The sequence below is a fragment of the Pogoniulus pusillus genome, chromosome 9 (assembly GCF_015220805.1).
Source record: "Pogoniulus pusillus isolate bPogPus1 chromosome 9, bPogPus1.pri, whole genome shotgun sequence".
NCBI classification, from domain to species: Eukaryota; Metazoa; Chordata; class Aves; order Piciformes; family Lybiidae; genus Pogoniulus; species Pogoniulus pusillus.
This window is the reverse complement of record NC_087272.1, coordinates 4,720,115-4,864,293: the sequence shown is the minus strand read 5'-3', so window position 1 is coordinate 4,864,293 and position 144,179 is coordinate 4,720,115. Positions and strand designations below refer to the sequence as shown.

The window sequence follows — 144,179 nt, the reverse complement described above, 5'->3', positions numbered from 1 at the left end:
TAGCATTGTGCAGCTTGTGGGTTCTAAGCAGCAGTAAGGTATGGCATTAGTTTGAGGCATAAAGGGACTTTGAAAAATACATCCTTCTAGTAATGTTATGAATGCTATCGTTGGCAGACTTCAAGAGCAGCAAGTTAAATAGCTATGGCCTTTCTAATAGTGTCACTGTAGTCAAAAGGTTTTGAGGGAATATGGGGTAATTTGATCAATGATAAGGTGAAAGAAGAGGTGCATTGGGGGAAATCTTTAGGGGTTTTTTCCTAATATCACTTGAATGGAAATTAACACATAATTTAGAGATTGACTTGAGTGGTGTGAGTGCTGTGATGTTAAATAGGCTGTAATTGGTTCTTACTGATGTAGTTTTGATTTATTATCCCCTTTAAGGAAATTTTCTTGTTCTTTTGTTCTTTTTGTACCACAATACTGGAAGCAGAGGTAGAGACAGTTCCAGATTTGGCTGAAATTGTTATTGGCAAATGCTCCATTTTTAAGGTGTGTCTATGAATTCATAATTTGTAAGATTTGACAGTGAAACCACGTTTCTTAAAGTCCTTCTTGAAAGACAGTAGCTACTGAATTGGCTGTCCTCTTCCAACCCTGATGATACTGTGATAATCTATCATTCAGGATATGAATATGCCTGAAATCACTGAGATAGCAAGATCCAGAAGAAGCTCAGTCACACTATGAGAAATCTGTGCAATAATAAATTTTATTTTGGAAGTGAAGGATGGAGATAGAGGAAAAATAGATGCTCACAGAACATTATGAGACTGAAGAGTCTTTATGTTGCATGAGTTATAATCAGGTTTTTTTTTAACTTCACAGAAATAAATGGACATAGAGATATTTGCCATTGGGGTGGGCTGCCCAGGGAGGTGGTGGAGTTGCCATCCCTGGAGGTGTTAAAAAAAAGCCTGTCTGAGGCACTTAGTGCCATGGCCTAGTTGCTTGGCCAGGGCTGGGTGCTAGGTTGGACTGGATGAGCTCGGAGGTCTCTTCCAACCTGGTTGGTTCTATGATATTCTGGTTGCACTGTGTCTAGTCATTTTCAGTGACTTCATTTAGTGGGTACAATTTCTTATATTTGACTCACTGAATCATCCAGGCCAAAAAGGACTTGCAAGATCATCAGGTCCAGCCATTCTGCCCACTCCACTAAGTCTGCCACTGCACCATGTCCCCAAGCTCCAGATCTAGATGGCTTTTAAACACGTCCAGGGATGTCAACTCAACCACCTCCCTGGGCAGCCTGTGCCAGTGCCTCACAACCCTTTCTAGGATTTTTTTTTTCCTAATGGCTGATCTAAACCTCCTCTGGTGCAGTTTGAGGCCAATTGAGGTTCTATCATTAGTTACATGTGAGAAGGAACCAGTGCCTACCTGTCTACAGCCTCCTTTCAGGTAGTTGGAGAGCAATGAGGTCTCCCCTCAGCCACCTCTCCTGTAGACTAAGCAGCCCCAGCCCCCTCAGTCACTCCTCTCTGCCCTTGTTCTCCAGTCCCTCATCAGCTCAGTCACCCTTTTCTATACCCTCTCCAGTGCCTCGATGTCCTTTCTGTACTGCAGTGCCCACCACTGAACACAGCACTCGAGATGCAGCCTCATGAATGCTGAGTACAGAGGGACAATCCCCTCCCTGCTCCTGCTGGCCACACTATTTCCAACACATGCCAGGTTGCTGTTGGCCTTCTTGGCCACCTGTGCACACTGCTGGCTCATATTTGTCCTCTTGTCAGTCTGATCCAGGGCAGGAGTGTGCTGTTACAGCTGAACAAGCGTGTATCTATATGGAAGTTAAGGAGTGTGAGGTCATTGTGGTGGGTGTGCTTGGAAGATGGATGAATTGGGCCAGCCTCAAATTTCAGAGCACCCCTTTGCTTGCCTGACCTTCATTAGCAATAGGATCTGTGTTAATGGTCATCTCTTACTCATTATTGGTCATTATCACTAAGTATTCAAACAGATGGTCCTTAATGATCATATCCCACATTAGTTGTGCAGATATGGCCCCACAGAGCAGGTGACTGTGTCATTAGTGCTGGTGGCTGTGGTCTGCACTGGTCTCAATCACTGAGGCTGAGAGGCCAGGCTCCAGCCCCCTTTGATAAGGGGTAGTGAAGCCAAAGGGGGTGACCTTTTCCTCCCTCATTTTTCAATGCTAATCATTGTTTTATGCTCCTCACCTGCCCTTTAAAAGAAAAGGAACAGGTTTTCATCTGTACTAGGCAGTTCATTTCACCTTATTTTTGGAACTATGACTTGTCCTTGCACCACCATGTGCATTGCCTGCCTGTTAGGTGCCATTTGTTACTACTTGGACAGGTTTTCCAACTGTCTGGTTTGCAGTGACACCACAAACCTCCACCTGACTGTGTTTATATACATTTGCTCACACATACTAGAATGTGCTCCTGTGTTGTTACAGGTTGTGTATTAGTGATCTCACAGAACACTTCCACCAGGATGTGCTCTGTGTTGCTACAGTTATGTGTTGGAAATCTTCTAGAACACTTCCACCAGAATGTGCTCTGTGTTGTTACAGTTAATTGTTGGTAATCTTCTAGAACACTTCCACCAGAATGTGCTCTGTGTTGCTACAGTTAATTGTTGGTAATCTTCTAGAACACTTCCACCAGAATGTGCTCTGTGTTGTTACAGTTAATTGTTGGTAATCTTCTAGAACACTTCCACCAGAATGTGCTCTGTGTTGTTACAGTTATGTGTTGGTAATCTTCTAGAACACTTCCACCAGAATGTGCTCTGTGTTGCTACAGTTAATTGTTGGAAATCTTCTAGAACACTTCCACCAGAATGTGCTCTGTGATGCTACAGTTAATTGTTGGTAATCTTCTAGAACACTTCCACCAGAATGTGCTCTGTGTTGCTACAGTTAATTGTTGGTAATCTTCTAGAACACTTCCACCAGAATGTGCTCTGTGTTGCTACAGTTATGTGTTGGAAATCTTCTAGAACACTTCCACCAGAATGTGCTCTGTGTTGTTACAGTTATGTGTTGGTAATCTTCTAGAACACTTCCACCAGAATGTGCTCTGTGTTGCTACAGTTAATTGTTGGAAATCTTCTAGAACACTTCCACCAGAATGTGCTCTGTGATGCTACAGTTATGTGTTGGTAATCTTCTAGAACACTTCCACCAGAATGTGCTCTGTGTTGCTACAGTTAATTGTTGGTAATCTTCTAGAACACTTCCACCAGAATGTGCTCTGTGTTGTTACAGTTATGTGTTGGTAATCTTCTAGAACACTTCCACCAGAATGTGCTCTGTGTTGCTACAGTTAATTGTTGGTAATCTTCTAGAACACTTCCACCAGAATGTGCTCTGTGTTGCTACAGTTATGTATTGGAAGTCTACCAAAAAGCAGAAGGCAAATCCAAGCTGGAATTTTCAGCCATCAGCTTTTATCAGAGCTTGCCTTATTCTTTGATTCATGTCAATGCAATAAGAATGTACAATCTTCCTCTTTTTTTCCCCCACTCTTATAATTTAATTTAAAAAATGGGAATTCTTTTAAATTGCCAGTAGGAAAATTAGCATAAAATTGCACTGTAGTGCAAGAACACACCTCTCTAGAAGGAAGCAGTAGATTTGCAATTATCAAGTTGTTTCTGGGGAAGGATAAATGAATTTTATAGAACAAATTGGCATGGGAAATAATGTGGTATCAGTTCTCATCTGAGTGCAGAAATCACCAATTCTCTTCTAGGCTTGAACAAATATTACATGAGTGAGGGCTCTTGTAAAACGTTGTGTTTTGAAATAGATTTCATTAAGGGTTTCTGGTGATAATTTATTTCTTTCTTTATGCCTTTGTCTCTTCTCCTACTAATAATGGATAGCTTATTTGCATATAAATAGATTTTGGTATTTGCTGAAGTAGAGACCTAATGCGTTTCTCTCTCCTTTTTTCTTCCCTTCCATGGACATTGTTAAATAAGATAGAATATTGCAGTGATCAGCACTCATGAATTGTAATAATTTTCTTGGTCTAAACTCTTTAGAGTACATCAGCTGTGACACTTTAGTTAAGTTTAGCTATTGGTTACAGTATGAAAAACATTGAAACATCTTCTGCTTCTGTAAAACTGCTTGGGTTTTTTTCATGTTATGTGAGAAACATTTACTGACAGATGCCAAAAACTCTTGGGGTCTACAACTGCCTGAAGGGAGGTTGTAGCCAGGTGGAGGTTGGTCTCTACTGCCAGGCAACCAGCAACAGAATAAGGGGACACAGTTTCAAGTTGTGCCAGGGGAAGTCTAGGCTGGATGTTAGGAGGAAGTTGTTGGCAGATAGTGACTGGCATTGGAAGGGACTGCCCAGGGAGGTGGTGGAGTGACCATGCCTGGAGGTGCTGAAGCAAAGCCTGAATGAGGCACTTAGTGCCATGGTCTGATTGATCGGCTAAGGCTGGGTGCTAGGTTGGACTGGATGATCTTGGAGGTCTCCTCCAGCCTGGTTGACTCTATGATACCTGTTCTTGGCACTTTGATGTGGTTTTTCAGCTTTTCTAATCTGATAGTGTATGGATCACATGCCAGATGAGTACAATTTAGTTGTCTTCTATTTTTGTGGATTAGAATGATCTGGTTCTAACCACTTTTCTTTAAATATCTGCATTGATCTAATAAATGTGTGAGGGCTAGGTGTCAGGAAGGAAGGGGCAGCCTCTGCTCACCTGTGCCCTGTGACAGGACAAGGAGCAATGGTTGTATACTACAGCACAGGAACTTCCACCTCAACACAAGGAAGTACTTCTTGACTGTAAGGGTGACAGAGCACTGGCACACACATGCACCATCTTATCTCTATTTGTGTTCTTGGTTTTATACACCTCAGCATGCCCATGAGTCAAGTAGACATCACTCTTGTTTCCTTTTCACAGCCTATAATCTAACTGCTCTCACTGATACATTCCAATCAGCCTCAAACTGGCACAGCTCCCCAGAGAGGTTGTGGATTCTTATTCTCTGGAGGCTTTCAAGTCCTGTGTTCTGACATGACCTGCACTAGATTCTGTGGTCCTGCTCTGGCTGGGGGAGTTGGACCTGAAGATCTCCAGAGGTCCAACCCCTAACACCCTGAGATTAAAGTGAAGCTTTTCCTGGCATCATTTTGAAATACTGCAAAATAAATCCATTTTAGTTGTGCTGCATGAAGGATGTGTAAACCCAGAGATGACTCTTACAGCTGCCGATGGCATACTAAAAGTAACAGTCAAATAGAAAGTGATCCAATGGCATCTTGAACTCTAAATATGGAAGCCCCTCACAAACTCCACTAGGCTGCATTCCAGATTGATATGCCTTCCAGAAAGATGGCTGGAGCAAACTGTTCTGTGCCACAGTATTACCTCAGACCTAGATGCAAAAGTAAACCCAGGCTTAGGCGTTATGTGCCGCTAGTTATTCGGTAGCTGCTACTTCAGATATGCTGCCTCTAAACCAGGTTCTAGTGGCACAGTTCTTTAAAAGACTTCAAGAGAAAGACAAGCTGAGAGCCTCAGTAGATTTAGTCAGCGCTTCTTGTACACCAAGTGAGCATGCAAACGTCGTCGTTTTAAGCGTACAGCTACCCGATGTAAAGAAAAATGAGTGCCAGTGTATGTGTGCCTGCGTGGGCATGGCAAGCGCAAACGTGCTTCTGGGGGCGCTGGCATGCGTGTGTGTGAGGCACTTCTACCAGCAGAGGTCACTCCGGGTAAAGTGAACAACTGCGTCGGCTGTTAAGGAAGAGCTGAACTTCAGCCCGGGCTGTGCGATGTTAGTGAAAGCATGCATCGTGTAAAGCACACAAGCAACCTACATTTGCTTTTCCTTTCCTTCGCATCTTTGCTGCTGCATGCTTTGAGCATACTGAAATCTTGTGGGCTTATACTGATGCATAGCAGAAAGCAGTCAGCAAAATTCTAGTTTGTAAGGCTACTTTTTTTCTTCTTTCCTTCTTTGTCGTCATCTTCTTCTTCTTTTTCCCTTTATGTTTCCCCTCCAACCCAATAGCGATGTGACATTTGTTTCACATACTGCCTTGGGTAAAGAAGTAAGTCTCTACGTGTTCACCTCTTTTCTTGAACAGAATCCCCTCCCTCACCAACAAATGACAACTGCTTTTTTCCAAAGATCAGCAGCCAATACTGATTACCTGCAGTGTAGGATGTTGTTGCTTTATTTCCCTCTACCTGAGGGCTTTGCAGATGGTGTTCTCCTAGCGGATTTTCTGCTCACGTGTGCTTAAATATATCTAAATCCTATGAGGAGAGGTTGAGGGAGCTGGGCCTGTTTAGCCTGCAGAAGAGGAGGCTCAGGGGTGATCTTATTGCTGTCTACAGCTACCTGAAAGGGCATTGTAGCCAGGTGGGGGGTGGCCTCTTCTCCCAGGCAACCAGCAATAGAACAAGGGGACACAGTCTCAAGTTGTGCCAGGGTAGGTATAGGCTGGATGTTAGGAAGAAGTTCTTCACAGAGAGAGTGATTGGCATTGGAATGGGCTGCCCAGGGAGGTGGTGGAGGCACCGTCCCTGGGGGGTCTTCAAGAAAAGCCTGGATGAGGCACTTAGTGCCATGGTCTAGTTGATTGGCTAGGGCTGGGTGCTAGGTTGGACTGGATGATCTTGGAGGTCTCTTCCAACCTGGTTGGTTCTATGATTCTATGAATACTTCTCCTAACAAAACACCTTTTAAACTAGGCTGCTTCTTTTCTGTCAGCGCTGCTTGAAGGTAGCTTTTTTTTTCAGGAGGAGGGGATATATTCCCATGTGATGAGAATACAGTAAGTTGTGCAGTGTAACCAGTAATATAAATTTGCCTGCTGTGACAAAAGGCTACCCTGCAAGATCTTTTTTTTTCATGATGATGTGTAAGTAGAAAATGCCCCTGGTGCTGTCAGAGCTTGTGGACTTGAAGGCATTTAGGAACTGAACAGAAGCAGTTGAAAGGTGCTAAAAGTAGAAATCTATGTTTCAGTTCCATTCACTTGAGCATGTCCAGAGAAGGGCAACGAGGCTGGGGAGAGGCCTTGAGCACAGCCCTCCAAGGAGAGGCTGAGGGAGCTGGGATTGGTTAGCCTGGAGAAGAGGAGGCTCAGGGCAGATCTTATTGCTGTCTACAACTACCTGAGGGGAGGTTGTGGCCAGGAGGAGGTTGCTCTCTTCTCTCAGGTGGCCAGCACCAGAACAAGAGGACACAGCCTCAAGCTATGCCAGGGGAAATTTAGGCTGGAGGTGAGGAGAAAGTTCTTCCCTGAGAGAGTCATTGGACACTGGAATGGGCTGCCCGGGGAGGTGGTGGAGTCGCCGTCCCTGGAGCTGTTCAAGGCAGGATTGGACGTGGCACTTGGTGCCATGGTCTGGCCTTGAGCTCTGTGGTAAAGGGTTGGACTTGATGATCTGTGAGGTCTCTTCCAACCTTGGTGATACTGTGATACTGTGTGATACTTTTCTAAACAGGATTTCCTCTAAAGCCACAATCAGCAGAAGAATGATGAAAGTTATAGTATACTGCAGTTGTCATAAATGAATTTGTTTTAAATATGGCATGTCTTCCATAGATACCAAATGGAAAATAGGTGTCCAGTTGCCACCCACAAAAGCTCAGTTATCACCTCTCTGAAGGAAGAAAATGTAGAGGCTTTAGTGTAAGAGTATGACCAGTTGGGGGATTGTGGAAGTCGTTCTGCAAGGGTTTATCAAACCATTTGGCATCAGGGTATTGTAGAGCACCCAGCAGAAATAGAGAAAAAGAAATGTAATGTTATTAATGCTATCTTTTGTACTAATTTTTCTTCAAACCCATATGCCTGAAGGCCAGGGTGTATGTGATTTCTCTGGGACACTTGCAGGAGTCCACAGAACGCAAATGAGTTGAAAAATTAAACGAGTAAGGGAAAAGGAATGAATTTAACAGTGCTTTTTTCCCCACATGTATGCCTTGTGGTTTCCTGTAGCAATTTCTGGGTGCCAGAAGAACTATCTGACCTTAGAGGTGCCTCCTATTTAATTCAACCTTTTAGGATATGAAATAAGATGCCTGGGAGAGAGCTTACTACTGAGGAGAGCGTTTGCTTTTTGTTGTCTTTGTTCTACTGCCTTTCTCGCTTGAGTGTTTTGGTGGTAGAGAAGTCCTGAAGTGCAAGCAATTGTGAAGAATAATACTTTAAGAATCACATAAGCAGATACTTGTACTCCTCTGTGTCTGATCCTCAAAGAAAAAAGTTTAGTTCTCTAACAATTCAGTGGGAAATGTTGGATTTCGGTTTTCAAAGCCTCCAACCCCCCAGATATATACATCTGTCTTTTATAACCCTGAAAGTTGTTTAGGCAGAAGAAAATACCATATTCTGAGATGATGGACTGGGGATGTGTTCACAACTGTGATATTGTAGTTACTGATACATTTGCACCTTTTGCCTTTTGAAGTAAATAATAGCAGTATTTTTTTTCTATTTTACTCTAGAAACTTCCAGTTGAGTGGTAAAATGACTCATTAATTTTCTGTAGTCTAAGAACATAGAATCATAGAATTAACCAGGTTGGAAGAGACCTCCAAGATCATCCAGTCCAACCTAGCACCCAGCCCTAGCCAGTCAATTGGACCATGGCACTAAGTGCCTCATCCAGGCTTTTCTTGAAGACCCCCAGGGACGGTGCCTCCACCACCTCCCTGGGCAGCCCATTCCAATGCCAATCACTCTCTCTGGGAAGAACTTCTTCCTAACATCCAGCCTAGACCTACCCTGGCACAACTTGAGACTGTGTCCCCTTGTTCTATTGCTGGTTGCCTGGGAGAAGAGGCCAACCCCTGCCTGGCTACAATGTCCCTTCAGGTAGTTGTAGACAGCAATGAGGTCCCCCCTGAGCCTCCTCTTCTCCAGGCTAAACAGGCCCAGCTCCCTCAGCCTCTCCTCATAGGATTTGTGCTCCAGGCCCCTCACCAGCTTCATTGCCCTTCTCTGGACATGTTCCAGCACCTCAACATCTCTCTTGAATTGAGGGGCCCAGAACTGGACACAGCACTCAAGGTGTGGCCTGACCAGTGCTGAGTACAGGGGCAGAATAACCTCCCTTGTCCTACTGGCCACACTGTTCCTGATGCAGGCCAGGATGCCATTGGCTCTCTTGGCCACCTGGGCACACTGCTGGCTCATCTTCAGCTACTATCCAGCAGTACCCCCAGGTCCCTTTCCTCTTGGCTGCTCTCCAGCCACTCAGTCCCCAGCCTGTAGTGCTGCTTGGGATTGTTGTGGCCAAAGTGCAGAACCCTGCACTTGGCCTTGTTAAATCTCATCCCATTGGCCTCTGCCCACCCATCCAGCCTGGCCAGGTCCCTCGGCAGGGCTGTCCTTTCCTTTCTGCAGTGTGTTTCTTGCTGATGACCTAATAATATAAATCAAAAACATGCAAATAATTTTCATTAAAAATACCAGATCCTAATGTTCTTAATCAGGTTAGCCCTGTGAAAAATCTTTCTATTCATGTATGTGGTCAGTTGTGTCCAACTGCAGTTCCACATATTGAAATCCGTAACATTATACTGTGCTTTTGTGTGCTCCAGGCACTGAAATTAAAACAGCAAATTGATTTATTTTCTTTAGATGTTTCCCACCACAGCTTCAAGAACCTCTTAGTTTCTAAGTCTTTCATTTTGATTCCTCTCCATTTTCTCTGCCTGAATACAAATCCACTCTAATGGTACCTCAAACACTATTCCAGTGCTTTAGGAGTCAATGAACTAAACTGGTGTACAGAAATGGTTTTGTGGTTTAGTGGGTATTTCCTTTCAGCTTTTGGACTCTTTCATCCATTGCTTGCAAAATTGTGCTGAGTGGAAAAATGATCTCATTTCTATCTTTCTAGAAAACAGAGCATGAAACTTCTTGCCTGCTGCCTAGACTGTAAAATTCTGTTTCTGTGTCTAGATTTCCCCACTGTATCATAGAAACAGACAGATTGGAAGAGACCTCCAAGCTCATCCAGTCCAACCTAGCACCCAGCCCTATCCAATCAACCAGACCATGGCACTAAGTGCCCCAGCCAGGCTTGGCTGCAACACCTCCAGGCATAGCGACTCCACCACCTCCCTGGGCAGCCCATTCCAATGCCAATCAATCTCTCTGACAACAACTTCCTCCTAACATCCAGCCTAGATCTCCCCTGCCACAACTTCACACTGTGTCCCCTTGTTCTGTTGCTGGGTGCCTGGCAGCAGAGCCCAACCCCATCTGTCTGCGGCCACCCTTCAGGTAGCTGCAGACAGCAATGAGCTCTGCCCTGAGCCTCCTCTTCTGCAGGCTGCACACCCCCAGCTCCCTCAGCCTCTCCTCACAGGGCTGTGCTCCAGGCCCCTCACCAGCCTTGCTGCACTTCTCTGGACACGTTCTAGCACCTCAACATCTCTCTTGAATGGAGGGGCCCAGAACTGGACACAGAACACAAGGGGTGGCCTGAGCAGTGCTGAGCACAGGGGCACAAGAACCTCCCTTGTCCTGCTGCCCACACTGCTCCTGAGCCAGCCCAGCATGCCATTGGCTCTACTGCCCACCTGGGCACACTGCTGCCTCATCTTCAGATACTCTCTTCCAGCATCTACCGGTCCCTCTCTGCCTGGCTGCTCTCAGCCACTCTGGCCCCAGCCTGTAGTGCTGCTTGGGGTTGTTGTGGCCAAAGTGCAGAACCCTGCACTTGGCCTTGTTCAGTCTCATCTCACTGGCCTCTGCCCAGCCATCCAGCCTGTCCAGGTTCCTCTGCAGGGCTCTCCTACCGTCCGACAGCTCCACACCTGCTCCTAGCTTGGTGTCATCTGCAGACTTATTGATGCTGGACTCAATCCCCTGATCCAGGTCATCAATAATGATTTTGAAGAGGACTGGGCCTGGTACTGATCCTTGTGGCACCCCACTAGTGCCAGCTGCCCACTGAATGTGGCACCATTCCCCACTGCTCTCTGTATCTGCATTCATCTAGAGTTTTTGGCATGCCTCACCTATGCATTAATAATTATAACATCATTGGAGTAACCAGAGAGTGTAAATATATTTACTTTCAGAGCCCAAACAGAATGGTAAAAGCTGAGCTTTGCAGTGTGCTTAGAGGATTGACAACTCGAGTCTCTAGACAAAAGCAGTTCTTTCAGCAGCTTGTTCTTATTACATGCCTCAGATCTTCTTAACCTCAGGTATTATCTCATAAGCTACAAAAGGATCCCTTAGATCTGCATGTGCAACTTTAACCTCAAACTGAGCGAGCTTACTGGTGCAGCCCCAAACAGAATTATCCTTTGTAAAACACAACAGCCCCCTTGCTACCTCCAGATTCTCAGTAGCAGAACACCTTAGAAGAATTTAATCTTCACGTGAAAAATGTGAGTAGTTGTGGCACAGTAGTGCCACAGTAGTTGTCCACGTGGCAAGAGAAAACACGGATCGATTCCTCAGGGATCACAGGCTGTTAGAGGTTGGAAGGGACCTCCAGGGGTCACCCAGTCCAGCTTCCCTGCCAAGGCAGCATCACCCAGAGTAGTTCACACAGGAGTGCATCCAAGCAGGTTTTGGAAGTCTCTAGAGAAGGAGACTCCACAACCTCTTTGGGCAGCCTGTTCCAGGGCTCTGCCACCCTCACTGTAAAGAAGTTTCTCCTCATGTTGAGCTGAAACCTTCCATGTTCCAGTTTGTAGCTGTTGCTCCTTGTCTTATTGCTGTGCACCAGCGAAAAGTGATTGGCCCCCTCCACTTGACACCACCCCTCATATAGTTATACACATTGCTCAGATCCCCTCTCAGTCTTCTCTTCTACAGACTGAACAGCCCCAGGGCTCTCATTCTCTCTTTGCAGGGGAGATGCTCAAGTCCTCCAGTCATCCTTGTGACTCTCTGATGGCCTCTTTCTAGCAGGTCTCTGTCCCTCCTGAACTGGGAGGCCCAAAATTGGACACAGTATTCCAGGTGTGTTCTCACTAGCACCGAGTAGAGGGGGAGAAGAATCTATATTATGGTTGGTGTTTTATTTCCCTTGTGTAGATAACTACTGTGAACTTGGAGTCTTCTACCTGTCTGACTTAAACTCCTACAACTGAGGCAAATTAAAAGCACTGCTCTGCTACACTAACAGCTTTCTTGAGTGAGAGGAATGAAGGTAACAATCCTTTGTCTAATAGGACTGTAGTTCAATTAAAATGTCTTAAAATTCCCAAAGTCTTTCCATGGCCTGGCAGCATGAGTTTGCTCAGCTCTGTGAACTCCTGCTTGTTTGAGAAGCAGAGGATAAACTACTCGTCAGTGGCGGGTAGGCAGAGTGATGTGGGAGCATGAATCCTAATTATCCATTTACAGCTCCAAATTGAACCTGCTAAGCTATTTTCTGAACTGTTATTCAAGGAATTAATTTCATTATTGCCCCCTAATGTTCCTTAAACAAGCTGTCTACCTAGCTGAAGGGATTAATATAGCCCCAACAACATCTTAACAAAAGCCTTCAGTATTTAGCATCATTTCTGTGCTTTTATTCTTCTTGTAGGACAAATGATTTTTTTCTTTTTGTTGGTGAAGATGTTGCAGGTGTTTCATATTCGTTCTCCCTTCAGCAGTTTCTCCTGTTTCTCTGTGAGCCCTGAAACAGTTAAAGGCATTTTCTTATTGTAAAGAAAGCCAAATCACACAGTCTAGTATCTGTAGCCCAAGTAAAGCCTAGTATCCATATCTGTTCATATGCAATATTATACTTTCTGTATATCTTCATGGTTTTAAAATTGGCAATAAGTCTTTCTTATTTTGAGTCATAGAATCAACCAGGGTGGAAGAGACCTCCAAGAGCATCCAGTCCAGCCTAGCACCCAGCCCTAGCCAGTCAACTAGACCATGGCACTAAGTGCCTCATCCAGGCTTTGCTTCAACACCTCCAGGGATGGTGACTCCACCACCTCCCTGAGCAGCCCATTCCAATGCCAATCACTCTGCCAACAACTTCCTCCTAACATCCTGCCTAGACCTCCTCTGGCACAACTTGAGACTGTGTCCCCTTGTTCTGTTGCTGCTTGCCTGGGAGAACAGACCAACCATGACCTGGCTGCAGCCTCCCTTCAGGTAGTTGTAGACAGCAGTGAGGTCACCCCTGAGCCTCCTCTTCTGCAGGCTGCAGACCCCCAGCTCCCTCAGCCTTTCCTCATAGGGTTTGTGTTCCAGGCCCCTCACCAGCTTTGTTGTCCTTGAATCCTCACCCAATACCTCAGTGGCAGAACTGTTGGAAGAATAATAAACCTCTTGCTTCTTAGACTGGAATGTGTTACCTCCTTTATACAGTCATTTTCCTATTTCTTGCTGCTGTTCAGTGGAAGGAAAATCAGAATATATTAGAAAAATAACTTCTCAAAGCTCCTCTATGAAATTACACTTTATTGTATGTCCTCCAATATGCCTTTTTATATCTCAGCATTAATGCACAGTAGATTATTCTAGCTTGTGGAAAATGTTGTAAAAGTAGGTACCGAAAATACAGAGGAACAAGTGAGTGACAAATGCTTTCCTCATTGCAAAGACAAACTCCTGCTTCTGATGTGGTTTGGATTTTAAATCTCTGATTTGCAAAAGCAATAATTCTCCAGGCCTCTTCTGATGTGGTAGAATGCTCAGAGTGTAAAGCCAGAAGCACACATTTTCATTTTAAATTACCCATTCCTCATGTTCTCTGCTGGCTTTGCCCTGTAGCATTGGTTGACATTTCATAGAGACTGAGCTACCACAGGACTGGAAAATACACAATTACAAGAATCAACTGCTTTTTTTGATTCATTCCATTATATGCCAGCCAAAATGCAGACATACTTTTCATAGGTATTGAATTTCTGTTCTTCACTGATCTCTGATTAAAAAGTGTGGCTTTTTAGTAAAGAAATGGAAGATACTTTCACTGTAATTCAGCCCAGAAGTTACGCTGGAGAGACTGTTCAGGTCTTTGGCCTGTGTAATGTGAGTGGCAGCATAAGTAACTGAGAGTGTATTCCTAGAATCATAGAATCAGCCAGGCTGGAAGAGACCTCCCAGCTCATCCAGCCCAACCTAGCACCCAGCCCTGGCCAAACAACCAGACCATCGCACTAAGTGCCCCAGCCAGGCTTGGCTTCAACACCTTCAGCAATGGCAACTCCACCACCTCCCTGGGCAGCCCATTCCAGTGCCAATCACTCTCTCTGCCAACAACTTCCTCCTAACATCCAGCCTAGACCTCCCCTGCCACAGCTTGAGACTGTGTCCCCTTCTTCTGTTGCTGCTTGCCTGGCAGAAGCGCCCAACCCCACCTGGCTACAGCCTCCCTTCAGGGAGCTGCAGACAGCAATGACCTCTGCCCTGAGCCTCCTCTTCTGCAGGCTGCACACCCCCAGCTCCCTCAGCCTCTCCTCACAAGGCTGTGTTCCAGGCCCCTCAACAGCTTCCTTGCCCTTCTCTGGACACCTTCCATCACCTCAACATCTCCTTGAATTGAAGAGCCCAGAACTGGACTCAAGCTGTGGCCTCACCAGTGTTTGAAATCAGGTGTAGGATAGAAATAGAAAAAAAATGACAGCAAGCAGCTTGCCAAATTAATGTCTTTTTAAAATACTGAATACAGTGAGTGATTTAAAATTATAATAAAGTCAATAAAGTAAGTAATTATAATTGTTTCATACTAACAAAAGGTATCTGCATGCCTTACAGTACTTGGGTCCAGGCTTTTAGGCACATTCTTTTGATAGAATAGAATAGAATCAACCAGGTTGGAAGAGACCTCCAAGATCATTCAGTCCAACCTTGCACACAGCCCTAGCCAGTCAACCAGACCATGGCACTAAGTGCCTCATCCAGTCTTTTCTTGAACACCTCCAGGGACGGTGCCTCCACCACCTCCCTGGGCAGCCCATTCCAATGCCAATCACTCTCTCTGTGAAGAACTTCCTCCTAACATCCAGCCTATACTTTCCCCGGCACAACTTGAGACTGTGTCCCCTTGTTCTATTGCTGGTTGCCTGGGAGAAGAGCTCTGCCCTGAGCCTCCCTTTCTGCAGGCTGCACACCATCAGCCCCTCTGCCTCTCCTCATAGGCTTTGTGTTTCAGGCCCCTCACCAGCTTCATTGCCCTTCTCTGGACATGCTCCAGCACCTCAACATCTCTCTTGAATTGAGGGGCCCAGAACTGGACACAGCACTCAAGCTGTGGCCTGACCAGTGCTGAGTACAGGGGCAGAATAACCTCCCTTGTCCTACTGGCCACACTGTTCCTGATGCAGGCCGGGATGCCATTGGCTCTCTTGGCCGCCTGGGCACACTGCTGGCTCATCTTCAGCTTACTATCTATCAGTACCCCCAGGGCCCTTTCCTCCTGGCATTAATTTTCTGTGCCTTTTAATATTTTTTTTTCTTTTTTAAAGTAGGCTCATAGCAAATGCAAAGAGCAGAGAACTTGATAGATATTAAACCATAGGTAAATGATTTTCAAAACTCACTTGCTAGATAATGTCTGTTTGTGTTCTACGAGCTCAAGCAAACCTGGCACATAAGATGCTGCATGTATCCCTTTCTGTTCAGATTCGCTTTGGTCTGGGCTCACAGCTTCCCATAAAGGAGATTCTGCTGCCATGCTGTTAAGCTTTGTTGTTAGAACCTCACATGCAGTCATTTCCTGCACCACTGTCTTGAAAAGATACATGCTTAGTTTCTGTCACAGTGGTGCCTGGGCGCCCTGACCAGGGCTTCATTGTGCTACTTGCTGTGCAAACACACACAAGGCAAAGGCCACTGAGAACACAACTGTTACACATGTGGGCTTGGGGAGCGAGTCGAGAGTAAAAAGGGAAATGCATCCACATTGAAATTCAAAAATAATACAGGCAAAATGAAAATCAGAAAAGTATGAGTCCAAAATAGAGTGTGTGAAGGGAAAAACCAAACCAGAGGCTGCTGCTGTCTCTCAATCATACCAGGTTTGCCAGTACAACTACTATGAGGCATGTATTGAGGCTAACTTTGTCTGAACACAGCCAGACTAACTTTTTTTGCATCTAAATATTTATGCTGTAAATGTAAACCACCACCACTTTGTGGCCTTAGTCTATAGGTAGCTATAATAATGCTACAGCAAGGAATTAGCTATGCGTAATAATTCAGATCATTAATGATTTCTCCTGAGAAAAGCAGGTGGGACACTGTAGTCAGTAAAATTGTGAGTCTTTAGTGACCTTTGCTTTTAAATAAACTTTGTAGCTGCAGTTTCACTTAAAACACTTTAAAATATCAGTTCCTTATAGTAACATAGAATCAACCAGGTTAGAAGAGACCTCCAACTCATCCAGTCCAACCTAGCACCCAGCCCTGGCCAATCAACCAGATCATGGCACTAAGAGCCTCATCCAGGCTTTGCTTCAACACCTCCAGAGATGGTGACTCCACCACCTCCCTGGGCAGCCCATTCCAATGCCAGTCACTCTCTGTATGAAGTACTTTCAATAGGTACAGATTCTGAAATACTGAACAGATAAAAAATGCAGAAATGTATAAGTTAGTGCTAATTAATTTCATGACTTTTTCATTTTCATATGCAAACTTTCAGTGAAATAGACCTCTTAATTTGCATATGCTTTCTGAGATTTTGATGTTAAGTGTCATTAACTATGCCAAGTCAATAGAAATATCACAGAAAGATTCTGGTTGGAAAGGACCCCCAGGATCATCAAGTCCAACCCATATCCCTACTTTATAAAGTTCACCCTTAAAACATATCCCCAAGCACCACATCCAAAAGACATCCAGGGTTGGTAACTCCACCACCTCCCTGGGCAGCCCATTCCAGTGCCTGACCACTCTGGGAAAAAAATCTTTCCTAATGTCCAGTCTAAACCTATCTGGTTGCAGTTGAGGCCATTCCCTCTTTTTCTATCACTGCTTACCTGTGAGAAGAGACCAGCAGCAGCCTCTCCACAACCTCCTTTCAGGTAACTGTAGAAAGCAATGAAGTCTCACCTCAGCCTCTTCTTTTTCAAACTAACCATCCCCACCTCCCTCAGTTGTTCTTCATAAGATTTATTTTCCAGGCCCTTCCCCAGCTTTGTTGCCCTATTCTGTACTTGCTCCAGCCCCTCCACATTCCTATTGTAGCGAGACGCCCAAAACTGAACACAACACTCGAGGTGTGGCCTCACTAGAGCCAGGTACAAGGGGACAATCACCTCCCTATGCTGGCTGGACACAGCATTTCTAATCCAAGCCAGGATGCCATTGGCTTTCCTTGCCACCTGGGCTCACTGCTGGCTCCTATTGAGTTGTCTATTACAACCCCCAGGTTGTACTATGTTTCATTGCAAGTGCTTCTTTAACTCAGCAGTATGCAAGTAAATTTGTCAGTCCTTTTCTTAACAGGTGTCTGTGAAAACTCTTTGTGATCTAGACTGTAATTGTGTTTATGTGAGCAATTCTTAGCCTTCAGTAGAGGCATCACTACTCTGCTCATTTTCTGTCATGTGAATTTGCAACAGCAAGGTAAAATCTGGAGAAGGTTTGCAAACCCATAGGAAATGTAATGTGTCATTGAAAAAGGCCAAACAGTGCAGTGTAAAATGATTTTTATTTAGCTCGTAGATATTTTGCTGTGGGTGAGATTTTGACATGGAGTTAAAGTGGGTCATTGTTTTCAGGTTGGAAATAGAGTTCTTTGTAAGCTTGCTGAGTAGTCTTGTGTGGCACCCTTTCACATGTGGAATTTGCTCTTACATCAGGCAAGTGTTCAGAAGCTGGAATGACCCAGTGAATTTTAGGGTCAGAGAGGTTGCTTTCTTGTATGGAAAAATTTGATGAGGGGTGTGTCAATCTGATGACAGAACTGTAAGAGCTCTTCTGACTTAAGTGCCTTATTTTCATGTGAGATCATGTAAGCAACTGAAATTTTGAGATAAGATCATTATTGATGGAGTTGCAATTTTAACTTCAACTGTATATATTTATACAGCCTATAGGCAGCACAGGAGAATGAATACTGGATAACGCAAATTGCAGATAATACAGAAGTCATTTATAGCTTGTCTCATGGAGCATAAAACTCAGTGTTGCAGTTAGCACTTCTAGATATAAGTAGTGCAACAGCAAACATGTTGCTTTCCTATTTGTCTGTGCTTTCATAGAATCATAGAATCAACCAGGTTGGAAGAGACCTCCAAGATCATCCAGTCCAACCTAGCACCCAGCCCTATCCAATCAACCAGACCATGGCACTAAGTGCCTCAGCCAGGCTTTTCTTGAAGACCCCCAGGGACGGTGCCTCCACCACCTCCCTGGGCAGCCCATTCCAATGCCAATCACTCTCTCTGTGAAGAACTTCTTCCTAATATCCAGCCTAGACCTACCCTGGCACAACTTGAGACTGTGTCCCCTTGTTCTATTGCTGGTTGCCTGGGAGAAGAGGCCACCCCCACCTGGCTACAATGTCCCTTCAGGTAGTTGTAGACAGTAATAAGATCACCCCTGAGCCTCCTCTTCTCCAGGCTAAACAGGCCCAGCTCCCTCAACCTCTCCTCATAGGATTTGTGCTCCAGGCCCCTCACCAGCTTCATTGCCCTTCTCTGGACACCTTCCAGCACCTCAACATCTTTCTTGAATTGAGGGGCCCAGAACTGGACACAGCACTCAAGCTGTGGCCTGACCAGTGCCGAGTACAGGGGCAGAATAACCTCCCTTGTCCTACTGGCCACACTGTTCCTGATGCAGGCCAGGATGCCACTGGCTCTCTTGGCCACCTGGGCACACTGCTGGCTCATCTTCAGCTTACTATCTATCAGTACCCCCAGGTCCCTTTCCTCCTGACTGCTCTCCAGCCACTCAGTCCCCAGCCTATAGCGCTGCTTGGGGTTGTTGTGGCCAAAATGCAGAACCCTTCACTTGGCCTTGTTAAATCTCATCCCATTGGCCTCTGCCCACCCATCCAGCCTGGCCAGGTCCCTCTGCAGGGCTCTCCTACCTTCCAACAGATCAACACCTGCTCCTAGCTTGGTGTCATCTGCAAACTTACTGATGCTGGACTCAATGCCCTCGTCCAGATCATCAATAAAGATATTGAACAGGACTGGGCCCAGTACTTTCAAAGTGTTGTGGTGATAGTGTCTAGGGTGTTACAAAACTTTGGTTTATTTGTGTCATTTGCTTATTAAATTTGCCTCGAAGATGTTGTTTTGGTTTGTTTTTTTCCTGATGAGTTCATATGCTGTGGTTTATTCCTAGCTCAGGTGATAGGTCACATTCACACCACCTTGTTGTTTCAGCTCCTGTTTTAGCTGTGAGCACTGGTGACCCATTCGGTGTCTTTCCTTGTGCTGGACTCTGGCAGAACAAGCTCTCTGTGTGTTCCAGGGTGTTCCTAGTTTACAAGAAATGTTATTTTTAAGATGCTTCAGAGGTTTTCTGCTGGTGTGAAGAACACCATCAGAAAAATCCAAATTGGCATTTACTTTAAGGAACACTGAATGTGGACAGAATTTATTGAGCAGCTGTTGACTTCAGCAAAGCTATCTTGTTTTATGTTAACTGAATATCTGATGGTCTGCTTTAAACTTCTCTGAGGATAGTAAACATTGATTTGGAGGTTTTCTCCATCCGAGTGCTCCTCCCCTTGTGGTTTAAAAACCAACAAAGCAGAGACTGACAAATTCTTATCCTGATTTGCAAACATTTTCATCCTTTTTACTTTTAACAAAGTAGCTTTTGTTCCTGCTTTAGGTGACTAAAATGCAATGTTTTCCTCCACCTAAGTTACACAGTAGTTTGCCTTCATATGTTAATCTTGGTTACCAGTCTGGTGGAGTTCATGAAGATGTTCTGATTGATTCTTCTGCATTGATTGTTTGGGATCACTGCTTTGGTGGAAATGTAACGGTGTGCAATACTATAGAACATAAAGTACTCATCTTGTACTCTCTGTTCATCATTTGTTTCAGATACAAGAGGCAATTAATTAAGCAGTAACTGTAGAAACTGCAATGCAGAACTCTATGTCCCTAGAATCTAACAAGAGAAAAGCACACGTTTGGTTATTGTGGAGTTACTGGCCATTACTTAGATTTAAGTGAAACAAGCTTCTTATTCAAAGCTCTGTGCCAGAAGACCATTCCAATGGCAAATCACTCTCTGTGAAGAACAGAGCCTGCAGAAGAGGAGGCTGAGGGGTAACCTCACTGCTTTCTACAACTACCTGAAGGGAGGCTGTAGCCAGGTGGGGGTTGGTCTCTTCTGCCAGGCAAGCAGCAACAGAGCAAGGGGACACAGTCTCAATTTGTGCCAGAGGAGGTCTAGGCTGGATGTTAGGAGGAAGTTGTGGGCAGAGAGAGTGATTGGCATTGGAATGGGCTGCCCAGGGAGGTGGTGGAGTTGCCGTGCCTGGAGGTGTTGAAGCAAAGCCTGGATGAGGCACTTAGTGCCATGGTCTGGTTGATTGGGCAGGGCTGGGTGCTAGGTTGGGCTGGATGCTCTTGGAGGTCTCTTCCAACCTGGTTGATTCTATGAACTTCCTCCTATCAGAGAGAGCAATGAGGTCACCCCTGAGTGAGGTAATCCCTTCTGGACAAATGGTATTTATTTGTTGTTGACCAGAAGGAAATATACTGAGCTTAATTGTGCACAACATTTTTTTTTTTTCATTCTTTGTGCAAATTTGAGCACTTTTAAATTTCTACAGCAGCGTTTAGGGAGATAAGCAGCGACAGTAATTCAATCACTTTGCATCTGTTTGTATTTTGAGAACAAAAATTGCTTTCCTTTTATTGAAGGGGAGGGGGATCAAAGCAAGTCTACCTCCCTTTAAGGGAAGAAGAGGATTGAGTAAGATTTCAAAGTCCTGTAGAGTGTTGGGCAAGTTCTTCAGCATTTTGCTCTACTGGAGGCTCCATACTTCAGGTTTCCCTTTGATGTGATAATGTACACAAGTCTGTTCTGAGAAGTGTATTTGGATAGTGTCCTTAATTAAGGAGTTTGTATTTATGTGCTGCTGCTTCTGTTTACTCAAGAGTCCATGTTTAGATTTATCAAGTGGTGTTTAGGCACCATTTAACCACAGCAAAGGCAATCCCCCAAAACGAAGCAGCCAGTGCTATATTGCCCAGGCTTTTCCCTCCCTTCAGTAGTAACTGGTTTACATAACATTTGCCAAGAATGCAGTTTACCTTCCCTGACAAGCCTTACAGTGGTTATCCTAGTGCTGATTACCACCGAGATAACCTGTGGTGCTAGGTTATAGAAATACTTCTGGGGAGCAGTCATTTCCTTTTCAAATGCATACAATTTGATTAAATCATAGAATGGCTTGGAAGGGACCTCAAAGTTCAGCCAGTTCCAACCCCCTGCCATAGGCAAGGACACCTCCCACTAGAACAGGTCACTCATCCAACCTGGTGTTCAACACGTCCAGGGAGGGAGCAGCCACAACCTCCCTGGGCAACCTGTGCCAGTGTCTCACCACCCTCACTGCAAAGAATTTCTTCCTAACATCTAGTTTGAATCTCCCCTTTGCCAGTTCAAACCCAATGCCTCTCATCCTGTCATTAAGACCTTGTCAATAGTTCCTCCCCAGCCTTCCTGTAGGTCCCCTTCAGATACTGGAAGGCCACTATAAGGTCTCCTCAAAGCCTTCCCGAGGCTACAGAGCCCCAACTCTCATAGCCTGTCCTCATAGCAGAGCTGCTGCAGCCCTCTGAGCATCTCTGTGGCTCTCCTCTGGACTGGCCTCAACAGTTCCATGTCCTTCTTGTGTTGGGGACTCCAGAACAGTACACAGGACTCCAGATGGGGTATGGCAAGAGCTTAGTGAAGGAGGAGAGGGATGTTGTATCCAGGTGGGGGTTGGTCTCTTCTGCCAGGCAAGCAGCAACAGAGCAAGGGGACACAGTCTCAAGTTGTGCCAGAGGAGGTCTAGGCTGGATGTTAGGAGGAAGTTGTGGGCAGAGAGAGTGATTGGCATTGGAATGGGCTGCCCAGGGAGGTGGTGGAGTTGCCGTGCCTGGAGGTGTTGAAGCAAAGCCTGGATGAGGCACTTAGTGCCATGGTCTGGTTGATTGGGCAGGGCTGGGTGCTAGGTTGGGCTGGATGAGTTGGAGGTCTCTTCCAACCTGGTTGATTCTATGAGTTCTGTGATTTAAATGATATATTGACTTCTGGAAATATTAATTCATAGAGCTTTTAATTGTTGTCTTCAGTTTCTTTGTTAACTGATAACTTTTGGTTCTTTACCTGTTTGCTCCTGTTAAACCTTTGTATTTTTACCTTTGTGTTGCAGAACAGGGAGGGAGGGGAAAGGCAGTGGGAATATGAAAAAAACCCATAGTATTTGCATTATTTTTCACAGGAGAAGAACCTTTACTTGTTTATGTCTTACAATAGACTTTGAGGCTGTATTTTAAACCAAGACTACCAAATGCAACCCTCAGTATATAGAAATTGGTTTCTTCATTGGAATGATTTAAAACTCCTTAAAATTTACCTTGAGAACAGCAAGACTTTGTTTGTATCACTTCAGCTGACACCAAAGTGCTTTAGTCTCTCTCGGGTAGAACATGTGTCAGTAACAGGTACGTTAGATAGTAGTTCAGAGTAACAGGTAATGGGGTTTGTGCACTGTGGCCACAAAGATAGTTTTGATGAAGTATATATTGCTGGCAATTTAACATGGAAAATGCTGGCCACAACAGGGTGAAAATCTTAACTCCTGTTCGAGCAGCGATCTCTTTTCCAGTCTGACAGTGTAAGTAGTGTATGTGAATACTAATAGAATATTAATACATGTTGTTAGGTGCTTGATTTTGCTTTTCATGTGACTTCTGATAGGGCAGGGTAAGTCCTAATCTCTTGCATTGTTGTTCCTCCTCTGGGAAGCATGAGCAGTGTGGTTTATCTCTCAGTGCCATGCTGTAGCTCTGCTTCAGGCTGAAGCAGAAGGAGACAGGAGACTGATATGAAATGTGTTTTTAGTCGTCTGCAGCACTTGGCTGAAGTATTTCAGTTGACGTTTGAACAGCTGCAAGAATTGCATTGCACTGTTATTATCTGCAGCTATGGGGAAGCATATTCTCAACAGTTCTATTTTCTACTCTCTTTTATTCTGTCTCTTAATTCTTACTGTATCTCTTATTGGAGAGAAAGTTGAACAGTATTTGAGAACACATGCCTTTGCATTAGAGGTGGCCTCCCATGAAGGTGATATTATGTATCACAGAATTAACCAGGTTGGAAAAGACCTTTAAGGTCATTGAGTCCAACCTATCACCTAACCCTTCTAATTAACTAAACCATGGCACTAAGTGCCTCATCCAGCCTCCTTTTAAACACCTCCAGGGATGGTGACTCCACCACCTCCCCAGGCAGCCCATTCCAATGCCAGTCACTCCTTCTGTAAAGAACTTCTTCCTAACATCCAGTCAAAACCTGTCCTGGGGCAGTTTGAGGCTATGTCCTCTTGTTCTGTCACTTGGTGCCTGGGAGAAGAGATCAGCTCCACCTATCCACAACCTCATTTCAAGTCGTTGTAGAGAGCAATACAATTGCTCTGCCCTGAGCCTCCTCTTCTCCAGGCTGAACACCTCGAGCTCCCTCAGCTGCTTCTCACAGGGCTGTACTCCAGCCCCCTCACCAGCCTCGGTGCCATTCCCTGGACACATTCAAGCACCTCAACATCCTTTTTAAACTGAGCGCTGCATGTCATTTGCAGGGTTGGGGCTGTCGTAGCAAGACTTTCATAGATCTGCTGGCACAAAAAGTGCTGGGAGAACTGCTTTGAAAAGATATGGTCTTCCAATATGTTGGAATGGACGTGCAACAGTTGCTGTTGGGAGGTTATTCTGCCCCTGTACTCAGCACTGGTCAGGCCACACCTTGGCTACTGTGTCCAGTTCTGGGCCCCTCAATTCAAGAGAGATGTTGAGGTGCTGGAAGGTGTCCAGAGAAGGACAACAAAGCTGGTGAAGGGCCTGGAACATAAATCCTGTGAGGAGAGAATGAGGGAGCTGGGGTTGTTTGACCTGGAGAAGAGGAGGCTCAGGGGGGACCTCATTGCTGTCTACAACTACCTGAAGGGACATTTTAGCCAGGTGGGGGTTGGTCTCTTCTCCCAGGCAAGCAGCAACAGAACAAGGGGACACAGTCTCAAGTTGTGCCGGGGAAAGTATAGGCTGGATGTTAGGAGGAAGTTGTTGGCAGAGAGAGTGATTGGCATTGGAATGGGCTGCCCAGGGAGGTGGTGGAGTCACCATCCCAGGAGGTGTTCAAGAAAAGCCTGGATGAGGCACTTAGTGCCATGGTCTGGTTGACTGGCTAGGGCTGGGTGATAGGTTGGACTGGATGATCTTGGAGGTCTCTTCCAACCTGGTTGATTCTATGATTCTGTTGATGATGTGGTAAGGAAGCCTTTGTGCAAAATTCATGTGGCTTCTAATCCAGAATATACAGTACAGAAGAGAAATAGTGTTGGTCTGCAGAAACATTTACAGAGTACTCTTCTTTATAGACAGTCTGCTGTGTTTTCCTGCTGTCTTTCTGCCGAGCACTACACCGCTGAAAATACATCATAACGTATAGATGGGGCAAAACTACCCACAGTAGGATTACACTGAAGTCATAACTTGTTCTTTTCTGTGATTAAATAGGTCTTGCAACTATAACTGGTTCTGTATCATCTGCTAAGAAAACAGTAGAGTTATTTAAAAATAATAAAAGCTTTGGCACCTTGACCAATAGTTTAACACCTTTAACTGCCTAGGCTTTAAGATGGTTGTCTTAGTGGGAATTCCCGTTCAGTCATTCTTTCACTTAGTTTCTTCTTCTTTTAAAGTAACCCTCAGAGACCAAGTTCAAATCCAAGGCATTCGTGTGGGCAGTAGTCAACTTGGATTCCAGTGGGATGGGGGATGCCACTGAACTTTTGGGTTTTCCTCTTCTGTTGTAATAAATCTTTGTATGTGTGGGAGTCTGTATTGTAAATGGGAACTCATAGAATCATAGAATCAAGCAGGTTGGAAGAGAGCTCCAAGCTCATCCAGCCCAACCTAGCACCCAGCCCTGGCCAATCAACCAGACCATGGCACTAAGTGCCCCAGCCAGGCTTGGCTTCAACACCTCCAGTGATGGCAACTCCACCACCTCCCTGGGCAGCCCATTCCGAATGTAAGAATTTTGCTAAGCTCTTTTTGACTTCCCAAAGCAGTCAAACTTAATCTAAGTTGACTGCCCAGTTGTACCTGACTTCAGAAACTTCCTGTAAAGTCAGCAGAGATGTACAAATACCTAAGGGGCCAATTTATCCCATGTATCCATGTATTTCATTTGGGATGAGACACCTATGGCAGTAGCATATTGTGCTAGTTTGAGGCTAATTGGGATATTTTAATGAGAAAAAATGGATTCACATTAGATATAATGTGAAAAGCAAACAATGGTGACAGCTACTTCGTTACTTCAGGCTTGCTGAGATGTATAAAAATGAGAACACATAGGTAAGACAGAATGTATGTCACTGTGGGAGTCAATGTCTGTGCTTTTCTCCCTGGGCTGCTTCTGTGTAACTAATCCTTTTGCTTCTAACCCCCCTTGCTGATCCTCCAAACTCACCTTGCACTTAAGGCAAAGTCTGGGATAAGGTAGAGGGGTGGAAAGGAGTTGGCAGGGTGGTTGGAAGCCTCTCCTGAGGACTCTGGGAGGGCTGCTGTGTTTCTGGATTACCTTTAACTTGTCTATTTCTGTCTATAGCTGTATAGCTGTTGGACGTGGCACTTGGTGCCATGGTCTAGCCTTGAGCTCTGTGGTAAAGGGTTGGACTTGATGATCTGTAAGGTCTCTTCCAACCTTGATGATACTGTGATACTTGTCATATATTGTAAATACCTGCTTGAATATTGTGTTAAACTGTGACTATAAAGCTTCCTTCTTTAACTTCCATCCAGCTGAGTCTAGTCTGGGTGATTTCATAAGAGTGGGGATGTGGGTAACTCCCAAACCATCACATGTGGCACTTGAAGCTTTAATTTCATAAAGCAAAGAAAACTTGCAAGAGGTTCTTGAAGAATGTCTTTATTGATGACAGAGACAGTGTAGGTGACTGTTTGGACCACACACCCAATTTATGTTTAGAGGTCAGGTTAGATTAAGTGATGCCACTCTGTGTTCCTGAGCAATATATGAGAGAGTTAGCTTAAATCACAGTATCACAGTATCATCAGGGTTGGAAGAGACCTCACAGATCATCAAGTCCAACCCTTTACCACAGAGCTCAAGGCTAGACCATGGCACCAAGTGTTATAGAACTTGTAAGTTATTCTTATTTCTGTAGGCTGTGTGTCTCTGAGATTGCTCAGATTAAAGAATACATACACGTTTATTGTGCTTGTAAATGGGAAGAGGCCACAGCTGCCCTAAATGTTGATGCATGCCTTAACAGTGAGTTTATGGTTTTTGTAGGGAGTGTCTGTTGTTTTCACTGGGATGTGTGGAGTGCCTGCATGAGACCTTACTGTGAATAACACTCAGGATACTGCAGTGGAGATTTCCCTGAGGAGTAATTCAAAGCCTGAACCTAAATTCCTCACAACTGTAATCACTGTCCTTTTCAACCAGTGTGTGTGTGTCCTTACAGAGGTAAAATGTGACCAACAGAGTCAGCAGTTTCTAAATTGTTGTCATTGATGGAAGTGTAAAGATAGAGATTCATTGTCAGCCTGAGTGAGCAGGTTGCACGGTAGAAATGTCATATCAATTTTGAGGGTGCCCTCGGTACTGGCATGCTTTTAACAGCAAACTAGCTGAGGCTGTCTGAAGTTCAGGAATTTCTTTCAAAGCCTACAGCTCTTATTTGTGCAGTAAGTGCCTTACTTTCAAGTACTTCAGTAGATTTGCTCTGTATAGCTAGGTTTCAGCCTATCCTTTTCGGATTTCAGTTGATGGTTACGATGACTGTGTGAAATATTATGACATGAAGTGTTAAGTGAAGGCTATCAGTGCGTTTGAGAAAAAGGATCTGCTTAAACATGCATCTTTGCATAATAGAGCTCCACCAAATAATTCCCTTGTGCAAATGGAAGCACCACGACAATGTGCTACTTTTTCACCTTTTAACTTGCATATTTGACTGCTGGCAGATTAAACCAGCTTCTGGAATACGAACATGATGAAAAGCAAATTTCTGCCCTTCTGGAATTGTTTGTTTTAATTGGCTGATAGATCAACATCCTGATGCAAATTTAACTGCTTCGTGGCCAGGTTGTTTCCTACCTGTTGTAGCTGTTACACAGCCTGTATAGAAAGCTGGAATTCTAAATGATCCCTGAAGGGACTAAAATACATACCAGTGCAATGGCAAGATGTGCTAGTTTGAGCCTAGCTGGGATGTTTTGGTGACAAGAATTAGATTATAGGCGGTGGAAAGGAGACAGTGGTGATGTCTAACACCCAAACCATCGCACAAGACTTCATCAAAATCCTTCTTCAACCACTCAAACACTGTTAAATTAGATTTAGACAGATGGGGCAAATTGTTACTGTCATTGTGGAGCAAAGACGCTGCCACGAGAATGAACATTCTGCCTTAACCTGTGCCAGAGGAAACCCCCATGCTAAACTTCTCTCATAAATAACTCAGCAGTACAACGTTAAGGGGGAGGAACAGAAGATCTGACAGCTGAAAAAAAATAAAATTGGCCAAGAGAGGATTACATTTCCCAAATCTTGTCAAAACTTACTGTATCATTGACAGTGTACTCATTGCTACAGAAACGCCTCAAAATGGCAGGAAAAGTCAGCAATGGCCTTCATTGGAAAAGAATGCATAGGGAGGCAATGCCTCTTTTCTTATCAGAGCAAACAGGATTCATTATTAAAGCTGGCTGGGACTCCTTAGAGTGTTGCCAGCCTAAGGCAGATCTGGTTGCTGTTTTGCTTCAGAGACTTTTTCAGGCTGGAAGTGCATACTGGGACTGGAGGCTTTTATGATTCCCCTACATTTTTAAGCACAAAGTGAAACAAAACATAATCCTGAGAATGTGTTTGCAGTACCTGAGAGCAGACATGGAAAGACCCTCTAACTGTAGCAGTGCCATGAATACTGGGAAATCAGAAGGGTATGCAGACCATCCACAGGCATTCTTTGCCATAGTGATGTGAGGATTCTTAGCAACAAGAGCTATCCTGCCCCTGTGAATTACTGCAACGGGATTAAGACTGCAGATTTACATAACTCTTTGGGGAGTGCAAACCTATTTTATACATACACACACATCTCTGTATATGTCTACCTTGGCAATAACGAGTTTTAAGATGCTTTATCTTTTCCTTAGAGCTTTGGATTTATTCAGTGCTTCACTATGAATTTAGTTTGATAACAAAGAAATCTCTGTGTGGCTGGAGGGAGGATGTAGTTGCTTACTCTCCTTTAGTCATTAGCTGTAGTCAAGGTGCCTTTGAGGAGCAAGAGATGACAGATAGGCAATGTCCTCACTATCAGATCCACTGTCACAGGATGCACTTGTTGGGGGACAGCAGGAGACAGAGTGCAGGGGATACAGGTGCAGCTTTTGCAGTGCAGTAGTAAGATGAATGCACCTATTGTCACCGCTCCTCTGCTTTTCCCTAGCCATTAGCATGACAGTGCTGTAATTGATTACCTGACATAAGACCTGTTTGGAAATTTTTCTTTCTTGAAGCTGTCCTTTGAGCTTTTCAACAGTCTATGGTTATCTGCCGTGTCAGTACATTGGTCTTTCTAGTTCAAGTGTGCACTCCTTGTAGTGGCAGAAAATTTTATAGACTTGTAACAAAAGGAGGTAATGTTTAGGTTTGATAGCTGTGTTAATGGCTGTGTGTGGCCACAGTCTGTTATGCAAAAAGAGTGAACTTCAGGAAGCTGTTCATCAGGATAAGGAGAATTATCAATGTAATTTAGCTCAACAATTTACTGTAGCAATATACTTTTCATGCTGTGGCTCTTTGCTTTACTTAATTGTTTCCCTCTGAATGCACTATCCAAAATGAAAAGAGTTCACTGGTTCTGCTTCAGATAATGTTACATATCACAGGTCTTTGCTATGCTTTACGCAGATGAAGTGCACAGAGCAATCCCTAACAGAATGACCAGATTATGAGAAATTAATTTTGTTCCTGTTCTAATAACTGCTTGAAAAATATCCAATCCTTCAGAAACTGTTGAAAAATATTGTCTTAATTCAGTTATGTTTTTAGGCTTTGTTACAAATTATGCAAAATTAATAATCTGTATTAATTTTGATACCCAGGTGAAGATTGTTAATAACTATGAACACAGTTTAGTAACGTTACATCACTCCAGAAAACTTATTTACAAGGTTTGAAATGCACAGTTTGAATACTTAAACACAGGGAACAGGCAAAACTAGAACACTTATTTCTTAAAGTGGCACATGCAAGCATTATACTGGAAGAGAAGGTTCTTGTGGTTAATTGTACAGCTTATCCACCAGGTGGATGCAGGAAGCTCCTTTCTGCTTATGGCAGAAGGCAATTGGTGAATTAGAAGAGGCTTTAAGTATTTACTCACAAAATAGTATCAGACAGTACCCAAAGCACATGAGGGGTTGCTGTTGGTGGTCTCAAAGCCATTAGAGGCTTTGGAGTTTTCCCAGTCTATAGCATAGTCTCTGACCTGGTTCCTCTTGAGTCCCAATTCAGCAGCCTTGCAGAAGGGCAGGCAGGATGCAGTGTGATGTGCAGCCTTGGCACAGTGTCACGCTGGCTGTGCAGGCTGATTGTGTGCAGGCATTTAGAGCCTGTTCCTGGTAAACTCGAGGCAGTGGAGTTCCCAGGCAGTCCAGGATGCAGCGAGGCAGCAGCAGCACACCCTGTGCTGCCTGCTCATCCCTTTTTATCAACACAGCCCAAGATTCATGGGCCTCTGGACAGAGAGTAGCCAATCAGAATGGCACTTTGCCAAGCCTGACCATATTAGGTGGAGCCAGGGCTGCCGTTTTCTTTCCTGTGGTTGCTTCCCCCAGCACAGGAGGAGGGGGAGCAGGGGAACATGTGTGGGCAAGCCAGAGTCCTTAGACTCAGGGGCTCCAGGCTCTTTGTCCTCTTCCCCCCAGGAGAAGGGGAGGGAAGAGCAGAAAAACGTTTCTGAGCAAGCCAGGACATGGATAAGCCCCTTTTTGGCCTATTTAGGCCTACCATGTCAGGCTTCCCTTTATAATGGCTCAGTATCTCACCAATACAACACACTTGGGAACGTACCAAGAGAAATATGGTAAAACACTACAGTGGTGTCTACAAAATATTCCCACATTTCCTCCCCCCCAGCATTCCCCACCTCTTGTCTTCGCTCACTGAGGTCTTTTCTTGGCAGGTGTTACTGGACGTTGCAAGTGTTTCTGGAGATGTATTTGGCTTTAGATCTGAGGTTTATTTTGTTTCATACTTGATTCTTTTTTTTTAATGTGATGCTGGTCTTAACACACCCTGGGAAAGAAGTGTTTTCCTGGCTTGCTGGTAGCCACCTGTTTTGTGGGGAGAAGTGTCCATTTAACCCCTTTTGAGACCTGTTTACAAGCTCACATTAGGCAAAGAGTTTCCTAAATGCACAAAGAATTTCATATATTCCTGTTGGAGCCAGTCCAGAGGAGGGCCACAAAGATGATCAGAGGGCTGCAGCAGCTCTGCTATGAGGACAGGCTACAAGAGTTGGGGCTTTTCAGCCTGGAGAAGAGAAGGCTTTGAGGAGACCTTAGTGTGGCCTACAGGGGGACCTACAGGAAGGCTGGGGAGGGACTACTGACAAGGTCTTAATGACAGGATGAGGGGTAATGGGTTTGCACTGGCAGAGGGGAAATTCAAACTGGATGTTAGGAAAGGGTTCTTTGCAGTGAGGGTGGTGAGACACTGGCACAGGTTGCCCAGGGAGGTTGTGGCTGCTCCCTCCCTGAAGCTGTTGAAGGCCAGGTTGGATGAGGGCTTGAGCAACCTGTTCTAGTGGGAGGGAGTTGGAACTGGTTGAGCTTTGAGGTCCCTTCCAACCTAAACTGTTCTGTGATTCTATTCCTGGAGCGTGCTCCAGCAAGCATCAGGATGTAATAGAGTGGGGGCTTTGGCTTTAAGGCTTTGGCTTCTAGCTGAAACCAGGTAAACGGAAGAAAAACCTACACCAAAGTAAAAGGCAGCTTTTAAAGTAGGTGTGGGCAGAAGAGTCTGTAAGCTTGCATCTTTTGAATCTGCGTGTATGTCTTTATGAAAATCACTCAAGGCTGTTCAATTGTCACTGAATCATAGAGTGCCAGGGGCTGGAAGGGGCAGAGGGTTTTATCACTAGCTTCAGGGATGTCGTGTACCGCTTTCTAGCGTGGAAGGGACAAAGGTGGAGGGAAGTGGAGTAGGCACAACTTAAAATCCATAGGAAAAGGAAAGGGTAAAACAGACATATTTTTGGGTTTGTCTCCTTAAACCTACTCATCTGTGTAGACTAAAGAAGGTTAAGTGAGATGGTTTGGTGTGTTACAGAAAGAAGACACGTGCAAGGATGGAGTTCAGCTCCTTCTGAGGCTTTAATCTGGTTGCTTGAATGCATATAATGCTAATCACAGAATGTCAGGGGTTGGAAAGAACCTTGAAAGCTCACCCAGTCCAGCCCCCTTACCAGAGCAGCATCACCTAGAACAGATCACACAGGAACGTGTCCAGGCAGGTTTTGAATACCTTCAGAGAGGGAGACTCCACAACCCCCCTGGGCAGCCTGCTCCAGTGCTCTGTCACCATCACAGGGAAAAAAAAATCCTCCTCACGTTTCTATGAAGCTTCCTGTGCCTCAGCTTGCACTCATTGCCCCTTTCGCTGTCACTGGGCATCACCCAGCAGAGCCTGGCTCCAGCCTCCTGGCACTCACCCTGCACATCTTTATAAACACTGATCAAGCAAATGATTTTTATTTCTTTCTGTCCCTCAAAAGTATACGGAGAGAAAAATCCCTTTAAGAAATAGAAAAGTACTGCCACAAAGACCTGGAATAAGTGATGTGAGAAACTGTCTGCTGCAATGCTTAGATGAAATTTCACCCCAAAGATAATAGCGCTATGATAATTTGCTATGTTTCAGAAATAACTGCAATCAGTCAAAGAGATATTACGTTAAGTCTTTTATGTTGTGTTTAGTCCCAAGCATGACAGCTGATGAAATTTCCAGAGGAAGACAAAGTTTGTAATTGTGTGCTTAATGAAATTCCTAATATGGCTAATGGTACTTTCTATTATACCGGAGAGCTGCGTAAAGCCCGGCCGTGGACAGCTTTGATTTATGACAGCAGTCATGTTTATAATGCTTGTTAGTCATTCGGGATTGTTGGTATGGGCAAACTGTTAATGTCAAACTAGTATAATTTTATTGATGTAATTATTTCTTTCATTATAGGAGTGCCTGCGAGCGTTTCTGTAGTTCCAGTTGCATTAACGTTCTGTTCTAACCCTGTATTTCGAGAGCTTCTAAATCCACTCAGATAACTTGCTCCCAGCTATAACTCAATATATAAAGCATGAAGCACGGCTGCGATGTTTGCTAAAGTTTCAGGAGGTTTAGTATAGACTTTTTTGCCTCCCCCTCCCCCAGGAAATATTTCCAAAGGGTGGGAGCCCTCCTGGGAGAAAAATGCCATCAGAATGATGTTTGTACATCTGCATAGGTGTCACAGTTTGAAAGGCTGGGCTCTGGGTTTTGTATTGTAATAAAAATGTCGAGGGTGTGTCCCTGTCCTGGCGTCCTCCTGGGTTTGGATGGGAGAGGAGAGGTGTGGCAAACCTGCTCCCCCCTGCCCTGCGGGCGCGCAGGGGGCACAGGGCGCTGCCGGCAGGAGGGTGCCCGTGCGGTGCCCGCTGGGGCCGGGCTGGCACTGGCTGTGTGCTTCCCGCCCAGGCAGCGCTGCCTCGGCCCTTCGTCTGGGGAAGGGATCCGCAGTGGGGGGCTGCCCGCCTTAGAGTGCCCCCCGCCTGGGGAGCTGCTGCAGAGAGTGCCCTGGCGCTGCGCAGGACGAGCTCCTGAGGGGCAGCAGCCTCCTGCTTTGGACGGCTCCCGCCTTAAGCGCTGCTCTGTGCAGCTTGGCAGCCCCTGGCGAGCCTGGGAGCCTGTGGCGAGAGAGCAGGGCCAGGCGCCTGGGCCGCCCTTTCTCTCAGCCAGCCTGGCTCGCTGGGAGTGAGCTTTCTGCTCGGCCTGGTTGGTGCTGGGGAGTGCTCAGCCTGCTCCCGCTCCTGGCTGCTGAAATGGTCACATTCACCTGGGGTGTCCTTGTAAGCTCTTCTCACACTGCCTCTGCCAGTTAGAGCTGAGTCAGTTTCTGTGTACAGTTCTGGGGGCAGCTTTTGGGGAACATAAAAGAGTTCTGTTCTTATATCTGTTCCTGACTCGGCCACATCCATTCCCTGCCTCCACCACAGTCCCAAGAGGGGGCTGAACAGAATGTAAGAGATAAGTTTATCTCGTTTCATTGGGTTGTTACTGCTCTATGTAGTCTGAGGCTCAGAGTGCACTTGCTTGTTCTCCCTTGGCTGCTTGTTCTTCCCTCTGCCTGTCCCTCTGGCCTTGGCTGCTTCTCTGTGTCAAGAATTGCTTAGGCTGGTAGGAACAGTGACAGGGAGCAGGGAAGCGATAATGCTTTGTTAGTTGGGGTTTCTACAGGGGAGCCCCTGCACTTTTTGTCCAGGGGGATTACCTGGGCTGTTGTCTAGTTAAAGAATCATAGAATGGTTTAGGTTGGAAGGGACCTCAAGGATCATCCCATTCCAACCCCCTGCTGTAGGCAGGGACATCTCCCACTAGAAGAGGTTGCTCAGGGCATCATCCAGCCTGGCTTTGACCACCTCCAGGCAGGGAGCAGCCACAACCTCCCTGGGCAACCTGTTTACAGTGAGGGGAGTGAGACACTGGAAGAATCCTTTCCTAATACCTAGTTTGCATCTCCGCTCTGCCAGTTTAAACCCGTTACTCCTCACCCTGTCTTTACAAGACATTGTCAATAGTCCATCTTCAGCATTCCTGTAGCCCCCTTCAGATACTGGAAGGCCACTATAAGGTCTCCTGGAAGCCTTCTCCAGGTTGAAGATCCCTAGCTTTTGTAGCCTCTCCTCACTGCAGAAGTGCTCCAGCCCTCTGAGCATCTTGGTGGCCTCCTCTGGACAGGCTCCAACACTTCCATGTCCTTCTTGTGTTGGTGGCTCCAGAACTGCACACAGTACTCCAGGTAGGGGTCTTAAGAGAGCAGAGTAAAGGGGCAGAATCCCCTCCCTTGCCCTGCTGCCCACGCTGCTCTTGCTGCAGCCCAGCACAGGGTTGTGTCTGGGCTGCACTCCCACTGCAGGCTCCTGTTGAGCTTTTCATCAGCCCAGACCCCCAGGGCCTTTTCCTCAGGGCTGCTCTCAGCCATTCCCTACCCAACCTGGAGCTGTGCTTGGGATTGCACCCACCCAGGTGCAGGACCTTACACTTGGCCTTGTTGAATGTCATGAGGTTGGCCTGGGCTCACCTCTGCAGCCTGTCCAGATCACTCTGGATGGATCCCTGCCCTCTAGGTGTATATATAGACAGCTATTTGTATATGTTTATTACCTTTTTTATATAGCCAACTTGGTAAACAGTGTTTTCAGTTTACTCCCAGAGTAGTGCAGTGATTTACTCTAACTGGTGTAAACCCACTGCAAAATGAGGAAATGATTTTCAGCATTGGAAGGGTGGAATACTGTCTTGATCTAAATCCTCACATTAGCTGTTTGTAATACTTGTTTTCACTTCTGTGTTGAGACATATAATGCTAGTGTATGTATTGTAATTTTGACAGTGGCAAGCTTAGGGTTGTGATTTAAATCTCATCTGTCTCCTGCCATATGAACAGCTGGATCCGAAGGTGTGAAGGTGTCTTGTCACCAAAAGGTTCAGTATCTGTGTAGAGCTGGGGGAAGAAATGTGTGTGAGTGAAGAACAGTACAAAAACTATTTGATGCCACCCAACCCTCTCAAGTGTTGCACTTGCTTTAGTTAAAGCCCGTAACCGAAATCTGCTATGTGCCTTGGGGGACATAAGTTCAGGACACACTTTTGATTTATATGTGTAACTTTGTGAAATCATATGTGTAGTTTTTAAAATTAGATTCTCACTTGATAGTACCTTCTGCATTAATTAGCAACTTATGACTACTCTTCCTTGCAGTGTGAGGAAGTCAGTGAGTTAAGGGTCTCTTTGCGAGATGAACTCTGCACTATTTCTATACACTAAATACCCTTTCTGTGGATGTGGCACCTGTGACATATGTCCCTTTTGATCACTTTGTGTTGTTTTACTACAACTACCCATTGATGTTTCAGTTTTGAAAGTGTTTTTGAAAAGTCTGATGTTTGGTTGTTGCCATGACTCAAAAAGTGAGGTGGAGGCTCATACTTTATTTTGAACAGCCACTTTCCGTGTCTAGAGGTTGAGGTTACAATTGCCATGATTATTTGTGTTATTCCCCTGTCTCTTCCAGCTGTGATATGGTGTCAGAGTATTTTTAAAAGTAAAGTTTTGGCTGCTTTGGGAAAACTAGGTACACCTCAAGTCCTGTGTTCAGTTCTGGGCCTCCCAGTTTAGGAGGGACATTGAGATGCTTGAGCATGTCCAGAGAAGGGCAACGAGGCTGGGGAGAGGCCTTGAGCACAGCCCTACAAGGAGAGGCTGAGGGAGCTGGGATTGGTTAGCCTGGAGAAGAGGAGGCTCAGGGGTGATCTTATTGCTGTCTGCAACTACCTGAGGGGAGGTTGTGGCCAGGAGGAGGTTGCTCTCTTCTCTCAGGTGGCCAGCACCAGAACAAGAGGACACAGCCTCAAGCTATGCCAGGGGAGATTTAGGCTGGAGGTGAGGAGAAAGTTCTTCCCTGAGAGAGTCATTGGACACTGGAATGGGCTGCCCGGGGAGGTGATGGAGTCGCCGTCCCTGGAGCTGTTCAAGGCAGGATTGGACGTGGCACTTGGTGCCATGGTCTAGCCTTGAGCTCTGTGGTGAAGGGTTGGACTTGATGATCTGTGAGGTCTCTTCCAACCTTGGTGATACTGTGATAATTCTCCTTGTTTCAGCACTGAGAATGGCAGGTGGCCTGGAGAGCCAGTGGCATCTTGGCCTGTCTCAGGAACAGTGTGGCCAGTAGGAAAAGAGAGGTTTTAGTCTATTCTAGTTAGATTTTGACGTTGCTGTTTTCACTCTAGGCATGATATAAATACTGTGAACATGCCACAGATTTTTGTCAATAATACTTGCATCTGAATTTGATGGATTAAGAAGCACTTTTGGTGGAAAATGCAAGTAAAATGTTTGTACACTAAAGACACTTAAAATATTAATGCGAGGCTGTAAATACCTGTTCACAGATATGTAATGTATAATCTGAAATGTCATCATATCACATATCTTATTTTTTGTAGAGTCTCAGGGGCCTATTTACTTATGCTTTCCACCAGAATATATTTTTGCTGACTGTTTTCTTACCCTAAATCCAAATTAATTTCTCATTTCAATTAACTTACATTTGTTTGTCATTAAAACTGAGTTTACTTTGCATGTCTAAACAGACCTATGGTGCACAGTAAAACACATAGATTAATAACACTTTTCTTCTTGATTATCAAGAAAACTGATTCAGTTTAAAGTGCTTTTAATAATAAAAGGTACCTGAATATTATTTTGACATTTTAGACTGGCATCATAGCAGTGTTGTAAGTGATATTAAGAATTGTTTTCAATTACAGTTTAAATTGTCAAGTCATTTGATATTACCTAGTCAAAGGTGGTGCTGCTTATGGCAGAGCAGCTGACCCTAGATAACATTTAAGGTCCCTTCCAATAAAAAAAGAGATATTATTTTCTGATTGCCAAGAATAAATCATAGAATCAGCCAGATTGGAAGAGACCTCCAAGCTCAGCCAGTCCAACCTGTCACCCAGCCCTGTCCAGTCAAGCAGACCATGGCACTAAGTGCCTCATCCAGGCTTTTCTTCAACACCTCCAGGAACGGTGACTCCATCACCTCCCTGGGCAGCCCATTCCAATGCAAATCACTCTCTCTGGTAACAACTTCCTCCTAACATCCAGCCTAGACCTCCCCTGGCACAACTTGAGACTGTGTCCACTTGTTCTGTTGCTGGGTGCCTGGCAGCAGAGCCCAACCATGACTTGGCTACAGCCTCCCTTCAGGTAGTTGTAGACAGCAATGAGGTCACCCCTGAGCCTTCTCTTCTGCAGGCTAAACAACCCCTAAAATAAAACATGTGATCACTACTCATGAGTGATCATTATAATACTCAAAACCCTTAGAAATTATAATTATAAACCCGAAGTCTCTAGCTTTTCAGGTGGAAAAGTTGGCAAATGCCACAAAATTGTGCCTTTTAGCACATTTTCACTCTTCACAAGGAATACAATTCCACAGGGTTAAACACTGCAGCACTCAGACCAGGTTCAACAAGCACTTATCTACAGTTCTAATTTCCAGATGATATCAAAGACACACTACATGTTTTCCTGAGTGGAATTCTTAGTAGCTTACATGTTTAGGTTTCCCCATTTATTTATTATTGATCAAAGAGCTTAATATGATCACTGTAAAAACACAAGGAAAAAAAAAAACAAACAAACCCACAACCCTACTCTCTACAAAAGTCTACTATGCAGCTCTTTAGTTCAAAGCAAATTTTCCAGCTGAGTTGTAAAGTCCTGGAATGAATTTCTAATGCAAGTGCTAACAGACCTTTAGCTTTAGTGATGCTAGCGGGTGTTGCTAAAATAAATAGAAATCCCTGTCAGTGCCAGAAGAGCAGCCCATCATTAGAGGCACTTCTCTAGAAGCTTTTTATTATATCTGGGTGATGATAATCTTCCCACCAGTGGGCATGCTGAGTTTTGGCACATATCAGCCTTGTAAAATGATTCTGACACATTCCAAACAGCAGGCAGAGTAGACAATAACAAAAGAGAAAAGAAACTTTCTCAACATGATGCACATCTTTTTTTCTCAGGAGTTGCTATTGCCTCTTTAGTGGGGAGTCAAAGCAACCATTTACCCAATCCACTATGCATATTAGAGTCACTGTCTTAAGTTACAGCTGAGGTCCACCCTCAGCTCAGACAAAAGCATGCAGAAGTCTCTGTTGTGGTAGTGGAAAATGGTTTCAAGACGCTTTTCTTTCCAGCCACACAGCCACAGTTTTAGCTGCTAGCAGACCCTAAAACAGCCTACTATGGCTCTTTGTGTTCCCAGAAAGCTGTTAGAGAAGCTCAAGTTCATGATAACATCAGGATACGTTAGCTAAGTCACCTAGCACAGACCTTCTCAGTAAAAATCAGCGGTTGCCACATACAATCATAGAATCAACCAGGTTGGAAGAAACCTCCAAGATCATCCAGTCCAACCTAGCACTTAGCAGAAAGTGTTACTGAGTGCCTCATCCAGTCTTATCTTGAACACCTCTGGGGATGGCGACTCCACCACCTCCCTGGGCAGCCCATTCCAATGCCAATCACTCTCTCTGCCAACAACTTCCTCCTAACATCCAGCCTCGACCTCCCCTGGCACAGCTTGAGACTGTGTCCCCTTATTCTGTTGCTGCTTGCCTGGGAGAAGAGACCAACCCCACACCTAGCTACAGCCTCCCTTCAGGTAGTTGTAGACAGCAATGAGGTCACCCCTGAGCCTTCTCTTCTGCAGGCTGCACACCCCCAGCTCCCTCAGCCTCTCCTCACAGGGCTGTGTTCCAGGCCTTTCACCAGCTTTGTCACCCTTCTCTGGACACCTTCCAGCATCTCAACATCTCATTTCATTGGTGGAAGTGGTTAAAATAACACCCTGTGAGGAATGGCTAAGGACTTTGATAGCTAGTTTGAAAACGAGGAGACTGAGGGGTGATCTCTTTGCTTTCTGTAAGTTCCTGAGCAGGGGAGATGGAGAGGCTGCTGCTGATCTCTCTCTGTCATCCAGTGACAAAATGCATGGGGATGGTTCAAAGTTGTGCCAGGGGACATCTAACTGGATGGTAGGAAGCATTAGGAGGAAGTTCTTCATGGAGAGAATGATTGGCATTGCAATGGGCTGCTCGGGGAGGTAGTGGAGTTGCTGTCCCTGGAGATATTAGAGAAAAGCCTGGATGAGGCACTTAGTGCCATGGTGTAGTTGATTGGATAGGGCTGGGTGCTAGGTTGGGCTGGCTGAGCTTGGGGGTCTCTTCCAACCTGGTTGATTCTATGATTTCTGCACTAAGAGAGTGGTCAAACGCTGGAACAGGCTTTCTAGAGAGGTGATTGATGCCTCACGCCTGTCAGTGCTTATGAGGTATTGGGACAATGCCTTTGATAACACCCTTTAACTTGGTCAGCCCTGAACTGATCAGGCAGCTGGACTGGATGACCATTGTAAGTCCCTTTCAACTGCACGAATCCTGTCTGATTCTGTCTTGTTCTGTTCTGTTCTATTCCTGTGCATTTCATTAATCAACAGCACAGTACATGTTATATTCGTGCTCATGGAATAATTTGTCTTGACTCCAGCCAAAATGTAGACTTATATTTCAAACAGTTGCAAGCATGCAGAAGAGTAAGTTCAAATGCTCCATGTCCTGATGTGTGACCTTTTACACTCTTTCTGGGCCAGTAAAAGAGTGCTCTTGAAGAATGGGGGTTTACATTTGCAGAGAGATAGATTAGAAATAAAATCAATATTGGTCTTTAGAAGAGAATAACCTCCCCCAACTACTTTTCAAGGTGGTGTTTGCTGATGCATTACCAAAGCTCTTCAGTCAATGAAGAAGACAGTTACACAAAGAGGATTTTAGTGTATGCTTTTCCATGCACACTTTCTGCATTAAGCAAGATTTATTTTGTGTGTGCTGTTGAAATCTGCAATAATGTAAATGAGTCAAAAATGTTCTATTTGAGTAGTGCCTCTCGACAGCTTCTTGAAATGTTATCCACTGAAACCTTTTAACTGATGGAAAGATTATTGCCATCATGTTGCCATCGTATAATTGCAGCAAGGACAGTTTAAAAGTAAAGGTCACCTGTAGAAACAAAAGAACTTACAAACAAATTGAGAGAGTCTGACTCTTGAAAGTGCTGATTTTTTTTAATGTCTAAACAAACATGTTGAAGAGAGAGGGTTAGCAAAAGCTAGATCAGTCAGAGTTTGCTTTTTCCTCCAGATTTTCAGTTGTGTTGCATAGCCTGTACTGAAATGGTTGCACATGGATGGGTCTCGCAGTGCCACAAACTTCCTGAGTGTGAGCACCTTTTAGGACCGATCAGAGTGTATATTGCACTTGTGTCAGACCTTGGGAAGTGGCTGCCACTTTGGACAGTGCTTTCTCTGTGGAGGTCTTGTGCTTGGTAAATAATGACTGCTGGGGGTTAAAAATTCCTCTGTGAATCCAGAGCTGGGCAAGGTCACTAATGGCTTTCACAGGATCACAGGATGTAAGCGGTTGGAAGTGACCTCCATAGGTCACTGAGTCCAACCCACCTGCCAGAGCAAGGCCATAAAATCTAGCACAGGTCTCACAGGAGTGCATCCAGATGGATCTTGAAAGTCTTCAGAGAAGGAGACTCTACAATCTTTCTGGGGAGCCTGTTCCAGTGTTCTGTGATCCTTACAGCACAGAAGTTCTTCTTCATGTTGAAGTGGAACTTCCTGTGCTGTGTTTTATACCTATTTCCCTTTGTCCTATACTAGGGCACAACTGAGAAGAGTTTGGCCGTCTCCCTCTTGAACCCCCAGCCCGCAGATAGTTATAAACACTGATTAGATCCCTTCTAAGTCTTCTTTTCTGACCAAAAAGCCCCAGGTCTCTCAGCCTCTCCTCATCAGGCAGTGCTCCAGCCCCTTAATCATCTTCATGGCCCTCCATTGCACTCTTTAGAGCAGATCTCTGTCTCTCCTGAACTGGGGAACCTGAAACTGAACACATAATTCCAGGTGAGGTCTTACCAGGGCAGAGTAGAGAGGGAGGAAGAAGGTTCAGAGGAAGAAAGTTCCTTTCAAACTGCTGCCTTCCCCACTCTATCTCTTCAAGGAAAGTCACAATTTTCAGGCTTTCTGAGGAGTAAGGACACTTGATGCATTTGAATCGCAGAGCTGTCAAGATGTATTCTTGGAAGGCACATCCTTTATCTCTTGGTGTTCATTATCCTCAGTGTTAATTTATTTCTGTTTTGACCTTATGAGGTCTTTACCTAATTGCATCAGAAATCTGGTCTTTACTATTAAAAAGTACTCTCACCAAATCACCTCTGAGTCTTCTCTTTCTTTATGTGTATATTTGTTTATACACATCACCTCTGAGTCTTTCTTTCTTTATGTGTATATTTAGAGTGTGCTTTGGCAAAACCCAACTGAGGTTCTTCAGATAACTTGAACATTTTTAGGGGGAATGTGAGAAATCTGAAAATGCTACTGGTTTACCTGTTTTAAATGTAATTTGGGTTTGTGGCTGCTGATTATAGTTCCTTTGCAAGTGTTTTTATGGGTGAAGAGGGAGGCAAATACAGTAAGATAGTATGTGTTAGAATATTTCTTTTAAAATCTACTCCCATCTCTTTTTTGGAACTTAGGATTTACTTTTAATAAGTGAAGACTACACAGTCCCTTAAGAGGAGAGAAAAGAAAGGCATGGAGATGAGCTTTGGGATGCTGGAGAGTAGAAAGCAGGCACAGGATAGAAACTTGAGTTTGTAATCACTTCTCAGATTACAAATTGAACAAAACAAAAGGAGCATCTCTTTGAGAATTTTACTGCTTCAAATTACTGGTTTCAGATTCTCTTCTTTCTTTTCACCCAAATCAGACCTGATATAGAAATAGAGACCTAGGAGAGCTATTCAGTTGCAGTATATCCATCATAAATATTCTTTGCAGTTTTACTGGATGGGATATAAATACTCAGACATAGAATTCATAGAATCAACTAGGTTGGAAGAGACCTCCAGGATCAGCCAGTCCAACCTAGCACCCAGACCTAGCCAGTCAACCAGACCATGGCACTATGTGCCACATCCAGGCTTTGCTTCAACAACCTGGTTCTCTTCCGACCTGGTTAGTTCTATGAACAGCAGGATCTTTTTCTTGTATCACAGCATTGCACAGGATCACAGCATGTTAGGGGTTGGAGGAGACCTCCATAGATGATCCAGCCCAAGCCCCTCTGCCGGAGCAGGACTGTAATCTAGTGCAGGTCACACAGGAACACATCCAGACAGGGCTTGAAATCATAAGGAAACAATGGGATGTTTTTTACAGACAGCTCCTAAAGTTTAAATGCATTCAAGCTCTAAAAGTACACACAGCTGTTTAGCTCTAACAGTTTTCACAGTGTGCTGGGTTGAAATTACTCCCCAAAATAAAATCACCAGTCTAGCTCAGAAGGTTTGGAAGCAAAATGAAGCTGTATTTTATAAGCAAGCTAAAATCTAAAAGCATGAAATACAGTGTGTGTGTACAAAATAGATTTACAATTACTTACAAATCAGAAGTAACACAAAAAAATACCAAAAAACAAACTCAAATTGTTCTCCCACCCCTTTGGACAAGGGAACAGCTTGCCCTGCAGATAGAAATCAAGCACCACTGCTGCCATCTACTTGGCCATAAACAAGAGCCTTGGCCAAGGTCAGCAAAGCCATGCATAGGGGCTGGCCAGCAGGCAGGGCAAAGGAGAGAAAAGGAGGGGAGGAACAGTTTGTGCAGCACACTTTATACTAATCATAGGGGACTGAGAGGGGATTTAATACATATTTATAAACATCCAAGGGCTGGTCAGGAGTGGGGAGACAGGCCCTGCTCACTGCTCCCCGGGGGTAGGATGAGGAGCAGTGGGTGTAAGCTGCAGCACAGGAGGTTCCACCTCAACACAAGGGGGAACTTCTTTACTGTAAGGGTCACAGAGCCCTGGCACAGGCTGCCCAGAGAGGTTGTGGAGCCTCCTTCTCTGGAGCCTTTCAAGGCCTGTCTGGATGTGTTCCTGTGTGCTCTGTGCTAGATCCTGGACCAGATGGGCAGAGGCCAATGGGATGGCATTCAATAGCTGCAAGTGCAGGGTGCTGCACTTTGGCCACAACAACCGCATGCAGAGATACAGGCTGGGGTCAGAGTGGCTGGAGAGCAGCCAGACAGAGAGGAATCTGGGGGTGCTGATTGATACCCACCTGAACATGAGCCAGCAGTGTGCCCAGGTGGCCAAGAGAGCCAGTGGCATACTAGCCTGCATCAGGAATGGTGTGGCCAGCAGGAGCAGGGAGGTCATTCTGCCTCTGTACTCTGCACTGGTTAGACCACACCTTGAGTGCTGTGTTCAGTTCTGGGCCCCTCAGTTTAGGAGGGATATTGAGATGCTTGAGCGTGTCCAGAGAAGGGCGACGAGGCTGGGGAGAGGCCTTGAGCACAGCCCTACGAGGAGAGGCTGAGGGAGCTGGGATTGGTTAGCCTGGAGAAGAGGAGGCTCAGGGGAGACCTTACTGCTGTCTACAACTACCTGAGGGGAGGTTGTGGCCAGGAGGAGGTTGCTGTCTTCTCTCAGGTGGCCAGCACCAGAACAAGAGGACACAGCCTCAAGCTGTGCCAGGGGAGATTTAGGCTGGAGGTGAGGAGAAAGTTCTTCCCTGAGAGAGTCATTGGACACTGGAATGGGCTGCCCAGGGAGGTGGTGGAGTCGCCGTCCCTGGAGCTGTTCAAGGCAAGATTGGACGTGGCACTTGGTGCCATGGTCTGGCCTTGAGCTCTGTGCTAAAGGGTTGGACTTGATGATCTGTGAGGTCTCTTCCAACCTTGGTGATACTGTGATACTGTGCTAGATTGTGTGGTCCTGCTCTGGCAGGGGGCTTGGACTCGATGGTCAACTTGGGTCTCAACCCCTAATATCCTGTGATCTATGAGTGAATGGAATGATACAGACTTATCATTGTTTTGCTTTTGCATCCAGTATCCTATTTTATTTGCTTTTTACTTTTTTTTTCTATTCAACATCTCTGGAATTTTTTCTGTTTCTTGTTTATGATCAAGACACTAAGCTAAAGTGTTACTTTCAAACCACCACAGGTATAATTAAGACACTAAGCTATAGTATTAGTTTGAAACCAGACACAGACCTCCTATTGAAGTAGCTGTGCATATGCAGGTTTGCTGTAAATGTATGTACTAGGGCTCTGTTAGTAGTGTTGTGTTTTTAATGGAGCAGGCAATGCTCTGTACCTATTTAAGCATGTGTGACATTTTTACTTTTCATATAAGTTAATAAGCCTCTGCCATTCCCTGTCATGACCTCCTTGATTTGTCTTCAAAACACAATTCATGCGAATAACAAGCCTGGGAAGCTTTCATTTACAAAGACAAAAGCTGTTTCGTGCTACATATGTTCTAATGTAATGCATTCCATTTGTGTGTCATCCATATGTACTAGAAGTTACTGAACTGAAGAAGTATGGATTTGGCCTCAGCTTCAAGTGGTATTATGCTAAGAAATGCAAATAGCTGATTCATGAAAGGAGGAACTGGGAAGGGAGAAACAAACTGCTAGCAATCCTGGTTTAATACCTCTGTAGGCAGTATGACACCCAGGTAATCTTAAGAGGAAATGGCAGATTGTTTTCTTCTGATTCCTTACATATTTACCTTCTCCACTAGCATTGAGGCAGTTGCTATTCAGCTGGGGAAAATACTTGGACCTAACAAAAGGGTTTTTGTTGCAACGTGTTTCCACCATATTAGACATCAGAGTAAGCTGAATTCAGAGAAATGTGCAACTTTAGCTTATAACTTGAGGTAACTTTTGAGTTACTACTTTGAAGCCTGCAAAGTCAGTTTTGCCAGAAGTTTGCTCCTGCCAGCAACAGTAAGCAACTTTGTTGGTGCACAAAATGAGGTAGAATACACTTCACTTGGTCTTGATTTTGGTGGTATCTCATTCTAGGAAAAGTGAAAGCAACTTTGTCAATAGAAGAAGCAGATAGAATAGTAGAATCATTTAGGATATAAAAGACCTTGTAAGATCATTAATCTAGCACTGCCAAGTCTACCACTAAACCACGTCCTTCAACACGACATCTACATGTCTTCTAAAGTATCTCCAGGGATAGCAACTCCACCACTTTCTTTGGCAGCCTCTTCCAGTGCTTGACAACCCTTGCAGTGAAGCAGTTGTTCACAATACCAAAACTAAACCTCTTCTTGCACAACCTAAGGACATTTCCTCTGATCCTACTCAGCATTACTAGGGAGAAGAAGCTGACTCTCATCTTTGTACAACCTCGTTTTAGGTAGTTGTAGAGAGCAAGAAGGTCTCCCCTCAGCCTCCTCTTCTGCAGGCTGAACAGCCCCAATTCCCTCAGCCACACCCCATAGCACTTGTCCTCCAGACCCTTCACCAGTTCTGTTGCCCTTCTCTGGATCCACTCCACTGCCTTGATGTCTTTTATGCAGCAAGGAGCCCAAAATTGGCCTCTAAGTCTTGCTGGCCATATAATTCCTCACAGAAGTCAAGCTCACTGGGGCATGCTGTTGGCTCATATTTAACCATCTGATGACCAGCACTCCCAGGTATTTTTCTGCCAGGCAGATTTCACAGTATCACAGTATCACAGTATCATCAGGGTTGGAAAAGACCTCACAGATCATCAAGTCCAACCCTTTACCACAGAGCTCAAGGCTAGACCATGGCACCAAGTGCCACATCCAACCTTGCCTTGAACTGCCCCAGGGATGGCGACTCCACCACCTCCCCGGGCAGCCACTCTGCCCCATGACTGTAGCATTCATGAGGTCGTTGTGACCTAAGTGCAGGATTTGACTCCTGGTCTTGATGAACCTCAGACTACTGGCCTTGGCCCATGGATCCAGCCCATCTGTGTCTCTCTGTATAACCTTCCTATCCGCAAGCTGGTTGCCACAGCTGCTGTCATAAATAAAAGGCATAAACTTAGGTTCATGAAAGTAATATCCTCAAGCTGGTTGCTGGAGCTGCCTATCTTAGCATCATCAACAAATAGACTAAGGCTGCCCTTGATCCTCTCATCCAGATCATGGATAAAAGATACTGAAGAGAAATGGCCCCAGTACTGAGCCTTGGGGAGCACCACTTGTGACTATCTGCCAACTGCATTTAACTCCATTCACCACCACACTTTGGGCCCCACCACCCGACCATATTTTGTTTTTCTTTCAAGCCAGTGAAGAATTTGAGCTTTAATGAGCAAGCAGGGCAGATATATTGATTTAAAAGGCAAAACGTTTATGTAGCCCTTTCCACAGGGGAAAGACAGTTGTGTGTGTGTGTCTTTGTCATTAAGAGAACAAAGCTGTGGTTATGTCTGCAGACTTCTGCTCCATTATCCTTATAAACAGAGCTGCCATGTGAAATGGAGTGATGCATGCCAGAGCTTCCTGGAGTAGGAAAGGCTTTTTAGTTGTTTTTGTCCTTTTCTCCTCCCTCACTCACTCCAGCAGAATCTGAAATGATAAACCTCAAGTACTTTTGCTGTTTTGCTTTTCCCCACACACATGCTGAAGTGTTTCTTTCAGCTTTCTTTTCCCTTGTGTGTTACTGCGCCTTTTGAATGTAAGTCATTATAAAACTGCTACCAATTGAAATAATATACATTAAAATCCTGTCCATTTCCTTATTAATCTGTCTTTGTCACTACTGGATTTTCACTTGGGGTTTTTTTAATGTAGCCTATTGTTTGTGGTCTCTTCAGTTCCTCCTCTTAGAAACATTGCATTAAAGGCTCTTAAAGAAAAAACAGTCTTTCACTGAATTCCTAATGTCCTTTCATCACTTGTTTCTAGGACTACTTAATTGGTTAGAGCCTTCTAGTTACTTGTGAAAGTAAAAATAAACCTTGAATCTAATGAAGCCTTTCGTTGAAGTGAACCTTGGTTTTGAACTCTATGAGCTTGTACTCACCATTATGCAAGGGTTGTTTCAACACCTTTTTGTATAAACATACAGAGATGCTCTCCAGCTCGACTTAGACCTTGGCTGCTGCAGTTCTCATCTGCCAGGAGATATCTCTGGCAACTGTGCAGTCCTGCCATACCCTATTGCAGTCGCTAGCAACTGACCATCAGCTTTGCACTGAGTTTGCAGGTTTGGCTGAGGCTTGTCAGACTTGCTCTCTCTGAACTTTTCTTGACCTCCTTGCAGCTTGGCTGTACTTGGTTTAGCTGTGGCAGCAATTTCTCTAATTGACCAGGTGTCTGTGGCTAATTTGCTCTACTGTGAAAAGTATCTTTGCACAGTATGATAGTCGTTTCTTCTGCATTTTATCAGAGGAAATAAATGACCTCTCCACAGATAAGCAATTAAGGAGGAAAAGTTAATCAGCTATACTTCATTATTTATTCTTAGACTTGAGTCATTAATCCACTGAAGCTGTTTTGGAATTTTCCTGATGAAGCCAAGCATTCTAGTTTCCTTAAATGGAACAAAAGTTGTAATGGTCCAGGCTATTTCCATACTCGATAGGAACTTTAGAGTCACCTCTTCTAGTTGTATTTATTTTCTCCTAGTAGCCAGCCCAATGTATACGTTTAGATGGCAGCACAGTGACTTGCCAGCAACATTTTAATTGAACTTTGTTTGTCCAGAAGCAACATTGTGAAGCTGTTGGGTGGGCTTGTACCTGATACTTACTTTAAAATGATTTAGCAGGTGTGTCATCCTATCTCACTTTGGATAGAATGATTAATCCCAAAAGAGAAATTGTGTTTTTATGCAAGTAGGTAGATTACAGCTATGGCAAATGCACTTCCTTTGTAAGAAAGATCATCACTGAGCCTGCACAATTGCAGCACAGCTCTCAAAGTCTTCCTTTTACAGGGACAAGCTCCCAGCTTTCATTTAGACTATCTCCATCTATGTCAATGTGAAAGGCTGTGCCAAAGGTTTCAGAAGGGAAATCTGAAATCAGCTGAGATGATATTTAACACCAGATATGTGTTCTGATTTTTTTCCATCTGTTTTTACTTGGAAGTTTGTATTAATGAGGATAGCAGCTTCTTGGCCGTTCAGGTTGCAGTTCAAGTAGTATATAGACTTCCCAGCTACAGACACTTGTGTGATCAATTTGGTAAAGTAAATTACTTACTTGGTAAATTTGCTTCTTATTCATAATTGGTGGGGGCTTCTGTCACTGCTGTTACCTGTGGGATCTTCTAGGCTGAAATTGAAATAAATCACTCTATGAGACACTTGGGAGAATGTGCAACAATGTTCTCTTAATGACTGTGATTATGTTAAAAGACTTCAGTGAAAATAATCTGCCCTAAAAAAAGCCAAACAATATGTGGAGTTTAGAGAGTTTATAGTGGGTGAAATCCTGATGTTGAAGACCCAGAAAGGAAGAACTAAGAGAAATAACTACTGGGCAAAAGTAGGCATTTTCTGTAGCACAAAGGTGTTGATTGGCAACATTTGTGACACTGTAGGGCTGGGCATGATGCAGAACTGTGTCACTCAGTGAGGAGGAGTAAGAGTCACAGAGCACTGGAACAGGCTTCCCAGAGAAGCTGTGGAGCCTCCTTCTCTGGAGACTTTCAAGGCCTGTCTGAATGTGTTCCTGTGTGATCTATGCTAGATTGTGTGGTCCTGCTCTGGCAGAGGGGTTGGACTCAATGTCCTCCTTGGGTCCATTCCAACCCCTAACATCCTGTGGGATCCATAAAGGGTTTGCATAGGTTTGTCTAATGTCTTTAGAAGATGGTACAAATGCAGCAGGAGTGACTTAAGTGTTTGGATTTATGTGCCTGTGGCCTTGTGCAGTTGTACATGGAGAGAAAATGTATTATATCAACCTCACACCGTCATGCAAGCAGAAATTAAGCAGTATGAAGCACAAGTTGCTCTTCTGCACTTGGCACTGGAGGTGCACAGAAGGAGCATCACTACTTTCTACATAGCGTTGTTGTGTATTGTGTCATGCCGATACTGCTGCACTGCTTTCTGCGTGGCATTGCTGTGTCTTGTGTAGATAGAGCATCTCACTGGGATGTCTGTGCTCTACTCCTCTGCATGCCTATCCCACAGGAGCCAGTCCTAGGGACTGCTCACAGCTTTCATTCTTTATTAACTTCAGCATAGGTTGAGTGCCAGGTTAATATTCACTTTGGACAAATGTAAACATTTAAACAACACATTCCTGATTTTTCTCATCTAGATTGCTTTATGAACTATCTTCAGATGTTTTGGAATATTTACTGTACTGCTGAACTCTGTCTTACAACAAATGTATTTTCCCCAGACAAAAATGCTGCAGTTGGGCACAATATTTTAATATGTGAGTAAATCCTAGTCTCCTTAGTGTTTCCTTCTGTTCCTGCACTTGTGACTAGGAAATAACTGTGAATTCTGCAGCCTAAAAAACTTGATGGATGAGATTTTTTTTTCCCCTAGTATGCTTGAAAAAGTTATTCTCTTCTTTTGAAGGGAAGTCTTAAAAGTGGACAGCAAATTGCTTGCTTTTAGGGTAAGTTCAGGCTGCTTTGTGCTGGAAGATAAAGCCAAATCAATTTCACCATTTATTACTTTTAATTTCTGAGGATGGAAGGAGTGGATGTGTTTCACTGGTAATCCTTGACCCGAGCCAGGGAAGAATCAATGAGTGAAGGAGCAATGTATCATCTGGTGAACTTAGTAATTTCTTTTAAAGAAGAGCAGTCAGTAAGTTCTCAGTACCATGTCAACTTCCACATTCTGATGAAAGTGAACCATGAAACAAAAGGATAAAGGAGAGCTGCATTCAATATTTGTGTCTTGTTCCTTGACAAATACTTTTTCCACCCCTATTAAAGTATAGAGGAAAATGTAGAAGGAGAGGCAATTGATTAGCAGATTGAAAGACTTCAGAGATTTTTACCTCTTTGACATGACACATCATTATGTACAAAGCATTTGGGAAAATATCTCTTGCTTTTGTGTTTCATTTTAGGATGCCTTTTTGAAGGGTATGTAATCTTTTGAAAGCTGACTTTCATTTGCTTGCAATATTACTTGGCTGACTTTTTCCCATGATCAGTTACATCCCAAAATATAAAAGGTCATGTAGTCAAAGGGATAATGAAGTGGAAAATAGCAAGAGTGCTTTGAATTCTTTCCTTAGAACGGAAATGTAAGGCCCATGTTGGGTGAAAATCACCCCTGTAAGGAGACAAGCAGTGAGGGTAGTACATTGATGCTGTCTTTTCCTGTTGTGTGAGTGAATAGACAGCAACAAAATTCAAGAAGACCATGGATGTCCATGTCAGTTTGTAGAAAACTGGCACGGTATGAAGTGCTTTAAAAGACACTGGGGTTGCAGACACAGCCTGAAGATGAGCCAGCAGTGTGCCCAGGTGGCCAATAGAGCCAATGGCATCCTGGCCTGCATCAGGAACAGTGTGGCCAGTAGGACAAGGGAGGTTATTCTGCCCCTGTACTCGGCACTGCTCAGGCCACACCTTGAGTGCTGTGTTCAGTTCTGGGCTCCCCAGTTGAAGAGAGATGTTGAGGTGCTGGAATGTGTCCAGAAAAAGGCAACAAAGCTGGTGAGGGGCCTGGAACACAAACCCTATGAGGAGAGGCTGAGGAAGCTGGGGTTGTTTAGCCTGGAGAAGAGGAGGTTCAGGGGTGACCTCATTGCTGTCTACAACTACCTGAAGGGACACTGTAGCCAGGTGGGGATTGGCCTCTTCTCCCAGGCAACCAGCAATAGAACAAGAGGACACAGTCTCAAGTTGTGCTGGGGTAGGTCTAGGCTGGATGTTAGGAGGAAGTTCTTCCCAGAGAGAGTGATTGGCATTGGAATGGGCTGCCCAGGGAGGTGGTGGAGGCACCGTCCCTGGAGGTGTTCAAGAAAAGACTGGATGAGGCACTTAGTGCCATGGTCTGGTTGACTGGCTAGGGCTGGGTGCTAGGTTGGCCTGGATGATCTTGGAGGTCTCTTCCAACCTGGTTGATTCTATGATTCTATGATTTTGTGGTAACAGCAGCCTCTTCAAGACGCCCGTGAGATGTAGCAGCTCTTTCAGTTGAGTCTGTGTTGGCAGCAATATGAATTATGCTATTTCCTTTGTTCTTTATTGAAAAGTGTATTTGCAAATGTTTGCTTTGCAGCTTCTGCAGCGTAGTCCCTGTCTGAAGAGCTGCAACCGCGCGATACCGTTTGAGTTCCCCTCGGAACAATTTGACAAGTGGGTACCAGAGACATCGGGCTGAATTTGAGAGAGATGTCACGACGGAAGTATTTCAGAGAAGGTACTGTTTATTTTCCCCTCCCACTTCTGAAAACTACTTTTCAAATTCCTATGCCCTCCATTTTCCACTAGATGCCATTAGTCTGAAGCTGTAATAATTTACAGCCACAACCTGACCTAAGAAAGGACTCTTCTGGTTCTCAAGCTTCCAGTGCAAAAAAGTTCTTATTTGTGTCACCCTGCTCTCCTTTCTCATAAAATGCACAGATCGTTTTAAGTCCTAGGTTTGCCCTGTTTATTCCACACTTTCACATTCTACATGTGATTTGTTTCTCTTGATTCTGCAAGTGATTGCCCATGGAGTCTTTGCCAGACAACACTCTGGTTTTAGTAATAGAGTGGTGCTCTAAATTACATATCTGTAGTAAGACGACTAACATGGACTTTGTTTCACAGAGTTTGTGACTTTCCTGCAGTTTTCCATTTGTGGTCAGTCAATCAAAGAACACTCCTTGAAAATTAAGTTCCCATTACAAAATAGAGAGGAAAAAAAATATAGAGTGTTCTGAACAAGCACATTAAATACAGTATCACAGTATCACCAAGGTTGGAAGAGACCTCATAGATCATCAAGTCCAACCCTTTACCACAGAGCTCAAGGCCAGACCATGGCACCAAGTGCCACGTCCAGTCCTGCCTTGAACAGCTCCAGGGACGGCGACTCCACCACCTCCCCGGGCAGCCCATTCCAGTGTCCAATGACTCTCTCAGGGAAGAACTTTCTCCTCACCTCCAGCCTAAATTTCCCCTGGCACAGCCTGAGGCTGTGTCCTCTTGTTCTGGTGCTGGCCACCTGAGAGAAGAGAGCAACCTCCTCCTGGCCACAACCTCCCCTCAGGTAGTTGTAGACAGCAATAAGGTCACCCCTGAGCCTCCTCTTCTCCAGGCTAACCAATCCCAGCTCCCTCAGCCTCTCCTCGTAGGGCTGTGCTCGAGGCCTCTCCCCAGCCTCGTCGCCCTTCTCTGGACACGCTCAAGCATCTCAATGTCCCTCCTAAACTGGGGGGCCCAGAACTGAACACAGGACTTAAGGTGTGGTCTAACCAGTGCAGAGTACAGGGGCAGAAATACAGCCGTTAGAGAGACACTGAGGCCAGAAACTACAGAATCATGCAATTGTCAGGGCTGGAAGGGCCTCAAGGATCATCCAGTTCCTATCCTCCTCCCATGGGCAGGACACCCTCTGCTAGCTCAAGTTGCCCAGAGGCACGTTCTGGCCATAAAAGCTTCCAGGGATTGGGCTTCCACCACCTCTCTGGGCTGCCTGTTCCAGTGTCTCTTATTTGCATCTGATGGTTGCTTATGGACAAGCTATCTGAGTTGTCTTTTGCAAAGTGAGGCTGAGGTCATCCATACACACATCTGGTCATTTATTTTTGCAATAATTGTAAGATTGATTTAACTTTAGCTCCTGCTTTTGATTCTCAGATTTAAAAAGGATGGTATTTTAGTCCAGAATCACTTTGAAGTTTTGGCTCATTTTTGAAGCAGCTGCACTATCTAGGAAGGACCATGTAGGTCATCTCATAGACGTGGCTAGATCAGCTACTCAGGCTCACCTTTGACATGGACACAGCTTTTGGTCAGGTGCTCACCTGGAAAAATAACCCCTTTTTTTTCAGGATTGAAATAAGATGCAGTTATTGATTAGATCAATGTGTAGTATATGATCCCTAAAATACAGTATTGTCAACTTCTGCATTGCTCAGAAAAGGCTTAAAAAATGCATGTTCTGTCTACCAGAGAGAGAATATCCTGACACTTCTGTGCTGTATTTCTGCACAATTTCTTTTCCCACGAGGCCACAAAGAGAAAGGGAAGATACTACCATTCAAAACCAGGGTTAAGGTTCAGACATTTCTTACCCACGGCTCTCTTTTAAATTCCTTTTGCCTGCCTAGCCCTCCAGGAATATGCAGGTGAGGTAGACCCTTAAGGGTAGTTAGTAAGACCTGCATGAGATGTAAAATGTGAGTAACTAACTGCTACAGTGATGTCCAATATAGAATCATAGAATGGTGGAATCAGTTAAGGTTGGAAGGGACCACAAGGATCAGCCAATTTCAACCCCCTGCCGTGCCCAGGGACACCCTACCCTAGAGCAGGCTGCACACAGCCTCAGCCAACCTGGCCTGAAACACCTCCAGGGATGGGGCCTCAACCACCTCCCTGGGCAACCCATGCCAGCCTCTCACCACTCTCATGCTGATCAACTTCCTCCTCATGTCCAGTCTGAACCTAGCCATTTCCTGCTTTGCTCCATTCCCCCTAGTCCTGTCACTCCCTGATAGCCTCAAATGTCCCTCCACATCTTATTTGTAGCCCCCTTCAGATCCTGGAAGGCCACAAGAAGGTCACCTGGGAGCCTCCTCTTCCCCAGACTGAACAACCCCAACTCTTTCAGTCTGTCCTCATAACAGGGGTGCTGCAGCCCTCTGAGCATCCTCATGGCCCTTCTCTGGACATGCTCCAGCAGATATGCGTTTTGGAAGATGTTGTGATTTAGATGCAGACAGAATTGGAAGAATTCACCATATCTTTCTGCATGTGGATTGGATTCTGATTTTTTAAGGATAAGACCCAAAAAAAAAGATGTGTTTGAAAATCTTCTGGTGTGAAAGTTATTTTATTTTCAAAACTCTGTGGAGTAGTACTCAAATTAAATGAAAGAAATCTGATTACATGCACTTGAGTGTCAGACAGCCTCCAGATTTATTCCATATGAGATAAGGCTTGAGACTGAATTAATGGTTTCTGTAAAGCGCTTTGAGCACTTTATGCTTTTACCCAGTCGTATTTTTGAGGCACAGAATGTAGTCACACATTTACACACTTAAGGAAAGCAGTTTTGCTGCAGAAATCTTCATGGCTTGCTAGAATGAGGTTCTGTCCAAGTAAATTTATTCTCACACATGTATGCTTTCCACCATCCTCTAGTGGCACGCAGGGATTTTCATTCAGATGATTGCACGCATGCCCATTCCATTACTGGGCCAAGTGTGCAGTTCTCTACTTGAACTCGGAGACTTTGCCCAGCAAAAATGTGTCCAAGTGTTGCAGGTGCTCTGTAGGGCAAAGTGCATCAGCTGTACTTTTCTGTCAACTGTCTTTTGCCTCAAAATGTAGTTTATGATTGTCCTGAATTTAGAAACCTCATTTCTTCAGAATGTTAGTAAATTATCACTGGATACTGCTGCAGCATTGATGTCTCTTGCCTTTCAAAAGTGCCTCACAGATACAGGCACCTGTACATAATCTCTTGCAATCAATGCTTTGTGGGCAAGAAGCTGAAGAAATCCTGTTCCCCTGGGTTTACTCTGTCTGCAAGAGGAAGGCCAGGTTCAAGGTGTATGTGTAGGAGACGAAAGCTGAGGTCTGAAGTCCCCTTTATAATGCTTTGCTTTATAATGACTTGCTCCTTTTCCCCTTTTCTGAATAAAGTTAGCTTGACAGAAGTATAAATCATGTGGGCAGGATGGAATTTGTAATTTGTGCTTCTTAAAATGTCAAGGTTTAAGAAAAAAAAATTGTTATGGTTTTCTGAATTTTAATAACACTTATGGTAGTTTGTATCATTTCCTTTGCTGGAACTTGTACTGGAGTAGATCTACAGAGCATCCCAAAGGCATAGATCTCTTCATTTGAGCTTGTATTTTTGAGGACTGGAAAGAGGCATTTTTGTCCTTTCTTCTCTCTATATAGGATATATATCTATATGTTATATGTACTATATATATTATACATATATATGGTGTGAGGGGCCTGGAGCACAAATCCTATGAGGAGAGGTTGAGGGAGCTGGGCCTGTTTAGCCTGGAGAAGAGGAGGCTCAGGGGTGATCTTATTACTGTCTACAACTACCTGAAGGGACATTGTAGCCAGGTGGGGGGTGGCCTCTTCTCCCAGGCAACCAGCAATAGAACAAGGGGACACAGTCTCAAGTTGTGCCAGGGTAGGTCTAGGCTGGATATTAGGAAGAAGTTCTTCACAGAGAGAGTGATTGGCAATGGAATGGGCTGCCCAGGGAGGTGGTGGAGGCACCGTCCCTGGGGGTCTTCAAGAAAAGCCTGGATGAGGCACTTAGTGCCATGGTCTGGTTGATTGGTTAGGGCTGGGTGCTAGGTTGGACTGGATGATCTTGGAGGTCTCTTCCAACCTGGTTGATTCTATGATTCTATGATAGGTCTCTTCATTTGAGCTTGTATTTTTGAGGACTGGAAAGAGGCATTTTTGTCCTTTCCTCTCTCTATATAGGATATATATCTATATATTATATGTACTATATATATTATACATATATATGGTGTATATATATTATATAATACATAGATATATTTATTAAAATGTTTATATGCTATATATATTGATATGTTTTTATATATGTATCTATATATTTTAGACCATAGCATCTTTTTTCTTAGCTCTGTTACCAACTTGGAGGAAAAGAGAGAAAAAGATACATGTTCTGCTTTTCTCATGGTGCATAGCCTTGCACTGTCAAAAATGTCACAGGTTAATGGTACAACTGAGCTCCATTTATCTTATTCTGACAGCTCACCCAACCTCATACATCTAGCAACAACATCCCTCCTGAAGTAACTGACATTTTTAGCCTTTGTTCTTTTGAGCTGGGCCTCTTAAAAGGATTTACAGTGATTTCTACCTAGAGTTTGCAGTACTCTGCTTATTATATGGAACCTGAATAGAGAAATTTTAGGATAAGTTAGTTTCATGGAATAATTAATACACTGTGGAAAATTAAAGTCCCACTTTAGAAATCTGAAATTATAGGAATGGACTTTATGAAAAACGATGGTATGTATTTTTAATTTTACAACCTTCCTATTACATTTGCTTAATTATTTATGGAAGCTAAAAAAGGCCAGCATGTGGTAGACAGCAATCTAATTTTATCCTCCAAGAAAAAAAAAAGTACAAATCCTAACCAGTAGTTACTTATTAATGTCTTGTAAAATGTATCCATTTTTTTTTTTTTTGCTGAAGTGAGTTTTATAAAGGCAGGGCTAAGTAATATCTGAATATTTCATGTTTAAAAAAATGGGTTGTTTCATTAAACATGTTAAAATTAACTATTATGTCTTTATAGGCAGTAGCTATGTATATATGAAAGCAAGCCAAAAGCCTTCCCAAACTTGTCACGTTTGCCAAGATGCTTGGTTACATGAAATTCAGTAGATATCATTAGATATCTATTAGATGTAATAGACATCATGGGTAACTTTGAATGGCAGACACAGATGAGATTTTTACTCTTGACCTAGAAGCAGCAGTTGGAATCACGTCATACTTCAAGTGAATCATAGAATCAACCAGGTTGGAAGAGACCTCCAAGCTCATCCACTCCAACCTAGCACCCAGCCCTGTCCACTTAACTAGACCATGGCACCAAGTGCCTCATCCAGGCTTTGCTTCAACACCTTCAGCGATGGCAACTCCACCACCTCCCTGGGCAGCCCATTCCAATGCCAATCACTCTCTCTGCCAACAACTTCCTCCTAACATCCATCCTAGACCTCTCCTGGCACAACTTCACACTGTGTCCCCTTGTTCTGTTGCTGCTTGCCTGGCACAAGAGACCAACCCTCACCTGGCTACAGCCTCCCTTCAGGTAGTTCAGACAGCAATGAGCTCTGCCCTGAGCCCCCTCTTCTACAGGCTGCACACCCCCAGCTCCCTCAGCCTCTCCTCATAGGGCTGTGCTCTAGGCCTCTCACCAGCTTCATCACCCTTTCTTCGCACTTTGTTTGGTACCAAGAGCAACATTTGTCTTTTCTGGTCTGAGTGCAGTGCAGCTATATTGAATTCTTTGGAGAATGGAACGAAATGCAGTAGTTCACTTGGAAGAGACAGCAATCATCTAGTTCAACCCAAAAACCTGTGGTCTATTGAGTATTCCTGGCCAGGAATTCTGGATGCCTGTGTTTCAGTCATGCCCGTTGTTCTCATAAAAATTCAGTCCCTCATTAATAGATGTGAGATAGTCTCTTTCCTGTGTGAAAGATCTAAAAACTTTTCAGAAAAGGCATATCTGTTACAGTGCTTCTTATAGTGAAGCAGACTACATACAGAATAGTCCCAGAATGATTAACAAATAAGACAATTGTAAGAATATTCCTCTTCTGATGTTTACAGTACCTGGATCAAATCCTGTATGATGTCTTCTGCATCAAAAATACATACTAAAAATATTTGGGTTGATGAAAAGCTCAGTGTGAGCTGGCAGTGTGAGTGTAGCCCAGACAGCCAAATATGGCCTGGGCTGCATCAAGAGAAGCGTGGCCAGCAGGGCAAGGGAGGAGATTCTCACCCTTTGCTCTCCTGAGACCCCACCTGCAGTACTATGTGCAGTTCTGGAGCCCCTAACACAAGAAGGACATGGAACTGTTAGGGCTAATCCAGAGGAGAGCCATGAAGATGCTCAGAGGGCTGCAGCAGCTCTTCTATAAGGACAGACTACAAGAGCTGGGGCTCTGCAGCTTGGAGAAGAGAAGGCTTCCAGGAGACCTTAGAGTGGCCTTCCAGTATCTGTAGGGGGCTACAGGAAGGCTGGGGAGGGACTATTGACAAGGACTTGTAATGACAGGACCAGAGGTAATGGGTTTGAACTGGCAGAGGAGAGATTGAAACTAGATGTTAGGAAATGGTTCTTTGCAGTGAGTGGTGAGACACTGGCACAGGTTGCCCAGGGAGGCTGTGGCTGCTCCCTGCCTGGAGGTGTTCAAGGCCAGGTTGGATGAGGCCTTGAGCGACCTGTTCTAGTGGGAGGTGTCCCTGCCTATGGCAGGGGGTTGGAACTGGATGATCATTGAGGTCCCTTCCAGCCTAAACCATTCTATGATTCTACTTCAGAATAAGCACTCTTTGTGTTTCCATATCGTTCCAGAAGGTTTCAGTCTTATTTGGTAAAAGAGGGTAAATTTAATGACATTTTGTCATCAGTTTAAAGTTTTGGGAATTTGTAATTTAATAAGGTTCAATACATATTTGAGCACAATTACTCTGAAGACCAAAACATGAAAGTAAGGGACAGAAACCAAACCTGTAAACGTCAGTGACATCGCATCACTGCAGAGCACTTCATCCATCTCTCCCCCAAAACCAACCCTCCAGACTGCTTCTCCTTAAAATGCATTGGGAAGCTGTACAGAAATAGTGTGGCTAAGGAGGCCGAAGGCTGGTGGGGAGTGCTTTCCCTTTGCTTGGACCTTTCTGCTTTTGTTGTTGTGTTTGCTCGGTTTGATCATTTATTTAGTCATTTGTTAGCAAAAGAGTCACTGTATTCAAAAGCTGGCTTGGGCATTCGCAGCTCTAACAAGTGTGGTGGTTTGAGGGGGCCCACATTCACTTCAGGAAACGCCAGAGATCAAGTCCTGTCCCCGGGGGCAGACCTGGCTGTCTCAAGATGTTGTAATGCTCTAACTCTATTACACTGGCTCCGATCACAGCTTATAAGGCAGGGCCGTGCCCTTCCCCTCCCCTCATCGCCCCTCCCCTCCCTTCCCCTTCCCTCCCCTCCCCTCGTAATCTCTCCCCTCCCTTCCCCTCCCCTCCCCTCGCTGCCCCTCCCCTCATCACCTCTCCCCTCCCCTCGTCGCCCCTCCCCTCCCCTCGCCTTCCCTCCCCTCCCCTCGTTGCCCCTCCCCTGCCCTCGTTGCCCCTCCCCTGCCCTCGTTGCCCCTCCCCTGCCCTCGTTGCCCCTCCCCTGCCCTCGTTGCCCCTCCCCTGCCCTCGCCTTCCCTCCCCTCCCCTCCCCTCCCTTCCCCTCGCCTTCCCTCCCCTCCCCTCGCCTTCCCTCCCCTCCCCTCGCCTTCCCTCCCCTCCCCTCGCCGCCTCTCCCCTCCCCTCGCCGCCCCTCCCCTCCCCTCCCCTCCCCTCCCCTCCCTTCCCCTCGTCGCCCCTCCCCTCCCCTCGCCTTCCCTCCCCTCCCCTCACCGCCTCTCCCCTCTCCTCACCGCCTCTCCCCTCTCCTCACCGCCTCTCCCCTCTCCTCACCGCCTCTCCCCTCCCCTCGCCGCCCCTCCCCTCCCCTCGTCGCCCCTTCTCTCGTCACCCCTCCCCTCGCCGCCCCTCTCCCGGGCGCAGCTGCCCCTCGGTGTCTCAGGTGAGTGTGTGGAGGCTGCAGGCCGGCAGGGAGCCGGAGCTGCCTCATGCGGCCTGCTGAGGCCTTGTGGGCCTAAGCTGGGTGCGGCAGTTGTGGCCTGCTCTCAGGCCTGCTGAGGGTGGCACAGGTGGAGGATTCCAGGTGGGTTTAGTCCCATAGGCTTGGCCTGGCTTGTGGATGTGTTCCTTCTGCCTGATATGCCCCTGCAAACAGAATCTGCCTTTAAGCTCCTAACCAGTATGCAGTGTCCTCATCCTCGCTCTCCAAAGGGTGTAAGAGTCACTTCTGTCACAGGCTCCCAGGGGTTGGAAGGGACCCAAGGAGATCATAGAGTCCAACCCCCCCGCTAGAGCAGGACCACACAATCTAGCACAGATCACACAGGAACACATCCAGACAGGCCTTGAAAGGCTCCAGAGAAGGAGACTCCACAGCATCCCTGGGCAGCCTGTGCCAGTGCTGTGGGACCTTTACAGTGAAGAAGTTCCCCCTTGTGTTGAGGTGGAACCTCCTGTGCTGAGCTTACACCCAGTGCTGCTTGGCCTATCACAAGGAGCAAGTGAGCAGGGTCTGTTTCCCCACTCCTGCCCCCCAGCCCTCAGGTGTTCATAAACATTTATTAAATCCCCTCTCAGTCTTCTCCAGACTAAAAAGACCCAGGTTGGAACTAAATGATCTTTAAGATCCCTTCCAATGCAAACCAGTCTGTGAATGCATGATTTTTTCTTGCTAAACTGAAGTGGGAATGAACTGAGAATAGAGGGAAAAGGAATGAAGTTTATATATCAGAAGTCAGGAGGTGATAGTTTCTGTCTTTCTCTGAGTCTACCAGTCCATCTGATCATAGAATCATAGAATCAACGAGGTTGGAAGAGACTTCCAAGATCATCCAGTCCAACCTAGCACCCAGCCCTGGCCAATCAATTAGACCACGGCACTGAGTGCCTCATCCAGGCTTTTCTTGAACACCTCCAGGGATGGTGCCTCCACCACCTCCCCGGGCAGCCCATTCCAATGCCAATCACTCTCTCTGTGAAGAACTTCCTCCTAACATCCAGCCTATACTTTCCCTGGCGCAACTTGAGACTGTGTCCCCTTGTTCTATTGCTGATGGCCTGGGAGAAGAGGCCAACCCCCACCTGGCTAAAATGTCCCTTCAGGTAGTTGTAGACAGCAATGAGGTCACCTCTGAGCCTCCTCTTCTCCAGGCTAAACAGGCCCAGCTCCCTCAGCCTCTCCTCATAGGGTTTGTGCTCCAGGCCCCTCACCAGCTTTGTTGCCCTTCTCTGGACGCATTCCAGCACCTCAACATCTCTCTTGAATTGAAGGGCCTAGAACTGGACACAGTACTCAAGGTGTGGCCTGAGTAGTGCTGAGTACAGGGGAAGAATAATCTCCCTTGTCCTGCTTGCCACACTGTTCCTGATGCAGGCCAGGATGCCTTTGGCTCTCTTGGCCACCTGGGCACATTGCTGGCTCATCTTCAGCCTAATATCTATCAGTACCCCCAAGTCCCTTTCCTCTTGGCTGCTCTCCAGCCACTCAGTCCCCTGCCTGTAGTGCTGCTTGGGGTTGTTGTGGCCAAAGTGCAGAACCCTGCCTTGTTAAATCTCATCCCATTGGCCTCTGCTGAGAAGATTTAAAACACACAGAAGCAAAGGAGGCTTAAGTGTGAATAAAACCCGCAGTGCTGATCAGCTGGAGTTTATTCCCTATAACTGACAACAATAGGTGAGGGAGGACAATACTGGTCTTCAAGCTTTTCAGTGTATTTTAAAAGTAATTTATGTTGTTTGCTAACAATCTGGGCTGCATTTTCTTCAGTCAGTTGGTGCTAGTAGATTTCTAACATAATAGGAATTTTATGACAGTGGTTCAGGTTTCTTCAGGTCTAATACTGTAATGGACTGACATGGTAGGTAGTAACCAAAATTGTTTTATTTCGGTAGTTCTGAGAGATTAATGAATCAAATTAAGAGATTAAGAAAATCAAATACATTTGTTGAGTAGTTTAATTTTACTCAGAGGTAGTGTTGCTGTATTGCTTCTGTGTTTCACCAGACGTTATTATGTTGGTATTTTATATACACTGAAACTCAGGTTCTGAGGTTTTCTTTTTTGAGGAGTTCAGTCTTTTCTTTAAGGCTATCAGAGTAAGAATTGTATTAGTTTCTGCACACTATGGGGTCCTGCCAGCTGTTTTCAGTGCAAGAATAATTAGAGTGCAATTCACATTCACCATTGATCACCTTCTTATAAAGTGACTAGACAAAATTAATGTTTAATGAGTTGGTGCAGTAAGAAATGTAATTATGATGTTTTTAGGGGCATCGGTGGATATTTTCCCCTTCTCAAATGTTGGGTTTTTTTTTCTTTTATATCCACACAGAAATGTATCAACCTCCTATTGTGACCATTTCTTTAATTTTTTTTTTTTTTGCTTTTAATTGCTCAAATGGCAGATAGGTGTCACACTGAATGAACAGATTCCTTCCAGAGCGGGTATTCATGGAATCATAGAATGGTTTAGGTTAGAAGGGACCCCAAAGATCATCCAGTTCCAACCCCCTAGCATAGGCAGGGACACCTCCCACTAGAACAGGTCACTCAAGGTGTCATCCAGCCTGGCCTCGAGCACCTCCAGGGTGTGCCAGAGACCTGTGCCAGTGTCTCACCACCCTCACTGCAAAGAACCCTTTCCTAACATCTTGTTTGAATCTCCTCTCTGCCAGTTTAAGCCCATTACCCCTCATCCTGTCATTACAAGACTTTGTCCCACCCCAGCCTTCCTGTAGCCCCCTTCAGATACTGGAAGGTCACTGTAAGGTCTCCTCAAAGCCTTCTCCAGGCTGAAGATTCATCTTCTGTCAATGTCAAGCAGCTTAACTATGTTGCTGTGCAAGTTTTACTGCATGCAAACATTTTAATGATGAATTTTCAGCCAGAAGTTGATTTACTGTATAACTTTAGTACCTGACACAAAGTGATATCTAACAACCATTAAAATAACATCTGAAGCAAATTAATCCAGAAACATTGTATCAGAGAATGGTTAAAACTATGAACGTATAAATGGATCTGTTGTGTATCATAGAATCGTATCTCAAGTTAGCAGGGACCCATGAGGTTCACTGAGTCCAACTCTGTGCTGCTTGCTGGGCTGCCTAAAACTAAATCATATGACTAACTGAATCCTGATAGACAGGACTTTGACAATTTTACATGGCCATTATGATAATTTATTAATTACTTTAACATAAAAACTGTTATTTTGGGCGGGTTTGAACTCTCCCATTTTGATGGCAAAGAAGGTTTAATTCATCTTGGCATTGGTGAGGCCATGCCAGGAGTTCTCTATCCAGTTCTTAGCTTCCCACTTTAAGATAAACATAGAGATAATACCAAGTCTAGAAAAGAGCTGCAGGAATGGCTAATAACTGGAACATCACTCATATGAGGAATGGCTTTATGTGGGAGATGTGACTGTTCAGCCTGCAGAAGAGAAGGCTCAGGGAGATCTTATCCATGTATACAAATAACCAAAGCAAAGGTTCAAAGAGGATAGAGCCAATCTCTTTCTTCAGTGGTGCCCAGCAACAGGACCTGAGGCAAGGAGTACAGTCTGAAAAACAGGAGAGTCCATCTGAACACTGAGATGTAAGCTTTTGTTGTTGGTATAAGTGAACACAGATTGCCCAGTGAGGCTGTGGAGTCCCCATTCTTGGAGATACTCAAAAGCCATCTAAACATGGACCTGGACATTTGCTTCTAGGTGGCCCTGCTTGAGCAGATGGATTGAACCAAACAACCTTCAGATGTTCCATGCAAACACAGCGATTCTCTGATCTCTTACACATGCAGGATGAGCTGTTTAGTCTGGTGAGTATCAAAACAGTGAGTCTGATTTTAACCTGGTACAAAGGTATCTTCAGTATTGAGCTATTCTAGGTTGACTTCAGTGTAACTGAGACTGCCCTTGACTTGCCTGTAACTGGCAAACCAGTGTCACAGTATAAGTAAAACCAAGGTCCTTGTAATTCCATCTGCTTTCTTCCAAAAAATATTAAGAAGAGAAGTGCATCAAATATTGTGGTTTCATTCTTTGACAGCTGTGGCCATTTGTGCTAGATTTCTAGCTTAGGCACAAGAAAAATAAGGAACAGAGAAACTCAGACACTGATTGTAAAATGGAAAGTCTCTAAGTGAAAAGGATAACATGCCAGGATAGGCCAAAAAATGGCAACAACAGGTGTCAGGGGTTGGAAGTGACCTTGTCCACGTGGGTTTTGAATATCTCCAGAGAGGGAGACTCCACAACTCCCCATGGCAGCCTGTTCCAGTGTCCTCCTGACCTCACAGGGGAAAAAAAATCCTCCTCACGTTTAAATGAAACTTCCTATGCCTCAGCTTCCACCAGTTGCCCCTTGTCCTGGCATCAGGCATCACCCAGCAGAGCCTGGCTCCAGCCTTCTGGCACTCACCCTGCACATATTTTTAAACACTGATGAGGTCACTTCTCAGTCTCCTCTCCAAGCAGCAGAGCCCCAGCTCCCTGAGGCTCTCCTCCTAAGAGAGATGTTCCATTTCTTTCATCATCTTTGTGGCTCTGTGCTGGGCATTCTCAGGCAGTTCTGTGTCCCTCTTGAACTGAGTGGGCCCAGAACTGCACACAGTACTCCACATGTGACCTCACTAGGTCAGAGTAGAGGGAATTTAATATAATTTCATTGGAGCAGTGAAAACTTTCTGTCTGGAAGCACAGCTTGTATCTGTTTCTTGCTCCTGCTGCTCTCACTCCTGTCTCTCCCACTGCTGCAGCTTTGGCTGTGCTTGGCTTTGCTATGCTGCTTACTTCATCTCTACTCCCTCTAAGGTTGCTATATATTTGTTATATTTGCTCTCTGGTTCAGATTTACAGTAAGTTATTGGGGAAGGGATCCACTCCAACCCATAACAATAACAGAAATCTCCAGAGTGATCTGTTCATTCTCCATCTTTAGAGTCTGTTTGCCTGGTGGATTGTGTTGGGGTTTTGTTTGCCCTGTATATCTCAGTGTCATCACAACTTCTTCCCTTGGCTTCAGCCTCTGTGGACGTAAAGGGTAAACCTCCTGGGGGAGTGGTCTTGACCCTGACCCCTCCCGGGGGTGGGTCCAAACACTACCAGGTGTGGGGGTTAGCCCACTCCCAGTTCCTGTCTAAGACCCTGTATAAAAGCAGAGGAACGTCCTATCTCTCTCACCCTGACTCACTGCTATCACCATCCTGTTTCCTGCTGCTCTTTGTTTTACCTTGTGGCCATAATCCACGAGGTGGACAAACCATTGCCAGCAAATCTGGCAATATACATATATTTTGTATCTTGTTTTTCCCTTCCCTATACCGTTTGTAACTTCCCTACTGTGATGGTTTGGGTGTTCCCCACCCCCCCACACTGTAGAAACCACCCAGACTAGACTCAGCCAGCTCTGGAAATATGAATGAAGCTATTTATTTACAGCTGGCACAACATACAAGCAGATATTTACAGTATATATAGAAATGTACAAGATAAAGGTAATACAGAAACACAACTGCCCTCTCAGAAACCTGAGTCCCCAGGAGGGGCTCTCAACTGCCCCTTTCACCTTCCCTCTACCCCTCTCAACCTTACCCCAGTCCCAAGGAAGAACGGAGGTTCGGCCAAGAGGTTAGGAAGCAAAGTGGGTTAGCCCAAAATGGAGGGTGAGGTTAGAGAGATGCAGCTCAGCCAGCAGCCCCAGCAAGAGAGGTGCCCAGAGTGTTATCTAATGTTTTTATTTCTTGTTCCTATACATCTCAGCAAGGCTGTGAGCCAAGTAGACATCACCATTGTTTTCTTTCCACAGCCTGGAATCTAGTTCTTCTCACCAAAACATTCTAGCCTGATTCAAACTAGCACACCTTCCTCAAATACTTTTTACTGTTAACATTTTCTTCTTTTAGCTTCCAAATTGAAGTGAGACTATTTATTTGAGTCTGTTTACCTTTTCCTCTACATCTAATTCCCTTTCTTTGGAAAAGGGAGGGGGGAGGAGGGGAAGAATGAAAGGCATCCTATAAATTGTTATTGATTCTATTAACTGTATTTTAGTCTCTGGGAAATTTAAACTAGAACTGAGAGAGTGGATTATTCTGCCCCAGGAATATATTCATTTTCCTAGATACAGATATTTTGACCCAAAGATAATAAGGTAGTAAATGGGCATCACAGATTTGCTTTAACTGTGTGTTATTCTGTTAGAGGCATCAATCTTTCAATTTAGGAGGGACATTGAGATGCTTGAGCGTGTCCAGAGAAGGGCAACGAGGCTGGGGAGAGGCCTTGAGCACAGCCCTACGAGGAGAGGCTGAGGGAGCTGGGATTGGTTAGCCTGGAGAAGAGGAGGCTCAGGGCAGACCTTATTGCTGTCTACAACTACCTGAGGGGAGGTTGTGGCCAGGAGGAGGTTGCTCTCTTCTCTCAGGTGGCCAGCACCAGAACAAGAGGACACAGCCTCAATCTGTGCCAGGGGAAATTTAGGCTGGAGGTGAGGAGAAAGTTCTTCCCTGAGAGAGTCATTGGGCACTGGAATGGGCTGCCTGGGGAGGTGGTGGAGTCGCCGTCCCTGGAGCTGTTCAAGGCAGGATTGGACGTGGCACTTGGTGCCATGGTCTGGCCTTGGGCTCTGTGGTAAAGGTTGGACTTGATGATCTATGAGGTCTCTTCCAACCTTGGTGATACTGTGTGTGTGATATTCTAATGACAGAGAATCTTGGGAAGATGTGAAGGACAGGTGTGAGGTAGATCTATAATCCTTTCATAAATGGTGCACTGACTAATTGCTCTCCATAACAGTTTCACAGAACTTAATTATATTCTCTACATAATACATGGAGCAAAGGAAGAAGATTTGCAGATGGTGAAATGCAGACATATTTCAGTGCCTTAGACATTAGGGAAGAATTTTTAAACCTGTAGATGAGAACACTGTCATTATTGAAAGATGGCATTTAGCTCAGAAAATGGAAAAAACCTATGCCTATTGCTGGAAAATCCCTTATATCCAACCCCTCAGAGAAATTAGGTGTACTTCTCTTTCCAAGTACTTCAGGTTCTTAAGTTCTTTTTAGCATAACACTCCCAAGATGTGACTGGGAGTCTACAGAAATATCTGTTTGGTACTGAGTGAAGGAACGGGGTAGTATATGCTCATCCTTCATGGATACACAAGATCAAGCATTCACCTTTATTATATAAAGATATTTATATTATTTTTCCCCTGCAGAATGACTTCATTTGTACACTAAGTCATTCAGTTACTCTGCTTTTTCTTTCTTTCTCATTTTCCTGCAGCACATACCTCTATTATTGCAGAACATAAATCCTTCCAGAAACTTCCCATGTGTTCTTACTTTGTTTTGTACAGTTGCAGAGCATTTGTTATGGTACCATGTCACAAACAATCATGTTTTTTATGAGCATTTGGGCCCTTTATAAGAAAAGCTCAGTGGTATGCTACTCTTCTTACTCTGTTTGTGCTACTCACAAACAGTCATGTTTTTTATGAGCATTTGGGCCCTTTATATGAAAAGCTCAGTGGTATGCTACTCTTCTTACTCTGAGAAGCAGAGGGACAGTAATGCACTGTCAAAACAAAGGCAACTAAGTGTTTGGGCTCTTCTGTCTGTTTAACGTTGTGCCATTTTTTTTGTGTCACTTAAACATAGGTTTTGCAGGTCAGTTCCCCCAGATTCATTGCCTCCCAAAGTGTTTGATGTTGTTATTGTGTCTGATCTTCATCAGCTGAGTCAGTCACCCATAGTGACATAGTAGTAGAAATGCCTTTTAAATATTTATACCAAAATAGTTTGTTAATGTATGTAGGTATGAATTAATGTAAAGTGTAGGTGAATAGAGATGTTAACTTTGAACAGTTAGCTGGTTGGAAGGAGCTTGTTAAGCGAGGGCGAGCCAAGTGTAGAAGATGACAGCTGGTCAGCTCATATAACTGTTGCAGCTTCAGGGAAAGATGGGAGAGAATGTGTTTGAGGTAAGGAGGTGTGATGGTTTGGGGGTTACCTCGCCCCCCCACACTTTTGAATTTGCCCCAGCTAACTCAGACGGACCCTGGGAATATAGATGAAGCAATTTATTTACAGCTAGCAGAATTTACAAGCAGCTATTTACAATATATACAGTTATATACAATTATATACAGAAATATACAAAGGATAAACAATACAAAAGCACAACTCCCCTCCTAGAAACCTGAGTCCCCAGGAGGGGCTCTCAAACCACCCCAACACCTCCCCCCGGCCCTCTTAACCTTACCCCAGTTCTCAGGAAGAAGAGAGGTGCAGCCAAGAGGTTAGGGAGCAAGGTTAGTAGGAGCAGGGTTAATGAGATGTGACCAGGTCTAAGGCAAAAGCAAGAGAGAGAAAACAAAATGGAGAAAAAGTCTTTCTTCTTCCCAGAGTTCTCAGCGAGACTGTGAGAGAAGTTGACATCAATTGTTTTCATTTCACTGCCCGTTATCTAGTTCTTGTACCAAAACATTCTAGCTTGCTTCAAACTAGCACAGGAGGTTTGAGCACAGGAAGACTGAGTGCTAATGAGGTTTTTGAAGAATCTCCCCAAATGTGTGACTGTAAAAATCTTGTTCTTTAGATCAGGTTTTCCTCTGCATTATGAACTCTGGAGAAGGGGAAGCTCAGGGCACACTCACTGCTGCCTACAGCTACCTGAAGGGAGGCTGTAGTCAGGTGGGGGTTGGTCTCTTCTCCCAGGCAACCAGCAACAGAACAAGGGGACAGAGTCTCAAGTTGTGCCACAAGAGGCATAGGCCGAATGTTAGGAGGAAATCCTTGCCAGAGAGAGTGATTGGCATTGGAATGGGCTGCCCAGGGAGATGGTGGAGTTGCTGTCCCTGGAGGTGTTGAAGAAAAGCCTGGCTGAGGCACTTAGTGCCATGGTCTAATTGCTCGGCTTGGGCTGGGTGCTAGGTGGGACTGGCTGAGCTTGGAGGTCTCTTCCAACCTGGTTGATTCTATGATTCTATGTGCTGAGAGGACAACTGATGTGCAGATATCTCTTTGCCCCTATGTTCTTCTTGGTGTGCCTAGTATGTCCAGGGCTATTAAAAGGGAACACGCATGTGCTTTGTGGAAAACAGCTGTGACTGCTGTATTATGAGGTTGGTTTGGTTCCCAGCTCTATCCTAGGAGTAGTACTAGGTTGCTCCATTGTTTTTTGCCCACAGAATAGCCTAGCAACACCTTTAAATTGCTATAAGGTCAATATGCTGACTTTTCACATGTTAATTTGGCAAGGATGACTAAGGAACAGAATGCCATTTTGTAACTGTTTGATAACAAAACCGCTGTTCTTAGATAACTATAACAGGAATTTCTACCAAAGTGAGAGTTCCAGAGAGCTGCACCAAGTCTTCCTAGGCTTGAGGAAAATAGGTACAGGGAAGATGTAGACTGTCTTTGATATGATGGTGTAATAGTAGTTAGAGCATTAGCCTACAAGCAATACCTCGACTTCCTAAGATACAAGGGGAACAGCAAAAAGAAAGAAGGCTCACTTAAGTAGGCTGCTGTACTGAGAAGAGTATCAGATTAGTGGGATGTAGACTAAGTAAGGGACAATGTACAAGAGTACTCTCTCACTGAAGGAAATCCTGGGTTTGTAGTCCCTGCTTTAAAATGATTCTAGGTTTTCATGTTTGTTTGTTTTTTTAAACTCAGTTTCTAAAAATGTAAACACTTTTGAGACAGGGACAGGAATCCAACTTTGCCACTTCCTAGTCAAGCTCCCTATTTAAATGCCTTTATTTAGCTGTGAGCAAGCTTACCGCTCCTTGTCAGCACCCTTTGCTCTTTCTAGTCTTTGGAGTTTTTTCACTCCAAAGTTGTTCCTGAGGCACAACGTTGCAGGAAAAGCTGTTGCAGTCTTTCCTGTATAACTAATTTGTGGCTTTTAGCTTCCTATCAGCTGGCATAATAACTTCTTCCTTGCCAGTGCCCTGTGCTGAATCACATCCTGGACAGATGGGCAGAGTCCAATGGGATGGCATTCAGTAACTCCAAGTGCCAGGTGCTGCACTTTGGCCACAACAACCCCATGCAGAGATACAGGCTGGGGTCGGAGTGGCTGGAGAGCAGCCAAACATAAAGAGATCTGGGGGTGCTGATTGATACCCACCTGAACATGAGCCAGCAGTGTGCCCAGGTGGCCAAGAGAGCCAGTGGCATCCTGGCGTGCATCAGGAATGGTGTGGTCAGCAGGAGCAAGGAGGTCATTCTGCCCCTGTACTCTGCACTGCTTAGACCACACCTTGAGTGCTGTGTTCAGTTCTGGGCCCCCCAGTTTAGGAGGGACATTGAGATGCTTGAGCATGTCCAGAGAAGGGCGACGAGGCTGGGGAGAGGCCTTGAGCACAGCCCTACGAGGAGAGGCTGAGGGAGCTGGGATTGGTTAGCCTGGAGAAGAGGAGGCTCAGGGGAGGCCTTATTGCTGTCTACAACTACCTGAAGGGTGGTTGTGGCCAGAGGGAGGTTGCTCTCTTCTCTCAGGTGGCCAGCACCAGAACAAGAGGACACAGCCTCAGGCTGCGCCAGGGGAAATTTAGGCTGGAGGTGAGGAGAAAGTTCTTCCCTGAGAGAGTCATTGGACACTGGAATGGGCTGCCCGGGGAGGTGGTGGAGTCGCCGTCCCTGGAGCTGTTCAAGGCAGGATTGGGCGTGGCACTTGGTGCCATGGTCTGGCCTTGAGCTCTGTGCTAAAGGGTTGGACTTGATGATCTGTGAGGTCTCTTCCAACCCTGATGATACTGTGATACTGTGTGATTTTTAAATGCCCACCTTTCCTTATTCATTGCATTGACAGTGTCTACGTTTTTTGCATCTCATTCCTGACCTTCTTCTAGTGCTAAGACTCTAGGAGCCGTGGTACTTAGTGTTAATTGAATGTGAAGGGAACTTTCACATCAGGCAAGTTTATGTCTTTCTAATGTTGCTTGAGAGACCATTCTTGTTATTGATTATGATCAAATGTCTCACTGCCAATGCTGAAAAATTGCTGTAATTGCAGCTGCTGAATATATATGGGGTAAAAAAGATTGGTTTTAGGTGTTCACTTGAGAAGACAGTGCAGTGATTACCTAATAACACTTTTCCCCCCCTTTATAAGACCACTAAAACACAATTTCACTGAATGAAGCCTGTCAGAAGTTATGATTTGTCAAGTGTATGAAGTCTGAGTAGGGTGTCTCTCCCTTTGGCAGAGGGGTTGGAGCTAGATGATCCTTGTGGTCCCTTCCAACTGATTCTATGATTTGGGACTTAAACACTTGGAATTCTTTGGTAATGTTATTGATTGAACATCTTTTCTCATTGAATCCTTCAGAGAGCTCTGCAGTTTTTCTCTCTAGGAGTTGCTTTTCTCAAGTGTTTTGTGCATGTTCATGTTTGGTTAGGGTACTTTTGGTTTTGGTTGTTAGGGTGTTTTTTTTGTTGTTTGTTTGTTTTTGCTCCTGAGTGTATTTAAATTGTTGTTGGGTTGTTTGTAGAAGAAATTATCATTCCCTTCAGGCTTGAAGGAATTGATGTAATTTCATGGCCTGAAAAATATCTCCTTTTAAAATACAGACTGGATGTGAAATGAATTGTGAAATCATCTGAGAGTGAGGCAGCTTTAATTTTTTCAGCATTTGTCTTACACACAAACAATGATTTTTAGGTATGTAGGCTATGCTCTTTTATGACTCAGGAATAGTCTTCACAAATTTTAATGTGTTTAATTATATTAGACATAAACCCAACCATTGGGTGATTCAGAGGTGTATTTTATCCTTTGTGATGTGACTCTCTCCATAAAACAAGGTGCCCTCTGAAGTGGTGGTATTGGTGCTCCAGTTTGGACCTGCAGCTTTGTTTCCTGACTGACAGTTATTGTATGTCTGTTATGAACCTACAAGATCTGTATTTCTTGCTAGACTATGTGGATAAATACAAACGGGAGAAAGTACATAGTTCAGGATAAGCCCATAGCATAAGGAGTTCTTGTTATGCAGCAGGGCTAACTGGAACATGTCCAGAGAAGGGCAACAAAGCTGGTGAGGGGCCTGGAGCACAAATCCTATGAGGAGAGGTTGAGGGAGCTGGGCCTGTTTAGCCTGGAGAAGAGGAGGCTCAGGGGTGATCTTATTACTGTCTACAACTACCTGAAGGGGCATTGTAGCCAGGAGGGGCGTGGCCTCTTCTCCCAGGTAACCAGCAATAGAACAAGGGGACACAGTCTCAAGTTGTGCCAGGGTAGGTCTAGGCTGGATGTTAGGAAGAAGTTCTTCAGAGAGAGTGATTTCCCATTGGAATGGGCTGCCCAGGGAGGTGGTGGAGGCACTGTCCCTTGGGGGTCTTCAAGAAAAGCCTGGATGAGGCACTTAGTGCCATGGTCTAGTTGATTGGATAGGGCTGGGTGCTAGGTTGGACTGGATGATCTTGGAGGTCTCTTCCAACCTGGTTGATTCTATGATAGCTTTGGTGCGGCTGCAGAATGTCTCCTATAGAGTCTTGAATTTTCTAAGATTCCAAGTTAATGAAGCCAAACCTGTAGTAATTGCTTTCATAACATGATTAATGGTGGCTTATCTGGGCAGTTGGGCTGTGACCCAGAAAAAAACCCAAACACTTAAGCACATGCTTATCTTTAAACTTGTGAGTAGTTTTGAGGAGATCAATAGTAGTTTCACTGCTAGACTCTGGTTTTTGCCTTGGAGCACTATGCCATATTTGGCTTTTGATAAATAAAGGAGCTAAATTCTTGAAAATGCTGTAGTCTTAATTAAAAAATACATTTTAGTCATGCACTTGACAAGTTTTAATTGAAGTAGTTTTACATAAATTATATGACACTTGATTTATGCACCCAATATACATTTATGTGCTTAGAATTTATCACAATGTCTTCTCAGTATATAAACGTTATTGTATTTATGTTCTGTAAAAGCAATGAAGTCATAATATTATGGTATAATAACATTTCATTTTGCTGTTGTGAGTCTTTGGTGAAAAGCACAGTGAAGTATTCAGGGGGTTTGGTGAAATACTGCACATCTGGAAAACAGATTAATGTTTCCTGCATATGAAAGTCTTGGTTAATAGCCCACAGAATGAGTTAATCATTCTGCTGTAGATGTAAATGAATATTAACTTAGTACTGGAAATGCAATAGGAATTGATATAGGGAAACTGAGTTAGTACTGACCTATACTGACCCAGAAAGTGCTGTTTCACATCTTGTTTTGTGCCTCTTTGTGCTCCTTTTCTGCAAGCAGTGTTGTTTTTAGTTTCTGGAACTTGGGTGTCAGGTTTGCATTTCTTCCAATGAAAACCCCAAACACAAGGAAGTTGTTGGGTTAGACTGTGAAAACACTTCATGAAGGATTATTGTGGGTTTATTTGATGAGTGTCAGAAGAATTTTAAAGAGCTAACACTGTAGATACAGGTGACTGTTGTTCCATTACATGGAATATATTGGCAGCAGACACAGGAAATGCTGGTATCTGGATTAGCAGTAGGATTTATTCAAGCAGAATAAATTTCAGGATGCTTAGGTTCTTGGGCAGGAGTTTCAGCAGTGATATTTACTTAGCATAATAGACCATGGCATGTTACCCAGATTGACTCAAAAAAGCAGTGACTGCATATTTAATGTCTCATATACAATATAACACAGTTTTACCTTGTATTCTACTATCATTTAAGAGAGAACAACTTAATCAGTTAATAACCAGGAAGGTTGCAGAAATAACGGGAAATGAGATAATTTGTAGGAATGATGAACTCCATTCTCCTGAGGTGCAGTTAAGTATCAGGCAGCTGTACCAATACCCTATGGCACTGACAGCAGAGAAGGCCTTATATGGCCCTTTCAGGAGCAATAATACATTTGGAAAATAGGTAATTACTCTAGTAAGATATTGCATACTCCTTCTGGGCAACAATGTTGACCATACTAGGTGCATAGAACTGAGACTCTTCTTCTCCCTGTCCCTCTGCAGTTGTTTTCCTGTGTAAGTATAGTGGGAGGTGTCCCTGCCTGTGGCAAGGACTAGATGACCTTTGAGGTCCCTTCCAACCTAAACCATTCTATGTTTCTATAAATACAACAGCATAGGAAAGCATAATGTGCTTCCTCAAAACCATGTTAAAAGTCAGGCTAAGAATAGCATTTGGATTTCCAAAGCTCCCAATCATAAGCTTCCTATAAGCCCCCCAGCACAAAAGGGAGCAGACAGAGCGCCTGGCGTATTTTCGTCACGCTGCCACGGCCATTATTCCTATGCCAGAAGGAATTCTTTGTGTTAAATACGGCAGCCTTATCACATACCAAGTACATCAGTCTTCTCCCTGCTGGCTGTCCTTAGTTTTCTGTTACTGTCTCCAAAATACCACTGCAAAAAACCCATGTTCTGTCCATCTAGTTGCAGCTTGGACACTTGCCCTGTTTGCTTCAGAACTTCTGCATTGCATGCATACGCACTCGAGCCCTGCATTCTGTGATTCTGTGGTGTAGTGCTGTCCTTCACTCTTTTTTCCTTAGATCCTCAATAACCCTGTTGGGTATTGTGGTCTCAAACCTGTGTTTATTCCTGTAAGATCCAGCTGGCGGCCAGTCACTAGTGGTGTCCCTCAGGGATCTGTGCTGGGCCCCATCCTCTTTAACATCTTCATAGATGATCTGGATGAGGACATCGAGTCAGTCATCAGCAAGTTTGCAGATGACACCAAGCTGGAGGCAGATGTGACTGAGTTGGAAGGCAAAAGGGCTCTGCAGCGGGACCTTGACCGCCTGCACAGATGGGCAGAGTCCAATGGGATGGGGTTCAATAGCTCCAAGTGCAGGGTGCTGCACTTCGGCTACAACAACCCCATGCAGAGATACAGGCTGGGGTCGGAGTGGCTGGAGAGCAGCCAGACAGAGAGGGATCTGGGGGTGCTGATTGATACCCGCCTGAACATGAGCCAGCAGTGTGCCCAGGTGGCCAAGAGACCCAGTGGCATCCTGGCGTGCATCAGGAATGGTGTGGTCAGCAGGAGCAAGGAGGTCATTCTGCCCCTGTACTCTGCACTGCTTAGACCACACCTTGAGTATTGTGTTCAGTTCTGGGCCCCCCAGTTTAGGAGGGACATTGAGATGCTTGAGCGTGTCCAGAGAAGGGCGACAAGGCTGGGGAGAGGCCTTGAGCACAGCCCTACGAGGAGAGGCTGAGGGAGCTGGGATTGGTTAGCCTGGAGAAGAGGAGGCTCAGGGGTGACCTTATTGCTGTCTACAACTACCTGAGGGGTGGTTGTGGCCAGGAGGAGGTTGCTCTCTTCTCTCAGGTGGCCAGCACCAGAACAAGAGGACACAGCCTCAGGCTGCGCCAGGGGAAATTTAGGCTGGAGGTGAGGAGAAAGTTCTTCCCTGAGAGAGTCATTGGACACTGGAATGGGCTGCCTGGGGAGGTGGTGGAGTCGCCATCCCTGGAGCTGTTCAAGGCAAGGTTGGACGTGGCACTTGGTGCCATGGTCTAGCCTTGGGCTCTGTGGTAACAGGTTGGACTTGATGATCTGTGAGGTCTCTTCCAACCCTGATGATGATACTGATACTGTGAAGATAATGACAACAAGGCAAGCAATAAATTAGATATTAGAATGAATGCCTTCCTCTAGTATTCATAACTGACAAAATAGATATAAAGAAACAAAGTTACTTTTTCCTTCCTCCACATGTAAGTGATGTCAGATTAGTAGTCTATATATGGGCTATAAAAGTAGATTATACACTTTATGGCTTCCCCCCAGAGTTGCAATAGGTTTTTAATTCATAGAGAGAGGACACAGACCCAAACCCCTGACCTAGTTAAACAGTTTAAAGGCTGGAAGACAGCAACTCAGTGAGGAAATAGGGAAGAAATTTGCTGACAGAGACATCTTTAATTTCTGAAATACATAAGGAGCTGACAGACTTTCCTAAGTCTCCAGCTGATGTGCCTGTATTTCTTTGTACAAGGAGGATGTAAAGCATAGCCTTCAGCAGAAGCTGAATGGTGATGAGTTGGGATTTGAAGAGTTTGTAGACCATTGGCGTACCTGTTGTGGTTTAAGATCTGTGCAATCAAGCAGTTTCAACTGAAAAAAAAATCACCTGGTTGCTCAAGTGTAGTTATAGGTCACACTGGTCACACATACTTGCCATTTCACGAAGAGGGTTTCTCATTTTATGTGCAGCTTGCATTCTAGCCATGAGTTGAAACAGGACCTGATACTTCTGCTATAGCACTAATGCATTTTATCTGGGACTTCAGTAGAAGCAGCATAACACAAACTCATTTTCTGTGTCTCTGTCTTCTATATTTGAATAATTTTTTTCTGATCTCAACAGAGTTTCAACTGCGTGTTTTCTACCATATAGTTAAGATTACACAAGCCATTTGTTTTACTACTCTCGTGCTGAGGAGCTGCTTACCTGTTGCACACAGTTTTATTTATGGATAGTGACAACCCTATTTAGTCAATATATCTACAGCCTGCCACTCGTTCTCTTCTATGTAGGGTGATTTCACCTGAGAAATTGTCTTCTAAATAAAATAGTGTTACAGAAATACAAAAACATATGACTGTTTAACAGCATTATTTGATCTGATAAAATCAATACAGACACCTATTTTTCGGTCATTACTAGGTGGTTGTGAACTAAAAACTCATAATAGATGAACATTTTGCAGATGACACCAAGCTTTATGGCACAGTTGACTTGCTAGAGGGCAGGGATCCATCCAGGGGGAGCTGGACAGGCTGCAGATGTGCCCAGGCCAACCTCATGGCATTCAACAAGGCCAAGTGTAAGGTCCTGCACCTGGGTGGGTGCAATCCCAAGCACAAATCCAGGCTGGGTGGGGAATGGCTGAGAGCAGCCCTGAGGAACAGGCCCTGGGGGTCTGGGCTGATGAAAAGCTCAACAGGAGCCTGCAGTGGGAGTGCAGCCCAGACAGCAACCCTGTGCTGGGCTGCAGCAAGAGCAGTGTGGGCAGCAGGGCAAGGGAGGGGATTCTGCCCCTTGGCTCTGCTCTCCTCACACCCCACCTGCAGTCCTGGGGGCAGTTCTGGAGCCACCAACACAAGCAGAACATGAAACTGTAGGAGCAAATCCAGAGGGCTGGAGCAACTCTGCTATGAGGACAGGCTACAAGAGTTGGGGCTCTGCAGCCTGGAGAAGAGAAGGCTTCCAGGAGACCTTGTAGTGGTCTTCTGGTATCTGAAGGGGACCTACAGGAAGGCTGGGGAGGAACTACTGACAAGGCCTTGTAATGACAGGACAAGGGATAATGAGTTTAAACTGGCAGAGGAGAGATTCAAATTAGATGTTAGGAAAGGGTTTTTTGAAGTGAGGGGTGGTGAGACACTGGCACAGGTTGCCCAGGAGGGTTGTGGCTGCTCTCTCCTTGTGTTGAAGGCCAGGTTGGATGAGGCCTTGAGGGACCTGTTCTAATGGGAGGTGTCTCTGCCCATGGCAGGGGGTTGGAGCTGGATGTTCTTTGACGTCACTTCCAACCTAAACCATTCTGTGACTTTATATATTGCAAAGGGTGTGGACACCCATTGCTTACATGTCAGAGGAATTTCTTCTAATAAGTTAAAGTGGAGCTAGCTTTATGTTCCTTTTGCTTTTCAGTCAGATTCAATTTAGCCAGGCTTGGTATTTTCATTGGAACTGGAATTGTGTGCATGTCTTGCTCTAGATACTGCCTTTTGCAGAGGGTCACTGTGCCATCGAGTTTGTATTTTAGAATTATGATATTCATGTTCTTGTGCTCATTTTAGCTCAGCATGCTGGCCTTCAGGCTCTGGTATAGTTGAGATTGAGCTGCTTTTTTGAGTGCTGGATAGTTTCTGCAAATTCAAAGGAGAAGGGTGCAGGAAAGAATAAAAACCCATTTCTTGTCATTAAGTGGGTATGTTTGAAACTGCTTGCATTGATATTAATAGTGCAGGTGAAAGGAGCTGTTTTAAATAGCTGCAGTTGATACGGGGATTCAAAGAATTTAATACAGAAATGGAGCATAATGAAGAGCTGACTGAAAATGAAGTCGCAATAGTATTGCTTGAACTGCTAGGGGATCTACTGGTTTCTTGGCAAAATCACAGAAGAAAGGCTTAGCTTTTGTATTCAGGGAAAGAGGCAACCCACTTCCCAGTCAGTTCTAGATCACAGGGCCATTAGTTCAGGTGAGATGTAGCTATACAATGGAAGAATGAGGCTGTTTGAAGTTCACAGGCTCACAGGATGTCAGGGGTTGGAAGGGACCCAAGGAGATGATCGAGTCCAACCCCCCTGCCAGAGCAGGACCACACAGTCTAGCACAGATCACAGAGGAGCACATCCAGACAGGCCTTGAAAGTCTGCAGGGAAGGAGACTGCACAAGCTCTAAGGGGAATTGTTCCAGGGCTCTGTGACCCTTACAGTGAAGAAGTTCCCCCTTGTGTTGAGGTGGAACCTCCTGTGCTGCAGCTTACACCCAGTGCTGCTTGTCCTGTCACAAGCAGCAAGTGAGCAGAGCTTGTGTGTCCCGTTCCCCCCTGTTAAGGAGGGGTTTGAATCTGGGTTGGTTTGAATCTGGGTTAGGAGTGAATTGTAATGAGGCCAATGTAAAAAAAAATACATATTTTAGTAATTCTCCACAGAAAACTTCCCCAAACTTGTTTACAATGAACAGACAGATTCTGTGATGCGGTGGGCAAAGCTGTTTTGCAGAATGTGTATCTATATGCAGAGTCCAATTAAATGATGCAGGGAAGATGGTTAGAAGCATCTCTACCTAGAGGGCCTGGCAGCACAGACTGCCACTGGAAGGTTGAGCATGAACTTTTGCAGTTCCAAAGGGTGGGAGCCCTCCTGGGAGAAAAATGCCATCAGAATGATGTTTGTACATCTGCATAGGTGTCACAGTTTGAAAGGCTGGGCTCTGAGTTTTGTATTGTAATAAAAATGTCGAGGGTGTGTCCCTGTCCTGGCGTCCTCCTGGGTTTGGATGGGAGAGGAGAGGTGTGGCAAACCTGCTCCCCCCTGCCCTGCGGGCGCGCAGGGGGCACAGGGCGCTGCCGGCAGGAGGGTGCCCGTGCGGTGCCCGCTGGGGCCGGGCTGGCACTGGCTGTGTGCTTCCCGCCCAGGCAGCGCTGCCTCGGCCCTTCGTCTGGGGAAGGGATCCCCAGTGGGGGGCTGCCCGCCTTAGAGTGCCCCCCGCCTGGGGAGCTGCTGCAGAGAGTGCCCTGGCGCTGCGCAGGACGAGCTCCTGAGGGGCAGCAGCCTCCTGCTTTGGACGGCTCCCGCCTTAAGCGCTGCTCTGTGCAGCTTGGCAGCCCCTGGCGAGCCTGGGAGCCTGTGGCGAGAGAGCAGGGCCAGGCGCCTGGGCCGCCCTTTCTCTCGGCCAGCCTGGCTCGCTGGGAGTGAGCTTTCTGCTCGGCCTGGTTGGTGCTGGGGAGTGCTCAGCCTGCTCCCGCTCCTGGCTGCTGAAATGGTCACATTCACCTGGGGTGTCCTTGTAAGCTCTTCTCACACTGCCTCTGCCAGTTAGACCTGAGTCAGTTTCTGTGTACAGTTCTGGGGGCAGGTTTTGGGGAACATAAAAGAGTTCTGTTCTTTATATCTGTTCCTGACTCGGCCACATCCATTCCCTGCCTCCAGAGCATAGACAATGGTCATATCTCTCATGGAAAAGATACAGAAGCTGCGGTGGTGCATGGGTTGTGACCCAAGTCAGGACCAGCCAACATGATGTTCTTGTGCTGGCCACAAATGCAGTGAGTTTTGGACATCTGTTACTTTCTTGACCTGGGCACTGTATGTGCCCTGGCTCTATGCAGCATGGTTTTACAGAGGTGCAAGAGGGCCAGTTCTAGCCGGTTCTGCTTTCCAGCTATCTTCAGAGAAGGGTATTCAGCCTTTGTATGTCCAGGCTGTCCTGGGCATTCTCCTGTTGAATACATATATCTGTGCCTGAGGTTTTCAGTCTGTGGTCTAAGAACTCTGTTAACAAAACTCTGTTAAGACTTTTGAACCGGGGCAACCTTCTGGGAACACCACAGGAAAGGAATTTATGACACAGCAGACTTCTTAATTTGAGACATTCGTCATCTTTTAGAGTCTTATTTGTTGCTTTTTCCTGCAGCCCATACCATTTTACACTTGGGCATGAAGTAGGTGCCAGAGTTTTTAATATATATTTTATATGATATAATGTACTCCAACTTCTTCACATCTCCACAGAGCTTGACCCTCAGGCATCTTAAAGTATTGAGACTCCTGAAGGGGGAATATTGCACATGTGGGAAATATTATTTTTTATTAGAAGGAAATAGCCATAATTACTGCTTTAGCTATCTTGTTAATTCCCTTCTAAAACTCAGAGTGATAAATAGGGCAATTTCTAAGTGTTTAAAATCTAAATGAGAGTGTTGTAAGAATGTAAAAGGTAAAATCCTTCAGGAAAAAAATGCGTGCAGATAAACAGAACAATTGCGTGGTAATTTTTGTCTAGAGACATTTGATTAGCTTGCAGTTTAACCTCATTTTTACAGAGGTGCTTTCCTTGCTGCTTTCGTGTTAAATGTCTTGGAACCTCAGCCAACTTCACACTTGTTTTCCTTGTTGCTGTCTGAACGTGTTGGTCCCATAGCATTAGTGCCAAATATTTAATACTAGAATTTGTTTTAGCCTGTGAATTTTGTTTCTAAGATCCAGAGTTCTGAAAATTTAATCTTAACCTGAGTATCAGCTGACATCTTGGATAAAACCTCTTCAGATGACTGCTTTATTTTTCCACCTTCAGTATGTAGGAGCTTAAGATAGGAAGGAACAAAGAAGTGCTTTATATTTGTTTTGTTGTGTAATGATTTTGTAGTGAATAAATACAGGTTGCTCATGATATCACTAATTGCTGTATCAGCTTAAAGTTTCATCAATAGCTTTGTCTTGTTTCTGATCTGCATTTCTATGAATATGCTACTTAAAGAAAGCTTAGAATGACTAAGTGGCTCTCTGCAGTTTCCTTCCTGATGCATTTTGACATAAAAGCCACATATAGTCCCCTATGACTTTGGTGCTTATGTTTTCCACTGTATCAGACTGCTAGGATGCTTGCTATGTATAATCATAGAATCAGCCAGGTTGGAAGAGACCTCCAAGATCATCCAGTCCAACCTAGCACCCAGCCCTATACAGTCAGCTAGACCATGGCACTAAGTGCCCCATTCAGTCTGTTCTTGAACACCTCCAGGGACAGTGACTCCGCCACCTCCCTGGGCAGCCCATTCCAATGCCAATCACTCTCTCTGCCAACAACTTCCTCCTAACATCCAGCCTAGACCTCTTGCAGCACAACTTGAGACTGTGTCCCCTTGTTCTGCTGCTGGTTGCCTGGCAGAAGAGACTGGCCCCCACCTGGCTACAGCCTCCCTTCATGTAGTTGTAGTCAGCAACGAGGTCTGCCCTGAGCCTCCTCTTCTGCAGGCTGCACACCCCCAGCTCCCTGAGCCTCTCCTCACAGGCCCCTCACCAGCCTTGCTGCCCTTCTCTGGACACGTTCCAGTATCTCAACATCTCTCTTGAATTGAGTAGCATACTTAAGGAACTTTATTTTTATTCCATAACTTATATGCAAGTTCTCCCAATCCCTAGAGATGTTTAACACATTTGTGGGACTCAAATCCCATAAAAGAGAGACTAAGTCTAACCGTGGAGCTGTTAATCTTTTCTATCCAGGGAAAAGGTGAAGTCTGCAGTATTTCTCCTATGTTATCTTTGTTGCCCAACATAGTGTGATTTAATAACCATTTTTCTCTCAATAGGTCTCATTTTAGGGGAAAAAAAGAAGTTCAGTGGCCTCTATTTTCTCTTGACCTGATCTATAGAATTAGGTTAGGCAATTTTGCCTTGTTCTTTTCTGTACTCTCCTTCCTAGGGAGTTCTGTAAATCCCTGAACTAGCAGATCATTTTTCTTTATCTGGGATTGGTGGTTTTCAATCTTTCTGACCTCCTAAAGGTATGAAAGTCCTTTATGGGCCATGGAAAGGAGGAAATGGTCACCAATGCATAAGTAAAAGTCATAAGGATATCTATAACACATTTTAAATACATAGTCTAAGATGTCAATTAGGAATTGCCTTTGGGCAGACACTCTTGGCAGATAAAACCAGAAACAAACCATTTCAGAAACATTCTTTCTGAGATTTTTAGCATGAATTAGTTGCTATCATAACCAAAGTTTGGTGACTGTAATGGGTCATTGTTAGCACAGTGGCCTATGTTGATTTGACCTTAATTGTTATTAGCATTTAGGTTAATCTTTACTAAATTATTAGCATATGGAAACCTATGCATTTAATGCTAAAAGAAGCAGAAAAACTCACAACAGAGAACTTTAAAGTAATAGAATGACTTATTATTTCCAAAGCAATTTGTGCTAGTTTGAAGCTAGCTAGAAAGTTTTGGTGAGAAGAATTAGATGATAGGCTGTGGAAAGGAAACAATGGGTGATGTCTACTGCACTCATAGGCTTGCTGAGATGGATAAGAACAAGAACATAAATACAGGTAAGGGAGTCGCTCTCCATCTCTTGGGGCTGCATGAACTTCTCTCTCTAACCTACCCTGCTGTCTATGTGACTAATCTGTCTGCTTCCTAACCCCCCTGTCTGACCCTCCAAACTACTTTAAATGTAAGGCAAAGTCTGAGGTAAGGTAGAGGGGTGGGGAGAAGGTGGCAGGGTGGTTGGGAGCCCCTCCTGGGGACTCTGGTTTCTGGGAGGGCTGCTGTGTTTCTGTATTACTTTTTAACTTGTCTATTTCTGTCTATAGCTGTAAATGTTGTAAATATCTGCTAAGCTGTCAGTAGAAAGCTTTGTTTAATTTCCAGATCGACTGAGCCTAGTCTGGGTGACTTTCTTAAGTGGGAACGTGGGGCAGGTAACACCCAAACCATCACACAATTGATAGAAGCTTATTATTCCTAAAGCAATTAGGAGAAGAAAGTTGTTCATTTTGCTATTTGTAGAATTCTTAAGTTCCTGGAGATCTCATTTGCTCTTTTGTGGTTATTTTAGCAATGGAACAGAAGCCCTTTCTTGCCCTTAAGGAGCGGAATATTATACTACAGTAGAAATTCTGTACATGAGACACCATGATTTAAAGATTTATGTCAAAATATAAATTACATGCACATTGAACTTCTCCTTCCTTGACCTTAACCACAAAGTTTTCCTTTTAGTAGTTTAAATATTTTAAGGACTTCTTGGTTAGTGTATTTGCTATGAGTGAGTTTTATATTAACACAATAGCTCCAAGTGCCAGATGCTGCACTTTGGCCACAACAACCCCATGCAGAGATACAGGCCAGGGTCAGAGTGGCTGGAGAGCAGCCAAATAGAGAGGGATCTGGGGGTGCTGATCGATACCTGCCTGAACATGAGCCAGCAGTGTGCCCAGGTGGCCAAGAGAGCCAGTGGCATCCTGGCCTGCATCAGGAATGGTGTGGCCAGCAGGAGCAGGGAGGTCATTCTGCCCCTGTACTCTGCACTGCTTAGACCTCACCTTGAGTCCTGTGTTCAGTTCTGGGCCCCCCAGTTTAGGAGGGACATTGAGATGCTTGAGCATGTCCAGAGAAGGGCGACGAGGCTGGGGAGAGGCCTTGAGCACAGCCCTACGAGGAGAGGCTGAGGGAGCTGGGATTGGTTAGCCTGGAGAAGAGGAGGCTCAGGGCAGACCTTATTGCTGTCTACAACTACCTGAGGGGTGGTTGTGGCCAGGAGGAGGTTGCTCTCTTCTCTCAGGTGGCCAGCACCAGAACGAGAGGACACAGCCTCAAGCTGCACCAGGGGAGATTTAGGCTGGAGGTGAGGAGAAAGTTCTTCACTGAGAGAGTCATTGGACACTGGAATGGGCTGCCCGGGGAGGTGGTGGAGTCGCCGTCCCTGGAGCTGTTCAAGGCAGGATTGGACGTGGCACTTGGTGCCATGGTCTGGCCTTGAGCTCTGTGGTAAAGGGTTGGACTTGATGATCTGTGAGGTCTCTTCCAACCTTGGTGATACTGTGATACTGTGATACTGTGATTTATTATCTTCAATTACATTGTTACTTGTCTACAGATCAGTTAGTAAGAGCTACTGTAGGGGATCTCCAAGGATTGCCTTCTGCAAAAAAAAAAAGGTTTTGTGTATTTTGATTTTACAGTTCTCCATAGTGCAGCTGCTTGCTTTTCTAGAAAGTGTGGTGTAAAACTAATAGTCTCTGAATTTTTGGGCTGATTTTCCAGAAAATGTCAATATGGTTTAATTTTTGCTACTCAAAATAGAACTTCCTCCTTTCCCAGGAGGAATTCCTGCTTTTTAGCTCTAGGAATGTCTGCTTACATACCAAATGCATGAGTCGTAGAGAGAATTTTGACTTCTCAGCACTCACCAAGCTCTAATTTGAAGACTTGGGAGTGAATGTTTCCTGAACAGCTCTTGAGTAACAAAACAGAGAGTCCTCTGGAAAGCTTCTAGGTCTGTAATTTCCCATAGGTCAGGCCTTTGGGTTATCCAGTATTTCTGGGTTTCAGTATTTTCTCCTTGCTGCTAGTTTTTTGGACTTTATTTTCTTTTTCATGTTGCAGGGTGGTGGGGTTTTAGCTCATGGCACTTTGTGCAAACATCAGGTGGGTAACAAAATCATTGATGATAACTACAGATATTGCTCCATACCTGTGCTTTGCATTTGAAAGTCCTTTATGGGGCATGGGAAGGAGGAAATGGTCACCAATGTGTGAGTGAGGTTTCATCTCTGCTGTCTTCCATTTGCTTTGGAAATAAACCATTCCAAAATGAGAAGTGCATGCTCTAGTTGATTGGCTAGGGCTGGGTGCTAGGTTGGACTGGATGATCATGGAGGTCCCTTTCAACCTGGTTGATTTTAGGGTTCTGTGATTCTCTGGATCAGATGCCAGAGTCTGGGAAGAGACCACAAGAAGTGTCTTGCTCCTGCAGATTCAGAGGGAATTAACATGTTTTTCTCCTTAATTCACAGAGTATTATTTCTGGCTCTGTGGTTTATTAAGGTCTTTTACTTTGAGAGAGCAGCAAGGTAATGCAGAATGTGTGTGAATTCAGGTGTAAAGTATTTTCAGTAGCCTAAAAGTAATAAAATATCATTTTCTCTTTTAGTTCCTAGTTCATAATACTAAATGGTTTAGAAAATTGTGTTAGGTAATTTTCTCTAGTGCATTTGATGTAAATTGCACTAATATCATGAAGTGCTTTTGTTTAACCTATTCTTGGTAAGTTAGACAACTGAAGGATTCTGAAGGATGGAATGAGGTGAAGGTCATCATAATGAACAGGATTATACTGGTGCTCATAATCACTCTGGTTAATTCTTTGTACTAGTGGTGCCAAGGCAAGTAACTTATCGTTCCTTGGAAGTGTCATTTTGCTCATCTGTCTGTTGAAGGAAATTTCCTCAGTCAATTAAGCATCATCTAATAGGATTTTTGCCTTGAACATCACAAAATTGTTGTGATTACCCAGGAGTGGTTTTCCCATGAGCATAATGATGGTCTTGCACATTTTCCAGTTGTAAAAAACAGGAGAGGTTAAGAGATCAAGACCATAAAGGGAAATATGAGTGGGCTTTGTGACTGCTGCATTCATGGTCACTGGCCATGTGTGCTAGATTTGTCATGTAGTCTGAAATGCAGATCATGTCCCCTTTTTACTCACTTTGAGTAAGGAATGTAAAAGTACATTTGCTGGTCCTCTTGGATGGAGTAAATGGCAGTGAATCCACAATTCATTTATGGCCTAAATTTAGTGCAGGCATTACCAGTTTTTATGCTTACATCTGAAGGCACAGAAAGGGGAAGAAAACATGATTTCGAATGCATTTCGTATCCTGATTCTGTAGGTGCTCTCAATGAGGTCTTGCAAGGTCTTGTAATGATAGGATGAAGGGTAATGGGTTAGAAGTGGCAGAGGAGAGATTCAAACTAGATGCTAGGAAAGGGTTGTTGACAGTGAGGGTGGTGAGACACTGGCACAGGTTGCCTAGGGAGGTTGTGGCTGGAGGTGTTCAAGGCCAGGTTGGATGAGGCCTTGAGCAACCTGTTCTAGTGGGAGGTGTCCCTGCCTGTGGCAGGGGGTTGGAACTGGATGATCCTTGAGGTCCCTTCAACCTAAACCATTCTATGATTCAGTTGACTTTAAGTACACTGAAGTATATAGAAACTGTTGTTGGTAATGAATTTCCTTTAATAGTGAACTAAAAATCTGGAATTCCTGCTGTTAATCAAAGCAGTGGTTCATTTACCAAATAAAAATGTTCTTTTTGTGTGGTCTTTCCAGTAAAAGATAATGAGAATTAAATGGGACTGTAGAAATATTAGAACAAGGTAGATCATGTAAGTTGAGAACTGTTTGAGGTCCAGCACTCCTTGTTAATTGGTAGCTGCAACCAGAATAGCAAACAGAAAGTTTCTGAATTCTTTTATCATTCTATAAGTGGACTATCCAGAGAGGAGACAAAAAAACAAAACCCTCTCACACAAATTAAAGTGGTCTTTTTAAGGCTGGACTGGAAAACATTGCTGTCTACAACTACCTGAAGGGAGGCTGTAGCCATGTTGGGGTTAGTCTCTTCTGCCAAGCAACCAGCAGCAGAACAAGGGGACACAGTCTCAAGCTGTGCCAGGGGAGATCTAGGCTGGATGTTAGGAGGAAGTTGTTGGCAGACAGAGTGATTGGCATTGGAATGGGCTGCCCAGGGAGGTGGTGGTGTCACCATCGCTGAAGGTGTTGAAGCAAAGCCTGGCTGGGACACTTAGTGCCATGGTTTGGTTGATTGGGCAGGGCTGGGTGCTAGGTTGGAGTGGCTGAGCTTGGAGGTCTCTTCCAACCTGGTTGATTCTGTGATTTTTCTAGCAAAATTCTGTAGTAGCACATATACAGGGGTATTTCACTCTAATTTCAAACATAGAGTTCTGCCATAGGAGGATGAGGTTGAAGTTAGACCTGAATAAACAGAAACTGCAACCTTTTCTTACTATGGATCTTACATGTTTCAGATATTTTTACTCAGTAGGCATATGAGACCAAATGGATACTACTTGCCACAGAACAGTGATGGGTTTGGGTTTTTTTTGCTTTTGAGAGTGAATCCTACCTTGTTTAGAGAAGGTGCATAGACATTTTCTAGTGAGGGAAGGATAGATCTGTTTTCCCTCCTGACTTCCTGGTATGTCAACAAAGAACACATTCAGTCTGTCTCAGGATGTCATACACAAAACCAGCCGTCCGTGCTGTCTTCCCATGCAGCAGAGCAGTCCCCCCAGCTGAGACACATCATTCACCCAATACAGTTCATAACAGGCCTGAAGAGTGCCCATGGTCTCCTTTTATGAGCTAATTGTGTGACTGAATGGCCATGACAACATAATGCTGGATGGGTTGAATGACAGCTGTAATAGAGGGGATACTGTTTGATAGTCAGGAAAGATATTTGAGGAAGGATGATGAGCGTGTAGCCCATGGCACAGCATTTAAACTTCTGTCACTCAAGTAGCCAGATATCACAGTATCACAGTATCATCAGGGTTGGAAGAGACCTCACAGATCATCAAGTCCAACCCTTATCCAGTCCTTGATCACTGAAGCCAAGGACTTTGGTGCATTCAGTCATTTTGTTGATCAGTTTTTGGTGACTGGAATAGAACAAATCGATGAACAATATTTGACATGTGAAAAGAAAAAAACCTTTGGTTTTGCCTCAGTATAAATGATGACTGATGTATTCCAAGAGCTTAGGAAAATCCTTGGATTGCCCAGGATAACAAATCTTGAAGAAGTTGGGTCATGCCAATCATGAAACTTCACACTGGTGTTTTTTCTTGTGAGAAAGGCCTCAGAAGAAACAAATCAGAAGATAGTTTTTTTCAGAAAGCAAAAGGTTATAATAGTAGTGGTAAGGGTATGCAATGAAATAATGAAAGCCAAGCAGCTGCTTAAGATTATCTCCAAACTAGAAGCAAGTCTATGAAGGTCATGGCAACTTGTGAAAAGCTCAACGCAGTTCTCAGGGCTTGGCCCCTGGAAATGTGAGGCTTAGGAAGGAGAGGACATTTTCCCATCTCTCATACCATCCCTTGCACAGGTTTCAGTGTCACCACATGGAAAATGAGCTTCTAATGAGTCATTTTACTATGCTGTTGGTCTCTGTCCTATCCCTTTGACCTGACAGAGTTCTTTAAGACACCCAGTTGTGTATTTTGTTAACTTTTTTTTATTTCAACTTCCCTCAAATTAAAATGTCTACTGCTATAACCCTGCCAGTTTTCCAATCTCTTGCTTCTGCCACAGGAATCCAATTATTAAACTGCATCTTGCATTGATGCTCAGAGGGCTGCAGCAGCTCTTCTATAAGGACAGGCTACAAGAGCTGGGGCTCTGCAGCCTGGAGAAGAGAAGGCTTCCAGGAGACCTTAGAGTGGCCTTCCAGTATCTGAAGGGGACCTACAGGAAGGCTGGGGAGGAACTATTTCCAAGGTCTTGTAATGACAGGACAAGGAGTAATGGGTTTAAACTGGCAGAGGGGAGATTCAAACTGGATGTTAGGAAAGAGTTCTTTGCAGTGAGGGTGGTGAGACACTGGCACAGGTTGCCCAGGGAGGCTGTGGCTGCTCCCTCCCTGGAGGTGTTGAAAGCCAGGTTGGATGAGGCCTTGAGTGACCTGTTCTAGTGGGAGGTGTCCCTGCCCATATCAGGGGGTTGGAACTGGATGATCCTTGAGGTCCCTTCCAACCTAAACCATTCTGTGATTCGCAGTGATCTCTGCATTCAGTCATTTTCTACGAGATAGTTTTGATGATGATGATTCATTAACTGCACGTTAGTTCACAAATTGTTCCTTTTGTGTTGCAAAGCAGAGATGGGCATGTTCATAAGGGACTAGAACAAGCAGAGGAGTTGTTCAATTACTGGTATAGAAATATTCATGAGAAAGCAGAAAGTAATCGCAGCCTTCATGAAGAAGCAATTCCCATGACACTGCAGTAGCCCTACATCTGTAATTCATTATGTTTCTAAACTTTTGCAAAGCAAGGCTGTAAAAAATTCAGCTGAAAAAGTATATTAGTATACATCAGTAACTGCAACTTGAATGCCAAGGAGTGGTAAGGACTACATTCTGCCCAAAATACAAAAAGAAGCACAATAGAGACTTGGCAAAAAAGGCAATTGTAGAATTTGACATACTTTTCATTTTTTCTTTCCCTAAAAGTAGTTCAGGACTGCTCTACATATGCCCTTTTTAAAATAGAATTATAGGATCAATAAGGGTTGGAAGAGACCACAAGGATCACCTAGTTCCAACTCCCCTGCCATGGGCAGGGACACCCTGCCCTAGAGCAGCCTGCACACAGCCTCAGCCAGCCTGGTCTTAAACACCTCCAGGTATGGGGCCTCAACTACCTCCCTGGGCAACCCATGCCAGGCTCTCACCACTCTCATGCTCAACAATTTCCTCCTCATATCCAGTCTGAACCTACCCACCTCCAGCGTTGCTCCATTCCCCCAAGTCCTGTCACTCCCTGATAGCCTCAAAAGTCCCTCCCCAGCTTTTTTGTAGCCCACTTCAGATCCTGGAAGGCCACAAGAAGGTCACCTGGGAGCCTCCTCTTCTGCAGAGTGCACAGCCCCAACTCTTTCAGTCTGCGCTCATAGCAGAGCTGCTGCAGCCCTCTGAGCATCCTCCTGTCCCTTCTCTGGACGCACTCCAGCATCTCCACATCCCTCTTGGAATGGGGGCTCCAGAACTGGATGCAGTACTCCAGGTGGGGTCTCAGCAGAGCACAGCAGAGGGGGAGAATCCCCTCCCTGGCCCTGCTGGCCACACTTCTGCTGCTGCAGCCCAGGCTCTGCTTGGCTTTCTGGGCTGCAAGTGCACACTGCTGGCTCCTGTTGAGCTTCTCCTCCAGCAGCACCCCCAAGTCCCTCTCCTCAGGGCTGCTCTCCAGCCACTCACTGCCCAGCCTGCATTTGTTCTTGGGATTCCCTCGACCCAGCTGCAGGACCTTGCCCTTGATCTTGTTGAACCTCCTGAGCTTGGCTTGTGCCCACCTCTCCAGCCTGTCCAGATCTCTCTGGTTTGCATCCCTGCCCTCCAGCCTGGCTGCTGCACCACACAACTTGGTGTCTTCAGCAAACTTGCTGAGGCTGCACTCAGTGCCTCTGTCCATGGCACCCACAAAGATGTTGAACAAGACTGGTTCCAGGACTAATCCCTGAGGGACTGTGCTTGTCACTGACATCCACTTGGCCATGGACCCATTGACAACCACTCTTTAGGTGCAGCCATCAAGCCAGTTCTTTATCCATCTAGCTGATGTAAAGTCAGCTCTGGGTTCATGAAGCATTTTCTGAAGGCAGCTGATGATTTATGCATGCTCTGTTAGCTTCATTAAGCATTTTGTGTGTGTGTTTATGGTGAGAGAATGCTGGACTAGATGGACCACTGATGTGCTTTTTTATGGCAATTACATTCTTCATTTGCCTTCTACATACTGCTTTTTAGTCACAGTTTCCATTTATTAAAAAAATACCTATCCATTTGATGCAAACTATTAAGTTTAGTTCTTTTTCTTTAATGGTTTGCTAATTTTTACTCTTTGTGACAGCAGAACCAGTTTCTTCCTGGAGAGTATGATTAAATTCTGGGGAAAAAAAACTCAGACAAACAACTCTTTAATAGACCTTCGCATTCTGTGTTTATTATCTGTAGATGGTTTTCAGTATGAAATTTGGCCAGATTAATTACAAATCTGACAAAATCTGGCATTGTTTACCCAGATGCCATTCTGGACTCAGAGTTATTTGTGCAAATACCAGCTCTCAGTGGTTACCAATCCTTAAGTTGGATTGGTTTTGAGTAACTTTTTTATGTTTGTTTTGTTCCTCCACCCTAGTACTTGTGATTATTTTCCTGTAACCTACTTTAATTATTCTAACAGAATGAGCAGTCTTAGTAGTTAGTTTTTGGCTCCCCAGAACATTCTCATGGTTCTGTTTGCTTCAGGTTTTTGCAGTTCAGAGAATCACAGAATTGTCAGGGTTGGAAGAGACCTCAAGGGTCAGTTAGTTTCAACCCCTGTGCCATGGGCAGGGACGTTTTTCACTGGATCAAGCAGCCCAGAGCCACATCCAGCCTGGCCTTAAAATCTTCCAGGGATGTGCCTTCCTCCACCTCTTTGGGAAACCTCTTCCAGTGTCTCATCACCATTGTGGTGAACAACTTCTTCACAATGCCTAATCTAAATCTCCCTTCCTCTAGCTTGGATCCATTCCCCCCAGTCCTATCACTACCTGACACTCTAAAAAGTCCCTCCCCAGCTTTCTTGTAGCCCCTTTCTGATGCTGGGAGGCCACAATAAAGTCTCCTTGGAGTCTTCTTTTCTCCAGACTGAATCATAGAATCATAGAATCAACCAGGTTGGAAGAGACCTCCAAGATCATCCAGTCCAACCTATCATCCAGCCCTAACCAATCAACCAGACCATGGCACTAAATGCCTCATCCAGGCTTTTCTTGAAGACCCCCAGGGACGGTGCCTCCACCACCTCCCTGGGCAGCCCATTCCAATGCCAATCACTCTCTCTGTGAAGAACTTCTTCCTAACATCCAGCCTATACCTACCCTGGCACAACTTGAGACTGTGTCCCCTTGTTCTATTGCTGGTTGCCTGGGAGAAGAGGCCACCCCCCACCTGGCTGCAATGCCCCTTCAGGTAGTTGTAGACAGTAATGAGGTCCCCCCTGAGCCTCCTCTTCTCCAGGCTAAACAGGCCCAGCTCCCTCAACCTCTCCTCATAGGATTTGTGTTCCAGGCCCCTCACCAGCTTCATTGCCTTTCTCTGGACATGTTCCAGCACCTCAACATCTTTCTTGAATTGAGGGGCCCACAACTCTCTGTCTGTCTTCATAGGACAGGTGCTCCAGCCCTCTGATCAACCTTGTGGCCCTTCTCTGGATGTGTCCCGGCATGTCCATGTCTGTCTTGTTACAGAAAGTGTCTGTAATGTTTGCCAACTTATTTGATGTATATATATAAAAAAAGAAGGTAAGTAATGAGAGCAAAAAAGACTCTGGGTAGGTTTTAGTTTGGATTTTCCCTTTCCCATTGCTGCATTTATTATTTATAAGCTTTTCTTGTATCTTCAGCTGTTAGAGAATGATGTGTGTTTTATATGCATAACTTCCAAGCAAATATTTACTTCTCCCAAAAAGCATAGTCACCAAATGAAAATCTTTTTCTCTTAGAGCTTGAGGCATTTTTCTAGACTGTCAGATTTATTGTGATTATTGTTTGCTTCTCTCAGAAAGATAACTTCTAAACTGGGTCATTGTTCGGGTGTTTCTGTGCGGACGTTGAGTGCCTCATCTGTGGATTCGTGTTTATGTTTCATATCTGCAGCATTTGTTTTGCAGCTGATGAAGACAGTGACTGATGCCTCACACTTGTGTAAAGCAGGGCATCTTGGTTAAATTTTAATGGAATAAATTACCATTTCAAGTATGTTTTCATAGAATCATAGAATCAAGCAGGTTGGAAGAGACCTCCAAGATCATCCAGTTCAAGCTATCTCCCAGCCCTGTCCAGTCAACTAGATCATGGCACTAAGTGCCTCATTCAGTCTATATTTGAACACCTCCAGGGATGAGGACTCCACCACCTCCCTGGGCAGCCCATTCCAATGCCAGTCATTCTCTCTGCCAACAACTTCCTCCTAACATCCAGCCTAGACCTCCCCTGCCACAACTTGAGACTGTGTCCCCTTCTTCTGTTGCTGCTTGCCTGGCAGCAGAGCCCAATCCCACCTGGCTACAGCCTCCCTTCAGGGAGTTGTAGACAGCAATGAGGTCTGCCCTGAGCCTCCTCCAGGAAGCCCATTCTATAATTTCATTAAGTAACTGCATCTCCTAAAGTATGTGGGAGATGAACTTTTGGAGAGCAGCTCTCTTAGGTGATGATACATCAGATATCATCACATGTCAAAGGGCAAGTAGCCTGGAAAGTGAGGATTGATGTGAGCATCTCCTTGAGAGTTAGTGTGAGATACTGTTGTACTTTTCATGCTATGAGTGGGACATATGGAACACTGAACCTTCACCTTTCTCAGGTAGATTTAAGTGTGTAATTTCCACTATTTCTTAGGATTTCTTGGGCAGATTTTCTAGGTGCTATGATACTCAGTCCTCAGAGGAATCCATATAAGAATTATTACATTCATGGGGCAGCTTGGCAGACTTGTCAAACTTTTTACCTGAAAAATCCAAATAATCCAAAGGGATGGTGGTTTGGAATGGCTTCCCTTCAGCTGTGTTTTCCTGGCATTTCATCTGGAAGGGCAAATGTGCTTCTTTATTCATGGGATATTTTCTCCACCAAATTTCAAATGTACTGTGACAATGACATTGTTTCAGCTTCTTGAAAAATAAGTAGAACCTTTGAAGTGACTGCAGAGCAATCTCTATTTCAGTCTCCTTGAAAATATGTTTCTGACAGGAAAAACCTCCTTATGACTTGGCATAGTCGAGTATATAAACAGCAATGTTTATGATGTGCTCAAAAGCTGGCAGCTCCTGGCTTGGACAGATTCACTCTGGTATGGGTCAAGAACTGGCTGGAGGGCAGGGCCCAGAGAGTGGTGGTGAATGGTGCCACATCCAGCTGGCAGCTGTCTCCAGTGGTGTGCCCCAGGGATCAGTGCTGGGCCCAGTCCTGTTCAATATCTTTATTGATGATCTGGAGCAGTGAGTTTGCAGATGACACCAAGCTAGGAGCAGATGTGGAGCTGTTGGAGGGTAGGAGAGCCCTGCAGAGGGACCTGGCCAGGCAGGGTGGGCAGAGGCCAATGGGATGAGATTGAACAAGGCCAAGTGCAGGGTTCTATACTCTGGCCACAATAACCCCAAGCAGCACTACAGGCTGGGGCCAGAGTGGCTGAGAGCAGCCAGGCAGAGAGGGAGCTGGGGGTGCTGGGAGAGAGTATCTGAAGATGAGACAGCAGTGTGCCCAGGTGGGCAGCAGAGCCAATGGCATCCTGGCCTGTGTGGGCAGCAGGACAAGGGAGGTTCTTGTGCCCCTGTGCTCATCACTGCTCAGGCCACCCCTTGAGTGCTGTGTCCAGTTCTGGGCTCCTCAATTCAAGAGAAATGTTGAGGTGCTGGAAGGTGTCCAGAGAAGGGCAATGATGCTGATGAGGGGCCTGGAGCACAGCCCTGTGAGGAAAAGCTGAGGGAGCTGGGGGTGTGCAGCCTGCAGAAGAGGAGGCTCGGGGCAGAGCTCATTGCTGTCTGCAGCTCCCTGCAGGGAGGCTGTAGCCAGATGGGGTTGCTCTCTTCTGCCAGGCACCCAGCAACAGAAGGGGACACAGCCTCAAGCTGTACCAAGGGAGGTCTAGGCTGGATGTTAGGAGGAAGTTGTTGGCAGAGAGAGTGATTGGCATTGGAATGGGCTGCCCAGGAAGGTGCGGGAGTCACTGTCCCTGGAGGTGTTGAAGCCAAGCCTGGCTGGGGCACTTAGTGCCATGGTCTAGTCAACTAGACAGGGCTGGGTGGTAGGTTGGACTGGATGCTCTCGGAGGTCTCTTTCAACCTGCTTGATGTTATGATTCTATTAAGAACATTCTATACTGTATATGGTAGCTGAATGCCAAACTGAGAACATACCCTTCCCTCCATCCAGATGCATATAGCGACAAAGAGGTGCACAGTACACCAACACTGACTCCCAAGGAGATTCACAAGTCATTCTCTATTTTCCATTTACATGAACCTAATTACCAGTTCTGATAGTGAAGAAATCATCAGACATATGGTAAACTGAAGGCATGACAGCATTATTATACAGAAGCTACAATTCTGCTAAAATCTGCATTAGTCTCTTTCAAGAAGCAAACCACTATTTACAATCCAGAGGGGTGGGGAGTGGGGAAGTGGTGCTAAAAATTAATATTTATAGCATTATAAATCTCTGTGAAAGGCAGTGCCTACTCAGAGAGAGAGCACTCCCCTTCAGGGAGCTGTAGACAGCAGTGCAGTCACCCCTGAGTCTCCTCCAGGCTGCACACCTCCAGCTCCCTCAGCCTCTCCACAGTAAACTCGGAACACATCCCACTGGGTAGCAGAGAGGGTTTCTTCCAGACTATTTCACTGTTTTATAGAGACTCCTGACACTACTTAGACATTTTCAGCAATGGACAAACTTCATGACTTAGAAAGTGCCTTTCTAAAGTAATTTTGTTTTACTCTATTGTGTTCTGCAGGTGATGGGATTATTAATTCTGATCTACATTTGGGTATTCTAGGGAAAACGTGTTAGAATATCTTTCAGGGCTGGAATGGAAGTAATTATGTTATTGAGTTAACAAATCATATGGTCCAGTGGGAATATTTTCTGTCCTGAATATAGTGTCATTATTTTATAGCCTAAAACGGTGATTAAAATGTTTTTCTATGTATACTTAATTGCTTTCTTGATTTGAAAGCTTTTTTTGGGGAGTATGTGTGTGCTTGTGTTGTTTTGTTGGTCTGGTCTTTGTTTTCCTTTTGTTTTCTACCCAAAGTTGATTAAAAGCATGCCTTTAGTAGCATGAATATGTGGAATAGAAAACTGAGGGAGCTTCAGTTTCATTAAGCCCAAAGACATTTTCTTACACCTAGAACTTCTTAATTCCCACATTTAGAAATCTCATTAACCATATTATCTACTTTTTTTCTTACAGAGAACCACTGCCTGCTGTGTTTGCTCTTAAATTCCCATGATACTAAAGAGATTTCTGTCAGAGTATAGGTAAGAAACATGTCCACTTATGTTTTTGGTTTATGTTTTTGGGTTTCTCCAAAAAAAAATATGTTCTGTTTAAAAGTTCACAACTCATTCTGTTTTGAACATACCAGAAAACTTTTCTAGTAGGTGCAGCAACAAATTAAAGTTGATTTGTGCCAGAAGTGATGTTTTATCTTGCATATATTCAGAATGTTAAGTTACAATTTTCATCTTACATTTCCATTAATGTTTTGGTAGAATGAAACCCCTTTAAGAAATATGTAGACCTCACAAAATACTGTAGAATAAAACCTGTTCATACATTTCATGTTAACATATAAACAGTTGCTAGAGGAAATAATGTTTTGAAAGTGTGCCTTATAAAAGCGCCACATTTAACCAGAAGAATTCAGAGGGGATTAAATTTACTTTGTCCACAGCAACCCCAAGCAGTGCTACAGGCTGGGGACTGAGTGGCTGGAGAGCAGTCAGGCAGAAAGGGACCTGGGGGTACTGGTAGATAGTAGCTGAACACGAGCCAGCAGTGTGCCCAGGTGGCCAGGGGGGCCAGTGGCATCCTGGCTCAGGAGCAGTGTGGGCAGCAGGACAAGGGAGATTATTCTTGTCTGTACTCAACACTGCTCAGGCCACACCTTGAGTGCTGCATCCAGTTCTGGGCTCCTCAATTCAAGAGAGATGTTGAGGTGCTGGAAGGTGTCCAGAGAAGGGCAACAAAGCTGGCGAGGGGCCTGGAGCACAGCCCTGTGAGGAGAGGCTGAGGGAGCTGGGGGTGTGCAGCCTGCACAAGAAGGAGGCTCAGGGCAGAGGTCATTGCTGTCTGCAACTCCCTGAAGGGAGGCTGTAGCCAGGTGGGGGTTGGTCTCTTCTGCCAGGCAAGCAGCAACAGAAGAAGGGGACACAGTCTCAAGTTGTGCCACAGGAGGTCTAGGCTGGATGTTAGGAGGAAGTTGTTGGCAGAGAGAGTGATTGGCATTGGAATGGGCTGCCCAGGGAGGTGGTGGAGTTGTCCCTGGAGTTGTTGAAGCAGAGCGTGGATGAGGCACTTAGTGTCATGGTCTAGTTGACTGGATAGGACTGGATGATGGATTGGACTGGATGCTCTTGGAGGTCTCTTCCAACATGGTTGATTCTATGATTCCATGATATCTAAAGATGGTCTGGCTGAAATGAAGGCAACTAAAGTAAAAATTGCTGGGCCCTAAAATATTTTCTTGGATGCCAACACTTAACTGTGGTTGTTTCTAACTTTGCAGGTACTTACTGGATGTTTTATCCAGTAGCCACATATCCATAACTTACCCAAATTTCATGTTTGACATTACAGATAGCTTGACTTGAACACAGTTTTCCTTTTTGCTTCTCAGCATCCAGGTGAATGGCAAGGTCGAGCTAGGAAGTGATGTTTGTGATTCCATGCATGCTTGCCTGTGAATCTTTGTGTCTAACTTCATTTTGGATATATTTTCTATCCTTAAGCAGCTCTGGCTTTTACATGAGGTGATGTTTCACAGAGGTGGAAAAGATCACAGTATCACAGTATCACCAAGGTTGGAAGAGACCTCACAGATCATCAAGTCCAACCCTTTACCACAGTGCCCAAGGCTAGACCATGGCACCAAGTGCCACATCCAACCTTGCCTTGAACTGCCCCAGGGACGATGACTCCACCACCTCCCCGGGCAGCCCATTCCAGTGTCCAATGACTCTCTCAGTGAAGAACTTTCTCCTCACCTCGAGCCGAAATTTCCCCTGGCGCAGCCTGAGGCTGTGTCCTCTTGTTCTGGAGCTGGCCACCTGAGAGAAGAGAGCAACCTCCTCCTGGCCACAACCACCCTTCAGGTAGTTGTAGACAGCAATAAGGTCGCCCCTGAGCCTCCTCTTCTCCAGGCTAAACAACCCCAGCTCCCTAAGCCTCTCCTCGTAGGGCTTGTGCTCGAGGCCTCTCCCCAGCCTCGTCGCCCTTCTCTGGACACGCTCAAGCATCTCAGTGTCCTTCCTAAACTGGGGGGCCCAGAACTGAACACAGTACTCAAGGTGTGGTCTGACCAGTGCGAAGTACAGATGACTGTTGGCAAGGATGTGCAAAGACAAATGGGGAAAAAAAACTTTATTAAATGCAGAAATCTACTTTGGGTATTGTGGAGCCATGTTTAGGAGCCTCTCTTTCATTGTATTCCAAGTATTAGGCTGTGATGGTAAAGTTTGATGTCACAGTTCAGCAAAGCCCAAGGTAAATGTACAAACTATTTTGCAATAGAGATCAATTTTGAGGGTCTAAAATGATCTGTGACCCTCATTTATGTACTTTAAATCATAAAGTACCAAGGCTAATGCATAAGTGAAACTCTTGATGGCTGGGGATGTCTTAGTCCAAAGTGCTTCTGCAGAAAAACCTGCCTCTAACGTTACACAGCACAGGCTTCTCAGAAGCCAGGGCTAGGTTTCTGCATCCACCATGCCAGTAGGTATATGTGAAGGTGAAAAGGTGAATGGTCAAAAATACATAAGCAAGGCTATTTGCTAAGCAGGGTCTTCTGTGTCTGGGTTCTCTCAGTGGCTGCGTCTGTTTGACTGGCTGATCTTGGTGTCCTTTCCAACCATAGGGATTCATTATGCTGAGATGTTGTGCTGAAGGGTTTGGTTTAGCCAAGGACTTGTCAGTGTGAAACTCAGGATTGGATTCGATGAGCATGAAGGGCTTTGCCAATCTAAGAAATGCTGTGATTCTGTGAAATGCTATTGCAACTACACCGTAGCCAGACAAATGATCTCTGGGTGCTGTCCCATCTGTTCAGCTAGAGCATAGATGTGTTGGCACTATGAAGCTCACATTTGCTTTTTATATCCATTTAAGAGAAACAAAACTATGTGCTTAATAAGAAGATTGTAAATCAGTGCACTGTGAATGCACGTGTTTGTTAGTCTGCATTAAGTCTTTTGTTTGGGCACTTTCAGAGAGATTGGAGTTGTCTGAAGTTGAATAAGGGCTTTGTTGTCTCAGTTCTCTTTCTTGTGTTTACTTAATACAATCAAAGAAACGTTTTCCTTCCTCCCTTTTCTTCTGGGGATTCTCTACTAGTGGCTGTAGGCTTTCCCCAGTAGTTTGTACTGATTTGAAATTTGTTGTTATGAAACAGAGCATTGCTAGGAATGGAAAAAAACATTCCTTCTGCTTCTCTGGCTCCAGTTTTAGATTAGCACCTAATAGATGGATTTCTGTGTCAAAGGTTTATGTTCTGTGATGTCAGAATACATAATTTGAAAATTAAACCCCATGTTTATCTGGGTATAGTTCATATGTCTTAGCCTTCATGAAGTGAGTAGTCTAGAGCTTGACCCACATCCTGACTACTGTGAAGATTTATGATGTGCTATAGAAAAGAGCACTCTCTGACACAGCTCTTAAAGCTGCCTTAGAAAGAAATTGCTGTTGTTAAAAGACAGAAATCTAAACAAGGACACTTTTACTAACTGCAGAAGTGATACATCTAAATCCATCTAAAATGTGGAGAGCTGAAACTCTTACTTTTCAGGCAGGACCTGCTAATTCATCCTTAGATGTGTTCTGCATTAGATTGTCTAAAGCTGTTTTTAAAATTGCCTGTCTCTGTGCCTTGCTGTTTGTTACTTCTAAACACATGTGATGGTTTGGGAGTTACCTGCCCCCCCCACCGAAATCACTCACACTAGACTCAGACACCTGGAAGTTAAGGAATGAAGCTTTATGTTCACATCTTAGCACAATATGCAAGCAGATATTTACAATATGTTACAATATTTACAGCTATATACAGAACTGTACAAGTTAAAAGCAATACAGAAACACAGCAGCCCTGCCAGAAACCAGAGTCCCCAGGAGGGGCTCCCAACCACCCTGCCACCATCTTTCCACCCCTCTGCCTTATCCCAGAGTTTGCCTTACATGCAGGGTGAGTTTGGAGGATTGCCAAGGGGGGTTAGGAATCAAAAGGGTTGGTGAAAAGGAGAAGGATTAGTTGGGTTACACATAAGCAGAAGAGAAGCACACATTCTGGCAGACAGAGACATACACTCTGTCTTACCTGTGTTTGTGTTCTTGTTCTTATCCATCTCAGCAAGCCTATGAGCGAGATAGACATCACCATTGTTTCCTTTTCACAGCCTAGCATCTAATTTCTCTTACTAAAATATTCCAGTTAGCCTCAAAGTAGCACAACACAATTGAAAAAGCTCATTACAGTAGTAATTGGGGTCATCTACTCCCTAATGTTACATCCCTTTCTTCATAATCTTCAGTATAAAAAGCATATGTAAATCTTTAATCTCTACATTTGTTTGTTCTTGTCTGGGCTGGAATTGCTTTGTATGCTTCTAGGTGAACGATGCTCCTCTTCCTTGTGCTGCATTTCAGTATTGTATAGTTTAAAAGCTTTAATTGTGCTTTTTCTAAACCTAAAGCAATTTGATGTGATTTGGGTACAGTTCACTGCTACGAAGTATTTAATTGGTAGAGAGATACCACTGAGTGGCATCCTGGCCTGGATTAGGAGCAGTGTGGCCAGTAGGACAAGGGAGGTTATTCTTGTCTGTATTCAACGCTGGTCAGGCCACACCTTGAGTGCTGTGTCCAGTTCTGGGCTCCTCAATTCAAGAGAGGTGTTGAGGTGCTGGAAGGTGTCCAGAGAAGGGCAATGAAGCTGGTAAGGGGCCTGGAGTACAGCCCTGTGAGGAGAGGCTGAGGAGCTGGGGGTGTGCAGCGTGGAGAAGAGGAGGCTCAGGGCAGACCTCATTGCTGTCTACATCTCCCTGAAGGGAGGCTGTAGCCAGGTGGGGTTGGGCTCTTCTGCCAGGCAACCAGCAACAGAACAAGGGGACACAGTCTCAAGTTGTGGTGGGGGAGGTCTAGGCTGGATGGTAGGAGGAAGTTGTTGTCAGAGAGAGTGATTGGCATTGGAATGGGCTGCCCAGGGAGGTGGTGGAGTTGCTGTCCCTGGAGGTGTTGAAGCCAAGCCTGGATGGGGCACTTAGTGCCATGGTGTAGTTGACTGGCTAGGGCTGGGTGCTAGGTTGGACTGGATGATCTTGGAGGTCTCTTCCAACGTGGTTCATTCTATGATTCTATAATATCTGAACATGCAGAACAAAATACTGGTTTCTTTGAAGTTGATGCTCCAGCTCTCACTGATTTCAGCAGAGCCAGGAATTCTGTGCTTACTACCAACAGCCAGTATGAAACTTTCAGATACTTTCCCCCCTTGCTTGTGACAAATGCAGGTGGGTTTTTTTGGGAGTAACCGAAAAAAAACCCAAACCCAACATAAGTTCAGGAAAGTTGAACTGCACACCCTATTAAGGAAGGTAAAACTTCTCTCATATCCACATGTAATATGTAGCTGTAGGAATTGTTGGTCACATTTCTCAATGTATTATCTTTCAGAAATGACACACCTCAAACTTCTTGTTGGTGTAATCCCTTTTGTCCTTCTCTGAAAGGGACAACCTCTCTCATGTCCTCTCTCCTTCCCCTACGTCCAGTCAGGAAATAGAAAACTCTTCCTAATTCCAGGATGCTGGAGTGAGTGCAACGTGGAAAGGTCATAATGCAAGAGCCATTAGTAGACTGCTTTCCCTGCTTGACTTTTGCACCGTCCCAGGGGTTTTTGTGGTTGTTTGCGTGGTTGGTTTTTCTCTTAGCTCTTTTAATGTTAACTGTCAGGAGCTTGTAATTCTAATTACTAAATGCCTTTTGTTATAAATGGCCTAAAGCACAGTTCATATTAGAGCCCAATGGCAGTCATTAAAAGTTAAGTCAGGATATATTTCATCTTTCAAGTTACTGATGCAGGCCTGCTAGGGAAACAGAGCAATATCTGAAGTTTTCTTCTTTGTGGTGTTAAGAGCTGAATCCTTTCCACTGTTATGGCATTCTGACACCTTTCTTCTGGTAGTAACAATGCCCTAGCATAGATAGCATGAAGCATTTCTCCTTACAGACTTTTACTTTATTCAAATAGCTGTTGCCCATGCTATAAATGTAAGGTGGGTGATAGAAAAAGATTTCATGGTGCCATACATCAGGACGAAAGTTTTACAGCTTTAGTGTTGCTTACAAATCAATTCCTCAGAGCCGAGCAACCATTAGCAGCTTTTAAGACTGCCTGGAGCTGTGTCATTCACTGCCGTTTTGACACGTTAATGCATTAATGGTATGTGCAGGCTGACATAACTTCTCTGAAGTACTATTACAGTCATTACTAGGAGTCTGCAGGATGATATGCAAAGTTAAGAAAGGTGACAAAACAGTATGCAGATACTCAGGCACTCTTAGAACGTTCGTTCAGCGTTGACAGTGCATAATTAAGACACTATGAAAACACTGAGACAAGGATTGTCTGCTGTGTATACTGTCAAAGAAAATAGGCACCAGTGAAGAAGGCAATCGTGTGAAAATGGTGGCTGGGACTGTCATAGAATCATAGAATCAACCAGGTTGGAAGAGACCTTCAAGATCATCCAGCCCAACCTATCACCCAGCCCTAGCCAATCAACCAGACCATGGCACTAAGTGCCTCATCCAGGCTTTTCTTGAAGACCCCCAGGGACAGTGCCTCCACCACCTCCCTGGGCAGCCCATTCCAATGCCAATCACTCTCTCTGTGAAGAACTTCTTCCTAATATCCAGCCTATACCTACTCTGGCACAACTTCACACTGTGTCCCCTTGTTCTATTGCTGGTTGCCTGGGAGAAGAGGCCACCCCCCACCTGGCTACAATGTCCCTTCAGGTAGTTGTAGACAGTAATGAGGTCCCCCCTGAGCCTCCTCTTCTCCAGGCTAAACAGGCCCAGCTCCCTCAACCTCTCCTCATAGGATTTGTGCTCCAGGCCCCTCACCAGCTTTGTTGCCCTTCTCTGGACATGTTCCAGCACCTCGACATCTTTCTTGAATTGAGTGGCCCAGAACTGGACACAGCACTCAAGGTATGGTCTGACCAGTGCTGAGTACAGGGGCAGAATAACCTTCCTTGTCCTACTGGCCACACTGTTCCTGATGCAGGCCAGGATGCCATTGGCTCTCTTGACCACCTGGGCACACTGCTGGCTCATCTTCAGCTTACTATCTATCAGTACCCCCAGGTCCCTTTCCTCCTGGCTGCTCTCCAGCCACTCAGTCCCCAGCCTATAGCACTGCTTGGGGTTCTTGTGGCCAAAGTGCAGAACCCTGCACTTGGCCTTGTTCAATCTCATCCCATTGGCCTCTGCCCACCCATCCAGCCTGTCCATGTCCCTCTGCAGGGCTCTCCTACCTTCCAACAGATCAACACCTGCTCCTAGCTTGATGTCATCTGCAAACTTACTGATGCTGGACTCAAGGAGCGGTTAAGAGAATCGGGGTAGAAAGTACAAGGTCTGCTCTTGTTCAGTCCTTTCATGGAGGAAAAAAGTGTTAAAAACTCATTAGCCTTTAGTAAAAAGGTTACAAATTTGTGAAGCCATCTAGGAGGCAGCAGATGGAAGTCATCAATCTTGAGTGTGTACTTAGAACCTTTGCAACTCAGAACAAAATGCATTTCTGGATTTCTTCAATCATCACAGATGTCTCCTAAAGCAAATTAGGCATAACACCGAACATTATCTGGAAAATAGATCTTTGCTATCTTTTGGGCATCATTCTTTCTCAGTCAGCTTTATTTTTCCTGAGACAATCATTAATCTGAATTACAAATTAAGAATTCTGATCACAAAATCACAGAATTAACCAGACTGAAAAGACCTCCATGATCATTGAGACAAACCTATTGCCTAACACCTTCTAATTAACTAAACCATGACACTAAGTGCCTCAACCAGTCTCCTTTTGAACACCCCAAGAGATGGTGACTCCACTACCTCTGCAGGCAGCCCATTCCAATGCCAATCACTCTTTCTGTGAAGAACTTCTTCCTAACATCTAACTTCTTCCTGAGTCTATGAACATCCAGCCTGACTTTGTCTTTCCGTCCCCACATGTATTATTTAATAGGCTGTTAAATGCATCAAGTAACTTAGTATCAAAATTCCTTAGCTTGGAATTAGGGAGCATCAGTATCTTGACAACTCATTGCCTCATGGTCTGTTGACTAGAATGACAGATAGAAATCATTCCTTGGATAACATCTTTGTGATGTGGTACAACAGCTGGGATTACTGTGAGCAGTCAAGTCTCAAGCTGCTGGCTTGAGGCTGCACACAGGTATCTTGAGCTTCTGCAGTCTTGATAGTAGATTTAAACTCTGTGCAACCCCAAGCAGTGCTACAGGCTGAGGACAGAGTGGCTGAGAGCAGCCAGGAAGAAAGGGGCCTGGGGGTACTGGTAGAGAGTAGCTGAACATGAGGCAGCAGTGTGCCCAGGTGGGCAGGAGAGCCAATGGCATCCTGGGCTGGCTCAGGAGCAGTGCGGGCAGCAGGACAAGGGAGGTTCTTCTGCCCTTGTGCTCAGCACTGCTCAGGCCACACTTTGAGTGCTGTATCCAGTTCTGGGCTCCTCAATTCAAGAGAGATGTTGAGGTGCTGGAAGGTGTCCAGAGAAGGGCAACAAAGCTCATGAGAGGCCTGGAGCAGAGCCCTGTGAGGAGAGGCTGAGGGAGCTGGATGTTAGGAGGAAGTTGTTGCCAGAGAGAGTGATTGGCATTGGAATGGGCTGCCCAGGGAGGTGGTGGAGTCGCTGTGCCTGGGGGTCTTGAAGCAAAGCCTGGCTGGGGGGCTTAGTGCCATGGTCTGGTTGATTGGCCAGGGCTGGGTGCTAGGTTGGACTGGATGCTCTCGGAGGTCTCTTCCAACCTGGTTGATTCTATGATTCTGTGATGTAGTCACCATTCTTAGAGATAAGGTCATATCAGAATATTTCTGTAAGTTGTCCACTCATGGGATGCACACAAAAAGAAATACAAATGTGTGGTAATTATGTCAAAAAGAAAATCTCCTCCAAAAAGGTGTTAAGTACATCTGGAGTTACTCCAAAGAGTTGATACTTTCTGCTTGTGTATAAATAAACAGGTGGAGAGTGGTCTTAAGTTTTCCACAAGGTTTAGTTTATGTTGTTGAAATCTGTCCTAAACCCTTTCATCTTGCCTGCCACCCAGCTGTAAATGTATACCAGTTTCTTCACATCCTATCTTTACATATGCCAAGTCAAGCAGTAGGCTTCCTTAAACTCCTGTTTAGCACTTGTAGTATAGCTGCTTTCAGAAGGTAAATAGTTAATTCTTTTGGGGGAAAACATATTTTCAAATCACCAAACCTAAAGCTAAATGACTGTTTTGCAAGAACAGGAGCTGATTAAGGACATCAGCAGTTGTCTGTTAATTGTTTACAGCCATAAACTATTGCTATATTTAACTAAAGACATATTTTAAATCACCCTAGTTTATTTTGTGCTCTGAAATGAACGAGCGAGAACATGGGTGATATTTTAGCTGATTCATAAATATTTAAAAGCCTGCTGATTTCCAGTCCTATCTTTTTGCAATCTGTTTTTCACAGATACTGAATTTAGTGGCAGGTTATTTTCAATAAAATTGCACAATTATCGTTCTTCTGAAAAAAAAAAACAACCAACAGTTAAAATAGCACAGAAAATCTTTAAGACCAGGAATTTCCTTAGTATGATTTATTGCCTGAAAGGTACTAATGTATTTCAAAAACATGCTAGAGCTGGATTTCTGCTGCCCTTAGAAACTCTAGCTTCTGGCTTGACAGTTTGATGTATGTATTTTCCTATCATAAAAAAGTTTGGATTGGAAGGGACCTTAAAGGTCCTCGAGCTCCAACAACCTGGCCATAGGCAGGGACACCTCCTACTAGGTCAGGTTGCTCAAGGAAGAGGCTCAGGGGTAGACCTCATTGCTGTCTACAACTCCCTGAAGGGAGGCTGTAGCCAGGTGGGGGTTGGTCTCTTCTGCCAGGCAAGCAGCAACAGAAGAAGGGGACACAGTCTCAATTTGTGGCAGGGGAGGTCTAGGCTGGATGTTGTTAGGAAGTTGTTGGCAGAGAGAGTGATTGGCATTGGAATGGGCTGCCCAGGGAGGTGGTGGAGTTGCTGTCCCTGGGGGTGTTGAAGCACAGCCTGGCTGGGACACTTAGTGTCATGGTCAGGTTGATTGGGCAGGGCTGGGTGCTAGGTTGGACTGGATGAGCTTGGAGGTCTCCTCCAACTTGGTTGGTTCTGTGATTAAAGGCCATATCCATCCTGGCTTTGAGCACTTCCAGGGTTTTGGCTTCCATAACTTCTCTGGGCAACTCATTCCAGTGCCTCACCACCCTCATGGAGAAGAATTTCTTCTTACTCAGCTCAGTCTAGCTTCTGACACTTTTGAAGCCACTGCCTCTCGCCCTATTGCTGCATGCCTTTGCAAAAAGTCCTGCTCCAGCTATTCTAGAGGCTTGCTTCAGACACTGGAAAGCTGCTAGAGAAGCCTCTCCTCAGAGGCTTCTCTTCTCCAGCCTGAACAACCTCAGCTCTCTCAGCCTGTTTCCATAGTAGAGCTACTCCAGTTTTCTGAACACCTTTATGGCCCTCCTCTGGCCCCACTCTAACAGTTCCATGTCCTTGTGTTTGCAACTCCACAGCCAGACACAGTGCTCCAGACTCTCACAAGGCAGATGTCTTTCATCGCTGCCGTAAGGACAAAGCAGTATTTGCTCCAGTTCTGCCAAGGCGTGAATATTTGAACACTGATTAGGAAAGAAAGCAACTAAGACAAAATTACTTTAATAAACATTACACCAAGTCATGAAAAATCCCAGAGGACCTTTGCAGGGGGTTGGTGTTGTTTAAAAAAAAGGTTTCCCTTCTCTCTCTACAGCATACAGATATTTTAGCTTTAAATTTAAACTAATTCCACAGACAAGTTTATCCCTCCTAGGAGCAATCTGGCAGTTTAGCCAAATTGGTGCTACACATCTTCTGTGTGCTGCACATCTTCTGTGGTTCTGTGAAAGACACAAATACATCTGTCTATAAATATAGATGCTTTGCTAGCCGCTCCCCTTCTTCCCCCAGTACAGTGTACTTTTAAATTAGCAGACATTGGAAGTAAAAGTAGAATCAAGTAGAATCACAGAAGCAGCCAGATTAGAAGAGGCCTCCAAGCTCATCCAGGCCAACCTAGCACCCAGCCCTGGCCAATCAACCAGACCATGGCACTAAGTGCCCCATCCAGGCTTTGCTTCAACACCTCCAGGCATGGCGACTCCACCACCTCCCTGGGCAGCCCATTCCAATGCCAATCACTCTCTCTGCCAACAACTTCCTCCTAACATCCAGCCTAGACCTGCCCTGGCACAGCTTGAGACTGTGTCCCCTTGTTTTGTTGCTGCTTGCCTGGCAGCAGAGCCCAACCCCACCTGCCTACAGCCTCCCTTCAGGGAGCTGCAGACAGCAATCAGGTCACACCCCCAGCTCCCTCAGCCTCTCTCCATTTTATCTCCTTGTGAGAGGTGAAAGAAACAAAGATGCATTTCTAGAAATGAAAAATAAACAAAAAGTGGCAGAGAGCAGGTGATGAAAGAAGGAGTTAAATTGAGTAAAAGGCAAAGAAATAAGAAAATAACCTGAAATAGAAATAAGATTAGGCAAAGGAAGATTGAGAGAAGGAGAAAGGAGGAAGGGAATTGTAAAATCTTTAACAGTACTCATAATAGTAAGTTGAAAAGTTTAAGATCTTTGGTTGATATAGTAAGATGTTCTTTCTGTTCAGTGTCAGGAGATGTTCTTTCTGCTCTGGTGAGACCACGCCTGCAATACTATGTCCAGTTTTGGGCTCCCTAGTTAAAAGAGACTGGACCTGCTAGAAAGAGTCCAGTGGAGAGCAATGAGGATTACTGGGCACTTGAGTATCTCTCCTGTGAAGAGAAACTGAGAGCTCTGGGGCTGTTTAGTCTGGAGAAGAGAAGGATGAGAGGGGATCTGATCAATGTCTATAAATACCTGAGGGGTAGGTGTCAAGTGGATGGGACCGGTCTTTTGGTGGTCAGCAGCAATAAGACAAGGAGTAGCAGCTACAAACTGGAACATAGAAAGTTTCACCTCAACATGAGGAGCAGCTTCTTTACAGTGAGGGTGACAGAGCCCTGGAACAGGCTGTCCAGAGAGGTTGTGGAGCCTCCTTCTCTGGTGACTTTCCAAACCTGCCGGGATGCATTCCTGTGCGAACTACCCTGGGTGATCCTGCCTTGGCAGGGGGTTGAACTCCATGATCTCTGGATGCCCTTTCCCACCTCTAAAGTTCTGTGATTATGTGGTAGCAACAAGCTGCTGACAGATACAGCCACTAACCTTGAGTTACTCTGAGGGCTCTCTCATGTAAAGAAATGTGCAATTGGGAGGTACTCAACAGAGGTGAGCTCATTCTCAGAAACCATCTCTTGTTATTCCATTTATGTTCTTCAGTTTCACCCTATAGCATTTGGGAAATCATGCTAGGAAGTTTGAGATATTTTCTACCACTGCCTTGATGGATCAACTGCCAAATGAAAATGATAAGAACATGTAAGGAGTGGAAAAGAAAGGGAACAGCTAGTTGTGGAAAGCTGGAAGAGAAATTCCTTGAGTCTTTCTTTTCCTTTATTTCCCTTTCAGATACATTCATTGCAGTTGTGGTAGCCAGAGGGCACAGACATATTTATGGGACCTATTAATCAGTTTGATTTGTGTTGTTTGGGAAAAAAAGGATTTTTTGAGGATGTCTAGAACAAGAAGAGGGCTAAAAAGATGATCAGAGGGCTGGAGCAGCTCTCTTGTGAAGACAGGCTGAGAGAATTGGAGTTGTTCAGCCTGGAGAAGCAAAGGCTCTAGGGAGACCTTATTGTTGCCTTTCAGTAGTTAAAGGGGGCCTAAAATGAAGATAGGGACAATCTTTTTAGCCAGGCCTGTTATAATAGAACAAAGAGTAATTATTTCAAAGTAAAAGAGGGGAGATTCAGGCTGGATATAAGGAAATTTTTGTTCTAGTGAAACACTAGAAAAATACCAGCACAGCTTGCTCTGAAAGGTGGTTGGTGTTCCATCCCTGCAAACATCCAAGGTCAGGTTGGATAGGGCTCTCAGCAACGTGATGACATTAGAAGATGTCCCTGATCACTGCAGGGGCTTGGATTAGATGACCTTTAAAAGTTCCCTTCCAAACCAAAGCATTCTATGACTCTCTGACTACGTAGCCAGAAACTTGTCTCCTTTGTGTCAGAAGTGCACGTTGCGTGTTTAGGAACTCAGTGTCCTCTACTCCATCCCTGACTTTGGTGGGGATAAAGGAGATAAAAGATCATTAAACAAATCCAGAAATTGAATCTTTCCTCCTTGTGTGCTCTCAGCAGTGTTGTGATGCTAGAGCTGACCTCCATCTCAGCAAAGGCGAGGACCAGCCAAGTACACAAAGCCCCTTGTACTGCCCGCGACGTTTTGTCTTGGTGGTGGTGTTTTTAACGTGTTTGGTAGAGCTCTCTGTAAAGTGAGGTTTGTCTTGCATTTTGGTCATGCTTAGACTTTTAAAGTCAAAAATGAGCCATGAGAGATTGGTGGAAAATAACTTATGAACGAACTGGATTAAAAGTCCACATCGCAAACTGCGAGATCCTTTAGCAGTCGTCCATGCTACAGTTAGCAAATATTGCTGTCAGATTGTCTCTAGTTGCTGCCATATTACTTTTAGTGCTGGTGATGAGAAGCTCAGCATGAGCCAGCAGTGTGCACTTGCAGCCCAGAGGGCCAACCAGATCCTGGGCTGCATCAGACGTGTGGCCAGCAGGTGGAGGGAGGTGATTCTCCCCCTCTACTCCTGGAGGGGCAGTAGGCTTTAGCTTGATACAGAAATGCATTCCTTCTCAGTGAGAAATGTATTTTGTTCAGTGCTTCCTGCCACTGGAGCTAGTGTAGACATCAGTGTACAGGTGCTTAGGCTTCTTTTTTCCTTTTCCTGCCAAAAGTCCTGGCATAACACACAACCTACAAATGGTTTTAAACAGAAAATGCTTTTATTGACTGGCATAATGGAACAACTTCAAACTCTGGTAAGATTTAGATACTGGTGCTAACTGAAGGCTATTTTCTATGGCAGATGGTTGAGAAGGACATCAAAGGGCAAAAATCTAGATATAAACTTTATGACCAGCACTAGTCTTGGAAGTGTAATAAATTTTACAGAGCTTTGAAAACTCTTAACACCATTTTAGCTGTTGAAGTAGTTTAGGGAGGCTGGGAACAGAGTGGCTGAAGAACAGCCAGGCAGAAAGGGACCTGGGGGGTACTGGTAGATGGTAGCTGAACATAAGCCAGCAGTGTGCCCAGCTGGGCAGCAGAGCCAATGGCATCCTGGCCTGTATCAGGAGCAGTGTGGCCAGTAGGACAAGGGAGGTTATTCTGCCCCTGTACTCAGCACTGGTCAGGCCACACCTTGAACACTGTGTCCAGTTCTGGGCTCCTCAGTTCAAGAGAGATGTTGAGGTACTGGAATGTGACCAGAGAAGGGCAATGAAGCTGTTGAAAGGACTTAGCACTTTCTTTCATCACCTGCTCTCTGCCACTTTTTGTTTATTTTTCATTTCTAGTGATGCATCTTCCTTATAGCCCTCACTTCTACAAGGACATAGAATGAAGATAGGCTGAGGGAGCTGGGGTTGTTTAGTCTGGAGAAGAAGAGGCTCAGGGATGACCTCATTGCTGTCTGCAACTACCTGAAGGGAGGCTGTAGCCAGGTGGAATTAGTCTCTTCTAGGTAAACAGCAATAGAAGACGGGGACACAGTCTCAAGTTGTGCCAGGGGAGGTTTGGCTTGGATGTGAGGAGGAAGTTTTTGGCAGAGGGAGTGATTGGCATTGGAATTGGCTGCCCAGGTTGGTGGTGGACTCCTCATCCCTGGAAGTGTTGAAGCAAAGCCTGGCTGAGGCACTTAGTGCCATGGTGTGGTTGATTGGCCAGGGCTGGGTGCTAGGTTGGGCTGGCTGAGCTTGGAGGAAGATCTCTTCCAACCAGCTTGATTCTATGGTTCTGTAACAGGCTGGGGTGTTTGCCTGGGGTGAAAAGTGCATTCACATCAGGTGTCCTCAACTCCATCATGTGGTAGGTTGCCCTCACATTGTGTTTGGCTACAAATTCTGGATCAACACCTGTCCTAGCCACAGTCCACATGGGGGATTCTATCTCCAAGCTGGTTAAGCTTAGAGTTGATTGTTGTTGCCTTTTGATCACCTTCATACTCTGCCATCAGTTTGCTGGTGAATGTTTTAATTTACAGAAACAGTATGGAGATGCTATTATTTCCAACTGCTAAAACAAAGCCTTCTTACTGCCATGGTCTGGTTGATTGGATAGGGCTGGGTGCTAGGTTGGACTGGATGATCTTGGAGGTCTCTTCCAACCCGGTTGATTCTATGATTCTATGATTCTACTGACATTGAAACTGAAAATTAATGGCAAAATGGTACTTTGAGAAGCAAAAATACGAGATTTGAAACTTCTGCTGTAAATTTTCTTCTGAAATGCTTAAATATTTGCTTGCAAGGCTGAAGAGACCTGGAGATAGCAGATTATTTTAAACCACTGATCATTCCTGTAGGTCATAGAATCACAGAGTCAGTCAGGGTTGGAAGGGACCACAAGGAGTAGCCAGTTCCAACCCCCCTGCCATGCCCAGGGACACCCTACCCTAGAGCAGGCTGCCCACAGCCTCAGCCAGCCTGGCCTCAAACACCTCCAGCCATGGGGCCTCAACCACCTCCCTGAGCAACCCATGCCAGGCTCTCACCACTCTCATGCTCAACAACTTCCTCCTCATATCCAGTCTGAATCACCCCACCTCCAGCTTTGCTCCATTCCCTCCAGTCCTATCACTCCCTGACAGCCTCAAAAGTCCCTCATCAGCTTTTATGTAAGCCCCTTCAGATCCTGGAAGGCCACAAGAAGGTCACCTGGGAGCCTCCTCTTCTCCAGCCTGCACAGCCCCAACTCTTTCAGTCTGTGCTCACAGCAGAGCTGCTGCAGCTCTCTGAGCATCCTCCTGGCCCTGCTCTGGACACGCTCCTGCATGTCCAGCAAGATGAGCTAGGCTTTATGCCAGAAACTCTTTCTCCCCATCCCTGCCTAGCAAAATGTCCTGCTAACTTCAGTCTGTTGAAATGTGGCGTTGCTCAGATGCTGAATTATTAGAACAATATTGTAAAAGAGCCGAAGTTGATGTTGAAAATAAACATGCACTGAGAAGACCATAAAATGTTTAATAGAGCTACTGTTGCAATCATACTTAATGGTTCTTAAAGAACAGCTCAGGCATTACAGTACCTCTGAGTCTTCAAAAATATGCATTTCATTACACAGGCTTTTGTAATCACTTGGGACATAATGATTTCTTGTTGGCAGTTTTTTGTTGTGAGTCAAATGAATTGCAGCTTACTGCTTTAGTCTTTCCATTTCAGAAACACACCAGCTATGCTCTTCCAGGTAAAACACAATTCCTTCCACTTGCTGACATTCCAGCTTGGTGTAGAATTTATGTCACTCAAAGAAGTAGTGTGATAGTGTAGAGGTACTGCAGTGTCATAAATGTTTTAATACGTTGTGAACAAGTGCTTCAAAGTGTTTCAGCAGCGTTAAAGTACAGTTTGAGGGAATGAAAAATGAGAAGTTTAACTGCAATGCCTTAAATGCCTTAACTCCTCACTCCAAATACTTTCAGACTTGTGAGGATTTTTTAGGCATCTCACTGGTGATGGGCCAGTATATCTCTTTTAAAATCACATTTGCTAGGTGGATGCTTTCTGAAATTTTGTGGCAGAGGAGAAGTGCTGTGCATATAATGTGATGGGCCTAATATAAAAGAATCATAGAATCATAGAATCAGCCAGGTTGGAAGAGACCTCCAAGATCATCCAGTCCAACCTAGCACCCAGCCCTAACCAATCAACCAGACCATGGCACTAAGTGCCTCATCCAGGCTTTTCTTGAAGACCCCCAGGGATGGTGACTCCACCACCTCCCTGGGCAGCCCATTCCAATGCCAATCACTCTCTCTGTGAAGAACTTCTTCCTAATATCCAGCCTAGACCTACCCTGGCACAACTTGAGACTGTGTCCCCTTGTTCTGTTGCTGGTTGCCTGGGAGAAGAGGCCACCCCCCACCTGGCTACAATGCCCCTTCAGGTAGTTGTAGACAGTAATAAGATCACCCCTGAACCTCCTCTTCTCCAGGCTAAACAGGCTAACTATCTGGTTTGTTTTCTTCATCTTTTTCTTGCCTTGTGTTTTTTGTGGGGTTTTTTTGTTTGTTCAACCTACCACACTGTTGTATTTGCCTTTTTTTTTCCCCTCTTGAACTGACAGCTGAAGGAAACAGAATCTTGTGATATGTTTGATAGCTAATGCTTATGTTATAAATGCAGTCAGTGCAGGTGAGTTGGGTCACTGTTAGGATGTTTGTGAGACAGCCAGGCTTTGCAGATAGGTAGCATGCCTAAGGTGTGCTACTTAGAAGCTAGCTAGAATATTTTGGCGAGAAGAATTAGATGCTAGGCTGTGGAAAGGAAACAGTGGTGATGGCTGCTGCACTCATAGGCTTGCTGAGATGGATAAAAGCAAGAACATAAACATAGATAAGATGGCTACTCTCTCTCTGGTCCTGGCTGTCTCTCTTTTCTCCCTAACCTGCTGTCTGTGTAACAAATCCTTCTCCTTCTAACCCTCCTTGCCAGTCCTCCAAACTCACATTGAATGTAAGGCAGACTCTGGGATAAGGTAGAGGGGTGGAAGGGAGGTGGCAGGGTGGTTGGGAGCCCCTCCTGGGTTCTCTGGTTTCTGGGAGGGCTGCTGTGTTTCTGTATTACCTTTTTAACTTGTACAGTTCTGTATATAGCTGTGTGTATATATAATATACTAAGTACCTGCATTTATGTTGTGCTAATCTGTAAATAGCAAGCTCCATTCTAATTCCCAGCTCGGCTGAGTCTAGTCTGGGTGATTTCATAAGGGGGGGAGGGGGCAGGTAACACCCAGACTGTCACAGTAAGTGCAGGAGGGCACACATATATTCCAGAAGATTCCAAATAGAGAGGTCATTTTTCTTCTCAGACCACCAGTTGCCTTTGGTGGCCCCCTGAGCCTACCATGTATTTTTACCTTCTAACCACAGCACTGCAATAATTCTCAAGTTGAACCTTTTCAGGCAACGCATCTTAAGTTTCACCAGCAGCAGGAAGCATCTGACTGAAAGGCAAATCATGTTCTTTTGGAGATGGGATGCATGCTGTGTAATTCTGAGTTCAGCATGGGTAATAAATTCCTTCCAGGAGGCAGCTTTTCTTCCTGCTTCCTGGAGCTACAATAGGCATTTTGTCCAAATGCTAGACTTAATTCTTCAGAAAAGGCACAGAACTTAATTGTTAAGCTCAAATAAAAATTGCTAATCGTTTTTCTACTGCTCTCCTGGTAGCCTGTAATGATTTGAAGGTTTACATCATTGTCAACAAAAAAAAAGATGTTAGTTGAATGCTTTTCTTATTGTTTAAAAAGCAAGTCAAATACAAACAGAAAGTTAAGGTATTCATAGAATCAGCCAGGTTGGAAGAGACCTCCAAGCTCAGCCAGTCCAACCTAGCACCCAGCCCTGGCCAATCAACCAGACCATGGCACTAAGTGCCCCAGCCAGGCTTGGCTTCAACACCTCCAGGCACAGCGACTCCACCACCTCCCTGGGCAGCCCATTCCAATGCCAATCACTCTCTCTGCCACCAACTTCCTAACAACATCCCGCCTAGACCTCCCCTGGCACAACTTGAGACTGTGTCCCCTTGTTCTGTTGCTGCTTGCCTGGCAGAAGAGCCCAACCCCACCTGGCTACAACCTCCCTTCAGGCAGTTGTAGACAGCAATGAGGTCTGCCCTGAGCCTCCTCTGCTGCAGGCTGCACACCCCCAGCTCCCTCAGCCTCTGGTCACAGGGCTGTGCTCCAGGCTTCTCCCCAGATTTGTTGCCCTTCTCTGGACACCTTTCAGTACCTCAACATCTCTCTTGAATTGAGGAGCCCAGAACTGGACTGTGGCCTGACCAGTGTTGAGTACAGGGGCAAAATATCCTCCCTTATCCTGCTGGCTACACTGTTCCTGAGCCAGCCCAGGATGCTTTTAGCATTAATGAGTGGAAGAGGAAAGTCGTTGTTGTATCTAAAGCACACTGATGGTTGTAGAAACGTATCTGTGCAGCTCACTCAGCCCCTAAATTGACTGTCATGCTGTCTGCATCATGTGCTATCTATTCAGTGCAATTGTGAAGGGATGACATGATAATGATTGTGAGTTGTACCATTCTGCACACTCTGCCTCTATTCATTTTGCCTATTCAAAATTTATAATATCAGGGTTTGGTTTTGTTTTTCAATAACACTTCAACTTGTTTGTTCCATAACACTGAAAGACAGTACAAGCACACAGAGGACCATTTTTGTACAGGAGGCAATTACTCTTCTTTTTTTTATTGGAACTGTGTTTCAGTACTGTGAGTTACAGAGCTGTGCAGGCATCATCTGCTCTTCCATGGAAATAACTCTCATTTAAAATGCAGTAAGGGAGAACTACCTGCAAACATATTTCACTCCTTCATTCTGTTATGCATTTGGCCTTGATCCAACTTACATATAAATTAAATTGGGTTGTTTTCAAGTAATTTATTTTTGATCATATATTTGTGTGCCTGACTGAAAATAACAGTTTGCTAGCCTGATAATAACAGCAACTTGCTTACTCTCACTGCTGTCCAGGAAGATAAAGTTGTGCCTGGACTTGATTTATCCACGAGCAGTTCTGCCTTCCTGAACTCGGGGGTCTGTGCCTGCCTCGTTTGTTAGTGGTGTATTAACATTAACCATATATTAATGTTGTGAGCCAGAATCGTGTGGGATATTTTACAGCAAAATAAGAGGGTATCTGTCATTGTCCTTCAGCTCTGTGTGAATAAGTGTTCTTTGTGAGAGCATAACTTTGCAAAGGTAGCCTTGTAGGCGTTTGCATCATTGGGTTGTGTGCGTTGGAGTGACAGTGTGTAGCTGGACTCCAGCAGGGATGTCAGCGAGGTGCTGATAGCAAAAGCACTGCTGTTGCAAGGAAGCAGACTAAAGCGCTTCTTTTCAGTGCGTGTCTCTTTGCAGAGAAGTACTGTGAGCTTTGTTACTGGTAGCGTGCTGAATTCCGTGTTCCACTTCCCCCTCTTTGTCCCCTTCTTTCTCCCCCTCTTTGTCCCCCTCTTTGTCCCCCTCTTTGTCCCCCTCTTTCTCCCCCTCTTTCTCCCCCTCTTTCTCCCCCTCTTTCTCCCCCTCTTTCTCCCCCTCTTTCTCCCCCTCTTTCTCCCCCTCTTTCTCCCCCTCTTTCTCCCCCTCTTTCTCCCCCTCTTTCTCCCCCTCTTTCTCCCCCTCTTTCTCCCCCTCTTTCTCCCCCTTTTTCTCCCCCTTTTTCTCCCCCTTTTTCTCCCCCTTTTTCTCCCCCTCTTTCTCCCCCTCTTTCTTCCCCTCTTTCTCCCCCTTTTTCTCCCCCTCTTTCTCCCCCTCTTTCTTCCCCTCTTTCTCCCCCTCTTTCTCCCCCTCTTTCTCCCCCTCTTTCTCCCCCTCTTTCTCCCTCTCTTTCTCCCTCTCTTTCTCCCTCTCTTTCTCCCCCTCTTTCTTCCCCTTTATCTCCCCCTTTTTCTCCCCCTTTTTCTCCCCCTTTTTCTCCCCCTTTTTCTCCCCCTTTTTCTCCCCCTTTTTCTCCCCCTTTTTCTCCCCCTCTTTCTCCCCCTCTTTCTCCCCCTCTTTCTCCCCCTCTTTCTTCCCCTCTTTCTCCCCCTCTTTCTCCCCCTCTTTCTCCCCCTCTTTCTCCCCCTCTTTCTCCCCCTCTTTCTCCCCCTCTTTCTCCCCCTCTTTCTCCCCCTCTTTCTCCCCCTCTTTCTCCCCCTCTTTCTCCCCCTCTTTCTCCCCCTCTTTCTCCCTCCCCGTGTCTTTCTTTTCCTGCCTATTTTGGAGGTCCTGTGAAAAACACAGCTGTGAGAAGACTTGATTTGTTACCAAATTTTAACATGAGAAAGAAGTTGCCTGTTGCTAGTGAGGAGAAAGCCACTCTGTTTGTTTGTTTGTGCTGTTACTTTAATCTGTTTAATGAGTTAAAGCATTAAAGTTAATCTAGTGGCTTGGCATCAGCTGGAAAAACAAAGCAAATTTCTGCAAGCTAATATCAGTGCAGTAATGCACTTCTAATACTGCTTCTGGCTCCAGGGAGCAAAACAAATTTCAAACTTTTATGGGCTTACCAGAAAATAAGAGTGAGTTTTCACTTCCTAGCTTTTTATTATATTAGTGTTAATTATCGTCCGTGGTCAGCAATTGCTGCATGAATATGTTCAATGACTTGTAAATTGTAGAGCAAGCCAAGTTCAGGCCCACAGAATGCTTTGATCCAAACTTTCCATTCTGGGTGAGGCACTTAGTGCCATGGTCTGGTTGATTGGCCAGGGCTGGGTGCTAGGCTGGACTGGATGAGCTTGGAGGTCTCTTCCAACCTGCTTGATTCTATGATTCTATTGCTTGATTCTATGATTCTATTTAAACTGAAGTGCTGGTCACTTATGTCCAGCCTGAGATCTCTTCAAGGCTGGAGCTTTGTTTTCATGCATGTAAAACATTTTGTGATCAAATACAGGGAGAAAATACTTGATGCTGAAATTTCTAGGCAATAGAGGGCGTTTCTTTTTCAAAGCAGGGCTTATGTTACGAGAAGTCAAGAAAAGCCTGGATGAGGCACTCGGTGCCATGGTCTAATTGATTGGATAGGGCTGGGTGATAGGTTGGACTGGATGATCTTGGAGGTCTCTTCCAACCTGGTTGATTCTATGATTCTGTGAAATCTGTTCTTCCCTTGGGGCAGCTTGCTGGATGGATTGTTACCTTAAAGCACCAGTTACACCTTCTGAAAGACTATTCTCCTTAATATACACAGCAAGCATTTCCTGGAGAGTAATTGCATCTTTTAAAAGCATTTTAACTTTCATGGCTTTGCCTGTTACCATGGAATCATCAAATCAGCCAGGTTGGAAGAGACCTCCAAGCTCATCCAGGCCAACCTAGCACCCAGCCCTGGCCAATCAACGAGACCATGGCACTAAGTGCCTCATCCAGGCTTTGCTTCAACACCTCCAGGGATGGTGACTTCACCGCCTCCCTGGGCAGCCCATTCCAATGCCAATCACTCTCTCTGCCAACAACTTCCTCCTAACATCCAGCCTAGACCTTCCCTGGCACAGCTTGTGACTGTGTCCCCTTGTTGCTGCTTGCCTGGCAGAAGAGCCCAACCCCACCTGGCTACAGCCTCCCTTCAGGTAGTTGTAGACAGCAATGAGCTCTGCCCTGAGCCTCCTCTGCTGCAGGCTGCACACCCCCAGCTCCCTCAGCCTCTCCTCACAGGGCTCTGCTCCAGGCCTCTCCCCAGCTTTGTGGCCCTTCTCTGGACACCTTCCATCACCTCAACATCTCTCTTGAATGATAATAGCTCTTGAATAATAAAAACTCATGTGTTTTCTTGTTTATATAGGCAGAAGAGTGAGATATGGACAATGCAGTTTGATTACACCATTCCACCAGTAGCCATTAAAGACTGTGCGGTCATTCAGTGAGACTTGGACACGCTGGGAGCTGGGCAAGGAGGAGCCAAATGAGGTTCAGTGAGGATAAGTGAGGAGTCCTGCACCTGGGTAGGTACAATAAACTGCACCAGTGCAGGTTGGGAGGCGATCTGCTGGAAAGCAGCCCTGTGGAGAAGGAGTCTTGGTGGACAACAAGTTATCCATGGGACAGCAATGTGCCCTTGTGGCTAAGAAGGCCAATGGGATGCTGGGGTGCATTAAGAGGAGTGTGGCCAGTAGATAAAGGGAGGTTCTCCTCCTGCTCTACTCTGCCCTGGTGAGACCTCGCCTGGAATATTGTGTTCAGTTTTGGACTCCCTGCTTCAAGAGGTACAGAGATCTACTTGAAAGAGTCCAAGGGAGGGCTACGAAGATGATTAAGGGGCTGGAGCACTGCCTGATGAGGAGAGTTTTGAGAGACCTGGGGCTGTTTGGTCTGGTGAAGAAAAAACTTAGAGGGGATCTAATCAATGTTTATAAATATGAGGGCTGGGGATCAAGAGGGAGGGGACAAACTCTTCTCGGTTGCTTCCTCTGATAGGACAAGGGGTAAGGGGTGTAAACTACAGCACAGAAAGTTCTACCTCAACATGAGGAAGAACTTCTTTACTTGTAAGGATGACAGAGCACTGAGACAGGCTGCCCAGAGAGGTTGTAGAGTCTCCTTCTCTGGAAACCTTCAAGGCCCACCTGGATATGTTCTTGTGCGACCTGCGCTCGATTCCATGTTTCTGCTCTGGCAGGGGCATTGGACTTGATGATCTGTGGAGGTCCCTTCTGACCCCTAACATCCTGTGATCCTGTGAACTTATCTGGGAATGCTGCTGGGAAATGAGTCATGCAGTGTGGGGCATCATTCCTTCATTGGTTAGTTGTTCTTGATCAGGCATCATGCTGCCAGACTTTTTTCTGCTACTCCAAGTAGCTTCTGAGACTCTGCTGTATTAGGGTTTAGCTGTTCCTAATGGAAGGAGTCTTCCTGCTGTAATAAATATCAAAGGCTTTGGCTTCCTTTTTACTCAGAGTTTCCAACTCTAGTTTATGAAGAGAGGTCAACCCTCCTATGAAATGAAAATTTGACAGGATGCTTGGCAGGATGCAACAAGTTAGGAATACAGTCAGTTGTGGAAAAAAATACTTCTGATAGTAGTTTTCAAGTCCCAGAGGAAAACTTAAACCAGTGCCCAGACCACATATCATCCTGCCATCACCAACAGACGTAGGGTGAGAGATGCTGAATTCGCAGGAAAGTCAGGTGTGACCACAAGCACGTTTGCTGTGAAGTGTGACAACTCCTCTTGCCCCCACCAGACAGCTTCCAGGTGAATTTAGTAGATTTTCCTGACACCTGCTGACAGGTTTTGCTGTCCAGCAGTGTAACTCTTTCATGATACTTGTGCCAGAATGGGTCCCCCAGTGCATTTCCTCATCTTTCTTTTTAGTGCCATATAAAATGTTGCGTGGCGCAGTCAGAGAATCAGCCAGGCTGGAAGAGACCTCCAAGCTCATCCAGCCCAACCTAGCACCCAGTCCTGACCAATCAACCAGACTATGGCACTAAGAGCCCCAGCCAGGCTTTGCTTCAACACCTCCAGGGATGGTGACTTCACCACCTCCCTGGGCAGCCCATTCCAATGCCAATCACTCTCTCGGCCAACAACTTCCTCCTAACATCCAGCCTAGACCTTCCCTGGCACAGCTTGAGACTGTGTCCCCTTCTTCTGTTGCTGGGTGCCTGGGAGGACTTTTGCCTTGGTGGAAATGACATTCTGAGCCATGAGAACTTGGGTAATTTCGAGTAGCATTTCTGATATGAGGGACCTTAGACTCTGGCTCTTCTGAAGTTAAAAACCAAGAATATATTACAAGCTGAGGTGTTTAAAGGATCCTAAAAACATTATTCTCTTTTGTAGAAGTATCACAGTGCTGAAGGACTGAAGTTTTGTCTAATTGAAACACACTGTCATTGTGCACAGAGGTTGGCTTTTAATCTGACCAAACATGAGATGAAGTGCTACTTGTGAATTGTATTGTGTGTGTAGATTTGCTAGCAGAGAATCATAGAATCAGTCAGGGTTGGAAGGATCAGCCAGTTCCAACCCCCCTGCCATGCCCAGGGACACCCTACCCTAGAGGAGGCTGCCCACAGCCTCAGCCAGCCTGGCCTTAAACATCTCCAGCCATGGGGCCTCAACCACCTCCCTGGGCAACCCATGCCAGGCTCTCAGCACTCTCCTGCTGAACAACTTCCTCCTGACAAGCTACTAGAGGGCCCAGAAGGCTACCTATAGTTGCATATCTTCCAGCAGGGCTCAGGCTTTGAAAGTGTAAGGCCCAGTCTTTAAGGAACTAGCCCTGGGAGTGATTTTTGTCCTGGAAGAAGCCAAGTTTCTTTACACTAGTCTTGTAAACACATGTTTCTTCTCTCTTCTTATTGCTTAGAAACCAGAAGCTCCAAGCTTCCAAAAAACTGTAGTTTGTGTTCTGGGAAGATATGCAATGAAAAATGGGGTGGCTTTCGAATGTAAACCAGCAAAGCTTTGCTTTATGGGATGCTGCTCTTGAGAGATGTCTGCATGCATCCTCAAGCTACTCACCTACATGCTAGGGTTATGTGACTATTTCTAAAGACTTCTTCTGCTGTTCTAACTGTTCCTCTGAGCTGCTGGATTTTTGGGTAGCTGATTTGCACCTGGATTCAGTCTAGACTGAGAAATGCATCTGACTGTTCCTTATCTGTGGGGTAAGTTCTTCAGCAAAATGGCAGATGTGAGCTCATCCGTTGCCAGCATATATGCAGAGAAGCAAAGCTAGTGCCTGTGTTCTTCTGTGTGCTTGCTGTGAGAGGAGTGGGTGGCTGAAATGGTTTGAGGGATGGATGGATTTGTGAGCTACTCATTCTGTTGTGTGTGTATAAAAGGGAGATGTGAGTGAGGATGGGGAACAGCTTTCCAAGGTATGTCCTCATGAAATTTGAAAAGCTCAAGTGGATTTCAGTTTACACACTTTCAGGACATAATCCTACCAGTACTAAATCCAGACCAGATGCTCATTTCAGGAGAGTGGAGTTACTCTTTAATTAATGCTTCTCAGCTCATCCTTTTGAAGCCTGAAGCTTTCCCAGTGCTCTCAAGGGAATCCGCTAAGTTTGTACCTTGAAGGAGAGAATAAGGTTATTTCCTGGCTCTTGTTCTGTGAACGTGTTGCTTCTGAGGTGTTCTGCCTCTTTGTACTTCAAGTTTTTATAGTTATCTCTTCAATCCTCCTCTTTCATGTCATTAGATTGTCACTGGAAAGTGTATTTACATAAACTGAGAAAGATTCACTGCTTCCAGCAGCCTAGCACTGTGCAGTTAGGGAGCAAAGTGAGAATCTGCTACCACAGAACCAAGAGTTGTGATCTAAACTTTGTTTGTTTCTTCATATAGATATGAGCCCATAAATGGGCTATAAAATTGCATTATGTGTGGTCAGTGTTCATTAGTTAGTTCTGTCTTCAGGTAACCACTGTCCTGAAGAGATGTGTCCATTTGCAAGATGAAGTGTATAGTTAGCTAAAATCATTGAATCATAGAATCAGCCAGGTTGGAAGAGAGCTCCAAGCTCAGCCAGTCCACCCTAGCACCCAGCCCTATCCAGTCAACCAGACCATGGAACTAAGTGCCACATCCAGGCTTTGCTTCAACACCTCCAGGGATGGTGCCTCCACCACCTCCCTGGGCAGCCCATTCCAATGCCAATCACTCTCTCTGCCAACAACTTCCTCCTAACATCCAGCCTATACCTCCCCTGGCACAACATGAGACTGTGTCCCCTTGTTCTGTTGCTGGGTGCCTAGGAGAAGAGACTGACCCTCACCTGGCTACAGCCTCCCTTCAGGTAGCTGCAGACAGCAATGAGGTCTGCCCTGAGCCTCCTCTTCTGCAGGCTGCACACCCCCAGCTCTCTCAGCCTCTCCTCACAGGGCTGTGCTCCAGGTGCACTGGTATTTGTGGGTGTTAATTTACTGAACAGAAAAGAATAGCAGTTATAAAAGAGCCAACCCAGTTGAGCTTAGAAACACACTGGCCTAAATTTACCTTTCTAATTACATTAAGGTAAATGAGGAAGGTCAGATTTGGATTGGTTTTAACTACAAAGTCAGTGGGGTAATAAATCCAGCTCTGGAGCCCATATTACAAGAAGGATGTGGAGATGCTGGAGCATGTCCAGAGAAGGGACACAAGGATGCTCAGAGGGCTGCAGCAGCTCTGCTGTGAGCACAGCCTGAAAGAGTTGGGGCTGTGCAGGCTGGAGCAGAGGAGGCTCCCAGGTGACCTTCTTGTGGCCTTCCAGGATCTGAAGGGGGTTACAAAAAAGCTGGGGAGGGACTTTTGAGGCTGTCAGGGAGTGACAGGACTGGGGGGAATGGAGCAAAGCTGGAGGTGGGGTGATTCAGACTGGATATGAGGAGGAAGTTGTTGAGCATGAGAGTGGTGAGAGGCTGGCATGGGTTGCCCAGGGAGGTGGTTGAGGGCCCATGGCTGGAGGTGTTTAAGGCCAGGCTGGCTGAGGCTGTGTGCAGGCTGCTCTAGGGTAGGGTGTCCCTGGGCATGGCAGGGGGGTTGGAACTGGCTGATCCTTATGGTCCCTTCCAACCCTGACTGATTCTGTGATTCTCTGCTAATCCACTGCATCTTTTGCTGGAGTTGTTAAGGATTTCACCAAGGAGAGTGCCTTTCACAATTTGCATGTCAAATATCAGAGTGGGGTTATTTTTTAGTTTTGTTGGTATCTGCAAAGACTGCAAACCCTGGGGCTTAATTGTCTGAATTTTCATGGTCTGAATTTTAACAAGAACATAGAATGCAAACCTGGAGGCCTAATGATTTGCAGTTCACTGACTGACTTAAGTATTAAGTTATTCAGCTTATGGTAGTTCAGGTCAATTCAGGTTACACAAAGAACTTCCTTAAAGTTAAAAATGTCTTTAAAATACTGGTTCTAATTAATATTGGACCACTTGAATGAAAATGCTGTTGATGTTTGTATCAGTAACATTCAGTGGTCAGTTTTTATCCTCTGTTTCCCACATCAGAGAAATTTTAATCACCAAATTCCAAAATTAAGGACATCATTGGAACTGGACATCACCCACTGGGAAATTCTCAATCCAGTGCATCTCATGTGAGGCTTTGGTCAGAGAAAGCAGTTGTTATTGTTTGTCCATTTAAACCTTTCCTACTTCTCAAAGGATTTGCCTCAGATTTCTGTCATGCTCAGCATTAACACAGAATCAAAGATTTGAGCAGGTTGGAAGCGATCTCTAGGATCATTGAGTCCAACCTATCACCTAAACCTTCTAATTAACTAGACCATGGCACTAAGTGCCAATGGCAAACCACATAGAATCATAAAATCAACCAGGTAGGAAGAGAGCTCCAAGCTCAGTCAGTCCAACCTAGCACCCAGCCCTGGCCAATCAACCAGACCATGGCACTAAGTGCCCCAGCCAGGCTTTGCTTCAACACCTCCAGGGACAGTGACTCCACCACCTCCCTGGGCAGCCCATTCCAATGCCAATCACTCTCTCTAGCAACAACTTCCTCCTAACATCCAGCCTAGACCTCCTGCAGCCCAACTTGAGACTGTGTCCCCTTGTTCTGTTGCTGGGTGCCTGGCAGAAGAGACCAACCCCACCTGGGTGCAGCCTCCCTTCAGGTAGTTATAGACAGCAATGAGGTCTGCCCTGAGCCTCCTCTTCTCCAGGCTAAACACTCCTCACAGGGCTGTGCTCCAGGCCCCTCACCAGCTTCCTTGCCCTTCTCTGGACACCTTCCAGTACCTCAACATCTCTTGAATTGAGGAGCCCAAAACTGGACACGGCACTTAAGGGGTGGCCTGACCAGTGCTGAGCACAGAGGAAGAATAATTTCCCTTATCCTGCTGGCCACACTGCTCCTGATCCAGGCCAGGATGCCACTGGCTCTGCTGCCCAGCTGGGCACACTGCTGCCTCATCTTCAGCTACTATCTACTAGTACCCCCAGGTCTCTTTCTGCCTGGCTTCTCCTAACATCCAGCCTAGACCTCCCGTGCCACAACTTGAGGCTGTGTCCTCCTGCCCTTCTGCTCTGCCCTGGTGAGGCCACATCTGGAGTGCTATGTCCAGTTCAGTGCCCCCCAGTTTAAGAGGGATGTGGAACTGCTTAAGAGAGTACATCAGAGAGCCACAAAGATGATTAAGGGAATGGAACATCTCCCTTATGAGGAGAGCCTGAGGGAGCTGGGGCTGTGCTGATTGGAGTAAACACTGAGAGGTGACCTCATCAATGTTCATAAAGATGTGCAGGGTGAGTGCCAGGAGGCTGGAGCCAGGCTCTGCTGGGTGATGCCTAATGACAGGACAAGGGGCAATGAGTAGAAGTTGAGGCATGTCAACCAGACCATGGCACTAAGTGCCTCATCCAGGCTTTGCTTCAACACCTTCAGGGGTGTTGACTCCACCACCTCCCTGGGCAGCCCATTCCAATGCCAATCACTCTCTCTGTGAAGAACTTCCTCCTAGCATCCATCCTATACTTCCCCCTGCACAACTTGAGCTGTGTGTACATGCAAGCTGCATTTCTGTATGCCTCTATGCTCAGGAAAGGTGTGAATATATAGTACCTAAGTTTACGTGCTGCCACGTGTTGCATGTTTGCATTAAGAGGTTGTTCATTCAGTGGGTGGACTCTTGGAAATGTCTTTTTTCCTGGCTTTGCACCTGTCCTGCCTTCAGCTGAAGGAGAGAGCAGGAATCTCCATGTGCTCGTTCATCACTCTACCAGTCCAAAGTCTTGGAGGACTATCAGCATCACATGTGGGTTAGCGGCAGAAGGGTGACAGGGAACGAGAGCAGGTAGCTGTTAATACAATACCAGTTGTATGTGATAGTTTGAGCTGGTGCTTACACCTCAGGTCCTTTGTCTATGAGGCAAAGCCTGTCAGAGCTCAAGAGTGATTATGTGAGCTAGTTTGAGCCTAGCTGGTATATTTTAGTGAGAGGAATTAGATGCTAGGCTGTGAAAAGGAAACAGTGGTGATGGCTGCTGCACTCACAGGCTTGCTGAGATGGATAAGAACACGAACATGAATATAGGTAACAGAGTTGCTCTCTGGCTCTGGCTGCCTGCACTTCTCTCCCTAACCTACTGTTTGTCTAATCCATCTGCTTCCTACCTCCCCTGACCAATTCTCCAAACTCACCTTGAATGCAAGGCAAAGTCTGGGATACAGCAGAGGGGTGGCAGGGTGGTTGGGAGCCCCTCCTGGGAACTCTGGTTTCTGGGAGGGCTGCTGTGTTTCTGTCTTATCTTTAACTTGTATAGTTCTGCCTATAGCTGTGGATACAGTAAATATCTGCTTGTATCTTGTGCTAAGCTGTAAATAGAAAGCTTCATTCTAGCTCCCAGCTTGGCTGAGTCTGGTCTGGGTGGTGTTCTTAAGTGTAGGAGGGCAGCTAGCACCCCAACCATCACATTGTGTTACTTTATGTCAGTGCTGGGTAGAGGAAAGGCTGAGATTTTTGTTTTTGATTCAGAGTCCCAGCCATAAAAATGAAAGTGTGATTACAGTCACTTGAAGCAGAGGAAATAAAAGCTGTAAAAGTGCTTGCTAGCAACGAGGCCTGAAACTGGCAAAGTGGTGATAGTTAAAGCGGGGAGATGTCTTTAAAGGAAAGATTATTAAGGAAAGTATCTTCAAATAAATTCAAGGGGATGACAAATTGCTAGATATTTGTGTGGCTCAGAAATGCTGTTGTCATTCATCCAGAAGAAATAACATGGAGTTTTCTTGTTTGCTTGCTTTTTAACATGACTGAGGAAAAATAACAAACGTTTTCCTCATATTCCTGAGATGTCTTTTTCTCTCTTAACTTGGATGAGTCAAAGATGTAATTAAAAAAACCCAAAAGGTTTTTCCTCAATACAGACATTTTACTTTATTGCAGATTCGTTTTGTTGCAGGTGGTTTTGCCTGCAAAAGGATTTTTATAGGAGTGTAAATGGCAAATTCTTGTAATGCTTTACCGTGCAGTTGGATTCTGTTTCCTCAGAGAATTGTTGCATTGACTATCATCAACGACAGCAGCTAAGCAGCACAGCCTGGCAGCAGTGGCAACTGTCTGTTTGTAAAGGCTGATCCCCTGTGAAAAGCAGATAGGCAAGGCACAGGATAGATCAGAGGACTGGTGATGCAATCCAAGTCTTCTCACCTCCAGGTCACTGGCTCCTGTCTGTCTCAGATTGGTAGTGACTAAAATTCATTGCCATCTAATGGTTGGTCAGCAGCCTATGTAAAATGAATTGGTGATCTTAGTCAGGTTACTGCTGGAAGGTTGTTCATAGAATCAACCAGGTTGGAAGAGACCTCCAAGATCATCCAGTCCAACCTATCACCCAGCCCTAGCCAATCAACCAGACCATGGCACTAAGTGCCTCATCCAGGCTTTTCTTGAAGACCTCCAGGGACGGTGCCTCCACCACCTCCCTGGGCAGCCCATTCCAATGCCAATCACTCTCTCTGGGAAGAACTTCTTCCTAACATCCAGCCTATACCTACCCTGGCACAACTTGAGACTGTGTCCCTTTGTTCTATTGCTGGTTACCTGGGAGAAGAGGCCACCCCCCACCTGGCTACAGTGCCCCTTCAGGTAGTTGTAGACAGTAATAAGATCACCCCTGAGCCTCCTCTTCTCCAGGCTAAACAGGCCCAGCTCCCTCAACCTCTCCTCATAGGATTTGTGCTCCAGGCCCCTCACCAGCTTTGTTGCCCTTCTCTGGACATGTTCATATCACAGGAAACACCCTAACTGGCACCTTTTCTGATTGATAACCCTTTTAATGGGGCCAAGCACTCCAGTGTCAGAGAAATGAGGCTTTTGTTCCTAGCATGCTCTAAAGGTTTGTTGTTTCTCCGTAAGAGTGGAGGTATTCCATTTCACAGCAAATAAGAAAATCCCTATGTATAATGTTTTAGAGTTGCCTGTCTGACCTCTGGACTATGCTGTTACTGTCTTGAGTGCTTTAATACAGGAGAAAAATAGGAATGTCCCCTCACAGTTTATAACTTGTAAGGAGATTCTTTAGCAAAGTAGGCAGGGTGTTTAGGGCAAAATCCTGCAGTACTTTGGCAGTTCATACTTTGCAGGTCTTTTGTGCTCCTACACAACCCTGCCATATCTTAATCTTGGCTTTCTTTAACTTTTTATTAGCTTTTGTCTGCAGTTTTCTGACAAAAAAACATCAGGCAACCAGCAACAGAAGAAGGGGACACAGTCTCAAGCTGTGCTGCCAGAGGTCTGGGCTGGATGTTGTTAGGAAGTTGTTGGCAGAGAGAGTGATTGGCATTGGAATGGGCTGCCCAGGGAGGTGGTGGAGTCGCTGTGCCTGGAGGTGTTGAAGCAAAGCCTGGATGCTGCCATGGTCTGGCTAGGGCTGGGTGCTAGGTTGGCCTGGATGATCTTGGAGGTCCCTTCCAACCTATTTGATTCTATGATTTTTCCTTCCAGCTTTAGCATGTTTTCTTCTGTTCCCTTTAGAAACATTTAGCATACTGAGTAGTCTCCTAAAGCTTGTTCTGTAGGAGCTCTCTCACTCTTTTTTTCTCTCTTTCTCTCCTCTCCTTTCTCAGCTGTAAAATGTGAAGGTGTTTTTCTGAAGATACTATCTCAGCCATTTGTAGCTGAATTACATATTTCTCCTTTTAATGACTGCACTTACATAGAGGCAGAGCCATGGAAGGATAAAAACAGATCATAGAATCATAGAATCAACCAGGTTGGAAGAGACCTCCAAGATCATCCACTCCAACCTAGCACCCAGCCCTAGCCAGTCAACTAGACCATGCACTAAGTGCCTCAGCCAGTCCTTTTCTTGAACACCTCCAGGGACGGTGCCTCCACTACCTCCCTGGGCAGCCCATTCCAATGCCAGTCACTCTCTGTGTAAAGAACGTCCTCCTGACATCCAGCCTAGACCTACCCTGGCACAACTTGAGACTGTGTCCCCTTGTTCTATTGCTGGTTGCCTGGGAGAAGAGGCCACCCCCCACCTGGCTACAATGTCCCTTCAGGTAGTTGTAGACAGTAATAAGATCACCCCTGATCCTCTTCTTCTCCAGGCTAAACAACCCCAGCTCCCTCAACCTTTCCTCATAGGATTTGTGCTCCAGGCCCCTCACCAGCTTTGTTGCCCTTCTCTGGACACCTTCCAGCACCTCAACATCTCTCTTGAATTGAGGGGCCCAGAACTGGACACAGCACTCAAGGTGTGGCCTGAGCAGTGCTGAGTACAGGGGCAGAATAACCTCCCTTGTCCTACTGGCCACACTGTTCCTGATGCAGGCCAGGATGCCACTGGCCACCTGGGCACACTGCTGGCTCATCTTCAGCTACTATCTATCAATACCCCCAGGTCCCTCTCCTCCTGGCTGCTCTCCAGCCACTCTGTCCCCAGCCTATAGCGCTGCTTGGGGTTGTTGTGGCCAAAATGCAGAACCCTGCACTTGGCCTTGTTAAATCTCATCAAGGCAGCATGCTGATGTACTTCAGGTGAGCTCATTTCACAGGCACCTCTAGATGAGTTATAGACTCAGTCAGAATTGGATGGGACCACAAGGATCATCTAGTTCCAACTTTGGTGCCATGGGCAGGGGCACCCTACCCTAGATGCTGCAGGAGGCTTTAAGCATACTGCAAAAACAACAGGCCTTCCTGTGTTCATTAGGACATTGCTGCCAGGCTGTCTTTTCCTTTTTTTTCTCATGGGGAGGGTCACTCTGAGAATAGCACCTCTCCAGAAGGTGGATAGCAGTGTCTGTAGATTACATTTTCATTCAGGTAATGAATGTCCAGACAATGGCTGCTAAGGAAACCAGGACTGTCAATGCTGTGTATCAGCAGTTTCCAGGGTGCTTGCACTTTATGCTGGAAATCTACAAGATATGTTCCAAGTCGTTTGTATCTACACCCTCTACAGTCTTTTACATGGCTAATTGAAACAAGGAGTGAATGAGAGGAAAATGTTTTGTCCCCTTTCTCCCCACCTTTCTCCCCTCCTTTCTCCCCCATTTTCTCCCCCCCTTTCTCCCCTCTTTTCTCTCCTCCTTTCTCCCCTCCCTTTTTCCCCTCCCTTTCTCCCTTCTCTTTCTCCCCTCCCTTTCTCCCCTCCCTTTCTCCCCCTCTTTTGTTCTAGCCTCTATATCCAGTGACTCATGCCTGAAGCATCACTTCCAGCACTCAGGTTTTTCAAAGAGGATTCCTGTGCCAGTGCCTTGAATATATATTTAGGTAATAAATATATGGTGTCTGAGCTTCAGAAATGCTCAGCTTCTGCGTTTTCCAGTGCTATTTAAAACTGACAATTTAAAATTCAGAGCAGCACAGTAATAAAACCTGTGAGCAGTATTAGTGTTGCTCCCTACAGAAGTATTTTAAATGCATGTGTGGATGTAGGTGCTCCCTTCTGGCCAGCAGCTTGCCAGGGAATGATAAAATGAAGGCTGTTGCTGAGTTTTAGATTGTTTGTGCCAGCTCCTGATCCTGCTGCTGTATTTGTGACATGGTACTTTTACATTTGTCTATCATAGAGTCATAGAATGGAGCAGGTTGGAAGAGACCTTCAAGCTCCTCCTGTCCAACCTAGCACTCAGCCCTATCTGATCAACTAGAGGGTGGCACCAAGTGCCTCACCCAGTCTGTCCCCAGCTAAGCCCATTGTGCAAGGGTACCAGCCTCAGGAGACCTTTAAGGTTGCTTCATGCAATCCTGGTGGCAGCCAGAGGAGGCACTTCTGTGAAAACAAGGCAGCCTGTCACAGTCCATTCTCTGTGTGTTTAGGGAATCTATGGTGGTAAGCATTATGATATTGCTAGAAACCTTAAAAAATCAAAACAGGGGGTTACACTTCACAGTCTGTTGTCCACCAAAGAAACATGCTAAGTCTGACTCTGTTTCTCTGGCTAGACAGTGAGTGCCTTTGTTCTGTGTGGTGGAGAAACAAGTAATATGCTTGCAATTCCCCACCCTTGCATTCGTTTCTGTACTCAGAAGGAATGGTATGTGGTTACATGCAGTACAAATTCATTTCAGAGCAGAATCCTTCACCCTTAGCTAAAACAAATTCTAACTGTTTCAGGGAGGAGTTATGTGATGGTTTGGGTGTTACCTGCCCCCCCTACACTTAGGAAAATCACCCAGACTTGACTCAGCTGAGCCTGGAAATTAGAATGAAGCTTTCTGTTTACAGCTTGGCACAGTATACAAGCAGGTATTTGCAATCTACACAGCTATAGACAGACATAGACAAGTGGAAAAGTAATACAGAAACACAGCAGCCCTCCCAGAAACCAGAGTCCCCAGCAGGGGCTCCCAACCACCCTGCCACCTTCTTCCCACCCCTCTGCCTTATCCCAGACCTTGCCTTACGTTCAAGGTGAGTTTGAAGAATCGGCCAGGGGAGTTAGGAAGCAGAAGGATTAGTTAGGCAGGAAGTTAGAGAGAGAAGTGCCTGCAGCCAGGGCCAGAGAGCAACTCTGTTATCTATATTCATGTTCTTGTTCTTATCCATCTCAGCAAGCCTATGAGTGCAGCAGCCATCACCATTGTTTCCCTTTCACAGCCTAGCATTTAATTCCTCCCACTAAATATCCCAGCTAGGCTCAAGCTAGGACAGGTTAAAACATGTTTAATTTTCACTTGCTTTCAGATATATTTGGGTTGGTTTGGTTTTTCTGTGAATGCATTGTAGAGGAGCTGAAAAGTTACATATAAATGAAATGTAGGTGGCAAACTTCCTCCTCAGACCAGTTGTTTTCCTCTTTAAGAGACAGCACAATGAACTCAGTGTTCTACTGTTACTGTGGAAACAATTATGAGGCTACACTCTGAATTTACTGGAAAAGCAGACAAAAGAAACCAATATGCAAGAAACATTTAAACAGGCTACAGGAAGGCTGGGGAGGGACTACTGACAAGGTCTTGTAATGACAGGATACAAAGTAATGGGTTTAAACTGGCAGAGGGGAGATTCCAACTAGACGTTAGGAAAGGGTTCTTTGCAGTGAGGGTGGTGAGACACTGGCAGAGGTTGTCCAGGGAGATTGTGGAGCACAGAATCACCCAATGTGATCTTCGATTGGGTGCTTCTGTGCTCCACAACCTCCCTGGAGGTGTTGAAGGCCAGGTTGGATGAGGCCTTGAGCAACCTGATCTAGTGGGAAGTGTCCCTGCCTATGGCAGAGGGTTGGGAATAAATGATCCTCGAGGTCACTTCCACCCTAAGCCATTCTATGATTCCATAACGTGGCAGTAACGAATGTTTAATCCCCTGGCGTAAGCACTGGAAGCTCATTAGTCACCTGCGAGTGCCGCAGCTGAGCAGCACTGCAGAGGAAAGGCAAGGTTAGTTTCATCTGAGGTTCCATGTTAGGAAGTGTTAGCATTAATTCTTGCTTCCCACACAGAAGAAACCGAACCAAAACAGTTCTCCTGGCAGTGTGCATTAGGCAGCACATTGGTAGGTGTCTTACACTGCCTTGGGCTGAATGGTGTCTGTCTTCTGCCAGCCAGGTGGCTCTGGGAAGGCAAAGGTATATCTGTCCTGTATTTGCTACCCTTTCTTACTTTTCCCTTCCCCCCTGCCCCCTCCCCTTTTGTTTGCCTTATTTTTTGGGCTTTGATTTTCTGTTTGTTTGATTTTGGGATCTTGATGAAGATTTTTTTTGATAAGGAGCTGGGTCTCTAGTTTGGAGAAGAGGAGGCTGAGGAGTGACCTCACTTATAAATATGTAAAGTCATATCATAGAATCATCCATTTTGGAAGAGACCTCCAAGCTCATCCAGCCCAACCTAGCACCCAGCCCTGGCCATTCCACCAGACCATGGCACTAAGTGCCCCAGCCAGGCTTTGCTTCAACACCTCCAGGGACAGCCACTCCACCACCTCCCTGGGCAGCCCATTCCAATGCCAATCACTCTCTCTGCCAACAACTTCCTCCTAACATCCAGCCTAGACCTCCTCTGGCACAGCTTGAGACTGTGTGCCCTTGTTTTGTTGCTGCTTGCCTGGCAGAGGAGAGTGAGGCTGAGTGCCAGGAGGCTGGAGCCAGGCTCTGCTCAGTGATGCCCAGTGACAGGACGAGGGGCAATGGGTGGAAGCTGAGGCATAGGAAGTTCCATGCAGACATGAGAAAGGGTGACAGAACACTGGAACAGGCTGCACAGGGGAGCTGCGGAGTCTCCTCCTTTGAAGATATTCAGAACCTGCCTGAACTCATTCCTGTGTGATCTGCTGTAGGTGATTCTGCTCTGGCAGGGGAGTTGCACTGGATGGGCTTTCCCATCTAGCTCCTGACATTCTGTGATGTGTTGATGCTGGTTGCATCTCCTCTTCACCAGAATTAGCTGCAAGTACTCCCTTGTTGACTTACCAGTTTACAGATGTACTTGTTTGCCTTTTTAGCTCTGCATATTGAAGAACCACAAGAAAAGACCATGAGCAGCTGGGGTTTATTGAAGGCTTGGGTCTGAACAGAAGGTGACTATGAGTTTAAGATTCTGAAAATCAAAGATACATTCTGAATACATCCAAAGTGACCAAGTAAGATTTTAGTCTTTTGCATTAGAACAAATATTTTGTTTCAAAGCTTTTCTCTTCTTGCACTTCCTGCGAGCAGTAGTAGCTCTGCTCAAAACCTTTGACTACAGGACATATCATGCAAGTTAACACCTTTACTTTGTGGGCCACCATATGCATTCTGCTGGGCTTAGACTAGCTGGATATTGCAGAGAAATCATAGAATCATAGACTCATAAAATGGCTTAGGTTGGAAGAGACCTCAAGGATCATCCAGTTCCAACCCCCTGCCATAGGCAGGGACACCTCCCACTAGAACAGGTCGCTCAAGGCCTCATCCAACCTGGCCTTCAACACTTCCAGGCAGGGAGCAGCCACAACCTCCCTGGGCAACCTGTGGCAGTGTCTCACCACTCTCACTGCCAAGAACCCTTTCCTGACATCTGGTTTGAATCTCCCCTCTGCCAGTTCAGACCCATTACCCCTCGTTGTTCAAAGCCAAGCCAAGTGCTTGTAGACCTTGGCGTGGTTCACTTGTTACTGCCAGTGTCTCAATAAATCTCCTGGGTGCTATTTGACCTTACAGAATTTTCTTCTTAATGTGCTAGAGAGGATTTGAAAAGATTTCTTCAGTTCAGGTTTTAAAAAGTTACATTTAGTGAATTATCTTTTTTTTTCCTTTCTGTTTCATGCAGAACTTAATCCAGCATTAGTACATTACTGACAGAGACAAGCTGCAAGCTCCTTCCAAAGGAGAAATCCCTTTCACTGTGATCTCCTATAGCTGTTCAAAATTGCTGTTCTTAAAGCTTCTGATAAAGGAAAACTGCTCTTTATTTTTTTTCTTCTTAGCAGATGTCTTTTCTGCTTACATGACACCATACATGACACCTTACATGACACCATACTCCTCTATGCTCTCTTTTCTGCTCACATGACACCACACTCCTCCGTTCTCACAGCACAAACAACAAAATGCAAGCATTAGACTTCCTCCTAATACTTTTCTAAGTAACCCAGAAATTGTATGGCACAATGTGGAAGTATTTCTTCTCTGTCTTTAGTGTGGGGAATTGACCTACAGCCAGACTGACCCAACAGAGCTGAAAAATCTGTCATAGCTGTGAGAATGGTCCCCAGCACTCCCAGAGCCCCGTGTGGGATTCATGCCTTGCAGAGCAGGCTGAGGTGCCACATGCAGTTCTGCACTCCAGTGATTTATTCAGCCATCCACCTGCCCACTTTTCCTTGGAAATATGCTGATAACATTCACAAGTAGGTTTTACTGTACTGAACGGGGGCATCCCTGCTATCCCTGGTGAATCAGAAACCCCCACATGCTCTGCATCCTCACCCCACCAGGGAGAGCCTGCAGCCAAGTGAGGGAGCTCTGCTGCTGTAGGAACTAGGTTCTGTAGCAGGGTGGTTGGAAAGTGAGTAGGCAAAAACTTTCTTGCTATTAGAAACAGATTCATTTCCAATGTCAAATAGAGACACCACAGAAACATTCTGGTTGGAAAAGCCCCTAGGATCACCGAGTCCATCCAATATCCCTACTCTACAAACTTCACTCTTAAACCATATCCCCAAGCACCACATCCAAACAACTTTTAAATGCATCTGAGGTCGATGACTCCACCCCCTGGGCAGCCCATTCCAATGCCTGACTACTCAGGCTGGGAAAAAGTGTTTCCTAACATCTGGTCTCAGCCTATCCAGTCACAGCTTGAGGCCATTCCCTCTTGTTCTACCACTGTTTACCTGTGAAAAGAGACCAGCACCAACCCTTCCACAACCTCCTTTCAGGTAGCTGCAGACAGCCATGAGGTCTCCCCTCAGCCTCCTCTGTTTCAAACTAACCATCCCCAGCTCCTTCAGTTGCTCTTCATCAGATTTATTCTCCAGGCCCTTTCCCAGCTCTGTTGCCCTCCTCTGCACTCACTCCAGCACCTCCACATCCCTCTTGTAATGAGGTGCTTAAAACTGAACACAATACTTGAGGTGTGGCCTCACCATAGCTGAGTGCAAGGGGACAGTCACCTCCCTACTCCTGCTGGACACAGCATTTCTAATCCAAGCCAGGATGCCTTTGGCTTTCTTTGCCACCTGGGCACACTGCTGGCTCATATTCAGCTGCTACAATCAGGGTGAAAGCTTGAACAGGTTGCCTAGGGAGGTTGTGGCTGCTTAGGACTTCCTAAATCTCTGAATTTGTCCATAACATCCTTTGAAGAATTCCCAATCAAATTAGAATCTGTAAATAAACCTAAACTAGTTTTGTATATAGTTTTGGGGAGGGATTTTCAGGAAAATGAAATAATTGTGTTTTTCAGTTCCTGACTCAGGCACATTAATTCCCTGCCTCCATAACGCACTGGAACAAGAGAATTCTCAGACTGCCAAAGCTATATGGCATTTATCTCTTAACTGACTTTTTTTGGTACAATATTATCTTTGATATATTTTGACAAAGCTGGTGAAAGTCCTGGAACACAAACCCTGTGAGGAGAAGCTGAGGGAGCTGGAGGTGTGCAGCCTGCAGAAGAGGAGGCTCAGGGCAGACCTCATTGCTGTCTGCAACTACCTGAAGGGAGGCTGTAGCCAGGTGGGGTTGGGCTCTTGTGCCAGGCAAGCAGCAAGAGAAGAAGGGGACACAGTCTCCAGCCCATTGGAATGGGCTGCCCAGGGAGGTGGTGGAGTCACCATCTCTGGAGGTGTTCAAGGAGAGCCTGAATGAGGCACTTAGTGCCATGGTGACAGGTTGGACTGGATGCTCTTGCAGGTCTCTTCCAACCTGGTTGATTCTATGGTTTTATGTCTTTAACATATCATCGGCTCTATCCTTTCTCATTTTGAGTTTTAGTGTTAAAGCAAGTCCTAAGTTCCACATGTGAAGAATCTTCTGTAATTTGTTTTGTGTGTTGAAAGAATGCTGAAAGCTGTACCTTTGGGAGCTGCTTTTTGAGGGGCAGGGGATGGTGCTGGTCTCATTTGTGTAGGAATGCAGAAGTAACCATGCTGAACGTTAAGGCTGAAAGCAGTATCTGGTAGCTCACAGCCTGTGTGATGCTTCACTTAGATAGCAACTGGACACAAAAGTAATTGAGGCTGTTTTTCATGGAATTCACTGAGCAGATGACCTGGATAGCTTCATAAGTTTTCTCCCTCTCTGCTGTCAGTGGTACCACTCCTTAGAGGTGCTGGAGGCATTAGGATGAGCAATTGAAAGCAAGATGGAAAAAAACCTTAACCATCTAACCATGACAAACCCCAGAGTCTTCTGGAATGAGACACACCCCCAAGACAGATGGTAAATGCTTGTATGTCATACATGAATGATTGTCCTCTGTCTTTTCATGTTGGTATTTGACCAGTGGGATAGATCCAAGAGGAAAAGGAGTTTTTAACAAGTAAGAACTTTGGAAGATGGGAAGTGTGCATTTGGCCGTTAATTCTGACCAGTAATTTTGAGTGCACATGCAAAGTGGATTTTGTGTGGGTGCTGGCTAGATGTGAACTGCAGTTGTCGGCAGAACACTGAATGCTAAGTACCAATTAAAAAGTATTCTGCAATATATCACTGCAATGCTTGGCAGTAAAGCATCTTACATTTGCTGGAGTCATTGGTAACTCCTTTTTATCATAACCTAATAAAGCCAGTGCTTATCTACTAGAGCTCTTCCTACAAAGTCTTTTCTCAGCAATCATAGCTCTGCAAAATTCAGAGCACAAAATGATTCATGAACTCCTTTATTTAACTAGCACAGTGAAAATGGGAACAAAGCTCTGCAGTCACTGAAACATGTTTTAAAGTACTTTTTTTTTAAAGTAAAGCCTTGATGAAAAACATTAATCTTTTGTCTGTAAGGAAAAAAAACCCAACAACCAAAACAGAGCTGTATGAGGACAAGTACTGTGTTTATAAAGTAAATAACCAACAGCCAGCATAGCACAGTCGTCATAGGCTATTAGATATCTGTAGCTCTTAGGCTGAAAAATGTTCTTAGCAACCATTGGTCTGGAATAACTGACTTTGGGTTTGTCCTGCTTCACTAATCTGGAATGTCTTTGTTTGAAGTGATGAACCTTCCTAACAGAAGTAAAGACTTCTCTTATGCTAAACACCACAAACAAGTAGTAAGCCACACATTTCTTAGTATGGCAGCTCCCTCTGGAATTAGTGATAGGATCTAGTGTGGTGATGCTGGAAGAGAAAGTATGTTGTCATAAAACCTATGGTAAGATTTAAGGGACTTGTACAATCTTCCCATTTGTAGAAAGAAAGAAAATGAGAGAAGGAGGGAGGGAAGGGAGGGAAGGAAGGAAGGAAGGAAGGAAGGAAGGAAGGAAGGAAGGAAGGAAGGAAGGAAGGAAGGAAGGAAGGAAGGAAGGAAGGAAGGAAGGAAGGAAGGAAGGAAGGAAGGAAGGAAGGAAGGAAGGAAGGAAGGAAGGAAGGAAGGAAGTGTGACACTTTAGGTGTTCCTTTTCACAGCCTTTAACCTTATTTCTCTCACTAAAATGTTCCAGTTAGCCTCAACTAGCACAGAAAGAAAGAAGAAAGGAAAGAAAGACACTGTCCCACACCACATCCCAGTCTCCAAGCTGGTGACACATGGGTTTGATGGGTGGAGCATGAGATGGATAAAGAACTGGCTTGATGGCTGCACCCAAAGAGTGGCTGTCAATGGGGCCACGTCCCAGTGGAGGCCAGTGACAAGCAGAGTCCCTCAGGGATCAGTCCTGGAACCAGTCTTGTTCGACATCCTTATGGGTGCCATGGACAGAGGCACTGAGTGCAGCCTCAGCAAGTTTGCTGAGCACACCAAGCTGTGTGGTGCAGCAGCCAGGCTGGAGGGCAGGGATGTGTCCAGAGAGGCCTGGACAGGCTGGAGAGGTGGGCATAAGCCAAGCTCATGAGGGATAACAAGACCAAGTGCAAGGTCCTGCATCTGGGTGGCGGTAATCCCAAGCACCAATGCAGGCTGGGCAGTGAGTGGCTGGAGAGCAGACCTGAGGAGAGGGACTTGGGGGTGCTGCTGGAGGAGAAGCTCAACAGGAGCCAGCAGTGTGCACTTGCAGCTCAGAGAGCCAAGCAGAGCCTGGGCTGCAGCAGCAGAAGTGTGGCCAGCAGGTGGAGGGAGGTGATTCTCCCCCTCTGATACACTCTGGTGAGACCCCACCTGGAGTACTGCATCCAGTTCTGGAGCCCCCATTACAAGAAGGATGTGGAGATGCTGGAGTGTGTCCAGAGAAGGGTCAGGAGGATGCTCAGAGGGCTGCAGCAGCTCTGCTGTGAGCATAGCCTGAAAGAGTTGGGGCTGTGCAGGCTGGAGCAGAGGAGGCTCCCAGGTGACCTTCTTGTGGCCTTCCAGGATCTGAAGGGGGCTACAAAAAAGCTGGGGAGGGACTTCTGAGGCTATCAGGGAGTGACAGGAGTGGGGGGAATGGAGCAAAGCTGGAGGTGGGGAAATTGAGACTGGCTGTGAGGAGGAAGTTGTTGAGCATGAGAGTGGTGAGAGGCTGGCATGGGTTGCCCAGGGAGGTGGTTGAGGCCCCATGGCTGGAGGTGTTTAAGGCCAGGCTGGCTGAGGCTGTGTGCAGGCTGCTCTAGGGTAGGGTGTCCCTGGGCATGGCAGGGGGGTTGGAACTGGCTGATCCTTGTGGTCCCTTCTAACCCTGACTGATTCTATGATTCTATGAAAAGCTGGTATCATTATGTAAAATATTGGAATAATTACTTCTCATGCAGAATTAATAAGTTGCTGTAAAGTTTGACTGTCTCTGCTATTTTTGCTCTTTCTATTTCCAGAAGAGCATTCTAACTCACGATGCACAGGTCTAGCTGCTGGTGTGTTTCCTGTCACTAAGCCTTCCCTTCGCTGTGGTGCCTGCGTCTGAAGCTTCGGAATGGAGCTGTACAGGAGACACTGCACTGCAGAAGAACAAGGTACAATAAATTATGTAGCCAATTGCTCATTTGCTTGCATGTTTGTCTTTTGTGGCCAAAGCAATAAAGGGGCTTGTGAGTGTCTGTGGTAAATATGCAGTGGTGGTAAGAGAAGAGCCTTGAGACGTTTTCATAAGAGCATGGCAGATGCAGAAAAAGTACCTGTAGGAATCACTGTGTGCAGTGGCCCACAACAATCTTCCCATTCCCTAGTGGCAGAACTGAGTAAGCACTTCCTGATTTGAGGTGACATTTAGGATGGGCTGGTCTTTCCCCATTAACCCAGAGAGCTCTTCCAGGATAAGAAACACAACAAGGTGCTCAGCAGCTGAGTGACCTTGCAGCCCCTCAGGTGGTAACTCCAAGTTTGATTTTCTTTTCTGAGTAGCCATGTGGCCTCTCTATGCCTTTCCCCTGCAGTTTCATGTCTGCAGGGGAAATACAGGCCGCAGTTGCACGTAGGAGCAAGGCATGGGGTATGGAAAGCATGCTGTAGGAGTAGCTTTGAAGTTAGTAAGTGTGGGCTGTGAGCTTGGAGCCCACGGCGCTGGCTGCCTCCTCGTTACGTTTATAAGCAAGGACAGCTTCTTGCATGGTTAGAAGATCCCAAGGAGCTCTCCTTACATAGTGGTGTGCTGGATACTTTGTTTGGGCTGGTTGCTGTCCTTTCAATTCCTCTGCAGTTGTCTCCTTCCTTCCCTCCTTCCCTCCTTCCCTCCTTCCCTCCTTCCCTCCTTCCCTCTTTCCCTCCTTCCCTCCTTCCCTCCTTCCCTCCTTCCCTCCTTCCCTCCTTCCCTCCTTCCCTCCTTCCCTCCTTCCCTCCTTCCCTCCTTCCCTCCTTCCCTCCTTCCCTCCTTCCCTCCTTCCCTCCTTCCCTCCTTCCCTCCTTCCCTCCTTCCCTCCTTCCCTCCTTCCCTCCTTCCCTCCTTCCCTCCTTCCCTCCTTCCCTCCTTCCTTCCTTCCTTCCTTCCTTCCTTCCTTCCTTCCTTCCTTCCTTCCTTCCTTCCTTCCTTCCTTCCTTCCTTCCTTCCTTCCTTCCTTCCTTCCTTCCTTCCTTTTCACACTCTCTTTGGTGCTTCAAGAACACAGCATGAAGGTGAAAATGTCCTTTTATTAAGACAGAGCTACCACACAATTTGTTTGAGGATTTTTTTTTTAACAGAGGGAGAGAGAGAAGACCAAAAGAAGAGTTTTTCTTCACTGCTGTTTTTTGTAACTTGGACTTAACAGAGAAGCATTTAAAATATTTTTGACAAATTTTTGTATTTTTAAAGTAAAGCTTTAAAATTCAGGGCAAGTACAAGCTAGATTTAGTATTTACTGATACATTGGGAGAATTTGCAGTGTAAGAAAATAATAATGCTTGATCAATTGTTGATCAATAATATGCTTGATCAGTATGCCCAGGTGGGCAGCAGAGCCAATGGCATCCTGGCCTGGATCAGGAGCAGTGTGGCCAGCAGGGCAAGGGAGGTTCTTCTTCTCCTGTGCTCAGCACTGGTCAGGCCACACCTTGAGTGCTGTGTCCAGTTCTGGGCTCCTGAATTGCAGAGAGATGTTGAGGTGCTGGAAGGTGTCCAGAGAAGGGCAACAAAGCTGGTGAGGGGCCTGGAGCACAAACCCTATGAGGAGAGGCTGAGGGAGCTGGGGGGGTGTAGCCTGCAGAAGAGGAGGCTCAGGGGTGACTGCCATCTGCAACTACCTGAAGGGAGGCTGTAGCCAGGTGGGGTTGGTTTCTTCTTCCAGGCAACCATCTAGGTCTAGGCTGGATGTTAGGATGAAGTTGTTGGCAGAGAGAGTGATTGGCATTGGAATGGGCTGCCCAGGGAGGTGGTGGAGTCGCTGTGCCTGGAGGTGTTGAAGCAAAGCCTGCCTGGGGCACTTAGTGCCATGATCTGGTTGATTGGCCAGGGCTGGGTGCTAGGTTGGACTGGATGATCTTGGAGGTCTCTTCCAACCTGGTTGATTCTACAATTCTAGTTAAATTCCTGGTCTGTTGAGTGTGGAGAGGTCAATGAGAGGCACCATTCACCCCCACTCTCTGGGCCTGGTCCTCCAGCCAGTTCTTGACCCATATCAAAGTGAATCTGTCCAAGCCAGGAGCTGCCAGCTTTGCCAGGAGCTTGTTATGGCAGATGGTGTCAAAGGCTTTGTTGAATTCCAGATAGATTCCATCCACAGCCTGCCCCACATTCACCAGGCAGGTAATCTGTTCATAAAAGGTAATCTTTCAAAGTCCTTTAGAAAACCCAGTGGTCACAGTTACAAATGTGAAAGATTGATTTTCTGTAGGGGCAAAAGCCAACTCAGACCATTTCTGAGAGGCTTCCCCTTCAGCAAAGGAAAATGCTGCCCTTCAAGCAATTTTTGTGCAGCAATGGTCCTGTAAATCTGGGGCAGTGACAGACCTGTAGGCAGCAGGGACTCAGGATGCTGAAGCCCAACACTGCACTGCCATAGATGAGGCCAAAATAATAACCAGTTGGTCTGGAGGCCTGCCTGGCTCCCCTGGAGGCCTGAGAAGGCTGTGTCGAGTACCTTCCTGCTCTCTGTTGACTCTTCTCCCTTGCTCCGTGTAAAGTACAGGCCAGCAGTGCGTAGACTTCACTTGGTTGGACTGGATGATCATAGAGTCATAGAATCAGTCAGGGTTGGAAGGGACCACAAGGATCAGCCAGTTCCAACACCCCCTGCCATGGGCAGGGGCACCCTACCCTAGATCAGCCTGGCCACAGCCTCATCCAGCCTGGCCTTAAACACCTCCAGGGATGGGGCCCCAACCACCTCCCTGGGCAACCCATGCCAGGCTCTCACCACTCTTACACTGAAGAACTTCCTCCTCACCTCCACTCTGAATCTTGGAGGTCTCTTCCAACCTGATTGATTCTATGATTCTATGACCAGTTAGAACTGAAGATGTTTGTGCTGGATTTTTCTCTTGTCTGGGTCAGAGCACAGTAGCCGAAAGAGTGGAGGGAGAGAGGAGGGAGTTGATGTAGACATCCTGACCTTGCCACAGCCACAGCACTTTGAGCTTTGATTCTGATTTTCAAGGGCTTTTTTCTGAACCTTCAATTGGTGAAAATTGGCCAGTCCACAGAAGCAAGGATTACAGCTGAGTTTTTGTTCCCATTTTCTGCTTTTAGTGACAAAAGAGCTGGGGGGATTGTTTTAAAGGTAATCCCTGAGCACTTATCTTTGGCCTCCAGACAGCACAGGCTGTTGCTGAGCAAGCAGCCAGCTACGATGTGTAAAACGTATTCATTAGCAGTAGTGACAGGCTGCAGTTTAGCTCTGCCCTCGTGATTAACAGCAGAAAGGAAGAAGGGGTTTGTGTGGGGGGTGAATTTTTGATCTGCACCCAGGAGTTGCACGGGTAAATCCTGTTAGAAAGGGAAGGTTTTCAGCTCGTTTCACACATCCTTTGGACCGTGTCCCCATTAAAGACTGCGGGTGGATGATGTCAGACCAGGGTTCTGGCGTGTTTAAGAGGAATAATGAGTGTGTCACACCACATCTCACACAAAAGTGCATTTGGAGATTTCAGTTTGGGCTTTTTTGGTTTAAAATTGCTTAGATGTAAATTCAGAAAGAGGTAGATTTATTGAGGATTGATAATTCAGATGTTTTTCTCCTATATTTAACTTTTAACCACTGAATTAAAACAAAAGTGCTACACCATTGTACCAGTTTTGGGGGAAGCAGTTACTACAGGTGCTGTATGTTAGGCCCCTAGTAAAAGGACATTTGTTTTCTTCCAAGATACTTAATTTTTCCCCCAGAGAGAGGTGTCTTAGACAAATTTTGCTGCTGAAAACTCAATAAACTCAATAAATAAGCAGATGAGCAATCCAGGATACTGATGCGTTTCTGCCAAGACAGAGAGAGTGATTTGCCATTGGAATGGGCTGCCCAGGGAGGTGGTGGAGGCACCGTCCCTTGAGGTCTTCCAGAAAAGACTGGATGAGGCACTCAGTGCCATGGTCTAGTTGACTGGCTAGGGCTGGGTGCTAGGTTGGACTGGATGATCTTGGAGGTGTCTTCCAACCTGGTTGATTCTATGATTCTATGACATGACTTTGAGCTCATTTGAGAGTGTTTTGATTCTATGGCTCAGTCCAAAAGCCAGAGTCTGTTCTTGCAGTTACAACTTCTCGATGACCTGGATGAGGGGGTTGAATCTACCATCAGTAAATTCATGGATGACACCAAGCTGGGAGGGAGGGTTGATCTCCCGGGCAGTAGGAAGATGCTGCACAGGGACCTGGGTAGACTGGGTCAATGGGCTGAGGCCAATGGGATGAGATTCAACAGGCTAAAGTGCAGGGTCCTACACTTTGGCCACGATAATCCCATGCAGTGCTACAGACTGAGGGATGAGTGGCTGGAGAGCAGCCTGGCAGAGAGGGACCTGGCAGTGCTGGGTGACAACCAGCTGGACCCAGCTGGCACGCAAGGCCAACGACACCTTGGCTTGTGTCAAGAACAATGTGGCCAGAGGCACCAGGGATGTTATTCTGCCCCTGTATTCGGCGCTGCTGAGGCCTCACCTCCAGCACTGTGTGTAGCTCTGGGCCCCTCACTGGAAGTGAGATACTGAGGTGCTGGAGCAGGTCCAGAGGAGGGCGATGAGACTGGGGAAGGGACTGGAGAGGAAGGCTGATGAGAAGAGGCTGAGGGAGCTGGTGTTGGTTAGTCTGGGTAAGGGAAGACTCTGGAGGGACCTTATCACTCTCTACAGCTATCTCAAGGGAAGATGTAGTCAGGTAGGGGTCAGGCTCTGCTCTCAGGTAGCTTGTGATAGGACAAGAGGGCATGGCCTGAAGCTGCACCAGGGAAGGTTTAGGTTGGCTATTAGTAAGCACTTCCTGATGGAAAGGGTGATTAGACACTGGAATGGACTGCCTGGGAAGGTGGTGGAGTTGCCATCACTCGAGGTCTTTAGGAAAAGATTGGCCGTGGCACTTGGTGATGTGGCTTAGGTGATGTCACAGCATTAGGTTCTAGGCTGGACTTGAGGATCTCAGAGGTCTTTTGCAGCCTCAATGATTCTGTGATTCTGTCACATTTTCAGACTTTCCTCCTATCAGTAGCTCCAGCAGTTTAACACTGGGAAATCCTCTGCGTCATTACCTTGCGACCTTAATTTCCAGCAATTCATGATGGCATTTTGCATTTTATCCATTTTTTGCTTTCCCCCCCCCACACCATGTAGCAGAGTGTTGCTATAATGAGTTTAATTAAGCGAAAATGAATGTTGGCTTGCAGTGTTAGCAAAGGTTGCTATGCGCCAATAAATCATAATTAAATGTATTTAGCGTAATAGCAGGAGTCATTCACAGTCAAGTTGCTCCTAACAAATGTTAATTGTTTCCTTAAATGACAAGCCCTTCCAATTACAGAGAAAAAACCCCAAAGCCCAGCTTTTGCCAACCACCAAGATGTTTACATTACAAAGAGTAGCAGTGGTTTATTCATGAGCTGTCCTTCAGTATGGTAAAGAGGTACCGTCTGGGACGCCTGGAGGGGTTTGAATTTGCCTTGTTGTGTTGAAAAATGCTTGTCGGTTGTTTTGGTGAATTCTATCTGCTGCAAGGGGCTGTGGTGTCTGGTGAAATGGAGAAAAGGAGCGCCAGGGAAAGCTTTGTGGCTTAACTGTATAGGACTGCATCAG

The 144,179-nt window shown here is 45.4% G+C and overlaps 1 long non-coding RNA gene across 1 annotated transcript; it reads left to right on the top strand.

The window, feature by feature from the left end:
• The first annotated feature begins 51,151 nt into the window (after nucleotides 1-51,151).
• Nucleotides 51,152-138,518, top strand: LOC135177964 (uncharacterized). The gene is made up of 4 exons (XR_010303284.1): nucleotides 51,152-51,281; nucleotides 95,259-95,326; nucleotides 117,872-118,031; nucleotides 138,368-138,518. It is a non-coding gene; the product is annotated as an uncharacterized LOC135177964 (long non-coding RNA).
• The last annotated feature ends 5,661 nt before the right edge of the window (nucleotides 138,519-144,179 follow it).